Source organism: Lynx rufus, unplaced genomic scaffold (genome assembly GCF_022079265.1).
Source record: "Lynx rufus isolate CCGP_SWC_20201006 ecotype Redwood Valley unplaced genomic scaffold, mLynRuf1.p SCAF_2, whole genome shotgun sequence".
Classification (NCBI taxonomy): domain Eukaryota; kingdom Metazoa; phylum Chordata; class Mammalia; order Carnivora; family Felidae; genus Lynx; species Lynx rufus.
The window spans coordinates 173,556,396-173,699,785 of record NW_025814834.1 but is presented as its reverse complement, the minus strand read 5'-3'; the positions used below and the strand labels follow the sequence as shown (position 1 = coordinate 173,699,785).

At 40.9% G+C, this 143,390-nt stretch overlaps 1 protein-coding gene across 1 annotated transcript; it reads right to left on the bottom strand.

Moving 5' to 3' along the window:
- Nucleotides 1–30,802: 30,802 nt before the first annotated feature.
- Nucleotides 30,803–110,481, bottom strand: CUNH1orf87 (chromosome unknown C1orf87 homolog). Its single transcript, XM_047083505.1, is given in 12 exon segments — nucleotides 30,803–30,880; nucleotides 30,882–30,964; nucleotides 39,011–39,218; nucleotides 42,745–42,824; nucleotides 51,814–51,878; nucleotides 64,661–64,758; nucleotides 71,379–71,541; nucleotides 75,276–75,397; nucleotides 77,413–77,676; nucleotides 78,260–78,400; nucleotides 91,773–92,007; nucleotides 110,375–110,481. Coding segments are annotated over 12 exon segments (1,644 nt in total).
- Nucleotides 110,482–143,390: the final 32,909 nt, after the last annotated feature.

Genomic DNA, 143,390 nt, shown 5'->3' with positions numbered 1-143,390 from the left:
ACTTGACGTGGGAATCTCAAGGACTGTTAATGAAAATCCTAAAACACCCATAATTTCCAAAAAGTGCGTTCTCCCAAAGACAGGCAACGCTAAACGCCACCAGGGTGTGTGATCATTTAGGACGGTGAAATCTGCGGGAAGTTCTGAGCGGAGCCTGAGAACTTTTGGGAAGCAGTGGGTTGAGTCCGCCCCCATGTGGTCATAAGGTGAAATTACAGAAGCTTAGTTGCTTGGGGGAATTCTTGCTCTGTCCTTGTTGCCGTCCAACCCCTGTGTCCCAGATCTAAGGCCATTGGTGGAACTCTAGCCATGCCAGTCTTTATCTCAGAGAACATCCCTTGTTTAAACTGGTCACTGGATACAACTTACTTAGGGAGCATAGCATTTCTAGCCTTTTGTGATCTGAGGCCAGCTTAGCTTTCTATCCTCAGTTACATCCAAGGGCATTTCTCTGTTCCCTGTACCTGCCAGACACACTTCTTGCTCTGGACTTCTGAATGTATGATCCCCTGGCCTGGAATGTCCTTTGCCTCCCTTTATATCAGAAGAAATCTCTGTAGCTTTGAGCTAAAAAATACTGTGGACCCCTGTGTCCTTGCTACCAAGAGCCTGAGTTATTTTTGGAGGAATGCAGTGCTTTTGTGAACTTGCATACTCCAGACGCATACTCCAGACCCTAGCACTATGCAACCCACTGGCAAAATTGTCATCTTGCTTTCAAATATTCTTAATTGCATTTTATTGTAAGAGTTTTAAACAATGGAAAGCAACTAATTTGGACACCCTTACTTCCCACCTTGACTACTGAACTATCCTCTTAAATGGTTTCTCTGTTTTCATTCTTTTTCTCCTTCAGTCATTCTCCAAATAGTTGCCAGAGTGAAATGTCTAAAAATTGACATTAATAGACTACTAAGTTGCATGGAACCCTCTGCTGGCTTTCCATTACTTGCCAAGTGCCCTTCAAACATTTTGATTATGCACATTTATTAGTAAAATGCTTTTCAGCATCCACACACAACATAGATTCGTTTAGGTATTTACAAATCATATTAGGTACAACTACAGTCATAGATCATGTATGTTATAAAACATAAAAGTAAAAAAGGTTAAAAATAACAATTCATACAATGTTTTAATTAACCCTGTAAAATATCTTGCTGTATTAATACTCACATTTTTATGGTGAGAGCGATATTCTTGGATGTACTTGGGTATTTTTGAAACTTCTTATTCTATTTCAGTTTTATTTGAGTACTTCATTTCCATGGCTATTGTTAGCAATAACAATAGAAGCTCAAACATTTTTTCAGTATCCCAGCAGAGAATGAATGAAACACTTGGTGCAAATGAAAATCCATCTGGAAACTGCCGACTTAAAGAAAAGGATCTGAACTCTCCAAAATGGCTTTCGGGAGTCTTTAAAGCTTGACACAACCCACCCTTCCAACCTGGCTCTGAGAATTGTCTCCTTTGAAATACTTGATCCTAGACCTTCCGGACAACTTATGGGTCCCAGGTGGCACTGTACATTTTCACATTTTTGTGCTTTTGCATATGCATGAAACGCCCTTGACCTCTTTTGTCTGCAATTTCTAGACATCTTTCAAAAGTATGCATATAAAGGCCATTTGCCTTTGAGCTTTTCCAAATTCCAGCCCTAAACCCTAGATTCAATTGCTTTTTCATTGGGTGCTTGGATAACATCTTTACATTCCCCCCAGCTACACACACACACACACACACACACACACACACACACACACGTATATATATTTTAGTGTATTATAGATGTTTGATTTATTTGCCCAATTTTCTGCAAGACCAGCAAAGAAACTATCCGTTGACAAGTTCCAAGTTTATGGGAGAAGTTCAAAAAGTGATTTTAGAATGAATGAGTGAATGCCAATAATTGCCATTGAGTCTGAAGACTGCATATGTTTCCCAAATAGTTCTATCATGAATAAACCTCAGTCACCTCCAAACACGACAGAGGCAGGTCCCAATCTCTGTGGTGGGACGCCTTGATCTCCTGTGGCGAAAAGCCCATATTACTCTTCCTTTGCAGGAGACTTCTTGCCAGGGACTTTTCATAATGGCCCCAGTCACCTGGTGTTGTTCTGCTCCATTGCCTGTATTCCGCCCCAGGACTGCTGCTCTTATCTGTGCTACCCCTCACTGGAGAAAGAGGACAATATCCTGTGGATATTCTTGAACACATAGGTTTATTTTCCTTGCTTCTTTCCTTCCTCCCTTCCTTCTTTCCTCCCTTCTTTCCTCCCTCCCTCCCTTCCTTCCTTCTACCTTGTTCTCTATCATCCAACGTGAGAGGATTTGGAGGAACATGGTCCAATTCAAGAAGCCAACAGGAAAATGAAGACTTTCTAACAATTAATGAATTGAACCTTGGGCTGCACGTTCTGTTGTTAACTTGACGTCACTAGCACTCCACCCAAGGACTCTAAGAAGCTACGGGCTCCATTTGCTGGAATCCCCTTCCTATGGGGTTTCAGGTTAGAACTGGCCAACGAGCAGCACTAGCAGGGGATTTGGAGGATGGAAGGGAAGGAGAAGCAAGAGTCAGCTGCAGCCCTACGCCAGGGCAGATAGGGAGTTCTCAGAGGTTTTCCTACAAGCTCTCGATACTATTTGCTTTGCTGCTACATAGTTGGCGGGAGCTTCACAGACACCTTCATCAACTTTATGGCGAGCTCTTTAGAATCACCCCCTACAATTCCCAAGGCTGAGTGTTCGGTGTTGGCCCCCCTGATGGTTGCTCCTCCAGCTACTCCAGTGAATGTTCAAGTCCTTACTCCCATAAGGAATGCCTTCTTCCTGGAATACACGGAGTTGTTCCTGTTTTGCTGACCAAACTCTGCAACCTCTTGTGGTAGTGAGGGGTATAGAATGAGTTAGATAGTTGGGTTGTTGACCAGCGGTAGCGGGCATTGAAATCATCCCCAAACACAGGGGCTTAGAACAACAGCCATTTCATCGGCCCCCAATCTGTGGGGTAGGACTTTGGACGTTCGGAGCTCAGAGAGTATGTTCATGTCAGTTCCATGTGGTGCTGCCTGCAGTGGCTTGACTGAGACTGGGAGATCCAAGATGGTGCCATGTAACACCTGAGGCCTAGATGCTGGCTACCTGCTGAGGCGCCTTCATTCTCCTCCGTGTGGCCTCTCTCTCCACGTGGTCGGCCACCACTCAGGAGTCGAGACTGAGTTTCTCTCCATGGCTTCCAAGAGAGGAAAGCGGAAGCCACGAGGCTTCTTAAAGCCTAAGCCCTGAAACCTCAGAGCAGTATTTTTGCCACATTCTGTTGGCTCCTTAAGAAGGGAAAAGCGACAAAGTCACTTTTTAAGGAGTACGGGAGGGAATGTAGCAGCCACATTCGAAAACCATCTCCACACTAGCTGAGGAAACTGAGATATAGAGAGGTTAAGTAACTTGCCCAAGGTCACTCAGCTGCAAGGGGTGGGGGCAAGATTTGGCTCTGATCAGTTTGACCTACATGTTCCTGTTTCCTACCACTATGTTACATTGCCTTACAAGTTCCCTTTTATTTATTTCTAAAACTCTTCCTGACTACATGTTTATGTGTCCAATTTCCATGGCCCCTCCCCTCCAAAACGCTATCTTATCTCTTATTCTAATCTTGAAATAAATAGCCTTTTAACTCAACCCTCCACAACATTTCTCTTTAAGGTCTCACATTAAAAAAATGAAGCAAAAAAACTGTCTCTATTTCAGATAACTAAGTCAGACACCTCTGAGTGTCCTAATACTTTAGTTAGTATATGGAGTCTTTATGTTTTACTTAAGCCTGTCAGAACCCTGTACCTGGGCTTAGATCTTGTTTACCTTTCTATCTTTTGGATCCTATAGCATGAGGGCTAGTGCATCATAGGTAATTAACAAATATTGATTGAAGAAACACTCAAACAAGCCCACCCTGTTTCTTAAACACCATTCTGGCCTCTCTGTGCCCCGGGAAATGTTTGGTCATTGAAAGTAAGATCTAGGAGCCTGGGCCCTACTCCTCTTAGTGACTCAGGACCCTCGAGGCTTCTCCCCTGCCCTTGCTCTTCTCCTGTTCCACGTTCAGCTAATTTCTGGCCTTTGCCTTAGTATCATGGCGTTGGCTCAGTTTTTAAGTCATGGTTTTGACATTCTTGGCTTTGACCTTTAATGACTTTCGAGAGCCAGTTTGGATTGGATCTTACCTCGCTTCCCATGTCTGTCATTAAGATCATGGTTTCAGTGGCTCCATTATAATCTCCACAGGAACAGGGACAGTGTCTGTTTTGCTCACCGTGACTAACTATACAATACAAATTTCAAAAAGTATTATGTGGGTTGAACTAACTGGTGCCCGGAACCAGGCCCACCCTGGCCCCTGATGAGACTTCTGTTTGAGACAGAGTGAATGACAGAAGTATATAATGAAGTGCTATGGGGCTGCTTTTGCACTAGGGAGGAGCATAAGGACAGATTTATCAGAGGGGCTTCCCATAAGCCAATAAGCTGAATAATTTCGAGTGAAGCATGCTTAACATAGCCATAATGAACCTTGTGTCAGAGGGGCCAACCGGTTGCCAATTCTCTATGCATATGGTGCTCTTTTTTGCTAAACTCCCCTGGAGCTCCTTTGCTTATTTAACTTTCCTTAATAACCAGCAGATGGCTTCTGTCTGGGCAATCATCAGCTGGTGCTTAGCAATGGCAGATTCAAGAGGAGGCATGGGACTTGTTAGGGGTGGGGGAATCCAGATGCCAACATACAGAATGCCAGGTGAAGTTATCAGGCATTGTCTAATTGGTGTTGGAGGCAGGGAGGACAGCTGAGAGGGGTATTAGAAAGAACCCTAATCAGGGAGCCGGGCAATGGCAGTGGAAATCAGGAGTAAATGCAGAACAGAGACTAGTTCTGTTCTGAGTGTTCACCGTCTAGCTCTGTGTATTATGCACGCAGGTAGGCAGTCAACGTACAGGGAATATAAACTGGGGCCCACCATTTATTCACATATCCTTCCATTCAACAAATGTGTGTTGAGGTCCTAACTGTGCACCAGACCCCATCCAGTGCAGCCAGGCACTTGAGATACAGCAGTGAACAAGACAGGGTCCTTCTTGTATTGGTGATTGGTTGGCAGGAACATAAGTCAATACATTCATGCGGTACCATAAGCAAACAAATGGGTCCCTTCCCTTTAGAGGAAGAGACTCAGGTAGACGGCACAACGGCATGGAAAGGATATTCAGCAACTGGAAGAGTCTCAAAGACTGGGTAGTCAGCTGACTGACAGAAATAAGCAATATCGTAGAGATGGAGAAAATCTAGGAGAGTCCAGGAAAATCTCTTCTCTGGTTGGTCTTAGTCTTGCTGTGTAGAGTACGAATAATGGCCAGCACATATGTGATGAATCAAACTCCTTACAACAGTGGAGGGCTGCCCTTTGTCTCAGAGTCCAGGCCTGCTCTACACTGGAGTGCTCACCAAGCCCCCATAACCTATCTTATGGAGGCTTATGGTCTGGCGACGAGTGGGGGAAACATTCATTTATGCGTTCAGCAACTGTTTATTGAGCCTCTTCTCTGTGCTAGACGCTGCTCTACGCCCTGGGGCTACCATGCTGGGTTACATAGAGACAACAAAAACAGACTGCCCCCATTCTAGAGGAAAACAAAAGAAAAAGGCAACAAAGAAATATATGATATTATGTCTGGTAGTGACAATTGTGAAAGAAGCTGTGAAAGAAGATGAGGTGGATTAATTGGCTAGAGAGAGACACCAGTGTGTAGGGGTACTTGAGTCAGGGATGGCCTTGTTGAGAAAGTGGCATTTGAATGGGGCCCTAACTGGACTGAGGCAGGAGGCCGTGTGAAGGTCACGGGGAGAGCATCCCAGGTGGGGGAGAGCATGTGTGAAGTGTTTCTGATGTGGTGAACATTTGGTAAGTCTGTCTACTTACCAAGGAGACCAGTGTGGCCAGAGTATAATCCAAGAAAGAGAATAGAAGATGAGTCGGGAGTAGCAGGCAAGGTCGTATTTCGTAGAGATTTGCAGGCGAGAATAAGAAGTATAGACTTTATTCCAGGAGTGACAGGAAGACATTGGAGGGTTTCACCTAAGGAATGTTGTGGGTGTGAACACTTCTGCGTGTTCCTGAACGCAATAGATGCAGGCATGTTTTTCACCTATGTTACGTTCGAATCTACGCACACGCGTAGAACATTTTAGAAAGAGCACAGCATTGTTGTTGTTTTTTTTTTTCCATGTTCAAGCTTTGGCTTTGTCTTTTTATCCCAACTAATCTTAATGGGTGAAATAACTTACAAGGAAAAACAGGCACTGCCTCTGCATCGATGTGCTACACTGCACAGGTTTACTAAATGCTAATTTATTCCACCTTCATTTTACCTGCTGGTTCAAAGGCTGGCAGCTTGTGTTCGTTGTCTGAATGAATAACTGAATATTGATGCCATTGGCGTTGCCCAGTGGACCCTAGATGATGCAGCACAATGAGCAAATGGTCAGGTTGGGATGGAGTTTGGTGATTGTCTGAGTTCAGTGACTGCCAAAACACCAGGCTGGCACTCTACCTCACAAGTTGAAAAGTGAATCTGGCCGCACTCTAGGGTCTTTAAACCATCTACTCTGGGGTGTTTATCCCACCGATCTTGGAGAAAAGCCCATGCCAGTTCTTGGTGACGATTCAGGTTTTGAATACTTCTTTGTTTTCCCCAGTGATCCAACGGGTGAGAACTGATGAGATACTATCATTTTTAATGTTTCAATAATTGTTAGAATTGTTTCATGTTATCCAGGACATTTTACTTTTAAACAGCCTTATTGAGATTATAATTGACTTACATATGTATAATCTCACACTGAGATGCAGTTGTCTCATTTAAAGCATACGATTTAGTGTTTGTTGGTATTACATTATCAAATTATATATAAACGCAACATTACATCCTATGTTATATTTTTAAGTGTATAATTCAGGGGCATTAGTTACATTCACAGGTGTGACCATCACCACTAATTACAAAACTTTTCCATCATCTCATACAAGAAACTGTGAAACAATAAGCAATATTCAGCAATAACTCCCCCAAACTTCCACTATGTAGTCCTCAGTAACCTCTAATCTACTTTCTATCTTTAAAATTTTGGCTATGCTAGATGTTTCACTTAAGGAGATGCATACAAAATTTGTCATTTGTGTCTTGCTTATTTCCCTTATCATAATGTTTTCAAAGTTCATCCATGTTGTAGCATATATTAGAACTTCATTGCTCTTTAAGACAATGATATCCCATTGTGTGTGTGGAACCATACGTTACTGATGCATTCGTCCGTTGGTGAACATTTGGGTTCTTTCTATCTGTTGGCTATTGTGATTAATGGTGCTATGCACATTGTTGTAGAAGTATCTGTTTGAATCCCTACTTTCCATTGAGACACCATCTTGAACTAGAACTTACGTGGAATTGGGAGTCAGGAGGCCTCAAGGCTAGCCCGGCATCTGTCTATGAATAACTATAATTTCCTGTACAAATAACTTTCTCCCTGGGCTCAGTTTTCTCATCTATAAACAAGACCAGCTTTAAAATTTTTTTATTAGAATGCTTTTAGATACTAGAGTATAAGATTTCACTCGAAAAATAAACACATAAAAGTTTTATTCTATTGGTGCAAGCATATTTTATAAATTCACATCTATAATGCAAAACACTGACTATCATTTATGCTGTTTTGAAACCTAAGAAATGAAATACGAGACTATTAATGATGGTTTTATCTATTTGGCCCACTGATACATCTCTTTTTGCAAGCAGAAGACCATTTACCTCATTTTTCTTCAAGGCGTCGAGTGATTTGGTCTCTGATTAATCATGGCAATAAAGAAAACCCATCTGAACCAGTTTAAAGCAAAACATAAACAAGTATTAGGAGGTCAAAGGAACTCCAGGTTAGAGAATAGGGTCCAATGGTTGCACAGGCAGAACAATACCCAAATGCCTTTCTGGAATGCCTTTCATGCTGTCTCACCTCCACCAGGCACTGGCAGTGTGGAGACAGAGAATGTGAATACTACCTGGAGGACATCTGGCACTGACGTCAATGGAAGCTCACATCGGCACTCTTTGCCATCTACGCACTCCAGGAATGGATTCGACCAGTGCCTGCTTCCTTACAGTGTATGTTGTGAATGAAGGTTTTGCCAAGGTGGCAACTAATGGTCAGGGCCTAGGTCACATACCAATATCCTTGCCGTAAGGGAGACTGGAAAAAGTTAAGTCTGACTTCTACTTTGGGGAGATGACATAAGTCACACAGGGAGTTCCCCAAATATAAGAAATATATAAGGTTCATGGTTGGCCACCAATTGGACTGATGTCCCCTGAAGTCTTGATTTCTTTCCTCTGGAAAATGAGATGACTATTCCATATTGTGAATTTACTTAAAAAATTATAGGTTGATAAATTCAGCAAAATTTGAGTGATTATGAGGGTTTTCAATGTGATTGATTGCCTTTTATTCTGAATGCCATGGAAGCCAATAGAAGGCTTTGAGTGAGAAATGACATAATCTGGCATATATTTTAAGAGAATAAACTCTTCATGCTATGTGGAAAGAAGATTTATATTGGAAGGGGATGCAGTTGAAGCTTGGGGCCTGTTAAGAGTCTATTGTAATAATGTATGGGAGCTTTGGCCAGAATGATATTTGGAAAGTCACAAAAATAGGTCAGAGTGAGGATACATTTTGGGATGGGAGTTTATAGGACTTGCTAATAGCATGGATGTGGAATATATGAAAAATAGAGGCATCGAGAATGATTGTAAGGTTTTGGCTGGATCAACTGAGTTGTCATTTTTTTTGAAAGAGGGCGAGGCAGGTTTGGAATTGTGATGGTGGTGGGGAATTAGTTCATTTTTTGGAATTGTTAAATTTGAGATAACACTTAGACATACAAGTGAAGATACCTAGTAGTGAGTTCGATGCCTGCAGTTGAGAGGAGAGGGCCAGGCTGGGGAGATAAGTGAGAAACACTGGGTGTAGGTGGTATATACAAAGCCATGGGCTAGATGAAATCAGCCTGAGAGTGCCGGTGGACAGAGAAGAGCAGTGTTCAGAGAGCGGACACCTGGGCTACTCTAACTCTATGCTACAAACACAAAAAGAGAGTTATTACGCTTGTGAGAAAAGACACAGAGCATAAGAGACACCATGAGTGGCCACCCACTGCCAGAGTGGTCCAGCTTGTCTGTTCGAAAGTATGGACTCACCAGATACCCTTTTCCTATGCCTGCTGTGTGGTTGTCCAGGCATCAGCATCCCAATGGAACGATGGCAGTGAGCTTGGTGTCACAGCATTACTCTGACCAACACAGGCATTATGACTTTGTGCTAATTGGTAAGTTCTCATGTCTTTGGTGTATGGCAGGGTTCATTTCTTTTGGAGGTGTTGTGGTATTCAACATCTACCTTCTGACCTGTATCGTAGATCCTTCCTGGTCCCATCATTAGTTGACCCAGGAGCGGGAGGGTAGAAGACAGACGTAATATTGGTTAAGCTTGACCCTCAGTCAGGTAGTAATGTAGGCTCAGCCCAGTCTTCTTATGGTGGTGCCTCAACTTTTCATGGCAGCGTTCTTCTCCTTCCTCATCTTTACCTGTGTCCAAAGCCTTCCGGGGCAGTCTTTACTTAGAGTCCTTCATGAAGACATTTATAAAAGGCTTGCTACATCCTGGGTACCTTAAGAATATTTATTGTTTCATTTAATTGAATTATCAAAGCAATCCTATGATGTACATTTTCTTTAATTCTTACTATCCCCAGCTTACAGATGAGGAGACTGAGGCTCAGGTAGATCATGCAGCTGGTAAATGGCAGAACTGAGAAACAAGTACGGCCCGTTTGACTCCCAAACCCGCGTTCTTGCTTTATTGCACTAATGACATATCTAATGTATTAAGAGCAAACACGTGACAAACCTGTGAGTGGTTGCTGGTGAGGACTCAGTGGGTTTTCCTAGGAAAAATGCAGGTGGGGCTGATTAAAAAAAAAAAAACACAAGCAAACAAACAACACAACAGTTGGATTTCTCTAGCGGGAACATCTTTGCAAAAGCAAAGAGTGGGAATGAAGGCAGATGGGAAGCTCCAGTTGTGCCTGTCTTCACACACCAGCTAAGTTGACTGAATTCATGTTGGAGGAAAGAGGTAAATAGTATACATTTTCATCCAGGTCACCAAACCAAACACCTGTGATTGAAGTTTTTACTTTCTGGGTGATTGTAAATGCACTGTGAAGTCACGGCATTTATGTCTCAGTGTCGGTGGGGGGTGGTTGAAAAGGACAAGTTATTCAGATCAAGGAAATCTAAGGGCTTCAGGCAAACCTACTCCCCAAGCCAATCATTTTGCATTTACAGTGTACATCTAATCTTCCTCCTTTTTCTCCCACTGAAATGTGACCTTAGCCTTCATCTCTGAGCCAACCAGCCTTTGAGCAGATGCGGTTTTATGGCTTTGGTTGAGAACTCCAGATACAAAAGCTTACACAAGTTTTAAGAATGAGCTGAGATAACTACGAAAGAAAGCTCTTGCTGGAGGGGCCACGAAGCCAGGAACAAATCTCCAGGCCATGTAATCACAAGGGGTTTATGCAAACCTCTTAAAGGAGGTTTACACAAATACACATCCAATTTCTCCTTTAGAAAGGGCTGTTCCTTTCCAATGAGTCAGTATTTAACAGAGCTTGGCAAAGCGTGAGCCTGTCAGCTGGAAGAAGATGAGGTTTTAAAACCCAACCTATTCTTTAAAGGAGAAAATAACCCTTAAGCTGCATTAACATGGCCTACCATGAGCAGCAGGGATGGGGATTCTGTTATCAAGGCATCCTCTGGGCTGGCGTTTCCTTTCCAGGCTGCAGCAACCTCTGCTTGCCTGCACCTGCCTTGTTATCTGCCTCCTGCAGACGAGACTTGCCTTTGTGTGTGCCGTCTCTGAGTATGTATCCGTGAGCAAGGCTTGGCTTTCTGGGCTTTCATTTTGAATGAGATGGAAAACACACTCGGCACAGCCTCTGCCTCCTATGTCTACGTCGTGGGGCAAAGTTCACGTTCATGTTCCTATCTCATGAGAAAGAATGGGCTGCACTGGGTGTAGACATGATGGGATTATGCTCTAACGTGCTATTGTTAAGTACTGAAATACTGGCCCTTTGGGGTAGTATCATACTATCTTATTAATACTTTCACACATCTGAGTCATTTGTGTCTTGAGATCAAGATCAAAGACTCAACATTTTCAAAGCACGTGAAAAGACACCTTGCCGGACAGTCTTCCAGCCTGGCCAGGTCTGCAAAGCTCGCATCCCCAGGAAGCCCCCAGGTCATGTATCACACAGCTTCTATTGCAGGAATGATTCTTCTGTGCTCTCCCAACCGGGCGGAATGTGAACTGAAAGAGATGTAGGTAGCCCCGTGCCCACTGGGATCTCCATCTGTAGATCGTAACATTGCATTCAAGGAAACAGAGGGGAATCCAAAATGGCTTATTTGAAACCAATACTATGCTCTCAACATAAACCCTGTGGTGTCTGCCCCTCTTTGCCCCTTCCCCGAAATGTTTGTTTAAAAACCATCTTCAAAGTTACCAAACAAGAGATGGGATTATTTGAGTGGCATCACTTGAACATACTTGAAATTATGTTATAGCCCTGTCTTTTCACTACTCTCTCTCTCCTTTCCCCTGTTACCCTCCTCTCTCTCTCTCTCTCATCTGTCTTGAATCCCCACTTCATTTCTTTCTCTTCTTGGCCCCAGTTGTCCCCCACAAGGAGGTGGCTAGACTCTCCTAGCAGAGGACAGCTGGTGGGGTTGGTGGAGAACCAGGGAGGGGAGATGGGAAAGAGGTACAGAAGGTAGGGCAGCTGGGTGCTGGCTCTCATGCCAGAGGGTCCCAGCAGAGACATAGGGCACCCTAGTTCTGTCATCAGCACTGGCTGAACAGACAGGAACAGTGTGTGTGGTTCCATGGACTTGTCACCAGTCAGAGGATGAAGCTGTGGGGGAGGTGGGCAGGCATGAGGGGCACTCATGAGGGGGGACAGAGCACACAGATTGATAAAAGGGCAGTTCTGTGCCATTTTTGTGATGGCATGTGCCTCTCTCAGTGGCTCCATCCAAGGCGGAACTCAGTGGCTCATGCTACGTAAGTTTTGAAACCACTGAAAAAGTTTTAATCAGGGGGAAGCAGATGTTCTATAGCCCTGTGTATGAGGAATAGGACAGCTGGAGTTTTGAGTTCCATTCCTACATGTAATCTTCCTTTGTGGTAAGGATGTTAAATGAATGCAGTAAAAAAACCCCTTCATATTGTTGTTCATTTTCAGCTTGTTGAAGACTGATCTGCTTCCATGAAGGAAGAAAACCATGGGGTCAACAGCATATCTGTTGAGTCATGTAGAGGCTCAATAAATATTTGATGATAGTTCACGTTCCATGGAAATGTGTTCTCTGTGTTTGTTGTTTTTTTTTTTTTTTAATTTTGTTATAAAAGCCTAGTAATCCCATGGCCCAACTCTCTCAGGAGTCTGATGGATGCTTGAAACGGATCCGGTGATGATCCTATGTTACAGCTCGTAAAGTATTAGAACTGAAGGGGCCTCTGACCCACCTTGCACAGAGGAGGAGAAATGAGTTTCTCAATGACACCCGGAGAGTTTTTCACAGAGAGAGGAGTGGTTGCTTGATTTACTGGGCAAAACTTCCCACATGCCATTTGCATGAAGCAGGAGAGTGGGCTCTTACTTATTCCCCATTACTGCCTCAGATAAATCCTTCCTCAACCCGTTTCCCTTACTGCTATCATTGTTGGTTGGAAACCCTATCGGGAGCTTCCCAGGTGTAATCAGTCTGAAACCAGGCCCCCTACAAGGAGGGCAAGGAGAGATGGAAGAGAGAGGTAGACCACCCCAGGTTGGCAGGTGGCAGTTTTAACAAGTGAAGGGACTTACACACGAGGCTCGCCCTGGGCGCCAGCAAGAGAAATAAATCTCTGCACCTGCTCACCCACCAAGTCTTAAAAGTTTATAAAGAGGCCTCAACACGGTCCAGTCACATATACCAGGCAAGTGTTCTCAGCACCACATTACTGTCTCCAGGCTGTGTCCTTGCAGCAGCTTCTGGGAGCAGGAAAGGGAAGCAGAACTCACACCCCATCGACAGGGGAGATGGGGGTAAGGAGCCTCCAAAGGTCTCAGGTCAGCTCACGGGTCAATCAGCGGTCAACTTTTTTGAATGGTGTTCCCAGTCACCTCCCTGGCGCTTATGGGGCAGAGGCGGGATGGCCTCTCTACTTCAGATGCTTGGGCCCAGGCATCACTACATGCCCTTCTCCTTACGTCCTTGGAATGGCTGAAAAACACTGGGGTGGAGGTTTAAATGAGATTTTGCTAAAGGAAGGGGGTGGGGGGCATGGCGGCCAGGCTTGCCTCTTTCCTGAAAGGTTGACATCATCAGGAGCCAGGTTTACCTCTAGACGGCTGCAGGGTAATCTCCCACCTCACACCCTGGAGGGACATTCAAGCCGAAATACAAATTTACAGCAGCTGTGGGAGTGGGAGAGCTTTTTTTTTTTTTTTTTTAAACAGAGACAATGGGCTTCTTTTCCCGCTCTCTCCTGTGTTTATTTCCTGTAGATTTCTCTCCCTTTACACAAGAGGGCGCTGGAGCCCACGGTACTGCGTGCCTGGCTTGGAGACCAGGATCCAGAGAAAGACAGGACAGCGTCCTGGGTGTGTTCCAGGTGATGGCACCGGCCCTGCCAGTTCCGGGTTCAGGTACTCAGTGGGTGCTCCTGATGCAGAGACGGGAAGGGAGCGTACAAACCCCGCCTGGCATCCAGGAGCATGGGGGTTCTGGGCCCCTCTGTGAGAGAAACACTGGCCAAACCAGCTTGCAGGGTATCCGGCAGGGAGTGGCTCTGTGAAAACCCACTGAGGCACTCAGGGTCTGTCAGTCCAGAGAACAGGAGATCGGGGTGAAGGGATCTGGCTCTGCGTTTTTGAAGGGCTTTTTCTGGAAGAGAGACGAGGCTTATTTCCTGGGGCTCCAGCAGCAGAGCTGGGACCTATGAGTACTGTTTATCAAGAAGGGGGTTTCAGTTGAACACAGGAAGAACTTTGTAGGTGTAGAGAGCAGCATGGTTGAGGCAGTAAGTGCAGGTTGTGGCCTGCCATCACGAGCTCTGTGACTTGGATGAGCCACTCAACCGCTCAGCCCCAGTCTTCTTTTCTGTTAAATGGGGATCGTGATGTCTACCTTGTAGGGCTGTGGAGAGTCATATTTGAAGAAAGTACTCAGCATAGTGCCTGAGCCCTCAAACAACCCTATGAGGCCAGCATCGCTACTCTTATTTTGCAAAAGTGGCGTTCCGAGAGGATAAGAGATCTGCCTAGGGTCTCAAGCCCCTGAGGTTACGAAGCTAAAATCCTAAGCCAGGTCTGTCTGTCTGTCTGCAGAGCCGCACTCCCGCCAGGGCACCATGCTGCCTGCCTGTGTCAATGTGGGGTCTTCACCCAGAGGGCCCCTGGGTCTGGCAAACTGTTGGCGGGTTTATCTATCACACACAATGACGCAGGGGCACATATGTTGTTCTGGCAAAGGCGAGGCACATTTTCCAATGTCGGTCGAAACAGTGGATGAATAATACAGGGAGAGGGATCAACAGAAGGGGCAAGAGGAGGCCAGAACCGCATCAATTCCCCTGCCCCCAACAGGGGCAGCAGAAGGTGCAGCTGGCGGGGCCCCGGAGTGGAGCCGCCAGCCCAATCATCTTGCCGCTGGGTTGTGCCCAGCTTTCCCTCCCCATTCTTTCTCGTTTTTGACACTTGTGATTATTACCAATCCTGGTGGCGCTGACGCCCGGGAGTGCAATGGTTACCATGGCATGCTTAATAGCGAGAGCAGATGTTTGGCAGGCTAACTCCATGCATTCTAAACACACAAGGCGAAAGTCGGTGGAGGGCGTAATTGATTTGCTGGCTGCGGAGGGAAGCCAGCCCGAGCCCGCGCTGGGCCAGGGCACCATATACTCTAACGCCGCACACATTCTCCTCATGAGCTGACCCCTTGCAGGCCCCTCTGGCCTCACGTGTTCTCAGTTCCCACCTGCTCCCTCAACACCTGCAGCCTCACAAACAAGCTCTGATCTGTCTCCTGTCTGGGCCTCTAAACAAACTGCTGCCTCTATCCCCAACCCCTTCATGTGGTCAATGCCCACAAGCCCCTCAGTCCTCAGCTTAGACATCGCTCTCTAGCATGCCCTCATGAAGTCCCCGTTGACACGATCACCCTGTTCCTACCCTCTCATAGGACTTACTCCTGTTCTGTGATTGCTTGTTTAATTGTTTACCTCCCCCATAGAAGGTGAGTCTCTTGAGTGCAGGAACCATGATATTTACAGGGACAATTCTGACTATAATTCATATAAAAATTACGTGAAATAAAAACTTCTCTCCTTTACCATTCAGTATCCCATTTCTTGCCAAACACATCACAAGTTGGTCATGACAGCAAGTGCCCATGTCTTCCCTCCACACAGGATTATTATTATTATTATTATTATCTGCATACAAAGTACACTTTCCTACCTCTCAGCCTCTGTTGGCACCATGGACTCCATCCAGAAACCTGGTGTCTTCTTATTCACCTGTGCCTTTTCAAATCCTGTCCCTCAATCAAGACAGCTCTCAACTGCTGCTCAATCTTCTCTGATATACCCTCCCCCAAGCAAATGTGATCACTTCTCAACCCCACAGGCCCCTTCCCTAATACCCCCACTCCCACCCCACACTTAACTCTACAACATACTGTGTGCATCTCCTTCAGGATCCTTGACCTTCCAAGATTCAGTCAAAGGCAGTGGAGAGCCCAAGCTCTGGCCTCAGGCCTGAATTCATGTCCTGAGCCTGCCAGTTACTTGTTATGTACAACTTGCAACATGTTGAATGACCCCCCAGCTTCATCTCTCCCTTTATGAAAATGGATATAATCACACCTACTTCAGTGGGTAGCCATGTAGGTTAAAGGAGATAATATGTAGCTCAGTGCATGGAGCACAAAAAGAACTCATTAAATGGTTGCTATTGTTAACTCACTATTTACCTATTTGCCTGATGCTACTCTCCTCAAGAAGAGGGCCTTCCCTGAGGTCAGGTGCCATCATTCCTCTGTGCGTCCTGCACCATGATCCAAGTTCATGGCTTCCTTTATGTACAACTGGGCGAGTGGAGGAAACGTACCCACTCCATTGAGCTCTACTTTCCTTGTCGGGAAATTGGGGCTATTAGATAATAGATGTCTGAGTCCCTTTTAAGCTGTAAAGTTCAAAAATAATCTGAGTCAACTTAAAAGAGCTAGTATGAGGGGGACGTGCATGGAGCAAAGGCATATTGAATTTCTGCTTCACTTTGAAGATGCTGGGGATGAGGCCAGTTTGTAGCTGATTATCACCCTGGTGACACAAATGGTTTGCATTCACCTTGCCCATCTAGTTCTGAACCAGGTAAGGGAGAGGCAGAGGAAGAAGAGTGTATGTGTGTGTATTTATGTATGTGTAAGCAGCTGTGTGTGTGTGTGTGTGTGTGTGTGTGTGTGTGTGTTGGGGAAGGAAATGGTGGATAGCGAGGAGGTTTTCTGGGGATAGAACTGCTGAGAATTTGCCTGAAATAAAAATAGACACTTTGGTTTTGACATTATTTTCCAATAACCGCAACTAAGAGTAAAGAAACTTCCAGTGTTATGATAGTGACTCAAATATCAAATTACTAAAGAAGAGTGAGAAAGCTTTTACAAATGGTTTCATGTAGGGTACTGACAAAAGTGAACATTTGTGAAGGTCACCGAGCTGGCCCCCAGCTGGGTGGGGGGTAGGTTTGGGAGGATTCTGTCATTTCAGTTATACCAAAGTTTTCAAAGCCTTTTTTCCTATTTTAATAAAAATTCTGTGATTTTTAAAAACTTCTTCAAAAGAAAGACAACTGTGGCTCGTATTTCTCAAATTATGAAGTGGATTTTTTGCGTCACGTTTGCAACAGTTGCAATTTCTACCTCTTTTGGAAGGTCTATGCAGGGGATGGATAATCCTTCCACATGAGCCCAATGCTCTCTTGGTTCTGTGCTTATGTGCATGAACCTCAGGTATTTCCTACTTGGTGTGAACTACAGTTAGCTTGTTCCGACTTCCTCACTTCTGTTCATCATGTGAGAGGTGAGAATGAAGTCTCTGGATTATTGCCTCTCTATACTTTAAGGGTTTCTCTGGCTCCCACCATAAGGTGATAGGCCCACACAACTCTGAGCTCTGGAGAGCTGGATTCTAAATCCGGATTTGTCAGATCTGTTACACTAAATCTGCTACACCTTTGTTACACCAGGAATATATTTTCTCCATTCTGGGCCTGAGCTTCTCATCTGGAGAACACCAAGGTTGGACTCCATCATTTCCTGTGTCCACTCAGGTGATCATATGGTTTTTCTTCATTCATCCGTTGATATGGTTTTTGATTGTTGAACCAGCCTTTCATTCCCAGGATAAACCTCATTTGGCATTATACATTTCATGTATTACTGGACCTGATTTGCTAGTATTTTGTTAAGGATTTTTGAGCCTATGTTCATGAAGGATATTGGTCTGTAGATTTCTTTGCTTATAATGTCTTTGGCTTAGGTATCTGGGTAATCTAAGAAATGAATTGGGCAGTGTTCCCTCCTCTTCCATATTCTGGGAGAGTTTATATAGAACTGGTATTATTTCTTCCTTAAATGTTTGGTAGAGTATTTCAGTAGGCTCCATCCCTTTGAAGGTTTTTCATATTCTAGTCAGTTGCAGGATGATTGAAGGTACTTCCTGGAGTAGCCCACCTCAGGCCCTTTGAAGCTCCCTGTGAATGGAGGAACAGTGGAACCACTTTTCTGCAGACCGTGTCCAGAGGGGTCCCCTTCTCTAGTCACTTCTGGTGCTGTCTCACCAACTTGTCAGTCACAATCTTCCCATAATGATTTTGCGTCTTTTGAAAGACAGCATGGCATGGTGGAAAAAGTTCAAATCCTTGGCTCTAGCGTGTGACCTCAGGCCCACATCCCTGAACCTCAGAGAGTCTTGGTTTCTGCGTCTATAACTGGGCACAGTAAATTTTAGTTGACAAGGCTGTTGTAAGGATTGAAGGAGATAATACTTAAAAATGTTTGGCATAGTAGACTCTCAACGCGTATTAGCCTCCTTCCCGAGGAAATAGGAACACCCTGTCCCATTTTACTCAGGCCATGGTATCCATCTGGATCAAAAGCCTGTTTACTCACCTCTGAATCTGGGATAGAGTTTTTTGAGGGGAGTCAGAAATGCAAAGACAGAGTTGTTGTTGTGTGTGTGTGTGTGTGTGTGTGTGTGTGTGTGTGTTGCCATCTGTTCAACAAGACAAATGAGTTTACCTTGAAAATAGTCACATTACAAAGTGATTGCTGGATGGGAACAATTTGTTATAATGCTCCAATTCCACTGCTTCTCTCCCAGTGGAGAGAATGCCCTCTTCAGTTACTGAGGCTCCATCCAGAGCGTTGCTTCCTAATGGGAACTGGAGAACAGGCAGCCATTCAAATTCTAACTGGAGCCTAGAAGGATGGTTCCTTTTGATTGGAAAAAAAAAAAAAAAGTCATGAGTCAGCCGCTTAGGAAAATGCCTCACTGATGATATTAGTACATAGAAGCAATTTCATCTGTCTGGGAAGCGCATTTTCAAGAGGCAAGATTGACAGGGCAGAAAGGACAGAATGTTAATGAAGCTGTCAGAGGGGATGATAGTGTTGTTTCAGTTCTTGGCAGCAGAGGGAGCTGTTGTTTCCTAATCCCGAAATAGCTACTTGGCAGGAAGGTGACATCATGGAGTCTGAGGGAATCTTGGCTTCTTGTTGGCTGTCATAGAGTTCCACGATTTACTTAGGAAAATTGCATTTGGGTAGCTCTTCACCCTCACTAGGAAGAACCAGTGGGCAAAGGATGGTTAGTCATAGTATTAGCTAGCGCTCTGCCTAAAATTTGCTACGAGTCAGTCAGTGCTCTCAGTACTTCATGTATATTAACTCATTAAATTCTCACAATAGCAATATGAGGTAAGTCATAATATTTCTAAGCCCATTTGGGGATGAGGAAACTGAGGCAGTCAGGTTTTGTGATTTCTCCAAGGTTACACGGCCGATAATTGTCTGTACTCTTAGCTATTAATAACAAGTTGCATTTGTGCTTTTGATTTTATTTGATCTTACCAACAACCTCTATGAGGTAGGTACATTTTATTACCATTATTTTATTAGTGGAGAATCTGAAGCCAAGGGGGAGAGAGACAGAGACAGAGAATAAGGGAGAATGATCTTTGCAGACTTTGGACTTGAAGTGTTCAAGACAGTTTCAGTGCTAATATTCTAGGCTTCCTATCATTGGCCAATAACACAGAAAAAGAGTTGGAGATCAGGACTCAGTTCCAAGCCTGACTTATTCTTATTGCTGCATTGATTTCCACACACCTCCCTCCTCTGTGCAGTGCTATGTGGGAGTGAGGTATCACAAGATGCAGAAGCCTAATCTCTGAGCTGTACATGCCCTGGACTACATTGATGTCTCCCGTATTTGAGTTTCTCAGCCCCTGGATCTAGAAATATAGGATGTGATGTTATCTCTCTCATTTGGTAGCCTGGTGACTTTGACCTTTGGTTTCTCTAATCCATCTGGGGAAGTGTGTTTTCAAGAGGCAAGGCAGAAAGACAGAAGAAACAAAAATATCATTTTCACCACTCACTACATGAGACAGGGAGAAGGCAAGTCCTTGGCCCCTCTGAGGTTTACTTTCAGTAAGATGGGTATTTGGACCACACAATAGTGACTCTTAGGGTCAAAGGTCTCTCTTAGGGTTGACATTCATTCTATGAAACCACAAGTTTATGTAAAGCCTCAAGTTTATTATTAAATCTTCATATGATGGCAGAAGACCTCAACCCAAAGGAACGACTCTAATGCAAGATTCTTCACCTTGGCACTATTGACGTTTTGGGTTGGATAATACCTTGTTGTCTGTGTGTGTGGGAGGTGTCCTGTGTATTGTAGGAGCAGCATCTCTGGCCTCTGCTCATGGGATGCCAGTAGCACCATCACCTCCTTGAGTTGAGTTGGTAGTACCACAACCAAGATACAACCCCTAATAGTGGAAATGTACATACTGCGGTAGACCAGGAGGACAGATACTTTAGGTTGATGATGATGATGATGATGATAGGTAGGTAGATAGATAACGTTTTTATCACCGGCTACTATGTCCCACGCCCTGTCTTACACAGTCACACGTGTAAGTCACATCCTCTTTTCATCTTCACAGCCGCCCTATGAGTTTGGTAGTGTTAAACCTGTTTTATTGAAGAGGAAACTGAGGCACAGAGAAATTAAATAACTTGATCAAGGTCACATAAAGCCCATAAATAGTGAGCTGAGACTGTACACTTCAATGATAACACCATCTGATCTCCTCACGGTAGTCCTGATGGCAAGACTTAACGTGTGGGCCACAGACTGGTGTTGGCCCATGGACTGTTTGCTTAATCTGTGTTGGAGTAAATCAACTGCATCACTAAGCACACCATTTAGTTCGGCTAATATTCTTTTGTAGCCAGACTTTCTCGATGAAAGAAGCATTGCATAGATGCATAGATTTGTACGATGACACAGGCTCCTTATCTTGTTACGGGCAAACATTTTGTTTGCAAGCAGGCACAGAAATGAAAATGTTATCTAATATTTGCACAGAACTTTACCACTGACACACTGTGCTCCCTTCTATAATCTTACATACTCCTGATAGATGTGCCTTTCCAGACCCTATGAGGTTCACTGAAGAGGCAACATAGGGTAGACTCGCTTTCTAGTTGAGGAGACTGAGGGTCATAAAATTAAGTGATTTGTTCTTGCTATTAAGATAAGTTGGGGGTCCAAAATATAAGTCCAAGTTTCCTAATTCATAGTTCACTGTTGTAAGTTCTCAGATAGGACTGTATTCTGATCATATCAGTAAGTGGCTCTCTTCCTCCCTCCAGCTCCATTGTCATTGTAAGGACATAAAAATAGATTACCTTTCTTTCACAGGATGCTCCTCTATCATAAGATGACAGGGTTATCAAAAGAAACAAAATCATAATTCTTTGGTCAGTGTACTTCCCATTCAAAAAGTCGGAATCTCTGGTGTCGTAGAGAGAGCCTGGGGTTTGGACTCGGTCCTAGCTGCCTTATTTACAAATGTGATTTTAGGCAAGATTTTAAGCCTCTCTGACCCTCAGTTCCCTCATGTGTCATATGGGCAAAATCACATTTGCTTGTTGGATTGTTGCAATGGTCAAATTACGTGTATGCAGTGTGTATAGTGCCTACAAAGTCAAGTGCATGGTGGGAGCTAAGTCAATGTGACTTTTCTCTCCTTCCTTTTATCTAGCATTTACTTTTTGATCCACTTCCAGATCTCTAAAACTGTCTACTACGATAGTAACTAATAACAGTGGAAACTAATCTTTATCACTAATGCACAACCCATCTGGGAGAAAACCATTCCTTCTTAAATCAGGACTAATCAATGGGGCCTCAAGACCCAGCTCCGTCCTACCACGAGCTTGTAGGAACAGATGGAAAATGGGCTGGGCAGATGGAAAAACTCCATTTTCCAACAGGAATTATTTATTTGTGAAGTTGGAACCCCTTGGAATGAATATTTTGAATTAGGAGGATGAAATATTGTAAGATTCACAACAGGGCCATGAAATTAACTAATGCACTGTGACTACCAGCCTCACTGTGAGGCAGGGAGTAGGAATAATAATGGGCCTTCAAAAAATGGCTCAAACACATAAATTATTTACTTGTGTGTGCGTCAGTGTCAATGACTCCCTTGAAGCTGTTCTGCCGATGGCGTTATCCTTCATGTCCTTCCTAAGAAAGGCTGTTCTTATGGCAAGGTCCTTTGCCTTGTGATCAGATTATTATAGAACATGATTATTATAAAATACATGGCTATCATTTTATGAGGTCTGTGTAGTGTTAGACCCTGTATGTGGGCTTTTCCATACCTTATATAGCCTTGATAATGATCCTGAGAAGTAGGTACCTTAAAGCCTGCTATTTTACAGATGAAGAACCGTAAATTCCGTGAGGTTCGAGGTTTCCTGCCTCTGTTCTTGTGTCTCAGAGCTTTCCCCCCATAGCCGCTGAACAATCGAGACGTTCATCCGACCACACCACACCCCTTTGTGCTTCGTGTGGAATCTTGGCCGGGCATCAAGAGCCTTGAAGACCTGATTTTATCTTCTCCAGCTTTGCCTCCTCTGCTTTCACCTGGAGCATCGTGCTTCACGTATATGTAACCACAGCTCCCGGAACGGAGGGTGGGGTCGTGTCTCAGGGGTTTTGCTCATCTTGCTGGGCCTACCTGGCAGACTCAGCCCTGCCACCCAGGTACCCCACTCCCATCCCTGTTTTAGACGGTTGCTTCTCCTTTGCCAGGACTTGGCTCAGTCCTGAAGGTTCTAGGAAGCCTTCCCTGACCACAGCTGTGTCCCATCACTGGGCTGAGCTGTGTGTGCCCCTGGGTATGCTGTGGCCGAGTACTCCTGGCTTTTCTCTCGCACAGCACTTGCACTCTGTTGTGCTCAGCTGCTTTAGTGTCTGCCTTTGCTTAACAGACGATCAGTCCTGCCTCCCTCATCTCTGCATGCCCGGTACCCTGCACGGCTCTAAGCACAGTGGGGTGTTTGTTTTTGTTGAACTGATGAATGAATAAATGAACGGATGGATGGATAAGAATGACAAATGATTCCTGCCAAAGCGTCCATGTGGTATGTCTGTGGTTTTCGTGATGGCCTCAGACCGACAAATCGCTACGTTATCCATATAGGAATAAGTCACTAATGCCTCACCAGGATCCCAGAGAGGGGTGAGGGAGACCATAGCATTGGCTGAGTGGTGTTCTCAGAGTGAGAAGGATTGAGTGGGGAGAGAGGTAAATGGGAGTGGACTTTCATTTTTTGATCCACTAAGTACCAGGATGAGAAGCTACTGACAGGCAATTCCAGACAGCGATCAGTATTAGAAGGAAGGAAAGAAAGAAGGAAGGAAGGAAGGAAGGAAGGAAGGAAGGAAGGAAGGAAGTCCAAGTTAGTGGTATTTGGGCAAGGGCATTTCCTAGGAAGTCTAGGAATTTGGGAAATTTACTCAAACTGTTTACTGAGGCCTGCCCATTGTACTTGCTCAGCTAATACTTGTTAAATAAAAAAGAGAGAACTATACAGGTCTGAGTTCCTCTTTTCCCTCCTTAGACACAAGAGACCCAGGGGAATTAGAAGCCCAGAAGGAAGCCCTCCTCCAGGGTGGAGGTCTTCGCAGGTCTTGGAGCTAGGAAGGTCTGTGTTAAATTTTGACTCTACCATTCTTTTGCTGAGCCTCTGAGCCTCTGAGTATCAGCTCTTCACTCCTAAGTGGAAGTAATCCCCACCTCCTAAGGCTGTCATGAGTATTGGGTGAGATTATAGTACTTGGCTCATAGCGTGTATCAGTACTGATAGTTTCCTTCCCCTTCCTCTGGGTTCACTGAACCTTGGCAGGACACAAATCCCAAGCCCTCCCAGTGTGTGGGAACAGTTTCTTGCACCCTGCCAATCTTGCTCTTGGGATGGGGGCACACTTACTGCTGGCAAGTGGATAATAAGCCAGGATAATGGCAGGCCTGGCAAGGAGTGGCCACTAAGAGCTGTGTAAGGGAAGGCAAGTTCTTATCTCTGTCTCCAACTCCTCTTCCACATTTAGCAAAACTACAGAATTTCTCTGAATCTCAGCATCTTCATCTGCAAAATGCTCACCATTCTTCTCCATCCCTGGCTGATTCTTGTATTTTTTCCCCTCAGGATAGAGGGTTTATCTGGAAACATGCCTTACACACTGCACAGGACATCACAGTTGACCTGGTCAGAAATCATTTGCTCCAGGAGGTGGGGGAATAATGAACCCCAAATATGTCTTCAAAAGGCAGGGTGCAGACTGGATCTCAGGCTCTGGAAGCTCCCACTGTGTGTAGGACTTTGTTTTAGGTCTGATTGAGAAATAACGGGCATCTGATTAGACCAGGCCTTCTGGACCACAGGTCAACTAAGGAAACTAAGGGAAATGTTGATGTAATTACAAGTGTGATGATGGTTACAAAAAAGCAGAGGAGAGTAATTCAGTTTAGGGATAGCGATGCCTTCTCTCACCTTTTCTGCCATTGGGATAAGGTGGCCAAGACCTGGCAAACCTTGACATGTTTCCAGATATTCTGTCATTCTGTTGTTCTATACTGGAAAGGAACTACTCACCTTTACCATCACTGACACATTTTCATCCATCTCTAGTGGTTCTGAGGACAGAAAGCTACTGAATTAGAAAGAAGCCTACTTTACGGGGTGCCTGGGTGGCTCAGTTGGCTAAGCATCCGACTTCAACTCAGGTCATGATCTCGCAGTTCCTGAGTTCAAGCCCTGCGTCGGGCTCTGTGCTGACAGCTCAGAGCCTGGAGCCTGCTCGGATTCTGTGTCTCCCTCTCTCTCTGCCCTTCCCCTGCTCACACTCTGCCTGTCTCTCTCTCTCTCTCTCAAGAATAAGTAAACATTGGGGCGCCTGGGTGGCGCAGTCGGTTAAGCGTCTGACTTCAGCCAGGTCACGATCTCGCGGTCCGTGAGTTCGAGCCCCGCATCAGGCTCTGGGCTGATGGCTCGGAGCCTGGAGCCTGTTTCCCATTCTGTGTCTCCCTCTCTCTCTGCCCCTCCCCCGTTCATGCTCTGTCTCTCTCTGTCCCAAAAATAAATAAACGTTGAAAAAAAAAATTAAAAAAAAAAAGAATAAGTAAACATTAAAAAAAATAAAAAGTAGAAGAAAGCAGCCTACTTTATTGTTTATCAGTTCTGATTGTTAGCATGTCTTTTCCCAGGTTGAGTCAAATCCATCTATCTATAACTTGCCCAATTCCTCACTCTACTTCTGGACCCAAAGGGGAACAGAACATCTCTCTTACCTGCCTTTCTGTTTCTTTGCTCTCTCTGTCACATGCTGAATATGAGGGCAGGTGGTTCCATGGTTGAGTAAGGAATAAGAAATGTTGCTAACCGAGGGCAGCTGGTGGGGTTATTCCGGGATTGAGATGGCTTATATGGGATGGGCTGTTTATTCAGAGGTACACACATTGGAAAGTAAAAATGGAGAGTGTAAGTCAGCGTATGATTATGGAAAGTTTTCAAAAAATATTTTAATGTTTATTTTTTGAGAGAGAGAGAGAAACAGAGCACTAATGGGGGAGGGGCAGAGAGAGAAGGACACACAGAATCTGAAGCAGGATCCAGGTTCCAAGCTGTCAGCACAGAGTCTGACGTGGGGCTCAAACTCATGGACTGCAAGATCATGACCTGAGCCGAAGTCGGATCGTTAACTGACTGAGCCACCCAGGCACCCCTGGGAAGTTTTGTAAGTAAGGGCACCTTCCTGAGCTCTCTCCCCAACTCGAATCAGGTCTGGAAGAGAGATTCTTTCTTTCTATCTTTCCCTTTTTTGTTTGTTTTTGGGTTTGTTTTTAAATCCCTGATACCTAGAAGAGCCAGGCACAGGGTTAGTGCAGGTGTTGTTGCATTGACTGATCAAACTTTACATCCTCTTTGGCCACAAGGGAGGGTAGAAAGGAGCCTAAAGTGGAGACCAATTTTAGATGAACAAATTGGAGCTTTTTGGAGCAGGAATTGTCTTAGAGATGAAAAGTAGTGAGGTCCACATCCCTGAAGGTGTTCAAACGTTAAGGAGTCTGAAAGAAACTCTGCTCAGAGACAACATGAGAATGTTGAGAAATAGTTTTGCTGGTTGGAATCTTCCAGTGATTGGCCTATTGATCAGTACTTTGGAATTCCAGTGAGACAGGACCTGGGTAGGGGTTCCCTCATGGAACTGTTCAAGATTGTATGGGAGAGCAGGATGTGTGTTTTGAGCAAGGGCTTGGTACAAGGCACCAACTGTTCTCCAACGGCTAAGTCTTCGTCAGAGCTCAATCTGCTTGTGAATTTGTCTGGAATGCATTCCTAGCGGCACCATCTGTTTGGAATTGTCCTACCATCTGACCATTTATCCTCCATCAACTCCCCTCCTCTGGGCACTCTCACTGCCAGTTAAGAGTCTACCCATTGCCCAACCTGGATAAACTGAGTCCGAGGAGAGACTGGACAGCAGACAGGGGAGGAGGAGGGAGACCTTCCAATGTATTGGCATTCAGGGCCATGTTGTGTCTAGGAAGTCCCCACCAAGCCTTCGCACAGAACCTGGAGAGAAAGCATGTGGCTGAGCCAGAGCCATATTGTGCTCCAGGCAGTCTGATGGCTCCACAAATAATATTGATGCCTTTTGTTTGGAAACTCTTTGTGGAGGTTTCCCATTTCCCAACAAGCCACGCTAAATGCTGGGCCTCCCCCAAGCCACTGCCTTTTGCATGGTCCCACAGCTAACTGTGCAGGCAGATGAGGGGCCCTGAATGCTAATGAGAGGAGTGGCTGGCATTCCTGAGGCCCCCCAGCTCTGGGAACCCTGGCCTTTGTTGCTAAGGAGCGTTGGAACTGTAGCTGAGGGGCTCTAACGAAGGGGGAGGCAAGGAGAGAAAGAGAAGAAAGGCCAGCATTTGTTTGCAGAGCTTCACAGTTCTCTGGCCAGCTCCAAAGCCGTCCAGTTGCTGATCCCAATTAGAATATCAAACCCTGTATTGTTTCTCTTAATGATCTTGGGAAATTCCTCTGAAGAGTCAGCTAGCACTTAGCAAACTCTTTGGATTGCGTGATCTATACAGTTGTGTTTCTGCTTGTGTGAACACAGGATGCCAAGAGTCCTGAAAACACCCTTCATTTCAGTCCCCAAAAGGCAGTGATGAAGCTGGCAGAGCTGGAAGAGGGCAGAAAGCCCCAGGGCTTCAAACGTTTCACGCGGGGGCTCCATTCTACAAACGTTTTCCAGGTGCCCACCTGGGGGTGAATCTGGGTTCTGTGCTGGAGACGAAGGTGAGGAAGACCTTAGCCCTTTCTGGAAGTGACCTCCAGATTGCTGGGGAGACAGACCACACATACTAGAGAAAATTCGCTCTAATGGTGACCGGCAAGGCACTGTTGGGCTTGAAGTTGTGCACTGGATTCTAATCCTGACTCAGTCACTCACTAGCTGTTGGTCCTTAGGAAAGCACCTTTTACCACCATGAGTCTCAGTTTCTTATCTGCACAATGGGCATAGTAGTAATGCCAGCATAGTTAGGTTACTATGAGGAGTCAGGGCAGGTGGAAGAATCAAGAATAAGAATGTGTAGGGCACGGTCTCTGCCTTCCAGGACCACACAATCAGGGAGCCACCTGTTGGCTTGGAAGTGGTCTGTACTTGGAAAAGGAATTTAATGGTTTGGTCCATTGAATGGGGTAAATGGAAATACTGTATAAGAATAAGATAGGAAGCCAGTTTTCCCTTACGGAGCATGTCTACGTGACAGATACAGAGCTGGGCAATTTGTACCATTATCTCCTTTAACATGAATGACTCTGTGAGGGAGATAGTGAATTGCTCAGGGTCACACATCTGTGAAGGAATCTGTCCAACTGGTGAGATTCAGCTTCTATCGTGTCTTCAGTGACCCATTTTAGAAGCTAAGGCTTTCAGACAGTTGGGGCAGATACAGTTGACCTAGAGTCTCTCCAGGGCATACTGGAGTTTAACCAGGCCACTGCACACAGACACCCATGTAAAAAGGTTCTGTTAGAGAAAGCTGGTCAAGACCACAGACAGCAGAGTTTCTCTACTCAGGGTTAGAAGTTCACAGTCACGGGGAATATACAAAACATCACTGACCTTAAGGGGGAAAAAAGAGAGAAAGGTAACAGATTTTCCATAAGTAAACCATGGGGAAGTCCTAGCACAGAGGTCAAACCAATATTCTAACACATAATGACCTCATAGCATTTTCCTGTTTGTGTTCAATGGTTTGCCTCATGGCAAGGCCTCATTTGACATCTGCTGTCACACTGTCACCTTGATATCTTAGCTTTTCTCTATGAATTGAGTTGACTTTTGCTTCTTTTAATGTTTACTCCAAGAAAACCTAGTGAGTATTTGCTTTTGCAAAGTGGAAGTCTTGCAAATTCGCGCACGTGCGCGCACACACACACACACACCTTGGGGTAAAGTAGTGGACAATTCCAGACAGGAGATGATCCAGAAACAATTGTCCCCTGGTTCTAGAAGGCAGATCTATCTCAAAATTTGTTTTTGCTATAGGGGTAACGTTATGTCCCTGTGTCATGTCACACAGTTGGTTGTTCAAGCATCCTGATGCTCCGCAGCTAAGGGACGGGACGTAAGAAAGGTCCATCTCTACTACATGCAAGGAACTGTCCAAATGACATGACTCTCAGCATTTATAACACTTCTGTGAAACACTCAGTGTTTTTATTATTCCTGTTTTACAGTTGAAGGAACTGAAGCTCAGGGAGATTAAAAGCTTTCTAAAGCTACCACCTACTAAGTGACGGAGATGGATTTTGGCTGATTTAAAGCCTATTCTTTTTCTGCTCTCTGTTGAAGGGTGGGTAGTGGCGGTGGGGTGATTGTGGATCCAGATGTGGCCATTGCTACCCACTTATAGAAGTTCCGTCAGTGAGCTCTACAGGAGTACAAGGTATGCACATAGCCCTGGGGCACCTTTCTGCTGCATTCCAGGTCCACGGAGTCCCCTCCAGCTGTGTGAGTTGCTGGGTGCTGAGGCTATTCCTGAGGAGCTAGTCTAGATGTCACACACAAAGAATTGGGTAGGGCAGGATCACTGCTCTTCAGGACCCCACGATTGAGTCTAATAATCCTGCCCTCATGTTTAGGGCCTCCCTTCATCCAGCCCTCTCTCCAGTTCATTTCCCCACAGAGATGTAGAGTGGAAAGGGCATTCTTAGTGTTCTCCAGAAGGCTCTATCCCTCTGGCCAATTATCAAGAGACAAGCAGTGTCAATAACTCTTCTACCCTTTACTTCTTTGAGCCTCTCTCTCTTCATCTGTGAAATGGAGTTGTAAAACCTGCCATATTGAGTTGTCAGCGATGGATGAAACAAAATATTTCCAGGTCCCAGCACACATTAGCTGCCCAACGTATACTGAATTGTCTGATCTAATATTCTAACTTTCCTCATTTGGCATTTTGGTAGTCTGAGAAAGCCATGTTTGTTTGCTTACTTCTCTGACCTAAAAGGCTAGTGGGTCCAAGGGTTCTAGAATGTTAGAGAGGTGGTCCAGTCTGCTTTAAGAGGCATTTTTGGAGGTTACTCAAGGATTATAAAAACTAAAGCAGGCTCACACTTGAAGCCCTTAGAGATCATTTATGTTAGTGAATCAAAACTATTTTATTCTTAAGATCTTGTTTGTGGGGCGCCTGGGTGGCGCAGTCGGTTAAGCGTCCGACTTCAGCCAGGTCACGATCTCGCGGTCCATGAGTTCGAGCCCCGCGTCGGGCTCTGGGCTGATGGCTCAGAGCCTGGAGCCTGTTTCCGATTCTGTGTCTCCCTCTCTCTCTGCCCATCCCCCGTTCATGCTCTGTCTCTCTCTGTCCCAAGAAAAATAAATAAACGTTGAAAAAAAAAATTAAAAAAAAAAAAAAAAGATCTTGTTTGTAAGACTTTATGAGACATTCCCCCCCCCCCACCCTGTATAAAACGGATAAAAAGGGATACTCAGGGATCTTTTTTACTTTTCCCCTTGACCTAACTCCTGCATCCTGTCTCCTGCACAGTTTTGAAAACCAGAATCCAGGTCACGCAACGTTAATGATGGTTCTGGGAACACATTTGTCTCTGAAGTCCTAGGCTAGCATTCCTTTGGTGAGCTCATTCTACCTGTGTGGTGTGATGTGTGTGTGTGTGTGTGTGTGTTCTGGGGGAGGTGCAAAGTTAGACAGAAGAACTATGGGGACTGGTGGAAACTTTTGCTTGATTTTCCTGCCAGAGGGAGCAAAGAAGATGTTACTTAGTTCAGAACCCTTTGTCACTCATTGAAACTTCTATCCTATACTCTGGGAAAAGGACAGTGTAACAGCATCTACTTTTGTACTAGAGAAAATATCTCACTTGTTCAGAAAACCTTGCTTGGAATTCTGCTCCTACCCTTAGTATTAACATATTGTTAATAATTTTATTTTTCTTATCATGTGGAAATCCTTCCTAGAACAGTGACTAGAGGCGGATCACACATCCAAAAATGATATAGTTAGGTCTCTTATGTGACAGGCATTTGAGGGAGTTGACAACAATATCTAGCATATTTTTTTACTCTATGGAATTGCAGGGTTTGCAAAAGCAAAGTTTCCTCAGCAAGGTAGAAAAAAAAATCGTGTAATGTTCATAAGGAGCTTTATTGGAATAAAAGGGGGTTTTAAGAAATTGGGTTCTTGCCACCTCAGGAGAGGAAAACCTGGTTTTCTCGGGTCACTCTGAGCTGCCTATCAGGGAGTATCATAGCTAGAAATGAAGCCCAAGTCCAAAGCATCTTCAGTTGCTGCATCAGCCTTGACTCTGTGACAGTGTCTCCACCACTATGCATGGGCTGGGGAGAAACACGTGTCTGGGTAGAAAGGAAGAAAAAGGAAACATCTGTTCTCACAATATGGGTTTGTTATCATAGCTCCTTTAAGTACTGGAGTGCTGGCTCCAAGAGCATATTTTCTCCCGCACGGAATCTCCTCAAGGCTTGGTCGAATTTTCCGAGGGCTCAGGGACAGGTTGTAAATGAGATTGTAGTTGTGAATGAGGCGTCTGGCCCGTTCCTTTTCCAGGACTCCTGCGATTGGGTTGGGTGGGTGGTAGGTTTTGAAAAGAAGAAAGAAAAAACAAAAAAGAGAAAACAAATCTATTAGCTCAAATGACTTCCGTGTAAAAACAAAATGCTAATATTTTGACACTTTAGGCTTCCTAAAGCAATTAAGCTTGTTCTTTGGGGCCATAACACTTTAATTTTTTTTTTCAACGTTTATTTATTTTTGGGACAGAGAGAGACAGAGCATGAACAGGGGAGGGGCAGAGAGAGAGGGAGACACAGAATCGGAAACAGGCTCCAGGCTCTGAGCCATCAGCCCAGAGCCTGACGCGGGGCTCGAACTCATGGACCGCGAGATCGTGACCTGGCTGAAGTCGGACGCTTAACCGACTGCGCCACCCAGGCGCCCCTGGGGCCATAACACTTTAAAAGCCAATTTTTAAAACAGGTGGAGTGCCTGCGAAAATCGATTTCTAATTTTTCTGGTTTATTTTTATCTTATGGAAGTAGCCAAACGCGTTCCTAAACAGGCAGGTTTCAAACAGCCCATTTTGATGCTTTTCTGGAAATGTATTTGCTGTGACTCCCTCCAGCTTGCTGTGTGATTACAGGTAAAGCATCACGTTTCTCAAGGCTCAGAGTCTAAATCTGTATAGTTGAGATGGTAGTGCTTATCATCACAGGATGTGCTCTGGTACTTACGTGTTATGTGTATCAATGCCAAGGTGCTTTCCAGGTTAAGGGTAGGTGGATGTTGGTGGTTGCAGAGAGGAGTTTTAAAGGTAGAACAGAGCATCAGCAAAGATCAAGAACTCACTTATGAGCTCCTAATTGTGAGCTCATATATGTCAGATACAGATATGCGCTTGGGAATATAGAAGATTTAGAGAAGTGACCTTTTACCTCAGGGAGATCCAGATGAGACAGTCAGATATGCAAAAAATTAACTAGAATGCAACAATAACAATAATCACACACAAGCACGCGCGCGCGCGCACACACACACACACACACACACACACACACCATTTATCATGTTTCAGGCACGCCTCCAAACATTTTACCAGTAGCAATTCATTTAATGCTCACAACAGCCCATTTTACAGAAGAAGAAACTGAGGCATAGAGATGGTAAGTCACTTGCCCAGGGTTGCTTAAAACCATGCATTTAACCACTACACTACATTATAGAGTAAGGAAGAAGAGATTATTTTAAGTGAGGCTCAGATTGTTTCCTAAATATGTTCCTTGAATTTGGGGGATCTACACCACTGGTGTCAAGAAAAGCTTTTAAATATCTTTTATAGGGATTAAAGATACATCTCATGCATGTTGTTCTTCTACTCTTCTATACTGGTGTGGGCTGTGGTAGCGATTGTGGATTCTTTCTCAAAGAGGCCAGAGATGGTCCCCGGGTCATGTTGTAAACATCACTACCAGCCCATTAGAGTTTGTGTCTGCTGGGTACCTGTTATCTCTGTTGAAGCTGCCAAGTAGTATTCATATGTATTTTTTTAATGTTTATTATTTTTAAGAGAGAAAGAGAGTATGAGCAGGGGAGGGACAGAGACGGGTGGGGGGGACACAAAATCCAAAGCAGGCTTCAGGCTCTGAGCTGTCAGCACAGAGCCCGACATAGGGCTCGAACTCATGGACTGCGAGATCATGACCTGAGCCGAAGTCTGACTCTCAACCCACTGAGCCACCCAGGCGCCCCAAGTATTATTTATATTTAAATGAGCAAAGACCACTGAGCATGATGCTTTCCTCTGAACTGCTCCCTGATGGGTCTTCTTAGCAGTGGACTATAGACAGGTCCTAATGTGATTTATTCTATTCGTTCTGTTTGGTTCTGTCCCATCCTGTCCCATCCTCTCTCCGTTTGTTTATTGTCTATCTCTTCTATTAGAATGTTGATCTTGGCAGAAATAATTTTCTTTGAGTTGGCCAATTGCATCTTTGCAGTTCTCTGGGTTGGGTGGCTGTTCTTGGTCTGGTCTAGGTTGGATCCCTCAAGACATTTCCTCATATTCTGCCTCTGGAATTATTAGTCATGGACTTTGGAATAAGTGTCTGGCTGGGGAAGGTATTTTAACTTTTTGAGCCTCAGTTTCCTCAACTTTAAAATAGGGATAATTAAATTGTATAAAAACCAGTAAAATAATGAAAGCTTAGAACGGTGCCCAGAACTATTAATCACTCATTAATGCAAGAATTATAAGATGATTATAATAGTTATATCATCAACATTATTTAAAATATATAAGAATGTATCTTAATAAAAAATTTTTAAAAATACACAATTTAGTTTATATTTTAATCACAAATTAAAAGTAATGTTAAGGGGTGCCTGGGTGGCTCAGTCGGTTAAGCGTCTGACTTCAGCTCAGGTCATGATCTCACAGTTTGTGAGTTCAAGCCCCGCGTTGGGCCCTGTGCTGATAGCTCGGAGCCTGGAGCCTGCTTCGGATTCTGAGTCTCCCTCTCTCTCTGCCCTTCCTCTGCTCATGCTCTGTCTCTCTCACTCTCAAAAATGAGTAAATGTTAAAAAAATTTTTTTTTAAAGTAATGTTAAAAAATACATCTAGAAATCACCACTGGTGTGCATGGGGACATTTTCTGCTATCTTCTAAGCTTTACCATTGGTAGAAGATTCCTAGTGTCAAACAAGAGTCCATTGACTGAAATTTGTATCTGTCTAATTTACTGTCATTAGGGGATGCCTAGGACAGCTGCATAAAGTCACCCTTACAATCTATCTTAGGGTTGAAAACCTGTTCTTGTCCTACCAGAACCAAAATAAAAGAAATAATAAGACTTCCTTTAACATCTACTTTATTCTACAGTTTACAAAGAACTCTCAAATGTAATTTGATCCTTTCTCAAATCTGGGGAGGTATGTTTTATTATTTTATTTTATTTTTTTAAATTTTTAAAAATCATTATTTATTTCTGAGAGAGAAATAGAGTGTGAGCAGGGGAGGAGCAGAGAGAGAGGGAGACACAGAATCCGAAGCAGGCTCCAGGTCTCGAGCTGTCAGCACAGAGCCCCACGCAGGGCTCAAACTCACGAACTGTGAGATCATGACCTGAGGTGAAGTCGGACGGTCAACCGACTGAGCCACCCAGGCGCCCCGAGGTATGTTTTATTATTAACAGTCTTAGTTTATAGATAAAGAAACAGGCTCAGAGGATACATATATACATACTGGCTTTCAGGGCGCAGCAATTAGTAAAATCTGGAGTTGAATCTAAGTCTTCTGGTAAAAACAAACAAAGAAACAACCAGCAAAGCAACAAGCAAAACCTCATGTTCTTTCTGGTGTGTCATGGGAGTTTAGTGTAGTGGGAAGTCCAATAGAACTGGGTTTGAATTATGGCTCAACTCCCCACTGGCTATTCCTTTACCACTTTGAGGTTGGCTTTTTCCTCCGTAAATAAGGACATTAATGCCTTCAGCATGTGGTTGATGTGAAGAGTTAGTGATTCAGTGCGTGCAAAGTCCAGACTCATGCAAAGAATGTCCTTGAGGTCTCTCATTGCATTCTGCCTCCTTGAACGTGAAAACGTTTTCTATCTAGCCTTCAGTTCATTGGGAAAATTCCAAATCTACCATTCACTCAAACATTTATCCCAACCACCTTTTTTTCTTTAGAAAACGCGACCAGTTATTCACAGTCATTTCTTATTCTTCCTCTTCAAGGATATTTTCTTGACAACCCCTGTTAGAAAATAAGCACAAAGTAGGTTCCCAGAAACACTAATTTGATGATGGATGGTCTGTCTTCACCCTGAATGAAGAACACCCTGGCCTACATATTTCCTTGCACATAATAAAGAACAGTGATTCATCAATAGGCAAAGTAGGTATCATCTGCTCAGTGTCTAGATTGAGGCTGTGGTGGTCAGCTAAATACTGTGGTTAATAAACCAATGAAATGACCTCAGTTAATCCTCTTTCCTCATTAAAGATAGTTTTAGATGTTCCCAGATCAGGCTGACACATTCCCTGGCTGACAAGGAACTAATGAATTTCATAGAAACAGAGAAAACAGGCATAAATAGTGAAGAGGCCATGAGAGAGGCATTTCAAATCTGCTGGAGTCTGCCTCCAAAGTCAACAAAACTCTGTTTTTCCTCAGAAGAGTTCAGAAGTATGAGAAAGGTCCCAGCCATTGGGGAGTCTTTTAGCAACCGAGTTTATGATCCATCATCCATCACTGCAACTTAGCATTTGTTTCTTTAGAAATGTCTTCTCTCTCCACCTGATGTTTTTTTGTTTGTTTATTTTTGTTTGTAACCCCATCACCACTCTAGTTATGAATACCTAGGCTCATGATTATTTCAGTAATGGCTTTTTTAAAAAAATGTATTTTTATTTATTTTGAGAGAGAGATAGAGAGCAAGCAGGGGAGGGGCAGAGAGAGAGGGAGACAGAATCCCAAGCAGGCTCCACACTGTCAGCACAGAGCCCAATGCGGGACTTGAACTCACTGACCATGAGATCATGACCTGAGCTGAAGTCAAGAGCTTAACTAGCTGAGCCACCCAGGCACCCTTTCAGTAGCCTTTTAATCTCCTTTTCTCCAGTATCATCTGTAAATTATCCATCTTAGCTTTTCTTGTGCTCTGCTCTGGTTGAACATTTGGTGGACACTGGGTAGAGGATTATCCTAGGACTTGGGATTCACAGTAGGGTTTCAACTTCACTATCCAATCCAATAGAAATCTTCTAAGCTTTGTGGAAGATGGTTTCAACTCAGAGCATCCTCCCCAGTTATCTAAAGCTTCTCTGTCTGGGAGGCTCACTCAAGTTTTCTCTTCCATGGAACCCTCTCTGAATACTCAGCTCACATTAGATGATGAGCTTCTTTTCATCTCTTCTCTCTTTTCCTTGGACTCTAACTCTTGTGTCTTCAATTATGATGCTTTACTATATGTTGTCCTTGAAAATGTTTGTTTTTCAGCATTTAACTACTCTTAGTCTTGGTGTCAGACCTAAAAGCTCCTTGAGGCCAGAGACCACGTCTTTTTTTTTTTTTAATGTTTATTTATTTTTGAGAGAGAGAGAGAGAGAGAGAGAGAGAGAGAGAGAGGCAGGCTGGAGGAAGAGCAGAGAAAGACAGAGACACAGAATCAGAAGCAGGCTCCAGGTTCTGAGCTGTCAGCACAGAGCCTGATGCAGGGCTAGAACTCAAAAACTGTGAGATCGTAACCTAAACTGAAGTTGGCCACTTAACCTACTGAGCCACTGAGGTGCCCCCAGATACCATGTCTTATCCTTTCTGGTTTTCCTTCTGGTTCAGCCTCTAACAAAGTGCTGGGCTGATAACACATGTTTAATAAATGATTTTCTAATTCAGCTAGATTAGTTTTTCATTAATTTTTTTTCTCCCCCTCTCTTTGGTAGAATTCTTTGAAGTCCTTGGGTATTATATGGTAATTACACTTTATGTGGTCTAGAGTTAAGTGATTTGGAAATTCAAAACAAAATGAAACAAGAACACACAGTGAATGAAAATACACCCATTGCTACTGTTACACGATTACTTCTAGAGAGTACTAATGCATCTGCTATTTCTTTTGTTGAGATATAATTGACATATACCATTGTATAAGTTTAATTTTTTTAACGTTTGTTTATTTTTGAGACAGAGAGAGATAGAGCATGAACGGGGGAGGAGCAGAGAGAGAGGGAGGCACAGAATCTGAGCTCCAGGCTCTGAGGTGTTAGCACAGAGCCTGACGTGGGGCTCGAACTCACGGACTGCGAGATCATGACCTGAGCTGAAGTCGGACGTTTAACTGACTGAGCCACCCAGGCACCCCTACCACTGTATAAGTTTAAAGTGTACACTATGATGACGTGATACATGTATCTATTGGGAAATATTTACCACCTTAAGGTCAGTTAACGTATCCTTTATCACACACAATTACCATTTTATTGTGGTTGTTACTGTGGTGGTGAGCATATTAAAGCTCTACTCTCACAGCAACTCTCAAGTATACAATACAGCATTGTTAGCTAGAGTCCTCATGCAGAACATCAAATCCTTGGAACTCATTCATCTTATAACTCAAAGTGTGTACTCTTGGATCAACATCTCCCATTTTGCCTGGCAACTGCCGTTCTGCTCTCTACTTCTCTGAGCTCCATATCTTTTTTTTTTTTTTAATTTTTTTTAACGTTTGTTTATTTTTGAGAGACAGAGAGAGACAGAGTATGAGCAGGGAAGGGGCAGAGAGAGAGGGAGACACAGGATCTGAAGCAGGCTCCAGGCTCCGAGGTGTCAGCACAGAGCCCGATGCAGGGCTCAAACTCACAAATTGTGAGATCATGACCTGAGCTGATGTCAGACGCTCAACCGACTGAGCCACCCAGGCGCCCCTGAGCTCCATATCTTTAGGCTCCACATTTAATATGCTAACTCATCATGAACACAGAATGTAATTAAGTACAATGATTTCAGTCCAGGTGCTTTTCTATCTGCTCCCTCTTTTCCATTCTCCAGGCTTCTGACCTTGACCTGGCCTTCATTTTCACTAGGACATTGCAATAGCCTCCTTTCTCCTTTCCCTGCTTTCAGTTTCTCCTCAAATCTGCACGTAGCCATTGAGGGTCTTTCTGAGATACGACTTCATCATACCAGTTCTCTGCTTAGAAACTCTCAGTGCTATTTATTCCCTTTGATCTAAATCCAAATTCCTTGGTCTGGCGTCTAAGATCTTCTTGGAGCTAGAATCTTATATTTTCTACCTTTATCATGTAACATTCTTCTTAATAGCCCTTGTCTTTTTTCCAAACCAAACTTCTGACACTGAGCTTCACACATAACGCTTTGCTTGGGTAACTTGCACTTTTGCCAGAAAAGTCTATTTCATTCCTTTGTACGTAAACTGTGCTTTATCCTTAACGGTTAATTTCACACTAGCATAACCTTCCCGGATCACCTCACTAGGAAGGAATTCGCCTTTCTCTGAATGCCGACATAGCACACTGTAATGGTATTTATCACCTTCCATCTTGGATTTATTTATGTATTTACATTCATTTATTTGTTCCCTCAAAAAAAAAGAAAGTTGAATAAGGGTGCCTGGGTGGCTCAGTTGGTTCAGTGTCCGGCTTCAGCTCATGTCATGATCTTGCATTTTGCGGGGTTTGAGCCCTTCGTCGGGCTCTGTGCTGACAGCTCAAAGCCTGGACCCTGCTTCAGATTCTGTGTCTCCCTCTCTCTGCCCCTCCCCCACTCGTGCTCTGTCTCTCAAAAATAAATAAACATTAAAAAAAATTAAAAAGTTGAATAGAATTATGCAAGGTACTAGAGCTAAAAAAGGAATATAGTCTACTGGTGATATTGTAGTAAGTCTCCAGATAAAAAAAATACAATATATCAAACAGGATAATGGTTGTTAAAGAAGTCTAGAAGGCCAGATAAAGATTGGCCTAGATCTTTCTTGGGGAAATCCCGGGAGTCTCAGAGGAGTAAAGCCTGAGTTCTAACATAAAACGTGTTTAGGCATGAGCTAGCCAGGCGGACAAGATGAGGAGTTGGCAGTGGGTAAGGTAGGAAGAAGAGAGGTGGACAGCTCAGACTGTCTGGGCATAGGGTTAGAAAAAGAGTAGCCACAGGGGAAAGCATAGCGTGTTTGAGGAAGACACGTTCTTCATTATGACAGGGTAGGATATGCTGAGAGAATAATGAGTTGAAGGAGAAGAGACTGGTCAGGTGGACAGAACCAGCTTTTGCCTTGCTAAGGAGTTTGGAGTTCAGCCTCTGCCAGTGGGCACGCCGAAGGTTTCAGTCAGGAGTTTACAAGATTGGATTATGGGTTGGACTCCAGGAGTTGATGGAGGAGGATCAAAGACACAAGAAACTGTAAGCAAACTGGTGGGTGATTCACGTCTGACTCTGATCCATCTTTGTATTTCCTGCTTGTGATCCCAGTGCCAGTGCACGTGGTTTCTATACAAACTGTACTTGGTAAGAAGTGAGAGAGAAGGAGGTGTCCACTTCCAGACTAGAACACAAATAGAAAGGTGTATCCACTGTAAGCGTCCCACTTCACCTGTATTAGTCAGGTCACACAGGTAGAGGGCATTTTCCAGCTTCCTGAACCTGTCAATCCATGTCTCATATTCTTCAGGCTCGTTCTTCATCATTGGAGTCACGAAAGGCTGTGAGATTGGCCTGACCTTCAAAGCTTTCAGGGGATCTTTGGGGGCTGAAATCTCAGCAGGAGGGTTTTCTGGTTGCAGCTCCTCTTCTGGAATTTTCTACCAAAACAACACAGGCATCTCACTGGCAATACATTCACCACAAAGAGCTCCTCCAGTCTCTTGGCCAAAGATGAGGCCACACAGCTAGCAAGATTTATTGCAAGGTCTGGCTTTGTAAAGCTAGAGGATGTGTTTCAAATCCTCAGTGCCATAGGACCATATCTGCCAATTCTTGCTGGATATAAACTACTATGTTGAGTGCGTGTGTGTGTGTGTGTATGTTTTAAGAGAGGAGTGAAATCATGACTTTCATTCAGTTTACATTTCTGATTTACACAAAACAAAGGTTTTTGTAACTGAGACATTTCATGACATCCTACTCTGTTTTATACTAGTGGGGTTACACGAGGGGATGGGCTTCAGGCAATGCTTATAATTTCTTGGTGGGAAAACTTCTGCATCATGAGTGTGAGATTCTTGATGAAAAGTGATTGAAACCACACTGATATGATCTTAGGCTCCTGGGCTCATTTTAACAAAGCACAAATCACCTCTGCGATCTGTCTGTCCTATTCATTTAAGAAAGGAAGCAGCAGCCCAGGGAATAGAAGTGACTTACTAAGATCAGACAGTCAATGGTAGACACAAAACTAGGAGGAGGGTGCAGAGGTCATGTCCAGCTCACTGTGGTGTTCTAACCCCGCGCCCTGCACAAAATAGAGATGCCTTTAGAACAGGTAGACAAATGAATCCCCGCCATGCCATGTAAGACATTCTGTCACTTATCATGAAGACAGAGAGTGGGCATCTATTGTTTCATCTGATCAACCCCACTTTTCCAGGAATTGCCCATCTTGTCTATCTACATGGTTGTGGAGAGAATTACCATGTATCTACATGCATGGTGCAGGACGAGGCATCTAATAATGCAAAATGGGCCAATAAACACACTTTCCAGTGACTGGGGAACTATTTGTGAGAGCTAAAGACAGAGAGATAGAAAAACAGAGTCATTCTGTGTGGGAGGTAGGAACTGCAGCAGATTTTCCACTCAGTGGATTGGAAATGCAAAAAAGATGGTCTGTTGAGAAAGACAGATAAATGGATAGTTAGACGGAAGGATAGATAGACAGAGGGTAGGAAGTTGATGGCAGAGAGAAGAGAAAAAAATATAGGAAGACATGATGTCCAAGTCCCTGAATTGGGCACACTGTTACAGTTCTATCCTTAGGCAGCATAATATGCTTGTTTACCCTTCCAGTATATTTCATTGTTAGAGTTGGTTCTATTTGCCATAGAATCATTCCTCTACCTTTGGTATAATATCTGTGCTTCCCCCAATTTTCAAGTATCTGAATTTCTCCAGTTTTGTACCTTTGTCTCAAACTTCTCATATACAAGTTGTGAAAATCCCAAAGCTCTAAAAAATAAAAATTGCAGTAAGGAACCAAGTTTTGAGTTTGTTAACAAACATGGATTAAGCTGCTGCTGGGGAATATGAAGAATTGGTTTGTTTGCAATAATAGAATGCTATATGAAATTGAACCCATATGGATGACCAGCAACCAGCAAATTTTAAGAGATTAATATAAAAGAATTCCTCTTTGATATATATATGTGTGTGTGTGTGTATATATATATATATATATATATATATATATATTTTTTTTTTTTTTTTTTTTTCTGACCGGTGCTCATTTCTCTTCAGAAAGCTCTGAGTGCCTGGTGGAGCCAGGGAGAGGAAGGGGGTGAGGGAGGAAAGGGGAGAGGGGACCACAGGAATCCAGGCTGGCGCCTCGCAGGAGGAAGAGGGCAGAGGGCTAAGCGGTAGCCACTGCCCGATAAAATCAGTGTTAAGAAACAGCTGAAAGTTTTCATGAAGTAAATAAACAGGACTCTACTTTTTAGAGCCTTGGACCACTTTAGAAATCTGATGAACACTTTAGATAATCTACCCAGCTAAAGGCACACATGCATAGAGTTTGGTGGATGATTGTAGAGAATTCAAAGAGGTCATTGGATCTGAGAAACTGATTTAAAATAACTTTGTATTTCTTCAGATAGTTCAACAGTCTCTTGACCACTAAAGGCAGGGAAAGGGGGGATTTGTATGGACCCGAATTAGGCTCAACCCAACAAGTAAGTAACACATCCTATACTGTTTTAGTCCCACGTTATCAGGATCAATTCCAAATTCCTTACTTGGCACATAAGGCCATCCAAGTTCTTGTCCTTGTTTATTTTCTTTCGGCCCTATGTATGCATCTTTTTCTCTCATCTTTTTCCAGCCACATAAATCCAGAAAAAAAATAATGCCTTTGTGTTTTCTACATACTATTCTCTCTGTTGTAAAAGCCCTTCTTACCACTCATGCCTTGATTGGTTGGACTTCTACACATCCTTCAAGACCCAACACATATTTCACTTCTTGTGGGAAGCCTTCCCCAAAGCTCCAGGTGGATTGAGGGGTGATTCTTTGTAGCCCCTTTATCCATCCCAGCACTTATTCCAGGATATTGTGATTGTTACAGTGTCTCTCTCTTCTACCAGAGTTCTAGAGACCGGGTCTGTGAGGTAGTCATTTGTGGATCGTCAAGGTCTTGTTAGTGGCTTGGCACATACTTGGTTCTAAAGACATGTTTACTGAATGAGTAAGGGGATGAAGAAACGATTTTCTCTGGGAAAATAGGAAATTTGCTTTACCAAACTTCTGCTTCAATTTCACTCCCTAAAAATGGGGGCAGTGAATGCTGCTTATACCGGAATGTGAGAAGAATCAGTTATTGCAGAAATGCAGCAAAATCCTCAAACAAGAGGCAAAATAAAAGAGCAAAGTATATTTTTTATAATCTTATTCACAACAGACTTAACACTCAAGGAGAAAAGCATTTGCTGTTGTTTCTTGCGTGGCAAGAGGCTTGCCAAAATGGATACTATTTTCTAAAATATTTCAAAGTGTGAAGTGCATGAAGAGGCCTCCCGTCATTTTAAGATGAATTATGTTCTAATCCGGGCATTTAAAAAACAACAACAACAGAAAAACTCAGGCTGTTTTTCAATTCTGTCTGCATCTTCTTTTGGCTAAGTGCTGGGAATATTAAAGCGGATTTTAACTGCTTGCCAGATTTTTTTTTTTTTTTTAAATCAAAGAGCCCATTACATTTTAAAATGTGATGTCTGGGGAAAAGGTCACCCTCAGTTTCTGGAAGCTGGACTTCAGATGTTAAAATAGGTCTCATAACCATCTTTTATTTTGATGGCAGTTGGTGGATTGGTCACAGGCTTTGGAAGGACACCTGTATCCATGCTACAAGTCCAGTTTCTTGGGGGCAGATGGCAGGCCCTTCACCTCGTGTTGAGAGAGATCTGTGTGCGTACCAGCTGGGACAGGAACCAACCCACGCTCTCAGAGTTCTTCCTCCCTCCTCTGTTGGAAGAGAGTCTCAAAGTCAAAGATAGCCTGACATCAAGGTGTTGGGTGGAAATCAAAAACCCAGAAGGGAGGGCCCCACCCAGCATCAGAGAATAGAGGGCCAAGGATCGTTGAAGCCCTTCCCCAAGCTCTGGGTAGCCAGGTGCATACCATATGTTCTGTTCTGCCTTGAGATATCTTAGCAGCTTCAGCCTGCATGGTAGTGGCAGAGGTTTCTTTTGCTTTCTTTCCTGGACAAGAAAGAAAAAAACCGAAGGGTTTAGTTTGGCCTCTTCATTTTAGTACATACACATACCTACAGAGGCAAAGAGAATGTTGAAGCTCTGTTATGGGGTTGGCACTGTGTTGGGTGCTAGGGATCTACTGGTAGATAAAAGAGATCCAGTAGCTGCCTTGATGGAGCTCACGAAAGGGAAGCAGACACTCCAAGTTATTATTTGGTTACAAAGTACCAGAAACACAACAAAGGAAAATGTGAAAATATTTGAACATATATTGAGGTAGCGGTGAGAGCAGTGGAGGATATGAGAAGGCTCCTTGGAGGAAGGTACACGTAAACTGGGGACCTGAGGGGTGAATAGGAGTTTCCAGGTAAAAGTGATGCTGCTGGTGATGCTGGGCAGATTGCTTCAGATAAGCAGAGACAACAGCCCATAGCGCCGCCTTGAATCGGGAGGGCTTTTGCAGCTTGGAGAGTGGCAAGGGCCCTCCTTCCATGGTTCTGCCTCTTTACAGAGAAGCAGGAACTTCTGCCCCTCTCTCCATGCAGGTGTGTGCCTCAAGCCTCCGGTAAAAGCTTTGCCTTCCTTGCTCCTTTCAGTGTTCAGAAGTGCTGTACAGGAAGAGGTTTGGACATCATTCCTAACCCAGGGGGTTCCACTGCCCAGATACTACTTGCTCAGGCTGCTGCCTTCACGAATAGAAGAAATTTCCTTAGGATGCAGGAAAAAGACACGAGGCTTTTCTGCTGAAATCCTCTTAGGCTTATTGTGTGTATCATCCATTCATCACTAGCGGCTTCCATCACACTGGGTGACTCACTCATTTGTTTCACAAATCCATGTGACGACCACACAGTACAGATTTCTGGGGACTTCAGCTTCGATGTTTAGTGCGTTGTTCAAATATGCCATTAACAAATAGCTGTTGTTCCTGAGTGGGGTCTCACTACTTTCAACAAAAATGGTTCAATCAATACATTGCGCAGAAAGGTGGAGAGTGGAGGCTCTGGCCTTGGGTTGGAGTCCCGGCTCCCGTCTCTATCAGCTGCGTGGTCCTGGGCAGGTTCCTTGTCACCACTGTGTCTCAGTCCCCACTTCTGTAAAAGCTGGATAGTGCTGCCCAGAGTTTAGTGTGAAGATCAAACGGACTAGAAACTGTAAAGTCTCTTAAAAACTGAGAACAAACTGAGGGTTGATGGGGGGTGGGAGGGAGGGGAGGGTGGGCGATGGGCATCGAGGAGGGCACCTGTTGGGATGAGCACTGGCTGTTGTATGGAAACCAATTTGACAATAAGTTTCATATTTAAAAATAAAAAGAAAAGAAACTGTAAAGCAAACTCCTGGCACACAGCAAGTGCTCAATAAATGTTAACTAATAGCGGCACCTGCGTGGGGATCCTCATGTAAATTAACTTACATTTCAGATGAAAAAGCCTTTTGTCACACCTTTAATATTGTACCTGTGAGCCATGACGCATCTTCTCCCTCAGTCTCTTGATGAAGGTAAGGTGACTTCATGATATCTGAAGCTTCATTACCCAGCATTAGAATAAGTACTCAGTTAGACTAAATGAAGGACCAGGTGCCCTGATTTGGAGCCTAGGAAATAAAGCCACTGAATATATAGTTCTATTCCTCTAATTCCTTTTCAGGTCCTACGGGAGGAGGAATTTCTTCTCTTCATTTCTTTATTCCCCTGTACCTAACCCAGATGCTAGAGTAAGACTTAATAGATGCTTAATGAGAATCATGATAGCCAGTTCAGGCAGCCCCTCTGAGGCAGATCCGATTTAATCAGCTGAAAATTTGCCATGGGAACCCATCATCACCTACTAGCGCTGGCCCCTGCTTATTTCACCCAGTATGTGGAAGAAAAGCTTTCTGCCGGTGAGAAAAGGTTCCAATTACTCTGAATGATCAAGTTTGAGAGTTAAAAGGATTCTGGAAGCAGCGCGTAGCATAAGGGCGGCAAGATAAACTTTGGTGTCAGACCTGAGTGCTAAACCTGGTCCTTCCCTTAACCAACCGCAAGCTTTCAGATCCTGACGTTGTCAGTTGTGGAAAGGACATGACACCAGCGGTCTGCAATAATATTGTGGCGATTCAAAAGAAAAAAGTTACTGAGAGAAAATACTTAACACGGGGAAGATGCTCCATGCAAGGTATTATTATTTGTTATTGTGTTATCATTATTATATGATCTTAAATCTCATTTCCCCAGAAAACGAGACTTAGCATTAATTATGATGTGGGCACTGTTTATTTTCTGGGCACTGTTCATGTACATTATCCCTTTTAGTATAAGAGCTAGAACCTAGTCTTTGTTCCAGGCCAGTTTCTCTCTGGTGTCTGCACTTCTCTAAGTTACATTAGAAGAAAATACAGGCTAGTCTCTCTGGTCTCTCTCAAGTTTCCCTTTCTCCCTTCTAATACCTATGAGCATATAAAGAGGTAATGGTTTGCACATGTAAAAATGGTTTGAGAAACCCGAGGCAGAACTAATTTTTTTTTTTTTTCTAACGCAGCAGGAAGGATAAATAATAACCATCTGTCTAGTCTGCCAGTTGATGATTTGTACTGGAGGAAATAAGCCAAGCTGGCTTCTAGAGATTTCCAGGTGTTGGAAGGGCCAGGTTTTACAGGGCTTCCAGTGGATTCTGATAGTCACACAGCCAGCCCTCCCTGCCCCCACCCCCCTCCACTAATGACTTGAAATCGTGGTCTTCAGTGTTGGCTGCTAATATGCTACCACCTGGGGAGCTTTAAAAATTACCAGTGTCTGGACGGCACACCAGACCAATTAAATCAGAATCTCGAGGGGTGAGAACCCAGCTCAGAACTTCTAAAGAATTCTCTAGGTAATTCTAAAGTGAAGCCACAGGAGAAAGCAACTGATGTAAATAAAGACTTCTGGCCTCATTGGACCTAGTGAATGAACTTTTGTGAGAAGGAAACTAATATATGTCAGATATCTCAATATATGCCAGACATTTCTCACGTGTTTTCTTAATCTCAAGAATAACCCTGCAAGGTAGAAATTGTCTCCATCTTACCAAGGAGGAGACTGAGGCAACACGAGGTTCAGTTTCTTGCTTAAGACAATAGAGGTAGCGTTAAGTCTAGGATTCTAATGCATTCACTCATTCAACAGCCATTGTTAAATGCTTACTGTGGTACAACAATGAACTGGACAGAATCTTCTCATGGAGTGCGCATTCCAGTGGTGAGGGCACGCAGATAGATATGTAAAATAATGTCAAGTAGTGATAAGTGCTAGAAACACAACTGCAGCCAGTTACGGGGTTGGAAAGTCTTGGCAGTTTCTATTTTAGGGAGGAATTCACCAAAAGCCTCTTGAAGGGACATTCAAATAGTCCTGAGAAACAAGGGACAAAGGTATGCAAATGTCTGCAGAAAGAGCATTTCAGGAGAAAGCTACCATAAAGACAAAAGGTCACAAGGGAGGGAGGAATGTTTGGTGCATTCAGGCAATAGCTGAGAGGGGAGTCTTGTTGATGTGGGATGGAAAGGGAAGAGAAGTGGGTTAAGTAGTAACAGAACTGAAGGGCCTCATGGGCCATGCAGATGACTGGAATTTATTATTATTACTATTATTATTTTGGCTTCCATCATTCATTTCTTCTCTGGTGATTGTTCTCTTCATTATCCCCTTCTAGTGATAGCAACAATATTTTGGTTGGTGGGCACCACTCTTCCCCCATCCTGGTGCTGTGGTTTGGTAAGAATGACCCCCAGTTCCAACTCCAAGCTTGGCCTCTGGTTAGTTGAAGACTATCATGGTTATCCTAATCACAGTCTTGATTCAAAGGTGGACATAAAAATCCAACTTAAGTGTCTGAGGCTAGTGGAGACATCCACTACGGTTTTTCAGCTAGCGAAATTCCTCTGGGAAGGATGGGCCAAAAGAGAGTGCTGTGAACATGCGATGAGCATAGCTGTCATAGCTATTTTGTTACTGCAGAAGAAGTGCCTGGAGTAGTTGGGGCACCACCAGGTAGAGCCTAAAGATGATGCCAGCACCATGTACAGCAGAGCAGAGAGCCAGAAAGAAACCAAATCTTGGATTTTAACGTTTAAATGACTACATCCAACCATGCTTATAGTTCTTGTTGCTGCCAGACTTTTCATTTAGATAAACCAAACCTCTTTACTGTCTCAACAGAGTTGGCTTTTCTTAGAACTATAAATAGTTCTAAGTAGGAATTACTGCGGTTATTTTTTTCCATAATAAAAGGGAGGTTAAACTCTTAGTCATTTTTCTGTGTTATCTTGAGTGATAGGTCTTCAAGAGACGTTTGAGGGGATCAATGAACCTCTGAGGCTACAGCCATTCCCTCCAATCCCCCCCCCCCCCATTAGCAGCTTTGCTATATCCCTGCTCTGTGCTTCCTGCTTTTTCTTCCTCATCCTCACTCACAGGCTCCATAGTGAAGAAATTTGGTTTGGGTATACTTCATTTTTGTGAAATACTATTTTAGACCTCATACCGTAGCATGTCTGGAGGGGTCTGAGCTCTTCTGTATTTGTCTTAATGGGAGTTCATAGCATTTCTTGGATCTGTGGCTTGAAGTCTGGAAATTTCTAAGTCATAATTGCTTCAAATATTGCTTCAGCTCTATTCTCTTCCTCCTATCTTTCTGTGACTTCATTACATATACACTGGATTTTTTGCTGCTTCCTGTATGTCTCACAAACTTGTTTGTATATTCTATCCTCATTTCTCCTTCATGCTTCAATATGGATATTTCCTACCAAACTATATTCCAGTTCACTAATCCTTTCTTCAGCTATGCCCAACCTTGTGTTCAATTCATCTATTGAGTTTTTAAAATTTAGTTTTTATATTTTTTACTTCTAGATATTCCATATGATTCCTTTTATAGATTTATTTGCTAAAATTCTCCATCTTATCCATTTTTTATATATATTAATTACAGTTTTTTAAAAAATCCATTTCCTCTTTTGTATCATTCCTGATTATTTATAATTGAATCTGGACATTTTGTATGAATAATTCTAAAGATTTTATATGATTTTAACTTCTTCCAAGGTTTTATTTCTCCTTTCTATACGATATTCAATTTGAATTCCAAATAATAGCTTTCAGAGAAATAATGTTCTGTGTTTTATCTAGTCTTCGGGTTGATCTTGCCAACAGGTTTGGTCTGCTGTAAACTAGTCCATTCTATATCTTAGCATAAGTCACAGATATTAAGTATTTATGTGATAATCATGTGTACATTAAAAAACAAGTTCATAGGATTCTTGTGGGTCCAAATGAGATAAAGTTTGTGATATAAGACATATATATATACGTGGATCATTTTAATAGGTTATTATAGAATCTTTGAATGAAAACAGGCCCCAGGAATGAGAAAATTCACAATTCTTCACACTCAAAATGAGTAGCTGCCTTTAGTTTCTTAAAAGGTACCTTCTTTCCTTTCATAACACTCACCTGTGGAACTAGAAAAATGGGAGATAAAATGCACCCCCCCCCCCCACTGAGGGCCTAAGAGCACTTATCAGCATAGCTCTAGCAATACAGAATGGGAAGAGATCAAGGCATTAACTTTCTCAGTAAGCAACAGGCCATCACAACAACAATGCCACAATAGCATTGCCAAAGTCCTGTCATTCTGCAGAATGCAACATTGCCTAAAAACTTTTGTCAGACTCACACTTAGCCCTGTCAGAGCAGTAGGGCAGGTTTTTATTTCTTTCACATTTTCTGTTCTTTTTACAGATGAGAAAAATGGGTCCAAGATACGTAAAATAAGTTCCAATATAAGGTGGTTATTTAGTTGTAAAAGTGTGACTGCAACCCTTATTTTTATACGGTTTTCTATGCCATATGTTATGGGTTAAATTCTGTCCCCCAAATTCTTATGTTGAAGTCCTAAATAAACCCTTGTTCCTCAGAATGTGACTGTATTTGGAGACAGGCCATTTAAAGAGGTGATTTAGTTCAATTGCAGGCCATTACAATGAGGATACCAATCTAACTGGTGTTCTTATAAGAACAAAAATTTGGGCACATACAGAGACACCAGGGATGTGCACGCACAGAGAAAAGACCATGTGAGGATAGAGTGAGAAAGAGGCCATCTGCAAGCCAAAGAGAGAGGCCTCAAAGCAACCAAGCTTGCTGACACTGACTTTGAACTTTTAGTCTCCAGAACTGCGAGAAAATAAATGTCTATTGTTTAAGCTACTGTAGCAAACTGATGCATCAAATGACCCGGCTTATATTAGAGAAAGAGAGAGTGTTCGGTTTAAATATTTGTTGTTGAGGGGCGACTAGGTGGCTCAGTCAGTTAAGTGTCCTACTTTGGCTCAGGTCATGATCTCACGGTTCAGTTCGTGAGTTCAAGCCCTACATCGGGCTCTGTGCTGACAGCTCAGAGTCTGGAGCCTGCTTCAGATTATGTGTGTCTCTCTCTGTCCTTCCTTACTCGTACTCTGTCTGCCTCTCTGTCAAAAATAAACAAACATTAAAAAATGTAAATATTATCTTTTTAAAAAATTTTTTTAACGTTTATTTATTTTTTTTTTTTTAAATTTTTTTTCAATGTTTATTTATTTTTGGGACAGAGAGAGACAGAGCATGAATGGGGGAGGGGCAGAGAGAGAGGGAGACACAGAATCGGAAACAGGCTCCAGGCTCTGAGCCATCAGCCCAGAGCCCGATGCGGGGCTCGAACTCACGGACCGCGAGATCGTGACCTGGCTGAAGTCGGACGCTTAACCGACTGCGCCACCCAGGCGCCCCTAACGTTTATTTATTTTTGAGACAGAGAGAGACAGAGCATAAACGGTGGGGGGGGAGGATCAGAGAGGGAGACACAGAATCTGAAACAGGCTCCAGGCTCTGTGCTGTCAGCACAGAGCCCGACACAGGCTCGAACTCACAGACCGCAAGATCATGACCTGAGCCGAAGTCGGCCACTCAACCGACTGAGCCACCCAGGCGCCCCAATATTTGTTATCTTTTGATGTACTTGTTTTGTCTTTTCAACAAAAGTGAATTATCTGAGGTTATAGACTTCACCATGAAAAATGAACCCTGACCTGAGATCACTGTGTTGTCTTCTAGCATATTCCTTTTGTCTCTTTTCTATAATGGTGGGCTGGGGATCTACAACTACATTTCCCAGATTCCCTGGCCCACTGGCTTTAGGCTGAATTCCAGCAATGGTAGACGTGTGGAGGGAGATTGGAATGTGAGAGGAGTAGAAGTACTAACTTCCTGTTTTTGGAGTATCAGTTTTTGCAGTCCAGCATCAGGGGAGAGCTATTGCTATCATGCTTTTCACCAATCTCAGCACTAATCATCTATGGAAACTCAAAATTCAGATTAACAGCTACAGCACATCCCATTCAGTGGGCCCAGTATTGACCACATGGTGCTCTGTCAGAAATCCAAGCACCAGCCTCATTTGTGAAGGACTGAGATTCAAACTATGTGGCGTTCCAAGAACGAGCTGTGTGGCACCTCCTTCAGAGTTCTTTCTCTAGCTGCTTGGCATATTCTCGGAGATCCTAGAATCAGCTAGGTAGGAATACTAGCCAAGATCCTGCTATTACTACCCTTTGTCTGTGTTCCTTTAGCCCTAAGGATGATAGCTGCTTCCTACAGCTACTAATACCTGGGTTACTTCCACTGTCATGTTTTGAATTGTGTCTCCTAACACAGCTACCACTGGTGCCCATTAATGTTGTCTTATTTGGAAACGAAGTCTTTTTTATGTAATCAAGTTCAGATGATGTTGTTCTGGATTAGGGAGAGCCCTAAATCCAACTAACAGTGATGTCTTTATATGAAACAGGAGATGGGGATACAGATACAGAGACGTGAAAGAGACGGAGAGGGAAGAAGGCCAGGTGAAGACAGAGGCAGAGAATGGAATTAAGCAACCATAAACCGAGGAATACCTGGAGCTACCAGAAGCAGGAAGAGGTAAGGAAGGACTCTTTTCTAGAGCTTTTAGCATGGCCCTACTTGGTTTCAGACTTTTGGTCTTCAGAACTGTGAGAGAATAGATTTCCGTTATTGTAAGCAACCCAGTTTACAGCACCGTGTTGCGGAAATAACTACACACACCATTTTCTTTTTGCTCTTTGAATCTCCTAATGCTTGTGCAGCCAATCCCCCAATCCCTTCAAGCTTTTGGTACCTTGTATTTTGATCCAAAAGGTAATTAGTAAATGGTTGATGGATGTAGTAAATAGAGAAATCGCAACAGCAGATTAATATCAATGCATATTTTTTCACCTGTCATATTTAAAACTCGCTAATTGCTAAATATTTTGCCCAAATTCATCTTTATAATTTCACTTAATAATATGTCTTGGAAATCTTCCTGTATTTAGGCCAGCCATGTTATTTTACAGCTGTGTAGTTTTATCAATTGCATCGACTGTAATTTAATTAAATTGTCCCTGAAAGGATTTTTCATTGTTTTCCATTCTTATTTTTTATTAAAAAAATGTTTTTTTGTGTTCCCATTTTTAGAAGCATTTACCAAAAAATATTGCAATAGGCTTTATTTTATTTTATTTTATTTTATTTTATTTTATTTTATTTTATTTATTTTTTTGTGAGATGCAGGTAGGGTAAGTACCTAGCTGAAGGATTCCTAGACCTAAGGGGTTGTGCCCTTAGGAATTCTAATAAATAACGTCAACTTGTATAGGTGTGCCTTATCCATCTTAAAGGGCTATCACTAGAGAATGTTTCATGATATAACAAAACCTGAAGGACTATGCCTTTTCTGACCCAACTGGCCTACAAGCATAGCCAGTGAGGCAATTCTGACTCCTGCCTTTTCTTCACTGGTGAGCCATTTACTTTTCTGGGAGCAGTGAGACGAAAGCCAACAAGCAAACCACCGCAGCAAAGCTGGAGAGTCAAGAGTAGCTCTGGGAAATGAGGGGGGGGCGGGTGTCTCTCAAGGAACAAAGTAACCCAACTCACCTGTAGGCAAATCATGTGGCAAATTGGAGGAAGCTTTACTCAACAGTTCAGCAAAATTCTGCCATCTGTGCAGGAAAAAAAAAGCACATAGTATTGGTGGTCAATGCAGAAGCTCTGGAAGAAATGTGCAATAAATGTCAAAGTTTATGTTGATAGTGATATTGAGGGAGCCTTTTGATACCTGTATCATTCATGGTGTAATTCAGGACACAGAAACGACTTCAGGTGTCTCTACTAGAAAGGGCTTTCATATGGGAAAATGGGTGCTTACAAAATTATCGCAGGCTCAGTAGAATGGAGGTTGACATCTACTGGTCTGCTCAGGATCAGGCTTTAGCAGATGTAGTCCTGAGGAAATTCTGACTGATGTCTCAGTTGCCCGTGACTGTAAGGTTGGTGACTAGGCAGTACAAGGTCCATTTTGGCTGCTGGAAAAACTGATGCCTGCCAGGGTCTGGCATGGCTACTACTGCAGGAAAATAAATATTTAAAATGTCCCTCCCTGCCCCTTCTGCCTTTCAAATCTCATGCGGTTGCATCTCACAGATGGAACTTAAATCAATTCCAGAAGGTTGGTGTCAAATATTCTTTTGTAGCCTTCCCAGGAGTGGGAAGTATTGCAATACAGGAAAAAAAAAAAAACATAGGAGGGGTTAGAAGTGGGTGCTGAGTGCAAATAGACAACATTTAGTGAAATCCCCAAGCAGAAACTGCATTAAGCAATATATGTGCATGTGACAGAGAGTCATTTAAGGCTGGTAAGTACTTTGGAACACGTTGGTAGTGAAAGTCACGTGTATTTGCTTGCCTAACACCCACCCTCCATTTGTATACAAGTATATTCTTCTCTGGGGTGAGGGACTATAATCAATGTCCCATACCCTACCCTAGCCAATGTTGTGACTCACCTTGTCTAATTAATCTCTATTTATTTATCACTTTCTCCATTCATCCCTCCCTACCTTCCTCCCTCTCTCCCATTCTCTGTCTCTGTATCTCTCATTAATTTTTTGTTCTGGGCGCGTCGGGGTGGCTCAGTTGGTTAAGTGTCTGACTCTTGATTTTGGCTTGGGTCATGATCTCATGGTTGTGAGATCGAGCCCCACATCGTGCTTTGTGCTGGGCATGGAGCCTGCTTAAGATTTTCTCTCTTCTTTTCCCTTTGCTCCTGCTCATTATCTCTCTCCTTCCCTCCCTCTCTCTCTCAAAAAAATTGGGATTCTGGTTTTTTTCAAAACTTTTATTTTCCCCCAGATTTTGTATAACACCATATCCTTTCAAAATATTTCTTTTTGCTTATGTTAGCAAAAGGCAGTTTCTGTTGCTAGCAACCAAACTGTACCTGGTAAGAATTTTTATCTCCTCCTTGTCCATCAGAAGTCAAGCAAATATAAAGAGTAAGTTGTGAGATACAGAAGCCCTGGATTTTCTAGAAGTGGTCTAATGTCATGTGACAATAAGATAAAAAAATGATTCATTAGACATGCAACTGGTCTGTTTTGCTTATACCTCATAAAACTTTCCCTATACACGACATCGCAGATCAGAAAAGGTCTATGGTTGGTATAGAAAGTAAAGCTTTTAGACCTTCCTGTCACTTTGGGCACAAGAATAGATAAGGCATAGGTATGCAGCACCACAAACCAGATAAGCTGATGACTTTATCAACTGCTGAGGCGCTCTGCAGGGAAAAGACAGCTGGAGAAGCAGCACTCTCGAGAAATATCTATAATCATGCAAAGATCTGATATTAGCACAGATCTGAAGGTGAACTACAATAAAAGAAACTCCTGTCTTCTATGCCTGTTGCAATTCTCTCCTCTTAGGAGAGCCGGGCTTCTGCCTACTGTATCTTCTGACCCTTTGAAAAACAGCCACAACAGTACAACAACAGAATCCTAGTTCCGTTGATGTTTCCTCATTGTACATTTCTTCTTCAGAGCTGTTAGAAGCTACCAAATATGAGATAAGGCATTTGGATCAAATGGCACCAGAAACTCTCCTGCTCCTTCTTGAATGGTGCTGAGAGGAAGAGGAGGAGACTGTGAGAAAATTTTGTCAGCATTGAAACTGGACACTGACTGATTTAAGTGGTGTATAGGATTTATGTGACCAATGAAAACCTTAAGTTCCTTCTAATAAAATATTTTCTTTCTTCCATAGTCTTTACATTACCCTGGAACCTTCAAAGAGCCATTGACAATTTGAATGTGAGAATGGGTTCCAGTTACCATTGTAGGTACTATAATTCTGATCACAGAGGCAAGTGCCAAACTCCCAACGCAGAGTCAGAGAGGTCAGGACTGGACAACAAGGTGTGTGAGCCCATTTCTAGATTCAGGCAGATCTGAGTTCAACTTCTAACTTCCACTGCAGTTACTAAGTCCAAATGGCTTTTAGTAAGCATTCTGAGTAATTTGTGTGCATTTTCGCCTTTAATTTAGACAACTGTCCTATGAAACATGTAAGTGAAATGCCCAAGGACATACTGATCAGTGAGATAGCTAGAATTTATTTTTATTTATTTATTTATTTATTTATTTATTTATTTAAAAAAAATTTTAATGTTTATTTATATTTGAGACAGAGCATTTATATTTGAGACAGAGAGAGACAGAGCATGAACGGGGGAGGGTCAGAGAGAGAGAGGGAGACTCAGAATCGGAAGCAGGCTCCAGGCTCTGAGCTGTCAGCACAGAGCCCGACGCAGGGCTCGAACTCACAGACCGTGGGATCATGACCTGAGCCGAAGTCAGATGCTTAACCAACTGAGCCACCCAGGCGCCCCAAGGTAGCTAGAATTTAAACTCAGGCTCTTTGACTCCAAATCCTGCACCCTTAACCATTGTACTATATGGCCTCACACGTGAATGTAATATAATTTGGTTTCAGTTATGTTTTTTTTCTCCTTTGGAATCCCATGAACACGGCTTCAGTGTCTTCTGATATTTATTATTGCCGAAGTTTGAGGTCAGTCTGATTTGGGTTCATTTAAAATTAATTTTTTTCCTTTATTTGCTTTGGTTTAGTTTTATTTGTTTTTGGCCTGCATCCTTAAATAATATTCTTTGTCTCTGGAAACACAAAACTTTTGTCAGGATAGACATGGATACATTTTTTTCCCCTTAATTTAGCTTAGTCATACTGAATCCTTTCAATCTGTATACAGAGCGTTTTTTTCTTTTTTCCCCATCTCTGTAAAGTTTCTTCAGCTGTGGCTTTTGTTGTTAGTTCTTGTTCAGTTTTTCTAGTTTCTTCTTCAACGATGCCAAGTCCTCTTAGGTTCAATTTCTATTCTTATTCGTCTATGTCTGCTCTCCTCCCTCATTTTCTTCTGTTTTTCTTTTCTAGATTTTGTGAAAACCTCTCAAGTTTGACATTATGTATTAGATTTTCTCTGCTGTTAATTTTCCTTTTTATTGATTCTTTTTTTTATATAAATAATATTTTATTGGAACACAGCCACAGCCATTTGTCATGTGTTGTTTGTGGCTGCCTTCAGGCTATAGTGACATAGCAGAGTAGCAGAAATAGACTGTAGACCCACAAAGCCTAAATCATTTGCTACCTGGCCCTTTATAGAGAAAGTTTGCTGACTTAAAAATATAATACAAATATCCTAATATCATCAAATATCCAGCAATATTCAGATTTCCTTGATTATCTCCTATTTTTTATTGAGATATAATTGATATGTAACGTTATATTAGTTTCAGGTGTATAACATAATGATTCAATATATGTATATAGAGAGAAATGATCACAATTAATGTAGTTAATGTATATCAACACACCTAGTTACAATCTTGATTACTTCTTTTTTTAATATTTGTTTATTTTTGAGAGAAAGCGAGAGACAGAGACAGAGTGCAAGCAAGGGAGGGGCAGAGAGAGAGAGGGTAGAAACAGAATCCAAAATAGCTCCAGGCTCTGAGCGGTCACAACAGAGCCTGAAATGGGGCTCAAACTCACAGAATGTGAGATCATGACCTGAGCTGAAGTCAGACGCTCAACCTACTGAGCCACCCAGGCGCTCCAATCCTGATTACCTCTTAATATGGCTGTCGAAGCTTCAGTTTCCTTGAAACTATACATATTTTACCAAGTTCTTTCTAATTTCTTCTGTTCACTTTAGAGCTTTTCTAAATTTTGTCTTAATAGCCTTTTAATCTCATTATGCTTATTACTTTCCAATTGGTTTCATCAGAGGACATGACTCCATACAGCCTACAGAGAACACCAAAGGTTCTCTAAATGTTTTCTGGTTTTTAGAATAAGTCACTTCCAAAGTTTGCTGCTATTTGGAGCTGACCAGATTGCCATGACCTACCTGTCCATGGTCTGCAGGATTTTTAAAAATTAGGCCTGATAGTGGGCTTTTCTCTTTATTCACTGTCAAGTGAGGAGCTGTTCACATTCTGCACAACCCAGCAGATGAACTGAATAGTTTTCCCTTGGCCCTATTCACTGCTCATTTGGCCCTGCAGTCAAGGAGTGAGTGACAACCCTCACCGATGCCTGGTAGCCCTCGGTTGGGACCCAGGGCATGTATGTCATAATTGATACACTCAGCATATACAACTACCACGGATCCCTCTCTCTGCTCCAACCCACATGACTTTAATGTCAGGAATGATGCCTCACCAAATGCAGACATCACAGCCATGTTTACCCCTGCCCTCCTTCCTCACCCCAACTTTCTGCTCTGTCATTCCTGGGAGTTGTGCCTTCTGCATAGGTACAGGAAAGCAGTCTGTGAGGAAGTGTGCATGTGTGTATCCTTGGGTGGGGGAAAAGGGCAGTAGTACTCTAGCAGCTACAGAAAGCAGTGCCTGTGTCATTTTGTAGTTGGTGAAGACTTGGGGCCTCCAAATCAAGGGGAAGTCTGGTGAAGGGACAAGGGATCTTCTGTCTGTTGTACTTCTCACAAGTAGACAAGGCAAAGCATGGGCGCCAACTCGCTGATTTTCCCAGATTCCATTTACTTATAGTTGGTGAGATTACTTCTAGATTTTGACACTAGAGTGCTTATTAGTGTGTGTGTGTGTGTGTGTGTGTGTGTGTGTGTGTGTGTGTGTTTGGCTTTTTTTTTATTTAGTTGGAATTTTAATCATGGATTGTTAAGTGGATGACATTTTATATAATAAGTATTATATATCAAAAAAATGTAAACAAAATCCTAAACACACCAAACATGCAAAATGTGGGCTATTTCATAGGAATACCCTTGTAATCTTCATGAACTTAACTACAGGTGACATGTTTCTTTGTGAGCTCCATACAGGCTTAAACCAAAAGTGTGCTGGTGCTGACTGCCCAAACCCATTAACTTTCTCCACCTTGCGAAGTGTATGCTCCAGCCAAAAACCGAGTTCTCCAGACTTGCTATGCTTTTGCTTGCTTCGTTGTCTTGGCACGTTCTGCTTTTCCCTCTGAGACACTCCCCTCCTTCTTTTTTCTTGTTAGTTACTACACGTCCCCCACCAGGCTCAGCTGAGATGTAGTATGGAATAGTGCTGAAGGGCCAGCTCTGCTCAGACTGCTAGAATCACAGGTTAAGCCCCATGATCTGAAGCATTTGATCATTAGAGCCATGCCCTGAGGGATCCTGTACTCTTCTCCTCCAGCTGAAAGGGTACAATATATGCTAGAAGGGGGAGGTAGGTAGGCTGTCATAACAAAATACTGTAGACTAGGGAAATCAAGCCACAGAAATTTATTTTCTACAGTTTGGGAGGCAAGACGTCCAAGATCAAGGTGTCAGCAGGTTTGACTTCTGCTGAGATTCCTGTCATTAGCTTGGAGGTGGCTGCTTTCTCTCTGTGTCCTCACATGGTCTTTTCTCTGTGTTAGCCCATCCTCGGTGTCTCTGTTTCCAAATTTCCTCTTCTTGTAAGGATACCAGTCAGATCGGATTAGGGCCCACCCTAATGGCCTCATTTTATTTAACACAATTGCCTCTTTAAAGGCTTTGTCTCCAAACACAGTCATAGTATAAGGTACTGGAGGTTAGGACTTCAACATATGAATTTGGGGAGATGCAATTCAGCCTATAATAGAAACAAAGATTCAAAGAAGCCCAACTTTTGGGACAATTTACTTACGGTCTCTGAATCTCAGTTTACCCATCTGTGAAGTGCATATAAAAACATAACTCACGGGGCTTTTGGGAGTATGAAATGAGATAAGCCATGTAAAGCATCTGGCCCAAAGCTTGTGTCACATGAAGTGCCACATGCATCGATCCCTTACACTCTCAAGTCAGGAGGTTATTTTGGTTATGTTATTTAACCCAGTGACCGGGATGCTCATTCTACTCCCACCATCTTCCTTTGTTGTCACCTTCTTGATGATAGAAGCTATGTTGTATTCTTCTTGCCTTCCAGTTAACTGTGAGAAGCACAGCCCTTCTCTGATCCATAGGCAATAAATTCTTGAATCCATACAAAAGGATTCTTTTTACATTTGACAGATGAGGAAATTAAGGTGAAGAGAAATTAGTGATTTGCCCAAGTGCATTTCCGAGCAAGAATTTCTATCTAGGCAGTCCATGTGATTCCAGAGCTCATGCTGCCTTTCCCCAAGGGCAGGGACTGAGAGGTAGAGGAGGTGCCACACCAGGGAGGAGAAGTTACCTCCAAGCCCTGGGCTCTTTTGGATCATGCCTTCCTCTGGAACTTAAGAGCTTTTGAATCTGTATCTCACACCTCTCCTGGGTCTTAGGAGGGAGGACAGGACGGAGCTCCTCAAATCCAGTCTATGCTCAGCACCAAGCCCAAGGGTGGACCTAGCCATGGAACTCAACCAGTTTTTGTAAATCCCCTGTGCTTTGCCACTATCCTATAAGCTTCTGAGTTTCCTAGACCTGTCAGCATAGTGTATTAAGAATGAAGGCTCTGAAGCTAGAGAGCCTGCTTTTGACTCAGCCTCAGTGATGAATGCATTTACCAGTAACCTGTTGGTTTTAGCCTCTCTTTACCTTAGTTTCTTCTTTTGAAAAATAATAGTACCTACCTCATGGAGCATTCACAAGGATGAAAAGAGTTAATATTTGTAAAGCACTTAGAACATTGCCTGGAATATAGTAAGCTGTATATAAATGTTGGCTCTTAATAATAATAATAATAATAGGAAATATATTATTGAAAGTAATAATATAATAATTATTAATATAATTAATAATAATAATTATTATTATTATTATTTTCACCCCATATGGATACGGACTTCTGCAAGAGAAGACTGGAATTAATGAACTCTTAAAAGACAGGTCTGGTTTCCAAGACCCAGCCAATGGGCAGACCCATAAAATGTCTCTAATTGCTCACTGTCTACCAATTTTTCGATTCCCATTTACAAGTAATTGCTGAATCAAACACCTCATGTTTGCTTTATCTCCTAAAATCCTCTGGTCATCCCTGGGATTATCAAACCGGTCCTTTTCAACCTAATTGCACTCTTCATAATGGGCCAGATGTGGACGAGAAGTCCTACTCGTGGCTGTGTCAATTGCGGCTTCCAGAGCAGCTACATTATTTATCCCCTCCCCCAAGACAATTTGGCTTGTGTGCCTGTGTTTTAAACTGGGTTTGAAGCATTTAATTTTGCCAATACAATTTTAGGGTATTAGTTTGCCTCCTGTTCTCTCTCTGCCCTCCTTAATTACCATTTATTGCAAAGTCACACAGAAACATTAAATGCTAATTCTGACTTACGTGTTCCTGGCCAAGAACAAGGATAATAATTTCCATCCAACACAACCTGAACTCATTTTATATAAGGGTGATTCAGAGTAGAGATTTGAAATCGTAATCAAGTCTTTCTCAAAATCGCCTTACCCTAGCAGACATTCACTAATGTCTCTGCTAATTGGTAGGCAAATGGCAAAAAACAAAATCTCACTGTTAAAAAAAAAAAATGCAAAAAACAACAACTTTGTAACATCGTTGGTGAAATTGCTCCTCTCATCAGCTCTTGCAACGTGACAGTTTAAGAAGGGAACACAACTCATTTTATTTGGTTAGATGGGGCTAATCCCACATCACCATAATCCCTCCTGATGTTTTATTGATTCTAAAGGACATTTAATCAGGAAGCAGCTCAGCACTAGAATCCCGCTAATTAGCAAGCAGCCACATTCCAAATGGGTTCCCAATTGAACAGCAGATTAATGGACAATATGTACTAAAATAATGATTCGTGCATTCAGCTCTTAAAATGTGTGTCTAAATTGCATCTTTAATCTCTTAAGGATATAGGTTTGCATACAAAGCCCTTAACGGAATGGATTTAATTCAACAGAAGAAGCTTTAGCCAATGACTGTTTAAGGATGAAACAGGTTTATCACTTATAAATGCAATTCTTCACTGGTTCTCATGGTTTGATGTCCTTGAACATTCAAAGGTCAAAGGTGAATAAAGAAACTGGTGCGCTTCTCTGATATGCATATAAGCGTGGGAAATTGAGAATATTGATATATAGCCTAACCTCATTTGCTTCCCATTCACTCTTACTCTCATATCTCTGTTTCCTGTAATCTTTGTTCTGGACCTCATGTTTTAATCAGGTACACTATGTACCAGGTATAATGTGAGCTCTGATACTTGCATTTTCTCCATTTATACTGATGCCTTTTTAGGACTCCCAATTTTAGCTTATTGGTTTTCTATTCAGCTCTTAGCCCACTTTAATGCTTTGGTGCTTAACTGCCTCCTCCCCCCACCCCCCCCCACCCCGGCCCCTTACTTAACTACCCCCAAGATTTTATAGAAGGGAAACTCCCATGTTCAAAGATGGTCTAGTGGAAATTCATTGGCTAGGCTCAACCTCCTCCCATCGTTTATTTATCAATTGATGTTCCCATTAACCTTTACACTTCTTTGTTTCTCTGTATTGCTCTTATCATCATGTGATGTATCACACATTCCAGCTTACTTATTGTTTCTCTTCCCCTTTAGAATATAAGCTTCAGGGCACCTGGGTGGCTCAGTCAGTTAAGCATCTGACTCTTGATCTTGGCTCAGGTCATGATCTCATGTTTGTGAGTTTGAACCCAGTGTGGGGCTCTGTGCTGGCAGGGTGGAGTCTGCTTGGGATTCTCTCTCTCCCTCCCTCTTTCTCTGTCCCTCCCCACTCACATCCTCCCCACCACCCGACTCTCTCTCAATAAAAAAAAAGAATATAAGCTTCAAGAGTGGGGAGACTGTTTAATTCATGTCTATATTCCCAATGATTAGAGTAGTGCTTGGTAAACAGTAGGAACTCTATAAATGTTTGTTAAATAAATGAATAAATAAAGTAATAAAATATTTACTGCGTGCTTTCCATGTGCCAAGTACTGGCCTAGAAGATGTTGGGAATATAATGTGAGGGAAACAGTCCTGTTTCTTGCCAGCATGGAGATTACGACCTAGACACTGAAGTAACAAATCATATAAATAAATACATAATTATAAATAATGATAAGTTTTAGGAAAAATAATAGCTGAGTGCTAAGAGAAAGTATAGAACAAGGAACCTGGTTTTGATGGGGTCGTTAGGAATGGCCTTCTTCAGTTTGACCATGAGAGGGACTTGGTCACAATTTGTGTATCTGCATGCATTCCTGAGACTATTTTGAGATTCCATCCCTTCCTTAATTCAGTTCAATTTCATAATGCTTCTTGAATTCTAATATATGCCAGGCAGTGCTCTAAACACTTAGCATACATCAATGGGTAAAAACAAAGATTCTGCCTGCCCCCTAGAACTAGAGCTTATAGTCTATCAGAGATCAACTGGTAACAACAATAAACATCATACATCAGCAAATCACCGAATACATTAGAAGTTGGTAAGTGTGGAGAAGAAAGCAGAAGGAAAGCAGGAAGAGGAGTGAGAGACCACAACTTTAACGAGGGTGGTTAGTGTAGGCCTCACAGACAAGGTGACATCTGAGCAAAAAAATAAAGGTGAAAGGGTTAGCATGGAGATATCTGAGAAAGAACATTTTAAGTAGAGGATACAGTCAGAGGATAGTTGCTGAGGTGGATGGGTGCATGGTGTGTATGAGAAAAAGAGCACAGTGTAACTGGAACAGAATGAGCAAAGGAAGTTGTAGATGGAATCAGAGAAGCAATGGGGGAGCAGATCATGTATAACCCTTTATAAGGACTTTGATGTTTTTTTCTTTTTCTTTCCTCTGAGTGAAATAAGATTCTCTTGCAGTTTCATGAGCAGAGCAATGATATAAATTATGTTAGGTTTTACACTGTAGCTGTTGTACTGAGGATAAACTAGGGAGAAGGGAGACGCCTCGTTCAGTTAGGAGGCTATTATAGTAATCCAGGAGAAAGATAATAGTAACTTGAACGAGGTGTAGTTAAGTAACAATAGAGGTGGTGAGAAGTAACCAGATTCTGGGCATATTCTGAACATAGAGTTGATTTACTAGTTAATTTTTGATGTATTCAACATAAAATGTGAGAAAAAGAGAACACTTAAAAATTACAGGTATGTCGGCTTCATTTTAATTCAGTTCAAAATATGTTTTAATTTCCCTTTTCCCTCTTACCATAGGTTTTTTAGAAGTGTGTTGTTAGTTTCATAATGTTTGGAGATTTCCAGGATTTTTGTGTGTTTGCTTTTAATTTCCAATTTAATTCTATTATGGTCAGAGAACATATTTTATATGATTTCATCATTTTAAACTTACTGACATTTGTTTTGTGGCTCAGAATATGGTTTGTTTTTTAAATATTTCATGTATGCTTAAAAGGAATCTGTTTTCTTCTGTTGGTGTTATGTAACTGCTACGTATATCAAGTTATTTGATAATTTAGTCCAAATTTTTAATATTGTTACTGATTTTCTATCTGCTTGTTCTGTCAATTACTGACAGAGAGGTGTTATATTCTCCAATGGTAGTTGTGAATTTGTTTATTTCTCCTTTAGTTTTATTTTTTTGTTTCATGTAACTTAAAACTATATTATTAAGGACATGAACATTTAGGTTCATTATGTCCTCTTAATGAATTGACTTTTGGGCATCCCTTGCTTTGGAATGCACCTTGTCTTACATTAATATAACTGATCCAGCTTTCATTTCATTAGAATTAGCATGGTATATCATTTCCATCCTTTTACTTTTGGTATGTCTTATATGTTTATATTTTAAATGGGCTCCTTGTAGACATCATTTAGTTGAGTCTTGCTTTTTTAATGGAGTCTGAAAATCACCTTTTAATTGGTGTGTTTCGATTATTAACACTTAACGTAATTTTTAATATGGTTGGGTTTAAATCTAACATCTCAATATTTATTTTCCATTTATATTATTTGTTTCTTGTTTCCCTTTCATCTTTTTTGTCTTTTTTATTATTTAAATGTTCTTATGTTTCATTTTATTTTTTTAATTAGCATTTTAACTCATTACATTCTTCTTTCAAACAAAATTATACTACTTAGTTTGTAGTATAAGAACCTTATCAAGAACATTTTCATTTCCTCCTCCCAGATTTGTATGCTATTGTCAAATGTTGCACTTATATTATGAATCCCATGCTGCAGTGTTCTTATTTTGCTTTAAACAATAAATTATCTTTTAAAGAGTTTTTTAATAAAAAATGTATTTTTTTCATACACACATTTACTATTTCCAGTGCTTTTAATATTTTTGTGTAGACCCAAAATGATAATTTTCCTTCTGCCTGAGGACTTCTTTTAATATTTGTACTACTGCTCTGATGGTTATGAATCCTGGCATCTCCATCTTATCTTTGTTTTAAAGTCTATTTTGTCTGATGTGATTACAGTGACCCCAGCTTTCTTTGGTTCCCATTTGCATGGAATGTCTTTTCCATCGCTTTGCTTTCAGTCTGTATATTGTCTTTATATCTGAATTGAGTCTCTTGAGGCAATATATAGATATGTCTTGTTTCTTTTTTATCTATTCAATTACTCTGTATCTTTTGATTCAAGAATTTATTCCATTTACATTTAAAGTAATTATGGATAGGTATGTACTTATTGACATTTTGTTCATTGCCTTCTGGTTATTTTGTAGTTCCTCTGTTCCTTTCTTTTTCTCTTGTTCTTTTCATTTGTGGTTTAATGACTTTCTTAATGATATACTTAGATTCTTTTCTCATCGTCTTTTGTGTATCTACTATAGGTTTTGCTTTGTGGCTACCATGAAGTTTACATATAACAACTTATATTGATAACAGTTTATTTTAAACTGACTGGTGGAAATACGAACTATTTCCAACCTTTGTGCAAGATCTAAAAATTTTTGTGTCTTTCTTTTGCCCCCCCCCATTTGGCTTTGGGTAGTTTCCTCAAATGGATATATTAGCCAGTACTCACATGAAGACTCAAGAGCAACTCTTTAGAAAGAGAAATGTTCAGATCTCTCTTCTCCACTACTCTGTACTGTGCTTTCTAACCTTCTTGGCCTTCTTGAACTCCAAACTCCATCTCTTTAACTAAAGAAGAATCTGGGCTCTGGATTTCCTCTTCTTGTTCAGTAAGTTTAGTTTACCTTATTTATTTTCCTTTCTTCAGGAGTTGCTGTTCTGTGCTGGCTGGTGTCAAATGTCTGAAAACTATTGTTTCATAGATTTTGTCCTGTTTTTAGTTGTTTAAGGTGGAATGGTAAATCTTTTCTTGATGGTCTATGATGGTTGGAACTTGAAGTTTCCTGCTTTGTCTCTCTATGACAAAGAAGACTCTGTCCTTAATATAAGTAAACATTCCTTAACTATCTATAAGTGATGAAATTGATAGCTTCACACAAAAAACTTCTAAAGATAGATTTCAGTATTTAGTATCCTAATAAAGGACTACGTGAATAAAAAATCAACTTACTTTATTTCACCATGATAACCCAAATCCTGGTGGCTTAGCAATGTTTCCAGAAAACTCGAAGTCAGATATAATCCATGTTTTCCGCATATAGCCCTGACCTGCAGAATAAGAAAGAATTTGGAGTTTTGTTATAATGAAATTAAGATTTGAATTTCCTTCCCATAATTAGAACCCATATGATTTTGACAAAGAACTAGTACCCAGGAGTGAATTATCTCATCAGGATATCACTCACGACAATAACATCCCACTGAATGAGCACTGGGTGATATTTGGAATTGTTCAATCACTGTATTGTTCACCTGGGACTAATAGAACACTCTATGTTAAATATACTGGACTAAATTTTTAAAAATTAAAATAAAAAAATAGCAAATTTGTATTTGGTTGGTGCCGAGGTATTGCTCATTATTCAGAAGCCATTGGACTTTGAAATGTTGGTCTTAAATTTTTGTCAGCAATGGAATTGGTGGTTAAGGCCTAGAACTTATATACAATTATTATATAGGTAAATTGCAAAAAAAAAAAATTTGTGTATCTCCTTTGATTTATAAAACAAGCTTGAGGTATTAGCATGGTCAATATTGCTATCTGCATTTAATATATGACAAAACCAAGACTTAGACTAAGTCACTTCCTTGATGTTACACAGTTAATAAATGATGGAACTTAATCTAGAAACCAGATGCCAAATACATTCCTGTTGGATGATTGAATAAGGTGTCAGTGCTGTTTCCCAAGTACTTAATATTTTCTTAATTTAGCTGACAAATCAGTTCAGTTCTCAGGTTGGTGGGTGGATGGCACTGAAATTCAAACATGTCAGACTTTTAGGGGTATGATAACATGTGTCGTGTGTTTATCTTGCTGTTTAAACATGGACTTTGGAATGAAACAGGACTCATTTTGGACACCAACTCTGCTTTCTGTGATCTGTGTGACCTTTCTGTGCCCAATGTTTCATCTACTAAGTAAGACTAGTATTTTCTACTTCCTAGACTTCTGTGAGGTTTACATGAGAAAATAAGCAATTAGAATAGTGTCTGGCTTCAAGTTAGGCATTTGATTAATATTTATTTAAATGAAGAGAAGGAGGAAGGGAGGAGAGAGAATGAGGAGAAGGAAGGGAGGGGAGAGAGAGAAAGGAGAGGACAGAGGATAGAGGGATTAGAGGAGAGGAGAGAAGGGAGAGAGAGAACAAGGAGAAAGAGGGGAAGGAGGGAAAGAAGGAAGGAAGGGAGGAAGGAAAGGACAAAGAAAAAAGATGTCTAATTTAGTGTTTGGATTAAATAGTAGCTACTATTACTACTTTGAGAAGAAGTTCAGTATAGTGACTGTATTAAGCATGTTTTTTATCTTGAGTGATTGTGCACCCCCCCCCCCCCCACCGCCAATTCCTAGATTTAGTAAAGGACTAGCTTGAAAGTATGCTTTTCTTTCAAATGCAAACCAACCTCTTTCCTGGGGCTCTCACTCGGGCTGCTATGCCCTTATCACCCCCAGGGCCAAGTACTAGGTGACAGCCCCTGAGTCCCTGAGCTCACTGAAATGAATCCAACTAGCTAATCCTAAACCTGCTTACCCTGCCTTGCCCCTTCCACAATGAGGGCTCTTGACCACATTTTCCCCTTATCCCCTCTGCTTCCTGACCAACCCTGCTGCTTCTGGTGTGGCCTGTGGGAATGTGCCATGCTCCCTCCCCTTGGAAACTTCGAGTAACAAACTATCTCTTCATTGGCAGTCATCTCCTGATCTGTTGGTCAGACCATAGCTGAATAATAATAAAACTAGATTTTAAAATAGTGACAAAAAAACTAATCTTGGTTTGTATTTATGGAAGGAAATAGCAACAAATCTAAGTTTAAAACTTGTACATGTTACTTACTAGGTATAGAGGAGTAATGTCAGGGATGTTTCAAGGAGGGAAAAAAGATCAATTTGAAACATAGAAACAACTTAGTAAGAGTTTATAAGAAGAATAAGGGTCAGGAAAAATTCCAGGCAGAAGAAAAACATGTGTAATTAATGGATGAGAAAGAGTATGGTGCTTTTTAGAAACGGCATGTATTTTGACATTACCCACCTACTATAGTTTTATACCCTTTTCCAGACTGGGCAGTAATTATTTGTTCACTAGAACTTTATTACAAAACCTTGGCTTACTGAGGGCTGTGGTTGTGTTTCATTCATATTTCGGTCACCATTGTCTAGCACCATATTGAAAAATAAAGTATTAATAATTTTGAACAGATGAATACATAGACGAACAAGGAAGCGAATGAATGAGATGAAGACAGAAAAAAGTAGAGTGTGTATGGGCAGAGATTGGCAAAAGTAACTTTAGAGAGGTAGAAATTAGTGACATTATGCCATTTTAGTCCGTAAATAAGAATGGAATTATCCTCATGATTACAGCATATTGATGTATTTTTAAACATCAGAGGTTATTCTAAAAACAGTTGATTTACTTCTGGCAACACTGAGTTTTGCTCTAGGCTAAAATGAACAGCAGATTAGAAATAGTACATCAGGGTTCCTAGAAGCAGATTGATTGATAGCTGCTAAGAACTGACAGTTATAAAGGAGCAAATAAATAGATAACAACAACAAAAAAAACCAACATCTAGCAGAAAATCCTGCCAACCTAGTGTTACTCAGGATTATTACTAAAATTCTTTAAAGCATGAATATATATAATGATGACCCTTATTCAATAAGAAAGGATTTCATTATGTGTAGTTTCTTCTGTTTAGTAAGGAAATGTTTTTTAATCAAATGTAAATAAAATGTCTACATTATTTAGAAAATTCCATGTGAAATAAATATTTATTTCCCCAAAATGCTCCTTGAAAGAGTGGCACACAGATGCTCTCTCAACTTCCTCTCTTCCCACTTATGGCTCCATTTGCATTTTACCCCATCACTGTACTTAAACTGTATTTGCTAAGTCACTGGTAGTTTCCATGGTTTGAAATTGTGTGAGTACTTTTCAGTCCTAATTATAGATGGTATCTTCATAGCATGAAACATGGCTGATCATGCCATTCTTCTATAAATCTCTTTTTTGGTTTTCCTGACCATTCCCATGTCTCGTTTGATTGTTTTTAGTCTCCTTTGCTGGCTTGTCTTCTAACTACTCCTTAACAATGAAAGTCCTCCTCAACCTTCCTTCTCACTTTCTATATGTCCTTGGGTAACGCTAACTATTCCCATGGCTTCAACTCCATATTGAAGACCCTTAAATCATTATTTAATTTCTCAACCCAGATCAATGTGTTTAAAACTGAACTCCCCATCCTGTCCTCCATTCCTCCAAAGCTACTCCTTTTCTGTTTTCTGTCACGGTGAAAGGTACCACCACTCACCAAGTTGTGAAAGCCAAAATGTTGGGAGTAATTTTTGATTCTTCCTAATTCAGGGCCCATACCCAGTTAGTCACCAAGACCTACTTTACTAGCTCTATCTCTCCTGTTCTGCCTTGGTTTAAAACCTCATAATTTCTTGCTTGAATTGTTGGAACAGCCTTCTAAAGGGCTCTCTTTGCCTTTAATTCTTCATATTCCATTAAGGTGCTTTTGGTCAAATTTCAAATTTGATCGTATCATTCATTCACTGTTTAATATCTTTTCATGATCCTTTTGGGCCTTCAGGATAAGGTTAAGCCTCCTAGAAAGACCCTTCATAAACTGGCTCCCACTTTCTCTTCTAACATCGCCTTGAGCAGCATCTCCCACCAATCCCAGCCACCGCATCCCTGCTGTGTCCTGTCCATTTGAATGACTTACAGTTCCCTGAATTAGCCACGCTGTCTCTCCTTTCAGTTCCATTTCACATTATTCTTTTACATAGAATGCCTTTCCCATCCCTTAGTTTGCTCCTCCTCCCGATTCTTTGTCAAATTCACTTGTCCTCTAAGATTTAGTTTTTGTACCATCTCTTCTGGAGGGTTTTTGAGGCAGGCTAGTTTGGTGTTCCTTCTCTGTGTTTCAAGTTACTGCCATCACTCTATTTGTCATACAGAGTTGTGACATAGTTAAAATGTCACCTTTCTCCTGGGTTCCTGGAGAACTGAGGAACTGAAATCATAATAGTCTCCTCTCCTTAGTGCCTTCGCATACTGCTCAGAACCCAGCATGTGGACCTACATTGCTTCAGCAATCCTGCCAGAAGCCATCATTGCATCAAGATGTGCTAGAGGAACAGGATGAGGGAGTCCACAGAACGAGGATGGTAGATGTTTGACATGTTTTTAGACTGTTCTATGAGAAGGGCAAAATTTCATTCAAGTGGCAAGACCCATAGATTATCCTTCAAGAATACATTTATTTGAGAGGCTACAGATGATCTGTGAACCCTCTGAAATGTTGGCTGTGAGGATGGCAACCCCCACCCCCCTCAACACAGGGGCACAGAGTACATTGATTTCATGAGAAATTTAAGGAAGCCTGTGATTCTTTCCCCTACGCTCCAAGGAGATTAAGAATTACTGGTCCAAAAAGAAAAGCCCTTCCAACTCATATCCGTTCCTGGTCTACTCTGAAGTCTTGTGTCTAAAAGCATGAATGTTGGGGCACAGCTGCTGCTGTTTTTTTGTATCCAATGTCCCTTGGGCCTCAATTTGTCTCACGTTCTGGGGAAACAGAATTCTATTTTATATGCCTCCCAGACTGTAATATACTTTGAGTGAGTTCCAGATGTCTTAAGAGATGCCAGATGGCTGAAGAGAGGCAGACCAGCTTCAAGGAAAATGTGCCCCATTTCCTTGGATATGAACCACAAATTTAAGCTTTCAGGACCAGCTCTAAGAGCCAGTACTCAATGTGGCCATCACTTGACCCTGGGAAAGATTCCCCTTCCTTGGGCTGTTTTGAGTAATAATTTAACCAAACACTGAATTTTTTTGTTTAATTAGAAGAAAAGGAAACTAGTATTTACTGAGTGCCTCATGTATTAGCGTGCTAAGTACCTTCACATACTTATCTTGCTGAATCCTCCCAATAGATGCAGGAGATAGATATTTCAAACCCAGTTTTTCCAGTGGAAAAATCTAAAGACTCAAAGAGTTTAAGAAAACTTATTTTGATTCCCAAGTTATTTATGTTTTATTCTCCAAGTATTATCCAAGAACCTTCAAGCTTCATTGATGGTGTTATGTAATTTCCAATCTGACGGAGAATTGCTGCTTCTTACTGATCTTATGAACCTAGTGAAAGCTATTTATGTTGTGTGGAATCTCTGGTAGTGTTCTCTCTCTCTCTCTCTCTCTCTCTTTCTAGTGACACATGCTTGCATGTGTCATATTCACATATGTACACACACATTTACACCCTACCATGACCTTTGCCTTTGCATGCTTAGTTGACTGTATAAATGAAAGCATAGAGAAAGCTGCTTCTGTCCTGGGATAAGTGTCCACTGTCATTATATTGTGTCTTTGCTTCCTCAGTAAACATCACACGTTCTTTTAAATTCTTTCTCATTTCTAACCTGTTTGCCTAGATGAAAAGCATTTTCCAATCTTTTCTATAGCATTTTCTTTTTCCTTCCCCCCCCCTCCCCGCCCCCGGCTAATTTCCAATCCCTTTATTCCCCTGGAACTCTAAGTCTTGTATCACAGACTTAATGGACGCTTCCAGATATCTTCTGCCTAATAGAGTTCCGATTTTGGCCCTCAATATCCCTCTACTCTTCTGTACTTTGAACCCTGGCTCTACAGCTTGCTAGTTGTAGTCCTTGGATGATTCAGTTGGCCTCTCTGAGACTCAGTATTTTTCATTAAATGGGTATTATAACATCTATCTGGATTTTGTAGTCATCTGTACATGTTAAATTAAAATGGTGTAACTAAAGCATTTAGTGCAGTGGTTGGCACTTAGTAAGAACTCAGTAAAGCTTGGTGGTGACAAGTTGTTGTTAATGGAATTGTAGTAATACTCATAATTATTATTTGCCCTGTATCTGAGGTAGCCTCATGCCTAGGGTTTGTTTGGCTGAAGACAATACTTGAGTTAATATGGTTCTGGATCTTCTTCCATAAGACACATCTGTACTGTTAATTAATGTTCCCAAACAGCAGACTAGTCTCTATCAGCAATAAATCACACTAGTTCCTAAACTTTGGTGTTCCTAAAGCAAGAGATACCACATGCTGATGTCACTGGAAACTGGTACAGGGTGTGAGAAGTGAACATTTGGCCTTGGAAAAATATTTATTTTCCATCGTGAAATGTTACTTGGGTGTTGTCATATTTTCTATTATTTAAAAAAAAATTTTTTTTAACGTTTACTTATTCTTGAGAGAGAGAGACAGAGCACGAGTGGGGAACAGACAGAGAGAGAGAGAGACACAGAATCCTAAGCAGGCTCCAGGCTCTGAGCTGTCAGCACAGAGCCTGACATGGGGCTCGAACTCACGAACTGTGAGATCATGACCTGAGCTGAAGTCAGACACTTAACTGACTGAGCCACCCAGGCTCCCCTCATATTTTCTATTATCATAAAACGTACCCCAGTGTAAGTAATTCCTGGACCGATTCTGCACATTCCATAATTCCTTTTCGTCGTCGTCGTCTTCTTTTTTTTCTCCTCTCAGGCACAGAAAACAAGTGTATAATGTGATCCACAGGCAGAACACAGATCATAACTGTGCTTTCTTATAGACCCAATGCCCTGAGGTAGCCTTTGGAGATCAACACATCTGAACTCTAGTTTTGGTTACCTTGGGTAGGGGCAGGGAGCCAGAAAATGAGTGATCTTCTTTTTGAAAATTCCGACTGAGGTTCTCTATGTTGAGTTTCCCATTAGTTGTCCTTAGTGCCATCAAGATCTCCGACAGGCTCTTGCTCACTTCTGACTGTGGGCTGGCATCTTGACGAGCAGTACTGTTTGGAGGGGCAGGGGAAATGCTATGAAAAGATGATCCACCCAAAGCCGTTCTATGTTTTCATACTGGATCTCTCACCCCTGACATACACTGTGGAACCAGAGAACCCACCCAGGAAGGTCTTCTAAATCTCAGTAACCTGGTCATGGCATCTGAGCATGAAGATTTGCTACATTCATTCCAATCGATTCCATTCTCCTGACCACTAGAGTCTCTTCTCCATGAGGCACCAACCAATTCAACTAGAACATAAACCAAACTTTGTAACCTAATCTCTAACTCTTTTTTCCAGGTTGAGAGAAAAAATTGGAAGTGACCACAGTAGTTTACTTTAGCTGCCTGATCTTACTTCTCTTAGGCCCAGATAATTATTGATGGGAAATCAAATTTCCAAACCGCTCATTGCCACAAGCAAAGCAAATCAGATCCTGCCAGATCCCTGTAACCAGGGAACCTATTTAGAAGGAAATCTTGAATCGAGTGAACTTCCTCTGTTATCCTTTGACTTTGCAATTTGTATCTGGAAAACCCAGAAAAGTTTTGGTAATAATGATTTTGCAAATGTTTATAATTATTAAGATGGTTTATCTCACTGACTATTGTTACTTTAAATAATAGGTGAAAAAACCACAGGATGATAAAAATGTTACAGTCATTTACTTATTTGATTTAACTAGTGAGATTTTTACTCATTTAGCATTCACATGATATTCCTTCCGGATCCGTCTGAACTGTCTTCTCGGCAGTGGAGCTTTTCCTAATTTCCACCGTCTCAACGTCAAGTGCCACTTCCCTACAGGGACATTCTGTGACATCCCTCAATCTCCACTCCTGTAAATCAGCCTTCTTTCAGTGGTATGCCAGTAAAGTTTAACAACCCGCTCTCCAAGATAAGGCCCTAATCTGTTAGCATTACTAATTTTTACGGTGCAAGTGCTCCCACCATGGCTGACTTCAAGCTACCAACCCGACGTCACTGAATGAGTATCTGGGAAGTGGTGCTCCCAATTGTCTCTCAGTGGCACTCCAGCACCCTGTGCTTGATCAGCTCTTTTATAATTCCTTGTTCTTTTCCTTAATAAATCTCCCTCGTGTTGCATTCACATCTTTATTTCTTTGGTCATTGCCTCGTGTCTGACTTCCCTATTAGACTGCTCCATCAGATGTGGATCAACTCTGTTTTGTTTCTTACTATTTCCTGGGGATCTTGTGCAGCACTTGGAATCGATTCTTTTTATATGCATGTATTTAACTTTTACTAAAGGTCATATTGCACCTTCTTTTGCTCTGTGACTCTTACTTGGCCTTTGGCCTAATAGCTAATATTTTCCAAAAGCTTAGTGCAGGAAGGGGTGGCTGTTTGTCTTTGTTTTGGTCACATAGTTTCTTCACCCTCCTTCCTTTGTTCAGGGAGTTCTCTAGCTCAGGAGTCTGCCTCTCACTCCAGCCAAGGAAAATGCTAGCTATTTGGTTTACTAGTCTCTCTTTGCTGATAGAGCACATGACCCAGGCCTTGCCAATCAGATGTATCTGTCCCAGATTTGAATCACAAATTTTCCTTCCTCGTTCCTTTTCTTGCAATGCCATTTCCTGGGGGTAGGAATTCATGAGGCTTTGGCCCCTGACTCCGAACACCAATTGCTAAATGGGCAGGAGTTGTATGGAACCCATTTGTTTCAGCTGGTGGGGTTTCTTAGGAAACCTGCTGCAAGAGTGTGTTTCATCTGGTCCAACTTAGGTAAGGAGAGCCATTGCCACTCTTGTTGCCACAGGTGATGCTGGAGGCTTTTTAAACATCACAGAGCTACCCCATTAAAGGCTCTCCCTGACAGAACGCACGGGAGAGCCTTTTCCTGAGCAGCACGTTGATTAACAAAGAGCCTGGATTCATTACGGGCCATCAGTTCTGCACTTCCACAAACATGCTGTCTGGTTTGTGTAAAGCAGCACCTTCTCTGATGAGTTCAAAATGATCTCTCTGTGCACCTCTTTTACAGAGTAGATATCCAGATGTCCCTGCAAGTGGATAATTAGGGTGCCAATTACATTAAAAAAATTACCCGTTGAGCATCTCCCACGTGCCAGGAACTACGCTCGACACCGAGTTGGCTAGGGCACACGGTATTATCACTAACCTCAAATGTCAAGTACATAGTTACAAGTACCACGGCTGTTAGGCAAGGAAAGGACTGTGGGGCCATACCACAAAGAGATACAACCTGGTCCAGGGCTCAGGAAAGCCTTTCTGTCCAGGACCCATAGTACCCATACCTGCCAATGAGTAACCATGTGTTTTAGTGCATAGCCCACCACCTCTCTGGGCCCAAATCTCATGGTCTGTATTTTATGAAGTGTGGTTGCTGATTATTAAAAATTTCTGTGGCTACAGGCGCCTGCGTGGCTCAGTGGGTTAAGTGTCTGACTCTTGATTTCTGCTCAGGTTATGATCTCACGGTTTGTGAATTAGAGCCCTGCATTGGGCTCTTCACTGACAGTGCAGAGTCTGCTTGGGACTCTCTCTCTTTCTCTCTCTCTCATTCTCTCTCTCCCCTTCTCCCACTCTCTCTCTCTCTCACAAAAATAAACCTACTTAAAAAAAATTCTGGGGGCTTTATGGCCCTCCATAGCACAGTTGCTCCCAGATATTTGACTCATAGACCCACATGGCAGTGTCACTTTCTTTGCAGCTTGAGCCCTTGAGGGAAAGAATGGGCCTTGCCAACCTCTGAATTCACTGTGCACAGCAAGGTGTGCCTGGCAAGCATCTGGTATTCAACGAATGCCAAAAGGGCATGAAAATGGCACACTGTAGAAAGGAATCAAGTCTAACATTTGGCCCAGGGACATTTTTACAGGAAACTCTAGTTCCCTAGAGTGAAGTGATAAATTCTAATATCATGGCTCTTAATCACTGTGTCTCATTATTTGTAATGGAAAGAGTATCTTCTGGTAGGATAGTTTAAAAAAAAGTAAAAACACTCTTCTATAGCATTTACTATGTATCAGATACTGTTTTTGAGAACTTTGCCTTGATTGATTGACTTACCCTTATAAATCTATGAAGTGAAGGGAAATCTCTTATGGTTCCTATTTCACACTTGGAGAATGGAAGCACAGAGAGGGTAGCTGACTGTCCTCAGGTTACATAGCCATTAAATGGCAGAAACAGGAATTGAGCCCAGGCTTTAGGTAATGGAGGCTATGTTCCTAACTACTGCACTTTGTCAACTTTCTTGGAGAACACAGAGACTCTCATGCTTTATTGTGCCTCATCTCTAATGATATTCCTCACATCCTGTTTTTACTTTGTGTCATCTCTTTCCTTTGAGATTATATGAGGGGATTATTGATTCTTGTACCTGAAACCTTTCTTTGCTAGTGCCCGTAGACCAGGAGTTCACTCATGAAGCGTGTTTCTGGAATCATACCTTAGAGACTGGAGCTCTGTGCCAGTATACAGTCATTCCTTACTTCACAATGAGGGTTTTCCTTTTCACATGGCAACCTCATAAAAAAAGACACATGCTTGATCTCAAGAAACTATGCAATTGTTGCAAATAACTTTCTGTACTGGCCTTTGTACCAGAGAGAGGAAATAATCAGCATAAGCCCAGTGTTGGTGAAGGGCATGGTGATTCTACCTTGGGTGAGCTTTTCAGGTGAATGGCCTCTGATGTCACCACCAGCTCTAGAAATCTAGGAACACTATGCCCAAGAAAAGAAGGAAAGTACCCTTGGCCATGGTCATGATAACTCTGACTCTTGTTCCCATTGCTGCCCACAACTCTTTGGCTTTGCTGGGGGTCACCTGAAGCTGCAGCTTTTAATAACCAGAGGAGTTTTCCGTAGCTCACCTGAAAATCCAATACGAAAAAGAACACTGTCATTTAACGTACATATAAGGGAAATAAATGCCCATAAGGGAAATGCCTGTTGAGGGAGAGGGTATTTGGAATTTTTTTTACCATTAAAAGTTTCTAAAACAGCCTTAAAAATATAGTATAATAATTATTAGTGCTTTTGAAAAGCAAATATTCCTACTATCCCCCCTTCCTGATTGCCTTGTGGTTGGGTAGGACTATGGGAACAATTCTGGCCGATGAGTTGTGAGCAGAAGTGATATGTGCTCCTTCTGGTTGAGGATTAAACTGCTCACACGAGCCCCTCCATAGCTCTCTTTTTATCCCCCTCTGCCAGCATGTCCAAAAATACTCCAGAGTTGCTACCTCATCTGTGTGGGTTTGGGAGCTAAGATAATGGCAAAACTGTGCCTTACCTATTAGGGAAGTGTAAGTGAGAAGTAAACTTCTGTTGTTTTGAGCCACTGAAATTTTGGGGCTGTTTGTTACTACAGCATAACCTAGCCTCTAGCTGCTCTCTCACATCTCATATATTTATTATATATAGCATTTGCTTGTATTTAGATATATCTAGCAGATATGTTCGGATTATTTGAGGACAAGGTCTTATTAAGCTAAGTGAAAAATCTCAAGACACCCCCCCCTCCCCCAGTCCTTTTTTTCTTTTTAAACATGGGAAAGGACTGAAAGAATGTTGTCCATTTCCATTGCTGGTCTGGATGACATCCTATGGACTCTGGTGGACATACAACTCCAGGGCAGTTGGGGGATAACCATGGGGGAGGGAAGCTATATAAGATTCTGACATAAAATCAATCTCAGGCCAGAGAATTTGATTGAACTGAAGATTCACAGTGGCTGTACTAAGTTGACACTGTATTGCTAAATACTTCTCATCAATATACAACTAATTATAGTTGGTTAGTTGGTTAGAAATGGGCAGGAGAGAGAACTAACATTTGTTTGAATACCTACTAAACACTAAGCATGCGACCAGGTAATTTGCATTTATTATATTACTAAATTCCCAGATTACCCCTATGAGGTTTGTTTTAGCCTGGTTTTCTACACATGCTCACTCATGATTTACCCATTGCTATTGCTTTTTTCTATTGTAGGATATATTCCTCTAGCACCCTGGTTACACTTGGACTATGCTTTGTATCTACCCATAAATGTGAGCTTGGGAAGTGCAGTGTTCAGAGCAAGAACCCTGGACTTGTCACTGGGGAGCCTTAATCTCTGCTTTGGGTCCACCATTAATTCTCTGAGTACACTAAGCAATTTCCTTTCCCCACTCTGGATCTCAGCTTCCCAATTAGTCAAATGGTGGTGAATTGTATTTCAAATATACCTCCCACCTCTAACTCTTTAGGGAACTCTCTACAATGATATATCCTAGTCAAATTCTCCATTCTCATCTCAGAGCCTACAGACTGACCAACACGTAAGTTGACTCAAGTGAGCCCATTTTCCTGAATCTGTAACCCAATAGTGCTAAGGGCAGATAATGAAAGTCAGGAACAGCAGTCTTTTAAAAAGAAATTAAATAGAGCTAAGAGACTTAATCCATTTTCTATTCTGGTTTCTTCTGACTAGAAATTTCCACATATGAATACAAATAAGCTTTGTATCTTAGGAGTCAATAGTAAAGGTTATTTTTTTTTTTTTAATTTTTTTTTTTTTTTCAACTTTTATTTATTTTTGGGACAGAGAGAGACAGAGCACGAATGGGGGAGGGGCAGAGAGAGAGGGAGACACAGAACCGGAAACAGGCTCCAGGCTCTGAGCCATCAGCCCAGAGCCCGACGCGGGGCTCGAACTCCCGGACCGCGAGATCGTGACCTGGCTGAAGTCGGACGCTCAACCGACTGCGCCACCCAGGCGCCCCGTAAAGGTTATTTTTAAGAAAAAAAAAAGAGAAAATAAAATTTTAATTCTACTACTCTGGTGCGTACAAGTAAAATAAACAAAAGGAACCCATGCTTAGAATAGCAACATGGCTGTACCATTTCTGGAGAGCCCCTCTTAGAAAATCTCTGGCAAAGGATCTTGACTATTGGTAACTGTAGAGGGACTTCCTGTCTTAAGAAAAGGTGGCTTAGCTGAGACTGGAGAAGAAATCCTGAAAAGATAGGATCCAGGATCTTCAGCTCTTTCTGAAGCTTTTCTAGTAAGCCAGAATTCAAAGGGCGCGAGCTGAGTTCTCTTCTGACCAGGGCAAGAAGAAAGGCGTCTTCTCTTGTTGTTCCACTTGGCCTCTGGCCAAAATCCTGACACAAGAGCAACAGCAACAATCAATTAACACAGCTCTAAAATGAGAAGTGATGGCCAATGAAAAGAAGCAGAAGCCTAGTGGGGCTGTTATCAGAGCACCCACTTTCAGGCCTTGCCTAGAACAGTGCAAGCTGGTAACACCTGGAGGTAGGTATTCATTCTGGGCATATTTATTAGTTTGCAATACCTCGGGACTGTTGCCTTCCGAAGAAGAAAAGAAGAAAATCATTTTAGAGTACATACTCTGTTAGAAGGCTACTGAAGGTATATCATCCGTCTTCTACAAAATAACCGTCTTCTACAAAATCCGTCTTCTACAAAATTATAAGAGAATTTAGAATGCCAAGTTTTAGAGACCCATTGTCTCCAGAGGAAGAAGGTGGAAGAAAGATGAGAAGTTCAGTTGAGACAATCAAGGTTTGCTTGTAAGCTCACCAAGGAGCTTCTTGGAAGCTTCATCATATGCCCTCTAGCGTCCCTCTCAGACTGTCTCATTATCTGCTGCACATCAAAGTCTACAGGCAACAAATAATACCCTTCATCCACAATAGAAAACAAGGCAAGTCTTAGTATACGTACTTTAGGTTGGTCAGAGCTGTCCCTTGCCATCTGTTCCAAAGACCAGTCTCTGAGGTTTCTCCCGGGGAGGCCATGGATATAGGATAGGGACTGGTCTCCAGTTGGTACTGAGCTACAATGGGCATTTGCCTGGATGGGAATCTTAAAGAAACAAAGACAAATGGTAGTAAGGATCAGGAGAGAGGAAAAGAGAAAGAAGAAAGAAGGGAGAATATGAACGAGGAAACAATCTCTTAAAACACATTCCCAGTTCTAAGTGACTTCAGTCCATAGAGTGACTGAATCAATGAGTCCCCAAAGAATGCTTGTCTCAACATCAATCTCAGCATTATGCAATTCATACATTTGACAAATATATTAACAGTAAAACAGTGCCGTTTCATTTGTGCAAGAAAGAAGGTATCTGCGACAAAGGAAAAATAGGTATATCATAAGGCATTTATAGGCAAATATAGGGTTCTTATTAGAGATAAAGGTATCCTTAGGCTGTGTGTGTGTGTGTGTGTATATATATATATGTGTGTGTATATATATATACACACACACACACATATATATATATATAATATATATATATATATATTATATATATATATATTAAGCTCCACACCCAACGTGGGGCTTGAACTTACAACCCTGAGATTAAGAGTCCCATGCTCTATGATGGAGCCAGCCAGCCACTCCTTTAGACTGTTTTAATTAACAGATTGAAGAAGAACAGCAAAGGCAATTGTGAGTTTTGTCAGGAATGGAACAGAAGAGATTCAAAAGCCCAGAATATTATATCCCAAGAGCAACGTTCATAAAGTTTACAATAGAATAAATGATGGAACAAAGGTGAGTGATGAAGTACCATTCCCTCTTGCCATGGTGTAGGTGTATTACTCATGTTTTTTATTGTCTGTATTTTATGACGTTTTGACATCTCAGGTAGCCTTGCTGGCTGGAAGAGACTGCCCTTCCCAGGGTTCACGAATTTCTCATGAAGCAAATATTTCCCCTGCCCCCAATCAACCCAGTCCAGATACTGGATAACTAGGGACCACCCCTATGCTCAAACCCTGCTGGAATTATTCAAGCTAGCCAGTCCTAAGCTGTTTCCCCTATGCTGCGTTGCCTTTCCTGTGGAAACCTGTATAAAGACTGTAGCCTGTGCTGTCCCCTCACTTCTGCCTCCTGACAGAGCTTGGTCCTTCCTCATGTGTTCCTGTGATATGTGGCATGCCGCCTTTGTGTGGGAAATGTAAGAAACTATTCTCTGAAAGGCAGTCGTCATTATATCTGTTACCGTGTCATACCAGATAAAAATAAAATCTTGGGAATAAATTGAGACACACAAAAATAATCCTTTTTGATGTCAGGTAATTGAAAGGAGACATTATCAGAAGGATTCACTGAAAGCTGAATGTCTGTACGCAGTTGATGACAGTCATGTTGAATAACCAGTCAGTATGGATAGCAACCTGTAGGTGCTTTATAGTCATGAAGCATTTTAAAGAAAAATCAAGAGGCTCTTTTGAGTGGGAAGAGTGAGCAGGAGTGGTAGAGAGTTCTAGAATAGGCATAAAAAATAATGACATTGGGGAGCCTAGGTTGCTCAGACAGTTAAGCATCAGACTCTTGTTTTCAGCTCAGGTTATGTTCTCATGGTTTGTGAGATCAAGCCCCGTATTGGGCTCTGTGCTGACAGCATCGTGCCTGCTTGGGATTCTCTCTCTCCCCCACTCTCTGCCCCTCCCTTTCTGGCATGTATGCATGAGCATTTTCTCTCTCTCTCTCTCAAAATAAATAAATAAAGGTAAAAAAAAAAAAAAAGGAATTGTTCAAAATTTACCCCCTAGTGAATTGTGCAGGTAAGATTTGAAACCTACATTTCCCCCACTACCCCAGGAGGAGAGAGATTCCACATTCAGTCCACAGAGCAGTTTCATCCTATAAAATGTTTGGTTAGGTATTTCAGGTGTTTCCTAGAACTTTTTCTTTTTCTTTCTTTAATTTTTTTTTTAATTTTTTTTTTCAACGTTTATTTATTTTTGGGACAGAGAGAGACAGAGCACGAACGGGGGAGGGGCAGAGAGAGAGGGAGACACAGAATTGGAAACAGGCTCCAGGCTCTGAGCCATCAGCCCAGAGCCCGACGCGGGGCTCGAACTCACGGACCGCGAGATCGTGACCTGGCTGAAGTCGGACGCTTAACCGACTGCGCCACCCAGGCGCCCCTCTTTAATTTTTTAAAAACATTTATTCATTTTTGAGAGACAGAGCGTGAGTGGGGGAGAGGCAGAGAGAAGGAGACAGGATCCAAAGCAGGCTCCAGGCTCTGAGTTGTCAGCACAGAGCTCGATGAGGGGCTCAAATTCACAGACTACGAGATCATGACCTGAGCTGAAGTTGGATGCTTACACAACTGAGCCACCCAGGCATCCCTAGAACATTTTCTTAGAACAGTATGCTTCTTTGGAAATTATTTGTAATATAAAACATTTCTATTTTCAGCCACATACAAATATTTTTCTGCCTCTGAGAATTGATACACTTCTATATTGCAGGATTCTTTTAAAAAAATTTTTTTTAATGTTTACTTATTTTTTAAAGAGAGAGAGAGAATGAGCAAGTGAGCAGGGGAGGGGCAGAGAGAACAGGAGACATGGGATCTGAAGCAGGCTCCAAGCTCAGCACAGCGCCCAAGGCTGGGCTTGAACTCATGAACCATGAGATCGTGACCTGAACCAAAGGCAGATACTTAACTGACTGTGCCACCCAGGTGCCCCTCTACTGTAGGGTTCTGAAGGAGCATTTATCAATACTTCACCATTCCAATGGAGTCAAGGTGTCCCTTTCCTCATTTAAACACTACAGTTTACTGAATGCCTTTATCTGCACCACAGATACAGGTGAACAAGGCAGGTGTGCTTCTTGCCATCACAGATCTTTTAGCCTAGATGTCCACAGACTAAATTTTATAGGCTCTCCTATGGAAAGAGGAAATTATATTCTATTCCCAGGACTGCTGTGAGGAATGAGTATTATAATGTATTTTAAACAATTTGTAAATTCTAAACCTTGATTTGTTATTTGCTGTGTGTCTCAATAGAGTGAGAGCTCTGTGTGGGCCAGAACAGTCTGGTACCCCGCTGACTCCCAGCATTTAAGAACAGTGCCAAATTTGAAGAACAAATACAGAAACACAGTGTGAGAAAGGTGACGATGGTCTGTTCAGGCCCTGTGGCGTGTGCCTGGCTTCAGACTTCTCCCTTTGCTGACACCAATCACAGGGGGCTGTTGTTTTTCCAAACATTGTATCCACAAAGTGTCAAAGAAGATAACATGGAAGATGTTGATCAAGAATTACCATGTTTCTGACTTCAAGGGTTGCCAGAGTATCTGTAAAGTCTCCAGTTCTACAGGTTTCTCTCATTTGTTTTACTTTGAATCAGAAAATAGTGCTTGTGGCTAACACACAGTGGATTTGGGGCATAACACCAGTATTGTGACATTTACCTAGAAGAATTGTTACAAATGAAGCACAGAAGTTTAACACAGATTTAGGGGCGCCTGGGTGGCTCCGTCAGTTGAACGTCTCTGACTCTTGAGTTTGGCTCAGGTCATGATCTAATGACCATGAGACTGAATCCCATTTTGGGATTCTTTCTCCCTCTCGCTCTGCTCCTACCCCACTCATTCTCTCCCTCTCTCTCTCTCTGTCTCTCACTCTCTCTCAAAATAAATAAACTTAAAAACATTAACACAGATTTAGTAATTCTTCTTGGGGTCTGGGGAGTGTAAACAAGACTTTTAAAAAATATTGGTTATTAAAAAAAACTATTTTAAAGTGGTTATATTGTGATGGGGAGCCTGAGTGGCTCAGTCGGTTGAACGTCTTTGACTTCAGCTCAGGTCATGACCTCTCGCTGTTCCAGAGTTTGAAACCAGCATAGGGCCCTGTGCTGACAGCTCAGAGCCTGGAGCCTGTTTCAGATTCTGTGTCTTCCTCTCTCTCTCCACCTCTCCCCTGCTTGTGCTCTCTCTCTCTGTCTCTAAAATAAATAAACATTAAAACAGTAAAAATAAATAAAGTGGTTATATTGTGGAATCCATGAACACCCTCCTCCAAGACAAGTGAACACAACGAATTGTCTTCATATTGTGCAATGCATAGCTGGGGCTTGAGAGGAAATCTGCAGAGACAGCATCTAATGCAGATTTGAAAAGTTCTGTTTCTTCAACATTTGAGACCAAGGTGTTGATGTGCTCTAGAAAGCTGTTAAATGGCTCAAAAAGAGATGCTAGTGATAATAAATACAATCATGAGAAAGATGGATATAAAAAGCTTGACAGGATTTCTTAAGAAATGCAGAACTGAAAAAAAAAGTATTTCCAAATTAATAAATTTAACATGTGATTTTTATACCTGAAGTCAATACAATAAGTATTAGCATTAATCATTTGAGTATTTTATTTATATTTACAAATATAAACATATATATTTATAAATATAAACATTTATATTTTCTTTACATGTTAACTTGTAATTATAGAACACTTCAAACACAGGCTGTAATTATCAACGGAAATGCTTGTTTTATTCATACCCACATCACCTTCCACCAGAAATGAAGTAAATAAACCACAGATGGGCTATTATTTCATCCACATTTTTTTTTTTTAGCATGTATCTATAAAGCAGTGGCTTTCAAAGTGTGGTCCCTGGGCCAGAAACCTCAGCATCACCTAGAAACATGTTAGGAATGTGAATTCTTGAGACCCACCCGAGACCCACTGAATGAGAATTTCAGGGCTTGGGGTCCAGAAATATGTGTTTTAGTAAGCCCTCCAGTACTTATAACACATGCCAAAGTTTGGGAACTTCTGCCTTAAGAGTAACAAATTTTTGAAAATATAACTACAATCCCATTATAATACTTTTAAAAGCAGTAATTTCTTAACATCTTCAAATATCCAGTCAGTTGTTGAAAATCCCCCAATTATCTGATGCATTGTATTTTTCAGTTTAATTCAAAACAGGAACCAGATAAGATCCATATATTGTAATTGGTTTAAATCTTTTACATCTTTTTAAATTTCTAGTTCTTCCTATTATTCCCTTCACTGCCCCACCCCCACCTTTTTTTCCTGGTGTTTTTTTTTTTTTTTTTTTTCCCTTGTAATTGATGTGCTGAAGAAGCTGTGTTGTGTGCCCTATAAAGTTTTCCACAGTCTGGATTTGGTTGCTTGTATTTCTGTGCAAGGTTTAACCAACCATCCCATCTCTATCTTGTAAAATGGTTAGAACCAGGGTCTTGATCTTATTCAAGTTCAATTGTTTCAGCAAGATCCTTTCACAGGTGATCCATTGTCCCATGCAAACAAATGCTGTCAGATTGTCTTTCTTTTTATAGGTACTGATAAGCTCATTGCTTTACTCCATTTCTTTTCCATTAGGGTTTCATAAATGGTAATATTCTTATCCTATTATTAGCTCTCATTTATTAATAGGAATGCTTCTTTACAGAGAAACTGTCTTCATTAACTATTATCTAAAATACAGTTTGTGTCTGGGTGGCTCAGACCTCTGCACACTGACAGTGTGGAGCCTGCTAGGGGTTCACTCGCTCCCTCTCTCTCTGCCCCTGCCCTGATTGCTCTCTCTCTCTTTCTCAAAATAAACTTAAAAAAATACAGTTTGTATAGAAAAAGCAAACAATAAATGCTTCTATTATTTACCAGTTGAAAAAATAGTCTGTTCCCTAGCGTTCTTCCCAGGTGACCAATGAGTTGTTTTTTTTTTTTTAATCACTATAAGGTTATAGATTTAAGCATATACAATGTATTTAAATCCATTAAAATTGGGGCGCCTGGGTGGCGCAGTCGGTTAAGCGTCCGACTTCAGCCAGGTCACGATCTCGTGGTCTGTGAGTTCGAGCCCCGCGTCAGGCTCTGGGCTGATGGCTCAGAGCCTGGAGCCTGTTTCCGATTCTGTGTCTCCCTCTCTCTCTGCCCCTCCCCTGTTCATGCTCTGTCTCTCTCTGTCCCAAAAATAAATAAACGTTGAAAAAAAAAATTAAAAAAAAAAAAATAAATCCATTAAAATTACTTTTATTGATAGCCAAAATATCCCACTTTTGGCTACTGGGAGCCTTTAATATATTATTATTATTATTATTATTATTATTATTATTATTATTTTAGTGAGAGCCATTTTAAGTTAGATTCCAAACCTTTTTTTTAACAAGTCTCGGAAAGTGTTTGGTATCTCCATTGCTTCTGGTGTAAGTAGACATTCCAGGCTCAAAGCTGGGATCATTCTCAGATCCAGTGTGAAGATTTTGCCCATTTTTTCTTCCAAGAGTTTTATAGTTTTGGATCTTATACTTAGGCCATGGATCCATTTTGAGTTAATTTTTATATATGGTGTTAGGTGAAGGTCCAGCTACAAATTTTTGCATGTGGACATTCCAGTTTTCCTAGTGCCATTTCTTGAAAAGACCATCTTTTCCCCATTGGATCATCTTGGAACCCTTGTTAAAAAAATCATTTGACCATATATGTGAGGGTTTATTTTGGACACCCTATTCTAATCCATTATTCTAATGTCTGTCTTTATGCCAGTACAATAGTGTTTTGATTACCATACACTTGTATACCTTCTTTCTCAGGATTGCTTTGGACGTCAGGGTCCCTGGAGATTCAATATGAATTTTAGGTTGGATTTTTCTATTTCTTCAAAAAAATGTCCGTGGGATTTTGATAGCGATTCACAATGTTAACTTTTTTTTCTATACAAGAACAGCATACCTTTTCATTGTTCAAATCTACTCTTGTGTCTTTTAGGAGAGTTTTTTATTTTTTCTCATAAAGGTTTGGACATTTCTTGTTAAGTTTGACTAGGCATTTGGTTTATTTACTTATTTAATTAATATAGATATGCTTTTATTTGTAATTGTAAATGCTGCCTTCCATTTTGTGTCCTAACTAGCTTTTGTTTATAATATATGAAGCCACTGATTTGTGTATGTTGATGATATAATTCTGTTTTGTCACATTCTCTTAGTGTTTTAGTAGTTTCTTCATTAGCTGCTTTCAAATTTTATGTGTGTAATTGTATCATTTGACAATAGTTCTTCCTCTTTCCAATTATTCTGTCTGTAATTGCTTTCTTTTTAAAAATTACATTGGCCAATACCTCCAATTTTATATTAAAAACCAATGGAAATAATAGATAAGCTTGATTTCTTTCAGACTCTAATGTGAAAGCCTCTAGTGTTTGTCTAGTAAACAAATGTTGGATGTTGGCTTTGGGTAATATATAGAGAGAGGCATTTTGGAAACAAAAGTGAATAAGAAAATTTTTATTCTCAGGGAATTTACAGACTCATGGAAGGAGACAAGGGAGCCTATGTTTTTATTTATATAAAAAAAGTATTCATTTACTTATAAGGTTTATTTGCAAGAAATTTTACCATAAATGATGTGTTTATGAGAGGCATTATAGTGTAGTACATGCATTTTTCTCAATGTTGCCCTTGAGGGGGCAAAAATTCATTCTTTGGGGGCAAAAAATTCTAAAATATTATAATGGTTTCTAGCACTCACAAGCTCAACTCGACTCAACAAAATAGTATTTCTTGGCATTTAATCCCATTCTCTTTAGGGAGAGTTTTAATTTTTCTCCTGAGGAGTGGGGTCCAATAATGAAAGAGAGATTTGGACAGGTATAGGGGATCCAGACTACTTGGGTTCACATCCTAGATCCACCAATACTCAACTGGTTGTATGAGCTTTGGCAAATTACTTCATGTCACTCACTGTGTCTCAGTTTTCTCACCTATAAAATAGAGATGTGAGCACCTACTTCATACCATTGTTTTTTTATTTTTTTAATTATTTTTCTTTAGTGTAACTGACACACAAGTTTACATTAGAGGAAACAACCCATTTTAATAGTATAGCAACATCTGCCAGAGGGGTATGCACAGACTGATTTACAAGTACCTTACAAAAGGCATTTACCACAATCTTGGTGATCAGACAGCGATGCTTCTTAGTAGAGTTGATATCTCAGTAAGCTGAGACCCTAGTGTAACTAGAGGTTACATGAAGAGAATTTCATATAAAAGGAATAGCATGGACAAGGCATAGAAGACAAAATGGAACACAACTCTATCTGGGAAATAGAGATTGTTTAGGGAAAGGTGGGCATGTGAGAGAAGTAGAGAGAACAGAAGTGAGTTGGAGTGGCCATCAAGGACTTTGCATTTTATACTAGGGCAAAGGGGATTAAACAATGGTTTCAAGTCTTTTAAGTAGTGGCCACACTTGAGTGCTTCTGAAGTTCTTCCTAAAAGAGGCAAAATATATACCCTTGCCCCAGTTGTGTTGTGCTTTGCCATGTGGTTTACCTTGGCCAGTGGGGCAGATGTTCGTGGATAATGATGTGGAAGTATTGGGGTTCAGAGCCAACAGCCAAGATAGGATGCTTCAGACATCTTTAGTGCAAAAAGGTGGTTTTATTAAAGCACAGGGACAAGACCCATGGGCAGAAGAGCTGCACTGGGGTTGTAATGGGTGACTGATTATATACTTTCAAGTTGGGAGGGGGTTAGGGATAGCATAAGTCTCCAAGGAATTTTGGAAGCAAGGTTTCTAGGACCTTGAAAGGGCTAGATATTGTTAGGATAAGGTCGTTTGTTACTGTCTAATAAAACCTTAATCCTAATTATGTGGAATAAAGGCAAAAAGGAAATGTAGATAATATCAAATTTCCTTAGAACCTGCAGCCCATTGACAAATACTTGAGGCTGGCAGAGTAGAACATTCCTCCAGGAATTCCCAACTGTTTTAATATTGATACTTTCCTTGAGGGAAAAATAGCCTTAGCTTGACAATAGTTAGGCCTCTGGTATCCCATGAGTCTTCTTTAGCATATTAAAATGCTTTTGTAGGGGCACCTGGGTGGCTGTCTCAGTTAAGCTTCCGACTTTGGCTCATGATCTCACAGTTTGTGAGTTCGAGCCCCGCGTTGGGTTCTGTGCTGACAGCTCAGAGCCTGGAGCCTGCTTCGGCTCTGCCCCTACCTCAATTGTGCTCTGTCTCTCTCTGTCTCTCAAAAATAAATAAATGTAAAAAAAATTTTTTTTAAATGCTTTTGGAAACTTCCCTCTGTCTTTACCTCCCCCAGCTCCCAAGTAAACAATCAACTATTCCTCACAATCCCAGGGCAGCTCTTTCTGCCCATGTGTCCTATCCCTGTGCTTTAAGAAAACCACCTGTTTTGCACCAAAGACATCCTAAGAATTTTTTTCTTGGGTTGGCTCCAGAGCCCCAACATTTGCACATCAATAAGATCCTTCAGATGTATATCAGTGAGCTTTATGCTTAGAGGATGATTGCAAACATATATTTGGGGGTAGAGATAAAGGGAGTTTCCAAAGGAATTTTTTTTATGTTAAAGGAAACCTACAGGATCCTGGAGGTCAGGATAATGTTAAGCTAAGATCACTTTTTGCCCTCAGCAAAGAGTCAACATTGAGGCAGTTGAGTTCCCAGAGGAATGTCACTCTGCCTGTCTCACAGACTTGTCAATGGGCTAAGTTGCAAGGAAATTTAATTTTTTCTTCTGCCTTTGTTTCCCACATCAGATATGACACAAGCAAAGACTTAATACGTACTTGTGGTAGAGTCTGTTGTCTTGAAACATTTCCATTCCTATAAGAAGAACTTGCCTTGAGGAGCCTACTGGGTTCAGAACAGTAAGAAAAACCCAGAGCAGACCTGAACTAAATCTATCATTTGCAGCCAAGCCTAGAAAAGTCTAAATAAAGAAAGCAAAAGCTGTCTTAGCTCACATCTGCAGATGTGAGCATAAATGATTCTTGTTATAAACCACTGAGTATTGGGGTGATTTGTCACACAGCAGTATTATTACAGTAGCTGACCAATACAGAGAGAGAAGCATAGAAAAGGACAGCCAGTTTGGAGATAATTAAAATCAACTTGCTGAGGTACAATGGTGGTCTGATTAGGATGATGGCAGAGGAAGCAGAAATAAGAAGGCATTTTTGAGAGACATAAAGGGTTAGGATTTAAAGGGCTCAGTGATACTAGATTCAGGGAGAGAGAGAAGGAAAGCATGCCCAGGTTTCTTGCTGATATAACCGGCAAAGATGGGAGTCTACTCTGTGAGACACAGACCACAGAAAAAGAGCAGGATCAAAAGTTCTGTGTTGAACATGATGAATCTACCAATGCACGGCCAAGTAGAAATGTCCTTGACCTCTGTCAACAACATCATGTGCCTCCACCTACCTCTCAGGGTACTGTGGAGAACAAATAAGATAAAACACACAAAAGCACTTTGAAAAGAACACATTACCGATCAACTATGATAATTATTAAAATTAAAGCACTCACACTTTTCATTTTCATGCTGCCAGATGCAAAAAACACGCTCTAATTTTATTTTTGAAACCGTGCTACTGAGTTTGTAGCTAGTCACACATTCTTTTTTATTTTCTGAGAGAAGGCAGAGCTGATGCTTCTGAGAAATAATACAAACAGTATTTGTATTTTCAAAGACACATAAGGAACAGAATTTGGAGAAAAAGGATTCTAAGGCTACTGTTAAGAAGAGCCAGGCTCTTGACTTGTAAAGCCTCAAACTAATCACTAAAGCTCTCTGGGCCCCTCGTTCTTCATTTCGGAAGTGGAGATTTGTACTTGCTGATTTCTAAGATATCTTACTGTTCTCAGATACATGAAACGATGAGCTCTCATAGCATTTTCAGCTTTACTTACCTCCTACTAACTAATGATACTCTTCAAACTTGATCTGTAATGTAGAAAAGAGTTTCACACTTGCCTGTCCTCACCCACGTTAGCTCAGTCTTTATCAGCAACTTTTCTTTTGGAGCAAATTCAGGCAGTCCAGATTGCCTGTTACATCCCAGGCAGGAAAGCTTATTTTCATCTATGTGTGAGAGAGAAGGATCTAGAAGGAGTTCTGATTGGTTTACTTCTTTCACTGCAGCAGCATTCCATTTACCACTTAGTCAAGGTGGTAATGAGGGTCTCTTTACCAGGCAACTGTGGCTGCCATCTGGCAGGCCAGCATCATAGACTCGGCAGACAGAACCAATTAGTCAGAACCCACACCTCCCAGGAGGCCTTGCTGTATTTGGTGGCTGGGTGTTAGCCCTGCTGAGTCTCCCACAAGAAACCTCATTGAGTTCTGGGAGGGGAGGAGCAAATCATCCCCCTCTAGCACTACAGAGCTAGCAAAGAATCCACATCTTGGAGGTCCAAGAACAGCTTATTCAGTGAACATTCTGGCCATGATAATGGCTACTGCGGAATCTGTTCCATGAATGGGCTGCTTGATGTGGTAGAGGGAGTGTCAAGAAACCCATTTCCATTTATAAGAGAAAAACTAGAAATGACTTAAATGCCCATCAGTAAGGGATTAGTTAAATGAGCCATGTTATATCCATACAAAGGAATGAATACAGTTGGTGGTGATTAGGAACCTAGGACTTGGGCTTCAGTTGTGGCTCTGTCCCTTCTCAGCCTCAGGACCTGGGCAAGGCACTTGACTTCCTTGTTTTTCAGTTCCTTCCTGTACGGGCTGAAGAGAATAAGTGTTCCTACCTCATTGGGTGCTTGGGAGTACTAAGTTAGTTAATACATGTACAGAACTTAGAATGGTGCCTGGCACATAATAAATGATATTTAAGTGCTTGTTCTGAGTATGATTCTCATAGAACCATTCAAGATGATGCTTAGGAAGAATTTTTTGAAGCCAGGGTGAAAATTCTTAATATGAAATGAATTGAGCAGGATCACAAGGAGTAAATACATAATGATTCTCATTCTATATCTATGCACAGAGAAAAAAAGAAAGAAATATGTTATTATTTTTCTTTGGTTGAGTTTTCTTCTTATATTCTCCATCTGCCAAAATTGTACATGAGTATGCAGTACTTTATAATTAGAAAGATGATTTGAAAAAAAGAGAGAGAAGAAAACCTGGATAAACATCTTCTCTCTACACTTATGAGCCTCTTCAACTTTTCTGAGCCTCAGTTTTGTTTTCCTTCCCTTTTTGAAGTAGGCTTCATGCCCAGCATGGAGCCCAACACAAGGCTTGAACTCACAACCCTGAGATCATGGCGGGAACTTAGATCAAGAGTCAGATGCTTAACTGACTGAACCACTCAGGTGCCCCTCTGAGCCTTAGTTTTATCATCTATACCATAGTGATAGAGAAAACACTGGTACCTACCTCAAGGGGTTAATTCCAAACAGCAAATGATATAATTTATCTGAAAGCAACCAGTCAATAATAAAGTGTTTTATGACATGAGATTATTACCAAGGTTATCCTTGGGGAGTAACAATAAATACATTAATGCCAGAGTCAAAATTATGTAAAAACTCAGAGGTCGCTAGAAGTTCACAATAGGTCACTTCACCTCTGCAGATGCACTATATCCTGCTGCAACCAGGCCCTGAATTCAAGGACTACTTATAAGACAGCCGAAAGAACACATTAACTGGGGATTAGGAGGCACCATTTCCAGCGTAGGTTGCGCCACTGACATTCTGGGCAAGTCACTGTTCTTTTGGGACCTGTGTTCAACTAGACCTTGCAGAGAGTATGGTCTGAGGTCCACTGGTGGGCCATTAACCACTCTAAATTATAAGCTTCGCAGAGTTCTTACGAGGAAAAGATCACAAATCTATAGGCTTTTATTTTCTCAGATGACTAAAGACTAGCTAGGATCTAAGTGATTTAGTAAGGGCTATTAAAATTATAAACTAAAAATAGTTATGTTAGAGTTTACTGCAGACTCGAATTCAGTATTCTACTGAAATATTTGGCTGTCACTTAATGCTTGGCGTCACTGCAAAACTCCTACTCTATGTATCCGTCTAAATGCAATTTCAGCAATTTTTGGAAGTGGTACTTTGCTATCAATGAATCATTAGTTTTGTCTTGATTTGGATCCAGTTTCCAATTGCTGCTATTCTTGCTTTTTAATTACAAATTACTAATCATATGGATTCATCATTATCAAGTTAGTGTGTTGTGAATTGTTTGGTTGATTCTTAACAGAGTGCAGAGATATATATTTCTATCAAGATGGTTTTGGCTGATAATTTTTCGATATACAGTTCTGGTCGCATTGGATTTTGAAAATAAATGACCTCTTCTTGTAATGTTAGACAGACCTTTCCCCCTGAGCACATCCCAGGGTTGCATGTACATTTACATGTATCACTATATGATTATCACTGATTTAGCTGCAGGTAGAGTAGGTTGGCCAATTCACTTGGTGGTCAACCAGAATGCAATATACAAAATGATCTCAAATTTATTTTCTGATTTAAAAAATGAATTCCAAGTCCCTCTTATGCAAAATATATTAATTACCATTAGTACAAGGGTGTGTGGTATGAACCTAATTTGAATTTTCCTAGTCAATTACCAAAAGAAGCTTGGGTTTTTGTCAATCACTTTGCCATCCAGAAATCTGCTTGTGAGTGCTCCTGTGAGGAATTTCTGGTTTTTCTCTGGGCTCTGGTTGTTCTCTTGGTGCTTGTTTTCTTCCTCATCATCTGGGTCATGGTTGATTTGATGATCATTAGGATTAGTAGGAGCTGGGGAGTCTCTGCTCATCTGTCTTGCACTACCAATCATGGATTTCTGGAGTACTGTTTGAGTTTCTGCCTTCAAGTTCTCATTTTCCTTGCTGTGAAGAAACAGTTTTGCACTTGGTTACTCACAGGGCAGACTCTGAATACACTAGGCTGGCATAAGAAATAGAGGGTGTTACTCTGGTGGTGTGAACAGTGGTAACTCAGCACGGTGGAATGAAGGAGGAGACGTTGGTTACTGTGTATGGATCATTTAGCTAGAGAGACTATGCTATCCTGTGGCTTCTTTTCTTCTCAAGAGTCCTCCATTTAAATTTAATATTAAATAGGGAAAAGAAAAGGAAAAACCAACTGTAGGAATGATTCAAAGAAATGCAAATAATAAACAAACTAAAAAAAAAGAGTCTACCTTGTTTATCAACTGAAGACTCACAAATCAAAGCAATTATAAGATCATTTTAAATTGAGAAAACTTCGAAAATAAGAAAGTCAAATGCCAACGTCCATATAAATAGATATAATTAATATATTGGGTGACCTGACAAAATGTATGAAGGCTCAGTCAGGAAGTCGCAATGCTTTAACCTACTAAATCAATATTTAAAATTGGGTATTATGGAAAAGAATGCAGAAGCAGACAAATTTTAAATTCTAAGTATTTAGTAATAGGTGAATATGTTGAATATTTCATTCTATGTTCTTATGATAGAATTTATAAAGCCATGAAAATAGTTAGGAATAGTCTTAATGACACAAGAAAATGTCCAGTTATACAAATAAGTGAAAACTATAATTATCTCAACTATGTAAAATGCATGTACATAATGTATGTGTTTATGTGTGAGAGTACATAGTACATCTAAAAAGAAACATGCCAGAAATAAACAGTAAGTGTCTGTGGGTAGCAGAATTCAGAATATTCCTAAAAATTTATTTTATGATATTACAATATTATTTAAAAAAAATTTTTTTTTTCAGCGTTTATTTATTTTTGGGACAGAGAGAGACAGAGCATGAACGGGGGAGGGGCAGAGACAGAGGGAGACACAGAACCGGAAACAGGCTCCAGGCTCTGAGCCATCAGCCCAGAGCCTGACGCGGGGCTCGAACTCACGGACCGCGAGATCGTGACCTGGCTGAAGTCGGACGCTTAACCGACTGCGCCACCCAGGCGCCCCAAGATATTACAATATTATTTTATAATCAGGAAAAGTCAATTTCTATATAGCTATAGAAGGCACACTAAATTCCAACTGTTAGTATTGATACAATGCAAAGGATCCATTTTAAATCATGACATCATCGGAGCATAAAACAATCACTCCGTTACTTGTTGATTTGATAAAGCCAAACAAAGCACAGGCAATGATTTGAATGTATGTATGCTTTTTATAGAAATCCTCTTGGTTGAGGTAGCATGAGAAGGAAAGAAGTCCTGATAAAGAACTCAGAGGAACACCTACATTTACAAAGAGCAGAAGAGCCCTACAAGGAGATTTAGAAGAAATTCTCAGTAAGGCAGGAGGGAAACCAGGGAGCGTGGGGCTTGGAAACAAAGTGAAAAGGATGTTTCCAGAAAGAGGGCATAGTCAACAGAGTCAGGGGCTCCTGAGAAAGGTGAGTTCTGAAAAGTGTCCATTGTTTTAAGCCATAAGGACACCGGCAGGAATCTTGACAAAGGAGCTTCTGTGAGGTAATGGCGATGGATGCTGGGCTGAAGTAGGCTGGGGAAAGAAGGGGGCAAGAAACCGAATCCCAGAGGTATAAAGACCTCTGCGAAGAAGTTTGGCTGCAAGAGAGGAGAGAGACGGATTGGTAACTGGAATGCAATGAGGGTTTCAGATTGGGCTTTGTTGTTATCATGTTGAAGGATAGTGGACACATTAACACAATTAAATGTCAATGGTGCCAACTGAGCCAGAGGGAGAGAGGATGCCATTGATGAAATATGATGAACCCCAACAAAGTGAGGTGGGGTGTCATTGAGAGAACAGAGGTAGAAATGAAACCTCAGGGTAGGGAGATAGGTGAGGATGTAGACAAATTTATTTATACATTGGGTGACAGCTTGACTTTTCTCTTTGATATATAAGGTATGCTTCCCTGTTGGCTCTCAAGGGGGAAGTGCTAGGGAAGGAAGTCTGAACTGAGGGCAGATGGCTTGAGGCAGCTGCTATGAAAAGTGGAAAAGAGCTGGTCAGAACAAGAAGAAAGGTCGGCTGGGTACAACCAAGTAGCCATGAAGGTTGGAGACCACAATTTTGTGGCTTCGGGCTGAGAGGGGGCATACCCTTCTCTAGGATTGCCTAGGAGTCCTTGTGGAGATGGGAGAAGGAGAGATGGGCGCGTTCAGGGCTGGGATTTTCCAGACGGGTGCAGTCGAATGACAACAGAGGAAGGCGGGAAAGTGAGGACAAAGGTGTGTATTTAACAAATAATTCTTGCAGTGAAAGAAGACATAGAGCATATGATCCCTGACCTCAAGAAATTTAATTTCATTTGGCTGTCCAAAAATAACACAAAGAGTAAAGTTAACCACAGGTAAAAATCTACTTCCAGAAATTAGATCGATAGCTTCTAGGTAGTGGTTACCTTTTTAGGGAGGTGTAGAGCCCAGAAGGGAATACCAAAGTCTTCTGTGGTATCTGTACTATTCAATTTTTTTTTGGTTTTGGTTTTGTCTTTTACCTTGGCACTTGTTACGAGTGTTTAACCCATTTGCGAAAATTTGGTGAGACTATATATATGACATGTGCATTTTTATGTGTGTATATATAATAGATAGATGGATACATTATATTTCCATAACCCGTTCAAAGAAATTAGTATAAAATTTACATAAATATGAAACATACTTAATTAGCATATAAATCAATGTCAAGTGAATATTACAGAGAATCAGTGTTATTTGCAGTTCGTAAGAAGGACGAATAACTAGGATTTGCAATGGTTGCAAAAATAGTATTACTGAGCGGGGCGCCTGGGTGGCTCAGTCGGTTAGGCGGCCGACTTCGGCTCAGGTCATGATCTCGCAGTCTGTGAGTTCGAGCCCTGCGTCGGGCTCTGTGCTGACAGCTCGGAGCCTGGAGCCTGTTTCGGATTCTGTGTCTCCCTCTCTCTGACCCTCCCCCGTTCATGCTCTGTCTCTCTCTGTCTCAAAAATAAATAAACGTTAAAAAAAATTAAAAAAAAATATTACTGAGCGTTTAACTACATGACAGTCCCATTAGAGCCATTCACATACACTAGGTAGTTAATCTTGAGATTAACCCTATAGGTAGGTGCTTATATTATTTGCGTTGTTTGGATGAAGGAATTCAGGCTCAGAGAGTTGATGTGATTTGTCTCATTGTACACAGCTTTTCAATAGTGGAACCGGAATTTAAACCTAAATCTGCCTGATGACCCCCGAGTGCCTACTGCCCTTAGAGTCAGGAGAGAATCCATGAAAGTTTACATTTTGTGAGGAGCAGAGAGTAGAGGAGGAGGAAGTGCAGATTTGAAGGCAAGAATGGGTTTGGGGCAGAGAGTTAACTCCACTGGATAAAGGCAAGGGAGATAAATCATCTTTTTGTTAATCACCTTCAAAATCCTTTTGTGGGCAGTTTCAGGACAGAATTGCCTGAGAAATGTGAAATGTATCTGCCTGTCTGTTAAAACAGTCACAGTAGATGTAAAACCAAAAATAACCTGTTAAATCTGTTCAAAGTAAAAGCTGTTTAAAAAAAAAACAACATACATAGCACTTTAAAATTATCACGAAAATGACTCCCCAGCTGAGAAACGGCATGTGCCTGTTGTTAGCACAAACAATTCGTCAACACACATTGGTTGTTAGGCTGTTCACAAACGCACAGTTCTTTCTTCGAGGCTTGTGTGCTATCTACCTGCAGAACTGAAAATAGAAATTTGCCATTTGAAGAGGAGGAAAAAAATGCCATCAACACGATGTTGGAAACAAGGCACGACTGGCTTCTTCATGTGTACTTCTGACCTCGGCTGCAGCTCTCAGGGACGCCGTGAAGAGTTTAGTGCCATCCTGCAACTAGAGCAATTAGGATTACTGCATTGCTGGATGATAAATAAATGAGGCAAAAGCTGTTCAGTTGTTCCCTCTGTCACACTGGGCTCTTCCTGCAAATCAGCCCTTTAGGGCACCGTCTACTAGAGCTCAGAGTCTCAGGGTTAGAAAGAAACATTGCAAGGGCTTCTGGGAGCATCGACTGCCCAAAGCAGTGTAGAGACTTCCCATTGGCCCACCTCCGGTATAACTCCAACTCACCAGATCTCACATTTGATTTGGATTACACCCCTGCCGAGAACATCAAATCTCAAATGGAGGACCCAGGGGGGCTCAGGGAAAAGGTCACCAGATGCCATCTTAAAGGTCTGCCAGCCTTGGCAGGGACTCAGTGCCACCAGCTTCCAACTGTGCGCCATCTAACAGGCCTCCAACCCTCTGGAGAAGACAGTCCTGAGTGTGCCAAGGCAGTGAATGGGGATCCAATTTCAGTAAATGAAAGCATGTTCTTATTTGGAAGTAATAGTAGATAAGCAACACAACCAGACTTTCCTTTTTTAAAAAGACAACAACAAAATAAAAATATGAAATGGGACTGGGGAGGGGAGTGTAGCTGAAAATCTCACCAAACTCCACGGGGAAGCTGAATTGTGAAGCCTGTGCTAATGTGGCAAATGTTATTGTGATGAAGTGTGAGGGGTTTTTTATTTTTTCTTCTTTGTCTTTTTTTTTTTTTAATGCCAGAGAGCCATACCATGTATTATTATGATAGAAATTAAACCTTCAGAAAGATTTTTAAAGTACTTTAACTCCTAAACCTATGCCCAAATCATTTCTTCATCATTGGAATTCTATGAACTAACATTCTAAATGCTTCCATGAGTCAAGCTGCCATGTATAAATTTACATAAATCCTTCCATGTTATCTTAATCATCCTGAAGAGTGGGTATTTTATCACCATTGTGCAGATGAAAAACTCAACGATCAGAGAGGTTCAGTACATTCCTCAAGGCCACCTTGCAGGTAGAGATCTAGGATTCATTCCCAGGTCTGTGTGGCTCTAAAACACACGCCCCTTCCTCTACATTACTCCTCAATTTTCTACCAACAATATACAAACTGTTTTAAGCAACAGGATTTTTATTCTCTTTTAACAAGTTAATAAAAAGGAACATCTATCAAGGCATCTCGTCCATCTTCCCAGCTAGACTTAACGTCCCTCCACAGAACCCTTAAGTGGCTGACGTTCCGCTGTGGTTCGTAAACTTCCCAGGGGCAAGGAATTCATTATATCCCCAGAGTTATTCCCAAAGTATTCCATTTCTTTCTTAACAACATTGAACCGAACTCTGACATCAATGAAATTAACCGAAGTTGATTTCTCAAGGCAGAGTAAAATAAAAGGGTTACTTTAGATGCAAAATGAGCAACCAATCCAATCCGCTCTTACTCTTTGGCGTGATCTACTTTTGGCTTATAGAAAATGATAGCCCAGCACACCTTACTCTTCTGCATCTTTCTTCCGTCACTTATATGCAGTTGTACAGCATGACATACACATTTACACCGTGGATGTTTTCTTCTATTTGAATTGTCTTTCAGCTATGCACTACTATTTGATTAATGTTGTATTGGGCATCCAATGGGCTGCATGGTCTTTCAATTTGTGAAAAACTGTGTGATAACAGAAAAAATAGAGTTATGTAAAAAGGAGATCATAGAGCAATTTCACACCAAACCGGCTTAAGGAGGATGGGAATGATTCCATGAAGGTATTGACTGAGAGGAAGAGGCTAGAAAGCAACCAAAAACATTTGGGGTCTGAGAAATTGCAATCTGGGAGACACAGAGTGGACCAAAATTGATAGTGTGCTCCAAATTCCAAGCAGGGAGTACAGGTTTATAAAGGCAAAACCCACAAGATTGTATAGCTTGTTTTGAAGGAATTATAATTGGTGCTGACAGAGCGAGACTAATATGTAAGTGGCTGTTTACTTAACAGATACTACATTTTACCTATTTCAGTCCAGAGTAGAAGGGTATGCTCCAGAAGCTGGTGGAGTTGCAATTTTCAAGCTGTAATTGACTAAAATAAGCAGTCCCTGGTGTTCCAGAAATTGAAACAGCAGACTGCACAGAGGCCTGGCTTCCTTAATATCCACCCCTCCCTGTTTTCAGTCATTCTCTTTGCAATGCTTACTTTGCTTTGGAATCTTCTTCCACAAAGGAATTGACAAATAAAATGTAGTTGAAAGAGGAGATAGGAGGTGGGAAAATATTCCAGAAAGGATGAAGGGCTCGTACTTGGAGACAATGACAGTGGTTTCTAACCTTTGAACCTCAGACCACCTGAGGTGGGTCATAATCATGCAGGATGCTGGATAATAAAACACAACTTGGATTGCTCTGAACTCAGTGAATTGGAATTTCTCAAAACAGGACAAGAAAATCTGTATTCTTTGCAAACATGTCACATGATTCCTATGTACACTGAAGTTTAAGAAACAACAGTGTAGAGAATGAAAAAGAGGGGTGCCCGGGTGGCTCAGTCGGTTAAGCGTCCGACTTCAGCTCAGGTCATGATCTCACGGTTCGTGAGTTCGAGCCCCGCGTCGGGCTCTGGGCTGACAGCTCAGAGCCTGGAGCCCGCTTCAGATTCTGTGTCTCCCTCTGTCTTCCCCTCTGCTGCTTGCACTCTGTCTCTCGCATTGTCTCAAAAATAAATAAACATTTAAAAAAAAAAAGTCTTTTCCATAATTGTGCAAAATTAATCCTTAATCACAAGCAGTGTAATGTAGTGGTTAAGGACATGTCCTATGGACCTGATTCTGAATCCTCGCCCCAGATGTCAATTGACTTTGGCAAGTTACTTCACATCTCTGATTTCCAGTGTCTCATCTGTGAGATTAGAAAAATAATCCTTATCAATATAAGATGTACAAATTATGTACCACTGAGTCTGGATCTCAGTCAGCCCTTGACAAATGGTAATTTTATGTTAGTCCTAGAGTAGAGTGCTATCTCCTTTATAAACACCTCCTTTATCACCCAAGTACAGAGGGATACTCTTCTTTCCTATGGACCCTCAGAACTTTCTTTACTGGTAAACTAAAGTTCAAAAGATCAAAGTTTCATAGTACATAAGAACTGAGGAAAATTTATTTCGATAGGTAAAAAGAGAAACAGTCCAGGGGCGCCTGGGTGGCTCAGTCCGTTGAGCATCCGACTTCGGCTCAGGTCATGATCTCACGGTTCATGGGTTCGAGCCCTGCATCGGGCTCTGTGCCTACAGCTCAGAGCCTGGATCCTGCTTCAGATTCTGTGTCTCCCTCTCTCTCTGCAGCTCCCCTGCTCACACTCTGTCAATCTCTCTCTCAAAAAATAAACATAAAAAAAAAGTCTTTAAAAAGAGAGATAGTCCATATAATCCATCTCACCGCCTTGTAATTGACTAGCAACAGTGAATCCAAGTTCTAGAAATCACCTACTTTAAACAAAGGAGATTAATTAGTATTAAAATCTGCTCTGATAAAGCATAATTGTTCAGAATCACTTTCCTTAATTTTACAGGAGAAAAAAACAAAAACAAAAAACGAAGTATTGAGTCATCACAATGTCCTCAGGTGGATTATACCCAGGAGTTTTGCAGACTGCGCCGTTTTTAAATCTTTGAGCCAGCCTTTATCAGCTGGAAATTTAACGTCCTTTGCACTTGCGTTCTAGTCTGTTTTGCTTTTGCAAGTCTAAGCAAAAGGACAGTGCAAAACTGGCTTGCCTTTTCTCCAATTATCTCAGTGCTTTAAGGCACAGTTTCTGAGCCAGGACTTCTGTCCATACTGTGAGAGAATGCAGCACAAACCATCTCTCTCTGGACCACCCCCCAGGTACATCCACGTGGTCTATGGGAATGAGGAGTAATAATTATTGCTATGTTATTTTGTTTAATTAGGTTGAACTAAATCAGGGGTATCAGGAGATCATGGATTTAAAAAGTGTACTAGAGGAAAGGAGGAGAGGATTTTTAGGGCCGTGGAAATACTCTGTAATGACGGATACATGTTATTATACATTTGTCCAAACCCTTAGAATGTACAACAGCGAGAGTGAACCGCATTGCAAACTACAGACTTCAGGTGATTATGTTGTGTAAATGTGAGCTCATCAACTGTAACAAATGTATCACTCTCGTGGGGGACGTAGATAATGGAGGAGGCTATGTATATGTATATGTGTGGGCAGAGGGTGCATGTGGTATCTCTGTATCTTCCTCTCAATTTTGCTGTGAATCACATTGCTCCAAAAAAAACATTAAGGTCTAAAAAAAGTTTACTACACAAATATAAACCTGTGCTTTCTCAAAATTATAAGCAGTTCAACTAAATGTGGCAAGGTGCTATAGTATCTCTTTATAGAAAATTTCCACATACATACAGGAACTTTTGTTTTGTTTTTTTGTTGTTTTTTGTTTGTTTGCTTTTAATGTTTATTTATTTTTGAGAGAGAGAATGTGAGCAGGGAAGGGGCAGAGAGAGAGAGGGAGACACAGAATCTGAAGCAGGCTCCAGGCTCTGAGCTGTCAGCACAGAGCCTGATGTGGGTGAGCCCATGAACCATGAGATCATGACCTGAGACTAAGTAGGACCCTTGACCGACTGAGCCACCTAGGTGCCCTTCCCTTTTTTTTAATGTTTAAATTTTGTTTTGCTTTCAAACCAAACTAGGATTTTACAATTTTGTAATCTTTTAAAAGAATTTACAGTCCATAATATAATGCAGGCATCTTTACACATTGATAGTTATGTCTCCATGAGAACATTTAAAATATCTAAACAGTATTTCATTGCATGGATATACCATTTATTTAACTCGTCCTATTTTGTTGAACATTTACTGTTCCCCGTTTTTTACTAATTTAAACATTACTGCCCTACTGGACACGTTCCTGTGCCTCCAGTTCCTTGCCTCCTTCCTCAACCCAGGAAGCTGATCTGTGTGGACTAATGATCTGCTCTGATGCCTTCTGATTCTGGCTGGTTTGGGCCAGTGGGTGGCCCTGGCAGGAGATGACTCTTTCTCGGCAATGTTGCCTTAAGTTCCTTGTGTTTCTTGCCCAGAGGTCACTACATTTCTCCAGGTGGCCTGAGCTGCAGAGTGCTCCCCAGAAGCATTCCCCTTTTCTCATCTCTGCAGACTGAGGACGGCTCAGAGCTTTGCCTCAGCTAGCCTGTGGTTCCTGCGCAACACCTTGACTCTTAGAAACGAAACCCTTCTGGAAACATGCTAATTTGAACTTACATAATCTGTTTCCTGTGGGACCCAGCCTTATACATTATTATGTAAATTTAAAAAGGCAAACCATCTATCCATCTATAATTGTTTCTACAGAGTTGATTGATAGAGATTTTATGCCAAAGTACATGCACTTTTAAGGCTTTTGATATGTGTACTTAAAAACCAATAGCTTAGGGGCGCCTGGGTGGCTCAGTCGGTTGAGTGTCCGACTTCGGCTCAGGTCATGATCTCGTGGTCTGTGGGTTCGGGCCCCGCATCGGGCTCTGTGCTGACAGCTCAGAGCCTGGAGCCTGTTTCAGATTCTGTGTGTCTCCCTCTTTCTCTGACCCTCCCCTGTTCATGCTCTCTCTCTGTCTCATAAATAAATGTTAAAAAAAATTTAAAAAACCCAAAACCAATAGCTTATGAGTATTCTTTTTTTTGAAATCTTTGTTAACCCTGGATATTTCCCTTATAAAGTCATTTCTAGTTTTATTGGTAAAAATAATGTCTCGTTGCTGTTTAAATTTTTTTCATTGCCACTCAGGTTGAATCTCCCCCACACCCATCACACACATATCTAGTGTTCATTTTTTTCAATGCTTATTTATTTTGAGAGAGAGAGAGAGAGAGAGAGAGAGAGAGAGCTCGAAGCAGGCTCCATGCTGCCAGCACAGAGCCCACAGTGGGGCTCAATCCATGAGGTCATGACCTGAGCTGAAATCAAGTTGGTCGCTTCACCGACTGAGCCACTCAGGCACCCCTGTGGGTGTTCATGTTTATTTCTTCTTTGTGAATGGCCGATCTCGATCTTTTGCTAGTTTATGAAACTCACCTGCTTGTCCTTTTCCTACTGATTTTCAAGAGCTCTTTATACAGCAAGAAGAAAAATTTTCCCCTGTCATATATGTTATAAATAGTGTCCTTCTGTGTTTGCCTTTTACTTTTTATTCTGTTTTTTGAAATATAGATTTTTCAAATGGTAAAGTAATAACTTTTACCTCATAGTCTCACTATTTAGGATAGATAGACACCTATTTTTTTTATAACATTTATTTGGCATTTATTCACATAATGCCGTACACTCTTACTTAAGGTTTTTGTTTGTTTTTTAAGAGAGAGAAAAAGAACATGAGTACGAATGGGGGAGGGGCAGAGAGAGAGAGGGAGAGAGACAATCTTGAGCAGTCTCCAAGCTCAGCAAGGAGTCTGTCTCAGGGATCGATCCTCTGACCCTAGGATCGTGACCTGAGCTGAAATCAAGAGTCGTACACTCAACTGACTGAGCCACCCGGGTGCCCCCTTACTTAAGGTTTTATGCCTATGTCTAAAATAGTATCTCATGCTTCTTTATATGCCTTACAGTGCCAACAACAATAATAATAATAACAGTAATAATAAACCACCAATTGTAGGAGATTAATAAACAGCTTAATGTAGTAAAAAGGCATAAGAGAAGTATGATTTTAACATATTACCCGATCACTTTGAACTTGTGAAAATGGACATAAAAGTGTACCCTGTGATGTTGCTCTGTTTTAAGGAAAGATGGGAGTCTGTGGGTACTAAGATTTTATGTAGATTATATGGCAAGAAAAGCGATAAACAAAGATAAGATGTTATGCTCAGTTATTTCTCTAAAGAAAAAAAAGAATAAGCAGGGTACTTGAATTCTTAAATTATAGGTTTTATCTAGTTAATTGGTCACTGCTACAATCTCCTGCGTGGATTACCATAATGACTCCCTAAATGGTCTCTCTCTTTTTACTCACATCCCTTCTAATTTATCCTCCACGCGGCAGCCAGAACCATCCCATAGAAAGTATACATTTGACTGTGACTTCTGCTGCTCATAATATTCCAAGGGCTTCCCATTCTACATAGAACAAATCCTAAGTTCCTACCATGGCCCACAGGTGCCATGATCTGAGCCCTGCTCTGACCTCATTTTCTACCCGCTCTCCCCTTGTTCACTCTGCTACACCAACATTGGCTTCCTTGGTCCTCCCTAAACATGCCACAAGGCTTTCTAGGGGCTGTTCCCTCTGCCCACAATGCTCTTTCCTTGGGTATTTGCCTGGTTTACTCTCTGTGCAGATCTGGGGAGGCACCAGGAGCATGGAGAACACCTGCAGAGTCACTTGGTACAGGCTGAACCCCATAGACAAAAAAACAGCAGCTACGTGGGTGCCCTGGTCTCTGGGTGCTGTGCTTCTGAAAAACCGTATCCTCTCACTTTTTTACGAAGTGACCATGAGGTGGCCTTGCACACAAAAAAATCTGCTTACGGGGCACCTGGGTGGCGCAGTCGGTTGAGCGTCCGACTTCAGCCAGGTCACGATCTCGCGGTCCGTGAGTTCGAGCCCCGCGTCAGGCTCTGGGCTGATGGCTCGGAGCCTGGAGCCTGTTTCCGATTCTGTGTCTCCCTCTCTCTCTGCCCCTCCCCCATTCATGCTCTGTCTCTCTCTGTCCCAAAAATAAATAAACGTTGAAAAAAAAAATTAAAAAAAAAATCTGCTTAGGCTCCAGGTGGTCAGTTTAGGTGCTGTTTGTAGCAGGTGCTGGGAAAGCCAGATGTCTAACATTGGAGAACTTGGACCTTGTGGGAAGTTGCAGCCAGCCTCTTCTTCTGAGGCACGAGCAGGAAGAAGAAACCAAAACTTCTAGTTTTATGTAAAGTTGGAATCTGGTGAGCCACACGCACCAGTATTAAGTTGGGCCAGTCTTGGCCAGCTCACTGTTAAGTAACCATGGATAATTCTTATTGGATAATTCTGGCTCTTGTCTCAGTTCAAATGCCATTTGCTCAACGAAGCCTTGTGGGAACACTCTCTGTGACTTGATATACTGTTATGATCCCCCTCTATTTTTCCTCATTTGAACAGTCATTCTTCATATGTTTGCTATATGTCCCCCATCATTAGAATTTTAGGTATACTGCTGTATTCCCTAGACTTGGCACTCAGCAGGTGCTCAATTAATGTTTGTGGAAAGGAGATTGATGGAACTCCACCTATGCATTGATTTCTAAAGCTTTTAACATTAGCACTTTTAAAAAGTTCAACAAAGCAAAAAACAATGTATAAACATGAAGGGCTTTGAGGGATCAAAAAATGACAGAATATGGGCTCCAGGATAATCATGTGGGGAAATACCAAAACTTTCTTCTTTCTAGGCTACAAGTATCAACACACATTATTACCATTTTTGCTATCCTTTCCTGTAAAAATCTGCAGCCAGCCTCCCTGTGTTTAAGAATGCCATACTAACAGCAGTGCAACTATGGAATGAAGTGCTTTGGGTCATTGATTCTTGGCATTGGAAGGAACTGTAGAGGCCAGCTTTATTCACTGGAAGCATCTATACTCACAGGCATTTCTTGAAATGAACCCAATTCCTCTTTTATTTAATGACTTAATCCCCAGGTTTTATAAATGTTCCCCTAGGCCACGTTTCACACCCTAGGTTTTCCATCATGCAGTGCCTTCAGCAGCCACACTCTTAGCGTGCCAGGGTCCCTCCTAAAACGTGGCCTGCAGAAGCACAGTGCTGTACAGGTGGCATATCCTGTTCTGAATCCACTGGGCCTCGCACATCCCACTCTGTGGATACTCTCTGCTCGTGCTGAGCTCAAACCTAAGGGTAGAGGGGAAGACATTCCATTTTCTCCTCTCCTCTCTACTACCACCACAGACTCCTGGTCACCAAACGTGTATGGGTTTCCCCATGCCAAGCAATTCAACCCCAGCTGGGTATCCCTATGAACCAATTCAGTTGTGACGATATCTACCTAGAGTCAGCACAGACCCTATGGGGTAAGGGTTCCCACAAGACTGCCCCACCCTCTTCAGACATCAGTCACAAGTCCAGTGTGTTTTTGATAGACCCACTATAAATCAGGGTTCTTACACCCCCCTCCTCAGGTTTGAGTAATTTGCTGGAGCAGCTCACACAACTCAGGACAACAGTTTATTTAACCAGATTATTTATTGATTATAAAAGTATATAACTCAGGAACAGCCAAATGGAGGAGATGCACAGGGCAAGGTATGTGGGAAGGGGCGTGGAACATCATCTGTATCCTGTCCAGGCACACCACCCTCCCAGCACTTTGATGTGTTCAGCAACCTGGAAACTGTCTGACTTCCATACTTGTGAGATTTTTAGGGAGGCTTCATCACCTAGTTATGCTCAATCATTAAGTCAATCTCCAGCCCCTCTCCCCCTTCCCCGAAGATGGAGGGTAGGGCTGAAAGTTCTGTTCTTAATCACGGCTTGGTCTTTCTGGTGACCAGCCTCCATCCTGAAGCTGTCCAGGGGCCCACTGAGAGTATCCTCATGGAAACAGAGACACCACACCACCCAGGAAATTCCAAGGAATTTAGGAGCGTTGTGTCAGCAACCACAGTCAAAGACTGAATACTAGAACAGAAGAGGCACCTGGTGCTCTTGTTATCTCCTAGGAAACTGCAAAGGGTTTAGGAGCTCTGTGCCAGGAACTGGGATCAGAGACTAACATATCTATTTTCTATTGTTTCACAACAAGTAAAACCCAGACATTTATTCCATAGAAGCATCTACACATACTCTTATCTAAACACAGACTTTTAGTGTATCTCCGTTGATTTCGTCTTGTGGGTTTTAGCTCATTTTCCTGCCAGGGCTTTCCAGCATTCTTCTTCCTACATGTTTACTGAAGTTATTTGTCTGTCTTCCTTCAGTTATGGATTTAAAAAGGTCAAGGTGCCTGGGTGGCTCAGTCGGTTAAGCGTCCGACCTCAGCTCAGGTCATGATCTCGTGGTCCATGAGTGTGAGCCCTGCATTGGACTCCATGTTCACAGCTCAGAGCCTGGAGCCTGCTTCAGATTCTGTGCCTCCCTATCTCTCTGCCCCTCCCCTGCTCATGCTCTTTCTCTCTCACTCAAAAATAAATAAAGATTAAAAAAAATGTTGACTAAGAACAGGGTTACACACAAATCCTCTTAACCTCCCCACCTCCAACATGTAGTGTTGATATCAATTGTTCAGTCACCACCATGTTGGCATAATCTGGTTTTAGTCAACATGTACCAACCCTTAGTGACCACCACTTTCATGTTTTGTTTTCACAACTAATATATTTCATTCTTTGGCCTGCAATTTTGTCAGGGATTGTCCACAAGCCTCAGGTTTTGTGGTGTTATTACATAATTTTATCTCCTTTTAGAAAATGGGAATATTTGTCTCCTGTCAGTTGGCATTATCTTCTTCTTGATGAGCTTTGGAAGATTACTCCTCAGAGTTCCATAGTTACATCTGCATAATACTTTAGCAACATGAGCCTTTAGATTTGGATTTAAAGCAACTAAGCATTGTCTTTCTAGCTCTTTATTTTTCTTGGCATCCACTGTACCCTCGTTCATTTATTAGGCTTTCAAAATGTAAAGACTTTGTACTCAGTGCTGAGGGTGCAATTGTGCACACAGGATTTACAGTTAAATAGGGGAGCCAGAAATGCATAGGAAATCATAAAGTGTGACAGTCCCTTAAAGTTGCTATGGAAACCCACGGGGGCGAAGGGCAGGGGGTCAGTGAATCTGGGGCTGAAGGTGGGGCACCTGATTAGATCTGCATTTTAGAATGATGATGCTTGCTGTACTTGAAAATTGGGCTTCTCAAACTGTAATGTTGCTTAAGAGTCCCCTGGGAATTGACAAAAATGCAGATTCTGGCTCACTGTGTCTGGAGAGGGGCCTGGGATTCTGCATCTAACCAGCTCCCAGGTGAGGCTGATGCTAGTTTTCCATGGACCACCCTTTGGGGAATAAGCCTTTAGATGAGTGGATTAGAGTAAATAGAGAGAAAGGAAGGCTGGTGGGGTGATGTGGGAGGCAAGTGATGATTCCAAAACTCGGGGACACTTGTTTTATTCTTTGAAGCCTGCAGATCGATCTCCTTGTTGAGGAATTTGACTACTAAATGGGTATTGAGTATTTTTCTTTCATCTGTCAATAACTGTACAGGCTAAATTAAGGAAAGAGGGAGGGAGCTCAATTCCAATCTTAGTTCTTAGTAACCAGCCTCACTTTAAGCCCACAGGGTCCTCACTTGTCTCATCTATAAAATGGGAGACTGGTTGTTATGGGCTGCATTGAACCCTAAAATTCATATGGTGAAGTCCAACCCCCAGGACCTCAGAATATGACCTTGTTTGGAAATAAGGTAATTGCAGATATAATTAGTTAGATTGAGGTCACACTAGACTGGGATGAGCCCCTAACCCAATTGACTGGTATTCTTATAGAAAGGGGAAATTTGTACACAGACACATATACATGGAGACTGCCATGTGAATCTTTGATTTGTGTTTCCATGAGCCACAGAACTTCCAGAAGCAGGGAGAACAACCTAGAAGAGATGGATTCTTCCCCAGCTCTACTAACTCCTTGATTTCAGACTTCCAGCCTCTGGAACTGTGGGACAACACAGTTCTGTTGTCTAAGCCATCTAGTTTGTGGACCTTTCATACAGCAGCCCTAGTACATTGATTAGTACATTGATTTAGACCTTGAAGATCACGTTCAGGTCTGACATACTATTCGACCTTCTCCACATAGGCTACAGGAAATCTGAACTAAATGTGGTTATACAGGAGGATTTCTGTTTTCCATCCATTATGAATTTGTTTTTAGAGATTATTTATTTATTTTGAGAGCGAGAGAGAGAGAGAGAGCAAGAGAGAGAGAGCAGGTGAGGAGCAGAGAGAGGGGAGAGAGAGAATCCCAAGCAGGATGTGTGCTGTCAGCATGGAGCCTGACATGGGGTTTGATCCCATGAACCATGAGATCATGACCTGAGCCAAAATCAAGAGTCAGATGCTTAACTGACTGAGCCACCCAGGCACCCCTTTCCATCATTAATTTGTAATTTTTCTTTTTAATTCAGGTTGTCCTTTTAGAGACTTCTTTCTTTTTTGGCTTTCACTTCTGTTTCTTACCTAGATTTTTGACTAACAGACTCATCAGATTCAGCTCAAAGAATAAGCCCTCTTGAGACCTGGGCTGAAGGGTATACACGTAGCACAACTAAAATGCTTCCGAGATAGATTTTAGGAAGTGCCTGACACGACAGTGGTGGGTCTGTTTTTACCTCAGCAACAAGAACCTTTTGAGAATCATTTATTTTTGAACTATCCAGAAATATTTTAGCTGAGTGTGTTAATTAATGGTCCTATGTAATTCCAGCCACGGTAACATCAAGCCCATAGAAAACAGAAACTAAATGACCTGTCTTGATGTTCTTTAAACTTTTTTGTCTTATGGTCGTCATAGAAGAAAAAGAACTGGGTCTTTTATTTCACAGTTCATGTATCTAACCTAATGTAGTCTTTTGTTTCCTGGATTCTGAAATTTAAAAAAATAAAGAGAAGAAAATAAAAGGCACCTTTTCATAAGACAAAGGAAATTTTTCCCTATTTAAAAGGACAAGGACCCTCCCCAACCAACCCTTTTAGGAACATATTGGACTCTGATACTCCTGGAAAAAGAAAGGGATTTGGGACACAAGGGGCTACAGAAAGAACCCCAGAGCAGAATGGAATTAGTACGGTAGTAATGTTGTCTCTGGATGGGAGGAGAACTGAGCCAGGCATCCAAACTGACCCTAGTACTTTCCTCGCCAAGCACGGACATTTAGTAGATCTTATCACTGTAAGATTATTATATGATTATATCACAGTATCTTAGTTTTCTCATCTACAAAACAGAGATAAGTGGCCTCCTAGACATAGAATAAAAAAAGGGATGGCAAGCATTCCATAGAATGAGATTTGATTTTTTATTAAATGTCTTGTATCCCTGGAAAAATATGCTTCAATAATAACAACAGAACCACTGAGTGAGCATCTTGAATACACTCCTGGGCACTGGAAAGGTGTTTTGCATACTTTTTCTCATTTGGTCCTCATAACAACCCTACTAGATACATGTGTCTTAGCCTTAATTAATAGATGGTAGAATCTGAGGCCAGAGACATTAATGAACTTTCTCAATGCCAAAAGGCCAGGAAGGCACGGAGCCAGGATTCAAATTCACATCTCTCAGCTCTGTAGGGATCCCAAATGCCGGACTCATGGGCTGCAAAACTCCCTTGCTGTGCCAGACAGACATTACTAATTGATTATAGCACTGACTTCGGAATTTTTCTGGGCTGACAATACTGATGATGGGGAGTTAAATTTACCCTGCTAATGCCTATGCTCCATAACAGTGGTCCTGATGGCCTCATTTTCAGAGATTCCGATTCAGTAGGTCTTGGGTTGGATTCCAAATCTTTATTTGTAAGGGTTTTCTAGATGTTTCTGATGGCAGCCAGGTTTGGTTTCCACCACTTTCAGCACCTTTGTTTTGTGAGGCCAGATCTTATCTGTTTGTCTCTGTGTTTGGTCTGTCGGTGTCTGAAACCAATGGAAAAGCTATGGGAATAATCTCAGGAGGGAAAGGCCACGATTGACCAGCTGCTCTTTATGGAATGATACTAGAGCAAAGGCAGGTCTCGTGCTTTCTTTTTTCTTTTGTGAACCACCAAAATGCTGGAAGGAAGACCTAGTCATAGGCTTCTGTGCCAAATATCTGGTGAATTTTAAAGATCCATGAGTGTCCTCCCTTACATGTGATTGTGATGAGTTGGAGGGAAGAAAGACCTTGTAGCTAAGCTCTGAGAAGCCCCTGCTTGGAGCAGTATAGACTATAAATAAGAATAAATGAAAATCTTATAATTTATGATTCATTATTAATCCCACCCCTTTAATTCATAACAAATTGACTAACACTGACCCCCCTGCCCCCGCTAAAAAAATTACTACATGTAGTAGATTGCACACCTGATGAGAAGCAGCAGAAATACTCCATTAATATTTATAAATGTCTCTTTGCTTACATTCCTCATCTATTTGGAAAATCTGCCTAAGTAATTAAGGAGTAAGGGAAATTATAAAGATGAAAAATATCAGGAAAACAGTGCTCATGGAAGTTATCAACACGATTTTGCTTCTACTGTTACTCCTCCATGACTTAATTTTCCATGGACAACATTTTAAAAATGTAAATTTCCAGATTAAAAAAAACCCCAGCAACTCCAAACTTCATTATCTTCCCAGCAAAGCAGACATTTTTCAAACAGTAAACTTACATCTTTGGCTTCTCCATGAGGTACCGAAAGTGTTTACTTCCAATGATTTTCACCACCATCTCAGGCACTGCATCTGATCCACATGGAGTCTTCCAAACAGAAGACATGCTTCTCAAAATCCTTGGGTTGGAAAATAAGTAAACCTTTCATCGTCTGGATTTCCCATTAGTCAATTTACTGTTGCCAATTATAACAACAAAAATAGCAGCAGAACAAAGTGCTTTGCCTATCTTATCTCACTCGACATTCCTGATAAAGGCATGAGTAAGATATTCCTAATTACGATTATCATTCTTGTTTTAGTTGAGGGGACAGGCATAATGTACTTACGCAACTTACTCAATACCATAGAATCAGTAATTAGCAGATTGGGGAATCCCACTCAAGAGGTCCACCAAATCGGTCTGCTGAGCCATTTGGGCACTCTGCCTTTCTGATATCAGGTGGTTTCCTTCCACCTTTCTTATGTGATTCTTGTGAAGTGAGAGAGGAAACCGGGGCTTTTCGTGGGTATGTGAAGATCTTATATTCAGCTCTCATGCTCAGTTTCTCCTTTTACAAAACCAGGATAATTCCAATTTTATTCCCTGGGTTTTAGAGTGAATCCAATGAGATAATACATCTGAAGGAGTGCTGTACATAGGAAAGAGGGATTTTTGTTGTTATTGCTGATGTGTGTTTCTGCAACAATCCAGTGAATCTACAATTGAGATCCAGTATTAGATAAATACTGGATGTTTACACAGATCTGATGCCAGGGGCAACTCAGACGTTCTATAAACCTGGCCCCAGGCTGATCACTCTCTTTCAGAGTCTGCTATTATTGAAAAGTCTTCAGAGGTCATTCTAATCCAAACGCTGGTTTTACAGACTAGTAAACCAAGGTCCAGAGAGGTGTATCATTTGACCAAACTCACACAGCGAGTGAGAACAGACCTGTTTCTAGTGTGCAGGTTTGAAGTAGACCAGCGCTCTTCCCAAGACCCCAACTTCACTTAGTGTGTGGCCAGCACGCAAGAAAGACCTGCTCTGCCAGGATAGCCCTGTCCAGTGGAACCTGCAACCTCTGTGAAACTGTCTGAAACTTCAAGGACCACAGTTTGTGATTATGGTGTCCACTGTCTGCCCAGCAGCTGCACGTCAGTCCTGAGCCCTTTCCTGGGATGAAACAGAGGGGGAGGCCTTACCTCCGAGGCGGCGTTTCCCCACCCAGGCAGCTCAGGGATACTCGGTCTGTGCTCTCCCAGGATCGCGACCAGAGACAGCCTGCGGGGGAACATGGTGGGGCGGGGGATTGGAGGCCAGGAGTCGGGCCAATCACCGGGCCCAGCGCGCGGGCGGGGCGGCTACAGCCGGGTCGCTAAGGACGCAGAGGCTGTTGCTGGGCGGGGTCCGAGTCTTCTTCCACCTGCTGGAGAGGGGAGGGGGTGGGCTCCTCCACAGGCGCCGGGGTGTGGCTGCAGACAGGCGAGTCTGAGTGTTCTCCCATCTGTGCTTTGGAGCTTCTCCAAGACATGTGAGCGTCTTTCTTGCAACTCCTTCACTCACCTGTGTGATGAAATGAAATAAGAATATTAAAAAAAATAAGTTTGAGTGGTATCTGTATGCCAGATACCTCATTTGAGCCAGGCAACTATTATTACTTGGTAAGTTAACAATTACCAATAACATAATTTTATCTATATTTTAAAGATTAAAAAAAAAAATAAGGCTTGGGGGTGTTGAGTAATTTCCCAATATCCCACGAAGGCAATTGACAGAGTGAAGATTTGAATATATTCCTACACATCCCAGATTTCCAGAAAGTTTTTATTGTTCAGAGACTAAAGCAAACACGGGTAAAGACACTTTAAATTGATTCCAAAATGGTGTTAGTATTTCCAGCAGCAGCCCCGGTAACCATCCTGCCTATCTCCTGCCCTCTGGCTGTGCTGTGTTTTGTGATTTACTGTATCATCTACTGGCACGTGCAGTGTGATGATGCACGCATCCCCCCTCTAGGGCTCTCTTTCTAGTGGCAGAGACACACAGGACATTCTGTGATATACAAAGTAGCTTGGGGGAGGAAAGGGGACAGTTCCCTTTTTACTCTGCCAGCCCAGCCTTCACATGGTCGCCAGAGCAGTGTTCCCAAGGCCCAATTCTGATAAGTCCCCACCTCAAGTCAAATGACTCCTATCAGCCATGGCGGTTGTCCGTAGTTTCAAAGTCTTCCACACCCTATGCTCAAGCTACTTCTCCAGGGCTTTCTATACTCCATCCAACCCAGTCTACTAACTGGCCTGGCCTGAACCTGCCTTCCTTTCTCTTTCTTTCTTTCTTTCTTTCTTTCTTTCTTTCTTTCTTTCTTTCTTTCTTTCTTTCTTTCTTTCTTTCTTCCTTCCTTCCTTCCTTCCTTCCTTCCTTCCTTCCTTCCGTCTTTCTTTCTTTCTTTCTTTCTTTCTTTCTTTCTTTCTTTCTTTCTTTCTTTCTTTCTTTCTTTCTTTCTTTCTTTCTTTCTTTCTTCTGTGCTTTATTCATTCTGTTCTCTCTGTACAAGACCCTTCATGTTTCCTCACAATCCATTCTTTAAGTTCCATCCCAAATGGTCAAGTGTATGCACCTGGGAATCGGATACCTTGGGTTCAGATCCTGGCTGTGTTAGTTCACAGTGATCTTGGCAAATCACTTAAAATCTTTGTGCCTTGGTTTCCTCTTCTATAAAATGAGGATGGCTTTTTGTGAAGATTAATTGAGTTATATAAGTAAAGCACTTAGAACAATGGCTGACACATAATGAGCAATATAAATGTTTGCTGTCATCATTATTATAATTATCTGTCACAAAGCCAAATCAGATCCCAGAAGCTGAAAATGGTTTCTCTGTTCTCTGTATAATTTGTGGTTTCTCTCTTCCATAAAATGTGTCTTCCTTTGCCTGATAGTGTGATTACTTGTTTGCACTGGTTGCCATACCTTCCTGGATTTATGCTTGTTGTAGGCTGAATAATGGCCTCCTGGACATCCCCGCCCTAATCCTTAAAACCTGTTAATATTATCTTCTGTGGCAAAAGGGACTTTGTAGACGTGATTAAGAATCTTAAAATAGGGAGATTATCCTGGATTATCTAGGCGGGTCTTAAATATCATTGCAAGTGTCCTCAGGAGAGGGAGGTAGACAGATAATGGACTGTGGAAGAGGAAGGAGTAGATGTGACCATGGAAGCAAGAGGTTAGAATGATTTAAAGAAGGGGTTTGAGCCAAGGAATGCAGGTGGCCTCCAGAAGCCAGAAAAGGCAAAAAACAAAAACAAAAACAAAAAAAACAAAAACCTCCTCTGGAGGCTCCAGAAGGAACCAGACCCTACTAACTCCTTGACATTAGCCCAGTGAGACTGATTTTGGGCACCTGGCCTCTAAAACGCTAAGAGAATAAAGCTGTGTTGTCATAAACCACCAAGTTTGTGATAATTGATTACAGCAGCCATAGGAAACAAATGCAATGTTATTGAAGAACCCACTTCTTTTTTACAAATGTTTATTTTTGAGAGAGAGAGAGAGCACATGCGTGTGCACACGAGGGGGGAGGGGCAGAGAAAGAGCGGGAGAGAGGGGATCTGAAGCCAGCTCTGCACTGACAGCAGAGAGCCTGATGTGGGGCTCGTGACCTGAGAGCCTGATCACCAGGAGATGGTGCGTGACCTGAGCCCATGTCAGAAGCTTAACTGACTGAGCCACCCAAGTGCACCAGGACCCAGTTCTTCATAGAACTGTTCACATTCTATGGCTCAAGGAGGCCAAACAGAATTCTTGTTGAGGACCGCTGTACAGGTATTGGATAAAAAGGAGGCCTTCTGTCTGTTGGGGTTACTAAAGTGTGAGGATATGGTATTGAGGTTGTTGGCAGATATTTATGTCAACACATATGCCTTCTCAGCAGATGAGGAGGAAGCCAGATCAGAGCTGAAAATGGAGCCAGTGTGGGGAAGGGAGTGACAATGAAGAGCCTGGATCCAGCTATGCTTGAAGCTAGCAAGATTCTAGGCCTCCTAAACACTGAAGTGAAAAATGTAGCTCTTGCTGAAAAGATATTGTGAAATGAGCTTCATTAATCTTTACCTAAAGAGTCCTGGCGAATGCAGAGACTTTTAAAACTTCAGGTTGCTAAGGTTCATATGTGGGCTGCAGTTAATTGATTGGTATTTTAAATTTCACTGTTAATTCTGTGATAGACCTTGAAGAAGTCAATCAATTTTGATCAAATCAGTTATTCTACTAAAGGCTCCCTTTGACCTTATCTTGACCTAAAGATTTTATAAATGCCAACTTGAAACACAATGACATAGAGGGAGGATTTCTACTGCAGCTTTTTTATTAGTTTGAAGGTATCCACTTGAAATTGATATATTTCTTTCAGATCCAAGGGAACCTCTGCTTTGCCATTTCCTAGCCAAATGACCTTGAGTAAGCAATTTAACTCTTACCTTCTGGTGGAGACAAACAATAATTATCCTGAAGATTGCTATCAGGATTAGAGATAGCATTCCTAGAGCCCCTGACATGTAATAAGCTTTCATAAATTGTATTCAATAGCAGCTAACATTTAGTGAATATTTATTATGTGCCAGACATTGTACTAAAAGCTTTTTAAAAAAAAATGTTTATTTATTTATTTTATGTGTGTGTGTGTGTGTGTGTGTGTGAGAGAGAGAGAGAGAGAGTGAGACAGAGACAGAGAGAGACAGAGACAGAGAGAAAATCCCAAGCAGGCTCCACCCTGCTGGAGATTCCATGTGGAGCCCAATGTGAGGCTTGTTCTCCCAACTTGAAGATCACTACCAGAGCTGATATCAAGAGTGGGATGCTTAACTGACTGAGAGACCCAGGCACCCCATCCTTTTTTTTTTTTTTTTTTTTTTTTTTACATAGGCTCCTCACTCAACACGGAGCCCAATGTGAGGCTTGAACTCACAACCCTGAGATAAGCCCTGAGCTGATATCAAGAGTCAGTTGCTTAACCAACCGAGCCACACAAGTCCCCCTGTGCTAAAAAGCTGTTCGTTCAATATCTTATCTTATGGATTTAATATCTCCATTTTAGAGACGAGGAATCCGAGGTTTAGAGAAGATAACTTGCTGGAGGGAGCCTAGCTAGGAAGAATCAGAGCTGCAAAAAAAAAATCCAGGTGTGTCTAATTCTAGAAGTACCCTTTATAGCCACTACTCCATACCTCCTCTGTGGAAGTTAGCCATTATTGTCAGTATTGTTATTAATGTTGATGTTTTCATTGGCACTGTTTTAAGGCTCTAGTTCCCTTAGAGAATGCAGATTCTATGCTAGAATTTTTTTTAATGTTTATTTATTTTAGAGAGAGAGAGGGAGAGATGGAGCACAAGCAGGGGAGGAGCAGAGAGAGAGGGAGACGGAATCAGAAGCAGGCTCCAGGCTCTGAGCTGTCAGCACAGAGCCCGACGCGGGGTTTGTACCCACAGACCATGACCTGAACTGAAGTGGGACACCCAAATGACTGAGCCACCCAGGTGCATCCTATGATAGAATTCCTAATGAGGAGTGGCCTCTTCTTATCTGGGATTTTCTACTTCACACTCTGGTTTACGAAATGACATAACCAAGAAACATCTCTCTAGTGGTTTATATTAAACAAGGCAAAACAAAAAGCTATGTAATAAATGTCTCCAGAAGATTAAATACTGTGGTTAAAACTGTCCTTGAATTCAACAGCTTTAGATTACAAGTCACCAGAGAAGGATTCCAGAGAAACATCTTCCAACGGAGACAGCTCTCTTTCTTTCTCCAAAGAAAGATGAATAGCTATAATAAGGAAACCAAAGAATGCTTCCTCCTAAAACTTCACGATTTTACATTTACCATCAAGTGGAGTAAAGAAAAGGAAAAAAAAAATGCCTCCAAAAAATGTTTTGTTTTTGCCCATATAAGTCAAAGTAGAATGAGTTTATAAATAGGAAACAATAAAGCACTGCTCTTTTGAACAGTTTAATCACAGATATGTAAAAATGAGGCATTTTGCATTGAAGTCCCTGTTCAAAAATAGAGACAAATACTGATGTTAAACTGAACTGTATTGCAAAGAATTTGGGGCTTTACACATTTCCCCCCTCATAAACATATGGGACCCAAGCCAATGATCTTCTTTATGACTAAGGAAGGACTGTGGGTAAAAAGATGAGCAAATGACAGGCCGATTTTCTAACAGAATGCAAATATGGCTGAGTTTTTTTTTCCTTTTTAAAACCCTCTCCTGGCTCTGGAGAAAGAAGATCACGTGGCATACTAATTAGATGGGCCAATTTGGGGCCCTGTATTAATTTACTAGGTTGCCATAATAAAGTACAACAAAGTAGGGACGTTATAAAAAACAGAAATTTATTATTTTACAATTCTGGAGGCTAGAAGTCCAAAAAGGTATCAGTAGGGTTGGTGCCTTATGAGGGTGGTGAGGGAGAATCTGTTCCATGCTTATGTCTTGCTTTTGGTGGTTTACTGACAATATTTGGCATTCCTTGGCTTGTGGATTTCAGGCTTTATGTTGGCTCACGTGGTATTCTCCCTGTGTGGGCCTCTGTGCCCACTCTACTCCAGGATAACTTCATCTTAACTGATTACCTCCACAATCACCCTATTTCCACATAAGGCCACATTCTAAGGTCCTGGGGGTTAGGATTTCAACACGCGAATTTTGGTGGGATACAATTTGCTATCAACGGAATGTCTGTGGACCTCACAGATTCGTATGTTGAATCCCTAATTCCCAATGTGTTGGTATTTGAGGTGGGGCCTTTGGGAGGTCATTAACTTTAAGTGAGATCATAAGGGTTGGGCCCTCATGACGGGATTAGTGCCCTTAAAGGGAAATGAAGGGACTAGGGCTCCCTCTCTCTCCACGCTGTGAGGGTACAACAAGAAGACATACCTCTGCAAACCAGGAAGAAGGCTGTGTTTCAGAACTGTCTCCTTGATGTTGGACTTCCCCAACTTCAGGACTGTGAGAAAAGAGTGGTTGCTATTTAAGCTATTCAATCTGTGGTATTTTTCTTATAGGAACTTGAACTAAGACACAATTCAACCCAATACAAGCCCTAACTGCTTGGTTTCCAAACCTGGCTCTGCACGTAGGATGAGTTACTTCAGGCAAACCACTTTGCCTTTCTGTAACTTTATTTCTTCATGGGTAATACCAATACCTACAGTAATGCAAAGTTGAAAGGAATGAGCAAATGTTTAGAACAGTGTTTTGTATCTGGTAAGAATTTGTTGCCATTAGCCTTACCTCCTTAAAATAATATAGGCATCCTTTATTATGGCCCCCTTGATGTGGTTCTTGCCCACTTCTCCAGTCTCGTCCCCCACTCTCTTTCTCCCCACCTCATTAACTGAAGCTGTGCCATATTACCTAAAGTTCCTTCAACCTTCCATAAGTTTTATCCCTCATGCCTTTTTAGAGGTGGTTGTTTTTGCTTGAAATGTCTTCTTTGTGGCCCCATTTCAAACTTTGAAGATAAAGTCAAATGTTACCAACTATGGGAAGCTATCTATTCTCAGTGTCCCCAGGCAGGTGGGCGTGCTCCCTTAAGTAAACCAGCAGTCTTGACACCTTCTACTCTTCACTGTAATTACTGGTTCAATATCTTTCTCCCCTGTGGAGTTGCTCCTGTGGATGGTAAATGCTACATCTTGTTTGTCATGCGGCCAGTTCTAAGCACGGTGCTGGTACATAGTATGTATCATGAACACATGTTGGATAATTTGTAACAGTATGATAATGATGATGATGATAATATTAAGGAAGCATCATTTAACAAAGGATAGCTTCCTCTATGTATTTAAGGTTTACTATGTGTCAGTCCCTGAGGAAGGGTCTCAGTTAATTTCAGTAATGATCTCTTAAGGGATAGATTATTTTCTTTGCCCTGCTGATGAAGAATCTGGTCTCAGAGTACTAGATCAGACAGGAGGACTATTGGTGGTAAAAAGCAGAAACTCCACTAAAGGGGATTCTAGCAAAATGGGTATTTGTCATGAAACCCACATGCAGAAATGAACTCAGCCCTCTGAAACATGAGGGACATGAGGAGAATTTTCTTTTTCTAACCCTTATTTCTGCTCCTCTCTGTGCCTCAGCTTCATTTATTCTTTTCTCTGCTCTACATTGGTGTTTTGTGATCCCAAGACCACAGGAAAGGAAGTCTCCCATAACAATTCATGAGTTTATATCATTTCCATTCAAGAGACCAGTACACCTGGAATTTCTTTGTCCCATTTACTAGGGACAAATCATGGTTGGCTTGTTTGGGTTAGGAGACATTTGGACCAATAAATCATTGCACAGGGGAAAGGAAGGTAAATAGAACTGTGAATTGTTGGAGAAGCCCTTGGCTCTGGAGAAGAGCTAGTATGCAGAAAGTTACAAAATACGGGAATCTGGTAGAGATTAACCAGATAGGAGGTTGAATAACTTGCCCAAGGTCTTACAGCAAATAAATGGTACAGCAATGATTCAAATTCATATCTGTCTCACTATATAGCATTGTATCTTCTTGGAACATGTGTTTTTAACTTCTGTAGTATAATATTAAGCAACCTAGAAAAACGTGGTTGTATTAAAAGGTTCTAGAGAATGAGCACAGAGACGTTCTCAACCACAGAAAGACCATTCCAGTCACCTCTGCCCTGGATTGTTAGGAACCTTACTTGCTTTTAAGTTTGAGCATCTGTAAATCACAATATTTCAAGGTTGAAAGGAACCTCGCAAGTTACCTTGTCTAATCAATTTCTCCGTGCAGCTACATGGAGCATGGATAGTCTTCAAACCTTCTTGCCTAGCGATTCTGAAGGCCGCAAAGAGGCTATAGGGTAGAATTCAGAGCACTGGCTCTGAGGTCAGAGGCTTGGGTTCAAATCCCAACCCTGCCATTTACTATCATGTGTCTTTGAGCCATGAGCTTAGCATTTATGCCTTAGTATCCTAATCTGTGAAAGGAGGATTATAACAACAGTTATATCATTCTTTTTTTTTCCAAAGCAATATTAATTGTGCACTTACTGTATGCAGGCCCTCACCAAAGTGTTTTGTATTTACCAACACATTTATCATCATAATAATTCTATGAGGTGGAGAGTGTTGTTTTCAATTAAGGAAACAGGTAGAGGAGAGTGAAGTACCTGTCCTAGGTCACCCAGTTGGTGGTAAGCCTGGGGTTTAAATGCTTGCAATCTGGCTACAAAGTTGATGCACCATCCACCATGTTCTTCCCTGCTGTTCTTGGGAAGAGCAAGTGATAAAACAAACACAAAGCACTTAGCACAGATCCTGGCACACTCTGTATTGTCAATAAATATCCACGCAGTTGCTACCTTCCTCCCAGTCCCAGTTTTCTTAACACCAACCACCAAGCCTGAGTGCCATAAAGTCTTCCATTCTTGAATGCTTGTGGGAGAAGCAGGATGCCTGGTCCATTTGCTAATACTGTTTCATGGTCTAGAAGAAGGAACTTGTATAGATGCAGGACTTCTCAGTGCCCAGTATCCCCACCAACTTCTAAGCATGGCTTAACTAAGATAATGCTTCTTCCTTTAAAAAAAAAAATGTTTATTTATTTTTGACAGGGCACAAGTGAAGGAGGGGTGGAGAGAGGGGGACAGAGGATCCAAAGTGGGCTCTGTGCGGACAGCAGAGAGCCCGATGCAGGGCCTGAACCCACGAACCACAAGATCATGACCTGAGCCGAAGTCGGATGCTCAACAGACTGAGCCACCAACAGAATAGAAAGTCCAGAAATAAACCCACACATAGCCACCCAGGTGCCCCAATAATGTTTGTTTGTTTGTTTGTTTGTTTTTTTGGAATAGGAGTAAGAAAGTGGTTGAAAGAAGGAATGCTTCTTGATAGTGCCCCCCAAAAGCCTCAGTTGATTTTATGGCAAAACTTGCTGTAATAATATCACTGATGTATCTATACCTATTAAATATTTACTAGGCATAATTTTATGGCCCTGGTTTGAATTGTTGAAGATACAGTGATAATCAGATTTGAATGATCCTCTCAAAATTGCTAACAGGGGAGTTAAAATTTGCTCATAAACAATAATAATCCATAACTGGGTAGGTTAATATTGTTAAAATATCCATACTACCCAAAGCAATCTACAGATTCAATGCATTCCTTTTCAAAATTCCAGTGTAAGTTTTTCACAAATTAGAACAAACCATACTGAAATCTGTATGGAACCACAAAGCCTCCAAATAGACAAAGAAATCTTGAGAAAGAAAAACAAAGCTGGAGACATCACACTTCTGATTCCAAAATATATCACAAAGTTATAGTAGTAAAAACAGTATGATATTGGCATGAAGACCAGCACAGAGGTCAATGGAACAGAAAAGGAAGTCCAAAAATAAACCCACACATAGATGGTAAATTAATTAATGACAAAGGAGGCAAGAATATATGATGAGGAAAGAACAGTCTCTTCAAGAAATGAGGCTGAGAAAACTGGACAACTACATGTAAAAGAATGAAATGAGACCACTATCTTACACCACGCACACAAATCAACTCAAAATATTTGAAAGACTTGAATGTAAGACCGAAACCATAAAATTCCTGGAAGAAAACATAGGCAGTAAGCTCCTTGAGGTTGGTCTTGGCAATGATTTTGGGGGGTTTGACATCAAAATCAAGAGAAATAAAGTGAAGATGAATAAGTGGGACTGTACCAAACTCAAAGGCTCTACGTGGAAAAAGAAGCTATGCACAAAATGAAAAGACAACATACTTAATGGAAATACTTGCACATCATGCATCTGATAAGGGGTTAACATCCAAAATATACAAATAACTTGTAATAACTCAGTAGCAAGAAAACCCAACAATCCAATTAGAAATGGGCAAGGGATCTGAATGGACTTTTTTTTTTCCAAAGAAGATACACAGATGGCCACATACATGAAAAGGTACTTAACATCACTCATCGTCAGGGAAATGCAATTCAAAACCACAGTGAGCTATCACCTCACACCTGTCAGAATGGCTGGCTAGTAGCAAAAAGACAAGAAATAACAAGTGTTGGCAGGGATATAGAGAAAGAAAAAGGAACTCTCGTGCACTGTTCGTGGGAATGCAAATTGTTGTAGCCACTATGAAAAACAGTATGGAGTCTCCTGAAAACACTGAAAATAGAACTACCACATTATCCAGCAATTCTACTACTGCGTATTTATTCAAAGAAATGAAAGCTGTAACTCAGAAAGATAAATACATGCTCATGTTCATTACAGCATTCTTTACAGTAGCTAAGACTTGGAAACCACCAAGGTGTCCACTGATGGATACGTAGATAGAAATTATCTCGCCATTTGCAATGACATGAATGGATCTTGAGGGCATTATCTAAGTGAAATAAGTCAGACAGAAAAACAAATAAGGTATTATCTCACTTATATGTAGAACGTAAAAAGCAAAAAAAAAAAAAAAAAAACCTAAACAAATCCCATAGGTACAGAAAATTGGTGATTGCCAGAGGTAAAGCATGGGGAATGGGTAAAATGGGTGAAGGGGTTCAAAAGGTACAAACTTCTAGTTATGAGATAAATGAGTCATGGGGATGTATTGTACAGCATGGTGACTGTAGTTAATAATATTGTATTGTTTATTTAAAAGGTACTAAAAGAGTAGATCTTAAAAGTTATTATAAGAAAAAAAATTGTAACTGTGTGTGGATGGATATTAATTAGACTTCTTTTGATCATTTAGCAATGGTTACAACTATTGAATCATTATGTTGTACACTTGAAACTAATATGTTAAAAATCATTATATAGGATATAAAGTAAGAAAGAATAATAAGAAATAAGTATGAAAACTTGAAGGAAAGAGAAATTCAGAATAGTAGGATTGGGGGAGATTTCATGGAAGAGTTAGCATATGAGTTGGGTCTTTTAAAGGTAGGTAGTCATATGGCATGTGAAAGGGGAAGAGACAGTATGCTAAGTGGAGAGAATAACACGAGTGGAGATTAAAAAAATCAAGAAATTGTAAGATGTGGTAAAGGAATATTGTCTAGTTTCATGGTGGAGTGGTGGAAGGAAAAATTTGGACAGTAGGTTTGGCCCAGATTGTAGCAGATCCTGAGTATCATATTAAAATGCACCTATTATTTTTGATGAGGACAGAGAAACATGTATTCTATTTTACAGTATGAATGAAATGACCTCACCCACAGTGTTAGTTGGGAGAGTCCAAGTTATGCTGTGCTAAGAGACAATACCTAAATTTCAGTGTCTTTTTTTTTGTTTGTTTATTTATTTTGAGAGAGAGAGCAGAGGAGGGGAAGAGAGAGAGAGAGAGAGAGAGGGAGAGAAAGAATCCCAGCCTATCAGCTATCAGCATCAGAGAGAATCCTGTGCTATCAGTATGGAGCCCAATGGGGGGCTCGAACTCACAAACCATGAGATCATGACCTGAGATGAAAACAAGAGTTGGACACTTAACCGACTGAGCCTCGCTAAAGGTGCCTCACTAAAATCTCAGTGTCTTGATAAAAAAGAAGTTTATTTTTGTTCATGCAAATTGTGCTGTGCGTTTGAGCAGACTCCAGGACAATTATTGTCCATGTGTTGGTTCAGCAATCTGGTCTCTATGGACCCTATGGCACCTCCATTTCAACACATGCTTCTGTGGTGACGGTGGCAAGAGGAAGAAAGTTGTGGAAGGTTACCCACCTGGAACTAAGTGCTTTCTCTCAAAACCATACATGCAGTGCTTCTATTGGCCAGATGAGGAATATGGCCTCCTTATTACAAAAGGAAACTGAGAAGTATTGTCTCTGTATGCCCGGAAACAGAAAAGTGGATACTGATGAGCCCTACGAGTGTCTACCACATGCACACTTACAGAAAAATTACTGATTCAGAACAAGATTGTATTTACAAACAAAATAGAGATATGTAAGATTTCTAATATACTATTAACAGAAATTTTCCCATCTGTTACACTTACCACTTTCAAATGAAGGAAATGTTGTTTACGGTTTATCCACCCACAGCCCATAATGAAAGAAAGATACCCACTTATTTCTATAATCTGCCTGTTATTATCTCTAGAGTAGCACGAATTGGTATACATTGCTTGTGATGTAGGCTCTGCCAACACGCAGCAGATTCCTCCTTTGGTTTCAGCTGCAAACTGCCCTCTAATTAGTACAGACCATGTCTTCCAAAGAAACACCTCCTTGTCAGAATGTGATGAGAGAGAAACCCACACTTAAAGAACTGAGAACACCTATGTGATGTGAATACACACGGTTGTCTACAGGTGATATTAACATGTTATACGATCTCAAAATGTCTTACTCTTACATAAAGTGGAATGTAGAGCTAGTAGGATTTGAGCAAAAGTGCCTGAGTTTTGACATCAGAGATAAGTTAGAAGCCTAACTCTATGAATTAATTGCTCTGTGACTCTGAGCCTTGGTTTCTTCATTTAAAAAAGATGGCATTGGGGCGCCTGGGTGGCGCAGTCGGTTAAGCGTCCGACTTCAGCCAGGTCACGATCTCGCGGTCCGTGAGTTCGAGCCCCGCGTCAGGCTCTGGGCTGATGGCTCAGAGCCTGGAGCCTGTTTCCGATTCTGTGTCTCCCTCTCTCTCTGCCCCTCCCCCGTTCATGCTCTGTCTCTCTCTGTCCCAAAAATAAATAAACGTTGAAAAAAAAAAAATGGCATTGCTAACAATACAGTTGTCAAAATGTATTAATAATAGCTAAAGTTGAGAACCAGGTGTTATGTCAAGCATTCTTACATGTGCTACTCTTCTCTTTTTATTTTTTTAAAATTTAATGTTCATTTATTTTTGAGAGAGAGAGAGAGAGAGAGAGAGAACGTGAGCAGGGGAGAGACAGAGAGAGAGGGAGGCACAGAATCTGAAGCAGGCTCCAGGCTCCAAGCTGTCAGCACAGAGCCAGATGTGGGTCTCGAACCCATGAACCATGAGATCATGCCTGAGCCAAAGTCTGATGCTTAACTGACTGAGTCACCCAGGCACCCCTACATGTGATATTCTATTGTATCTTTCTATCATCCATCCATCCATCCATCCATCCATCCATCCAACAGTCTTCTGTCGTCAACATGAATAAGGACAGTGATTCAGTTCCTATGTAGTGGGAGGGAGTGTTTCAGCTCGAGTCTAAACTGAGATTTAGATGTATTGATGAACTAAACTGGTGAATAAGACCTGAGATACCAGGTTTGCATGAAGGGATTTTTCCAGGGATGGAGAGGGTTGTTGAAGGAGAAGAATGACTTAGTGTTATGTGAATATCTAGGACTGAGCCTGAAATAGGATAGACATAATAGCATTTGTCTGAAATTTAGGTACTCTACCCATGTAACCCAAGTCTAGAAGCACATGATAAAAGGGATGATGTGGGGAGACTCTGAGACACAGAGACACGAATGGCACCTGTTTGGTGAGCAGGTGACAAGGTGTAACACAAAAGAGAAAAGGGGATGTTTCTCTCTACTTTGGTGTGAGAATTAGAAGGCAGCTCTGCTCGAGTCTCTTGGGGGTTTGATGCTTTAATTGCTCTGGATCACAGCATCTTTGACAGGTAATCAACATTCTCCTGGAGGGCAGCCTCATCTGAGGCAGTGGCAAGATTCTGCTATCCTCTCGTGGCTTTCTGGACAGTTACCACATCCTCAAGGGCAAAAAGAAAACCAACAAAAGTAAAGTGTTGGTATGTTGGTGAGAATGCGTGGAATACCCACTGGGATCCTTTGAAATTTATGGGAAGCTCCATCTTAAAATCAGATCTGTAGATTCTAACCTGAGGTCTGACTTGAAGGGGCTCAGAAAATCGTTTATCAAAGAATGAAAGAAGGTATGAAGAATTGTCCCAGTCCTCAAGTGAATGCAGTGTTTCCCAATGGGGACAGTATTGGCATTCTTGATGGAACATTCCTCATTATGCAGGATTGTCCAGAGCATTGCAGGACATTTAGCAACATTAACTCATGAGCATCAGATGCTAGGAGTGCACCCCATTCAAGGTAGCAATAAAAATATAAGCCTCTTTCCATTTCAAATGCTCATTCTGGGGATGCTGTTCTTGGATTGAAACCATTGATCTATAGAACTCAACGTTACTGTGCAGCCTTAGAACCACTGTTCTGTGGGAACCGGTAGAATCTCTGTAGAACAGGATCTTACTTCTCTGTATGCTCAGTATTTATGACTGATCTTTTTCTCTTGCTTCCTTTGCTCTGTACTCTAGGAATCTCTTAGAAAGGAATTCTACTTGACATCCCACTGTACTTGTCCGGGGCAATGAGTCTGCCAAGTTCAACCTAGTAATCTGAGGAACTGATTTGGCTGCTAACTTCTCTGACTCTAGAAGCTTCTCTGTATTGCATTAGAACTGGTAGAGATTTCGGAAATAGGAGTCAAAATATCAGCTTTGCTGATGGTCCAGTAGATGTTAAGGATCACAGCTCTTTTGGCAAAAGTAGATTTGGGATCTTTTCTACCTCATAGACCATAATCCATGCTACAGCCTTTTAGACTCTGGCTGGAATAGTATATGTGTATGTGTGTGGGCGAGGGGTGGGGGAGCGAGGTGAGTGAGACAGGAGAGAAAGATGCCTTTCAGGATCATTTGTTTGCCATAAACTTAAAAACATCTGCCTCCTGAAACTCCAACAGCAAAACTGCCAATTCTAATATACACCATTGGGTGGCAGTAAAACAGAAATGTCTGCAAAGAAAGCAGAAATCCCTTCAGAATTATAATAAGTTTTATAGACCAAGACGACTGCGGTTGTAAAACATTATGGTGTATCAATTGGCATATTTGCTGATCAAATCTTTACAAGGTTCGAATAGACTCATAAATACTGGGTTTTCTAGTTTGGCCAATTCATGCTTCATGCTTCTGTTTCAGACATTTAGGAAGGCGGGAAATCCAACAAATGGTTCAAACACCAAAGCAATATGCCACTGACAATTTGTTTTCCTATGATTGAGGCAAAATATATATGCCTCGATTAGAAGCACTACCCAAACAAGCAGAATCTGTTACATTCAGAGATGAGCTCATTTCTCATGCAAAACACAGCCCAGGCTGGAGTGAACCAACAGCTAAATCATTTTGCTACTTGATTTTTGTAAGTGAGTTCCAATTCCCTTACTATTCCCACAAGAGTCTTATTACTCAAGGATGTTTCCATTTTTTTTTTAAATAAGTAGTTACTGGCTGATGATAAAATCAGGTGTTATGACAAATGAATAAAATCACAGGGCAGGAGGTGATATCAAACACCCCTTTCATTAAAGTGTTGGTGTCCTAAGAATGGTTGAAAAGAGGAGTGGACTGGTTTATGACTGTCAACATTTGAAATGGGGAAACTGAGGCCTAGGTGTTAATCAACTTGCCCAAAGACATGTGACCAGTGAGTTATTTAGTCAGACTGTGAAATCAGATTTTCCATTAGGCATTGGATTGACTGGGACACCGATTCCCTTTAGAGACCCATTCGAGAATTTTTGGCTACCCAAACAAGTCAAGAAGCGAAGCTTCTCTCTGTTTGTTTTTGTAGACATGTACACTGACCATTTTTTTAAAAAAGAGAAGTTGAAATTCCTTGGAAAGCTCACCTTCATCAGATAGTGGCTGCTTATCTTACATTTATAGATAAGGATCTTGTCTCTGGCCACAGAGACAACTTGTCACTTCCCACAGATTCTGCCTTAGGAAAGGTCTTTCAGTTTCTTCCTTAAAGATTTTTTTTTAAGTTTATTTACTTATTTTTGAGACAGAGACAGAGCACAAACAGGGGAGGGGGAGAGAAAGAGGGAGACACAGAATCCGAAACAGGCTCTAGGCTATAAGTACAGAGCCTGACGTGGGGCTTGAACTCATATGGGGCTTGAACTGAGACGATGACCTGAATGGAAGATGGATGTTTAACAGACTGAGCCACTCAAGCGCCTTTTCTTCCTTAAAGTTAATGTATATGTGCCCTTTGCTCTTTCTAGAATCCTCTGCCTGAACATCCATTAGATATAGAGTGGAGACCACATCTGTTTTGCTAGTAGTTATATGCATGAAAGTGTTTGGCACAGAGGAGGTCCTTAAATAATTATTGTGTAATTGAATAGACTGATCCTATCCTGGCTTTTACACAGTGATACTCTTTTTGAAGAGGTAATATTTATTCAAGAATTCAAAATAGGGGCACCTGGGTGGCTCAATCAGTTAAGCATCTGACTCTTGATTTCTGCTCAGCTCATGATCTCGTGGTTCATGAGTTACAGCCCGACGTTGGGGTCTGTGCTGGCCTGCTTGGGATTTTGTCTCTTCCTCTCTCTCTCAGAATAAATGAATAAACTTAAAAAAAAAAAAGAATTCAAAATAATATAGAGTAGAAAATGTAATATCTATTATATATTATGTATATTTATAATAATTTTAAAGAATTGAGTTTTAATTTATCCTCACAATGTATATGCATATAATTATATCTATACTATCATCTATGTACCTATGCATGAATCTGCATATCAAGTATATATAGACTTCATTGTTTGTTTTGCTCTAGGGAAAGAGAAGTTGATAATTATTGATCTCTGTTATGTGCCAGGTACTATATTAGGTCTTCATACATAGTGATGCTATTTAATCTTCAAATATAAGCAGCTCAAGTGATGAAATTAGGGCTGGGAAAATTGGGTAATGTGTCATGTGTTCAGAATATAGGTCTGGGTGTAAATCCAGAAGCTCACGGTATTTCTGTTCTCCAGAAGTGACTGCAGAAGAACATAAGTCCCTCTGCGAAAGTAAGACAGCAGTCAGTGGCAGAGCTGAGTGGTAGAATCTGGAACTTTTGGCCTTTACCTCCCCTTTATCCATCAGACTTTCTGCTGTGTATAATGAGAAAAGGTAAGAATTTGTTTCCATTCTGCTGGAGTAATTTGGCAGATTTCAGGATTTCATGAGGTCTAGACTTTCCATTGGTTCTGTTTATACTGAGAAATGATTCATTTGGCAACTGCCTGGGACCCATGTGAACATCTGCTAACTTGTGGTATTAGCTAGTTCACAGATTCCTTGGTCCTCCTGACTTGAGCTGCTGCAGAAGTTCAGGATTGGGAAACACAGATTTTGTAATCCATTTGTTTGCATGTAAAAAGGCGTTTTCAGCTCTCCCACTCCTTAGTGATTCTCTTCTAAGCCATCTTGCTGTGCATTTGTCAAGGTAATTTGCCATTTTCAATTAGGAGACAACAATTCAAGTTAGAGAAAGCTAAGCACCAGAATTCATTGAAAAAAAAAATTAGAAACAGTTTAAAAATGAGAATGGCCGTATTTGCTCTATAACAAACGGAGCATTGAAAAAAAATCAATAGTAAAAGCAACAACTAATGGTGATAATGTCTTCCCTGACTCATAGGGATATTTAAGGGTAAAATGATGTAATTGATGGGAAACACTTTGAAAAATAAAAGCACCATGCAGTACAAGACATTACGCTTATTATACGATTGTCCTGAAGCACAGCTAAAAGTAAGCCTTCTCTCCCTCGGGACCAGATGTCATCATTGGTAAATCATTTGTGTAATTCCCAGAGTGCAACGGATTTCTTCAGGGCTCCAGGCTCTGGTACTTGCTGTTATGATCTCTCTATCAGGGTGTTCAATGGGTCTGGCCAAGGGCAAGTCACACCCTCTCTAGGCCTTTGTTCCCATATCTTTGAGCTGAGGATTATTATTATTACTAATGGCTACCATGTGCAGAGTAATTCTATGTCCAAGATACAAAGCATCTTAGGTTTATGATTTCATTTAATGCTTATGGCCCTAGAAGTGCCTTATTTTATAAGGAAAATGAAGAGGAAATGAAGAGGAAAATGAAGCTCAGAGCAATGAAATGTTTTGGCCTGGATCACACAGCTAGAGTACTGTGATGTGTCTGTAGAGATCGACAGGTCTTAACTTTAGGTATGCTGTTTGTATGGATTGTATAGATTTGACTTTCCAGCATGCTTTCCTCTAGCCCTTCTTTGGAGAGTTGCTCCTATACCAGAACATACTCCACCGTATTCTGACAGGGCCGCTAATCCCATGTACCTCTTCATGTCAGCACAGGGTAAATAAAAGTATGACCTGGTCCAGCCAGTCACAATAATTCACACAAGGTGTCAGTAAAGAATGAAAGCTTGGACGATCAGAATTCCTAGGATTTGTATACACGAAAGTGGAGAGAAAGACTTCCTCTCCTTTAGGCTTGCCAGTCAGAGAGAATGGAGAGAATGAAGCCAACGGAGTATATATCAAAGGCAAGAGATGGAGGGCATTCAGATTGTATCATTTCATGCCCAGGTCCAGCAGTGCGTGAGGTGAGATCCACCCCACCCTTTTTGGTCACTGGAGTCAGTAAACACCATTTTTTTGGTTTGTTTGTTTTAAAGACATATTTTGAGAGCAGTTTTTTTTTTTAATGTTTATTTATTTTTGAGACAGAGAGAGACAGAGCGTGAATGGGGGAGGGGCAGAGAGAGAGGGAGACACAGAATCGGAAGCAGGCTCCAGGTTCTGAGCCATCAGCCCAGAGCCCGACGCGGGGCTCGAACTCACGAACCGTGAGATCGTGACCTGAGCTGAAGTCGGACGCTCAACCAACTGAGCCACCCAGGCGCCCCTTGAGAGCAGTTTTAAGTTCACCCAATAGTTGAAGGTACCGAGATTTTCCATATCCTCCAGACCCCACCCATTTGGAGCTTTCCCTATTATCCCCCAATGTAGCGGTGCATTTGTTACCATTGGTGAACTTGCATTGATAGAGCATGATCCCCCAAGTCCATACTTTACCTTATGGTTCACTCTTGCTGTTACACATTTTATGGATTAGGACAAATGTATGATGTCAAGTGTCTATTATTAAGGTGTCATATAGAATATTTTCACTGCTCCAAAAGTTCTCGGAGCTACGCCTATTCACTGTGCCTCCACTTCCATCCCCAGCAACCACTGATCTTTTTACTGTCCCCATAGTTTTGCTTTTTCTAGAATGTCATGTAGTTGAAATCATACAGTATGTAGCCTCTTCAGATTGGCTCCTTTGCTTAACAATATGCACTTTTCCTGGCTTGATAGCTCCTTTCTATTTAGAGTTGAATCATATTCCACAGACTGGATGCACCACAGTTTATTAATTCATTTACCTACTAAAGGATGTCATGGTTGCTTCCAGATTTTGGCAGCTATGCCTAAAGCTGTTATAACCATACATGTGCAGGGTTTTGTGTGGCCATAGTTTTCAATACATGCCATTTTTTAAAGCTAACTTGAATTAGATTTTTAGCACTTGCAACCAAAAAGGTTCTGATTAATAGAATACATAACAAAGTATGTTTATATACATGGTTTTCCTTCGTTCTCACAGCTAGCCTGTGCCAGTATTCTTATGAATGCCTTTTTTAATAGAAATGAAAACAAGAACTAGAAAAACTAGACACACACTTGATATTTATACTCAATGTTTGCATCTCCAAAGACCTTGTTTATTCCACAATACCCTGCTAGATACAGAAGGTAGAACCAGACATGCTCATGGGCTTTGATTTTACTGTAAAACAAAGGCAGGTGATCAATTATATTGGAGTAATCTCTCATTTATTCTGCATCATCCAAAAAAGTTAATATTTTTCTAGCTATTAAGGCACATACACATAAAAGCCTCAACTTATTTTAGTAATATCTTGATTTTAATCTAAAATATATTTCACTCTGTCATGTTTTCTTGACAACAATACTAATTATGATTGTATTTCTACTTGATGATCTAAGTCATAGTTTCCCGTTGTAATAGACAACATGCCTTATCATGTTGCTAATTCAATTGTTTATCTTTCTAATTAGATAGTAAGGTCGGTGAGGGTGGGTAGCATGCTGTCATAATAAAACCAATAATCCCACATAAATTTCCAGTTCTTAGCCCAGGACCTGCTGGTATGCAGTGTTAACTAAAGGTTTGACATAAATGCATATATAAGTGGACCCAAATAATTAAAAAATGAAACAATAATTGTAATGCAATTCAATTACTAATGTTTTAGAGGCTACTGAAATACACAAGCTTGGCCTTTTGCTGAGCCCCAAGTCGCTAAGGCTTTTGTGTTTCTGTGTTTCTGCCTTTGGCTGTGAGCTTTATTTAAGTAGTGTGTAGGAAGGAAAGAGAGATCTCTAACATCCTATAGAGCCTGGTTCTGTCCCTTAATATTTGTGTGACCTTGATGGAGGTCCCTTAATGTTTGTGTGACCTTGAAGATCCCTTCATACCTCTGCTCTTCACTCTACCCCCTGCAAAATGGGAATCTGAAAAATTACCCTAAAGATGTGTGGTAAAGATTGAGATAAGGCCAAAAAACCATCTAGTAGGTGAACAACAAGCACGTTTTTAATGAAATTTGAGAGGAGTAGGAAGCTGAATGCTGAATGTCTAGAGAAGGCCGGTGAAAGCTTGAGCAGCACTTCAGTGAAAGAAGTGTGCAGTCAAATGAAGACTCACACAGAAGGGTTTTCAGTGTGGTCTCCACTCTGCAAGTGTCTGATCAGCCTGAGGCCAAGGCCTGGTTGAGAATAAGGGAGGAGTTCCTTCTATAGGATGGAAGGAACACAATTTGCTCTGAGAGTAAAGGAATGTTTTTTTCTTTAGTGTCTAAGGAAATTAGTGCACATGTATAACCTGTTTTATTTTATCTTTGGACTTTTATTTATCTATTTTGAGAGACACCGTGCATGAGTGGGAGAGAGGCAGACAGGGAAAGAGAGAATCCCAAGCTGGCTCCGCGTTGTCAGCACAGAGCACAATGCAGGGTGTGAGCCCATGAACTGTGAGATCATGACCTGAGTTGAAATCAGGGATGGGACAGTCAACGGACTGAGCCACCCTGGTGCCCTTATAAACACTATTTTGCAGACCTTCTGTCTTCATTAGCATGTGCAAACCCTGAAAACACTTCTAGAGACCCAATTCCAGACAGCTTTGTAGGAAATCAAGCTGTTGCCATATCTTATCACTTTTCCTTTCCCTAGTAACACCTATACTGTTCATCAAAGATAAAGGAAGATAAATACTAGGAAAACAGTTTGGGAGGTGGGAGGTCCTTAGGTCTTATTACCTAAGTGGCTTTTCTTTCTTTTTTTTTTTTTTTCAACGTTTATGTATTTTTGGGACAGAGAGAGACAGAGCATGAACAGGGGAGGGGCAGAGAGAGGGAGACACAGAATCGGAAACAGGCTCCAGGCTCTGAGCCATCAGCCCAGAGCCTGACGCGGGGCTCGAACTCACGGACCGCGAGATCGTGACCTGGCTGAAGTCGGACGCTTAACCGACTGCGCCACCCAGGCGCCCCCCTAAGTGGCTTTTCAAAAAACATATCTAAATAGGTAATTACTGACCATGTGTTCACAGTAGAGGGTGGTAGTTAGGAATAAGGCCTGGAAGTCCCATAGGCAGGGATTTAATCTTTGCTTCTGTCTTTACTAGTTTCGTGAATTTGCATAGTAATCTAACCTCCCCAAGCCTCATTATACTCCTCTGTGTGATGGGTATAAAAATGCTTGGCATAATTGAAGAAAAACCCAGAGCCTGGTACTTAGGACTTAAATAACTGCTGTAGTTATACCGTTTGTTGTGCAAGTACAGGTTATGTCAATGTTTCTGGTAGCTAGTCAGATCATCTGGTGTGAATCTTTAGCTTTATTAGATATTGCCTAAAGGTTTTCAGGAGTAGTTCAACCAATTTATTCTCTCATCAGCAGAGAATGAGAATTTGGGTAGCTCTACATATTCACCAATAATTGGTATGGTCAGAATTTTAATTTATACCCATTCTGCTGGGTATGTAATGGTAATATTATTTCAATTTGCAATTCCTTAATGCCTAATGAAGTAGAGTACCTTTTCGTATGCTTATTGGCCTCTTGGATATCTTCTTTTATGAAATATCTATTCTAATTTTGTCTTTTTTGTCTTGATTTTCAAATTAAATTTTTTTTTTTTAATTCTGGTTATGGATTCTTTGCTGTATATGTGTATGGAAAATATATTCTCCTACTCTGTGGTTTAACTTTTCACTCTCTAAATGCTGTTTTTGGCATATAAAAATACTTCATTTTTATATAATGTGATTTATAACTTTTTCTTTTATGTGGTTGATTCTGTGTCCTGTTTAATCTTTGCTTACCTTCAGGTTATAAAGATAATATCTCTTTTTCTAGAGGTTTTAATGTTCTACTTTTCATACTGAGATCTGTATTTCATTGGGAATTTGTTTTTGTTGTTAGGAAGGGATCAAGATTCACTTTTTCCATAGTAGTGTCCAATTGACCCAGTACCATTTATTGCAAAGTCCATTATTTTTTTACTGCAGAGAATTGTCTGTCCAAATCAAGGGACCATGTAAATACAGGTTTAATTTTGAACACTCTCTTGTCTTCTATTGATGTTTGTCTATGTACTCACCAGCAGTACCAATATTGCAATGTCTTAATGTAGATTTAAACAAGTCTTCATATTTAGTAGGTGGATCTTCTAGTATTGTCTTTTTCAAGATTATCTTGGCTGTTATCAGCCTTTTGTGTTTCCACATGAATTTTAGAATCAGCTGGTCATTGTTCACAAAGACAAATAGTTAACTCTGTTGGAGATGTTGAATGGGGTAGTATTGATTCCAGTGAACCATTTTGGAAGGAATTAGCATTTTTATACTAGGAAGTTTTCAATACTTCAGCATGTTGGATCCCTCCTTTTATTTTGGTTTTCTGTGATTTCCCTAATTAATGTCTCATAGTTGTGAATGCGGAAGTCTTGTACATTTTTCATTATTTTTTCTTAAGTATTTCATATCTTTGATGTTGTTGTAAATGCCATGTTTAAAATTATGTTTCCTTACTGATTTAGAAGGGCACCTACACCCCAATGTTTATAGCAGCATTATCAACAATCTCCGAATTATGGAAAGAGCCCAAGTGTCCATTGACTGATGAATGGATAAAGTAGATATGGTGTATGTGTGTGTATGTATGTATGTATGTATGTATGTATATAATGTATATATTATATGTATGTATTATATTATATATGTTATATGTATATGCATTATATGTATATATATGTATATAATGTATATAATTACTCAGCCATAAAAAAGAATAAAATCTTGCCATTTGCAGCGATGTGGATAGAGCCAAAAAGTATTAAGCTAAGCAAAATAAGTCAGAGAAAGATAAATACCGTATGATTTCACTCATGTGTGGAATTTAAGAAACAAAACAGATGAACATAGTGGAGAGAAAAAAGTAGAGAAAGAGTCAACCAAGAAACAGGTTCTTGATGACAGAGAACAAACTGAGGGTTTCTGGAGATGATGGGTATTAAGGAGGACAGACACTTGTGGTGAGCTCTGGGTGCTGTATGTAAGTGATGAATCACTAAATTCTACACCTGAAACTAATATTACACTATATTTTAATTAACTGGAATTTAAATAAAAACTTTAAAAAGAAAAAAATATGATTTTTAATTTTTTATTGCTCTATAAAAACACATTTTTATATTAACCTTGTTGATTTCACTTGTTAATTCTAATTGTATATTCTTTTAGATCGTCTATTGCATGCAAACCTGTCATCTGTGAATAAGAACATCTTAATTTCTTCCATACCAGTTCTTAATTTTTTTCCTTCATTATTGTATCAGCTACATCCTTAGTACAATATTGAATAGAAATGATAGTATCAAGGGGCGCTTGGGAGGCTCAGTTGGTTAAGCCTCTGACTTTTGATCTTGGCTCAGGTCATGATCTCATGGTTTGCAAATTTGAGCCCTGTGTCAGGCTCTGCCCTGACAGTGTGGAGCCTACTTGGGATTCTCTCTCCTCTCTGTGCCTCTACCTGACTGTGTCTCTCTATCTCTCAAAATAAATAAATAAACTTCATAATAATAATAAAAAAAAGAGCAATGGTAGTATCAGGCATGTTTTTTATTCCAAATTTCAGGAAGAAAATTTTGAATATTTCATGATTAAGTATGATAATTGGTGTTTTTAAAGGATAGTATGTATCCAATTAAGAAAGTTCAGTCTGTTCCAAGTTTGCTAGGAATTTTAAGACGAAGGGTGTTGGATTTTATCAAATGCTTTCATCTATTGAGATTGTCTTTATTTAATTCTTTATTCTACTAATGTACCGAGTTACATGGATTGATTAAACTTTGAGTGCTAATCAACCAGGAATTTTTATTTCTGGAATAAACCCTAATTGGCCTTGGGTACAATAGTTTTTACATACTACTGAATTGACTTGTTGATGTTTTATCTAGGATTTTCCATGTTCTTTGACATTTTCTTTTTCTGTAATATTCTTGCTAGATAGTTGAATTAAGGTTATGCTGATCTCATAAAAGTTTTAGCTCCCCTTTTCTATTATTTGGAAAAATTTGTTATGAAAGACTAACCAGTGAGGCTCCCTAAGCTTTAGAGACTTCTCCATTTGGTAAATTGTTTTACTTGGAGATTTAAGTTTTTAAACAGAAATCATTCAAATTTTCTCTTTATTCTTATATTAATTTAGTCAAGTTTTTTGTTTTTTAAGAAAGTTGGGAATTTTATTAAAATTTTAAAAATTTATTGGAATAAAGTTATTCATCATATTATCTTATCCTTCTTTCTTTTTTAAGAAATATATATTTGTAAGATATGTTGTGTTATGCTCTTTTTCATACCTAGTTATTATCTCTCTTTTCTTTCTCTCTTCTTGCTCAGTCTTGCTGGGAATTTATTCATTTTGTTATTCTACTCATCACTTTTACTCTGTTTACTTCCTCTATTGAATTTTTCCATTTTATTATTATTATTATTATTATTTTGCTTTTTAAAAAAATTTCCTTCCTTCTCCTTTTTCAATTAATTACTTAAAATGTTGGGTTTAGGATTAAAATTGCCTTTCTAATATATGCATTTAAGGCTACACATTTTCCTTTAAGCTTATACCTAATCAGTATCCTGCAAGTTTTGATGTGTTTTATTGTAATTTAATACAAAATATTGTCTAATTTCCATTGTGATTTATTCTTTGTTTCAAGAGCCACTTAGAAATATTTTACAAAATCTTTGGTTTTAGGGATCTTCTATTTAGATTTTTGTTACCGAGTTCCAGTTATAAACCACAGTGTTCAGAGGGCATATTCTCTATGACTTCAATTATTTACAAGTTGTTGAGACTCACCGTATGGTCTAGCATATGGTCAATTTTGATAAATGTTCCAGGTACACTTGAAAATAACGTGTGTTCTGTTACTACTTGCAGGGTTCTCTGTCAGTTAGTTCCAGAGTATTATTTGTTTTATTCAGATCCTCTTTAAAATTACTGATATTTTTGTCAGGGTACATATTATTGAGAAAGACACGCTGATATTTCTGCTATGATTGTAGATTTCTGTTTCCTTTGACATGTCAGTTTGTATTCCATATATTGTGCAGCTATGCAATTGGATATATATAAATTAGTAAATGCTAAATCTTTTGTGAAGTATTCTTTATTTCTGCTAGCATGTTTTGCCTTTAAGCCTACATTGTCTGATATTAGCACGGTCATGCTAGCTTTTTGTTTTTGTTTTTGCTTGTTTGTCTTTAGTTAGTATTTGCGTGCTATATATTTTTTCATTTGTGGCTGAAGCTACAATCTGTTCAGCACTCACTCTGCTATGTGCCAGAGCATCCCACAGAGTCCTTGTGAATCTACCCATGACTCTCCCTGACAGTTTTATCTTAAAAACTTGTTTTCTTTTTTCTTTATTTTTCTTGAAGTATTGTTGACATGACTCATGGGAGCAGGCAGGATGTAGGTGGTTAGTGGTGCTCCAGATGTTGCCCTCTACCAATAATGTAGGGAGTTTAGGGGTAAATACCTTTGTTCCCTCGTCTCTCAGGCGAGACCACTGTGATACGTATTATATACCACCTCTCAGCAATCCATGTCAGGATTCAGTTATAGCTGCTTCAAGAATTAAACTGTCCATGAATGCATCCAATATTCCCTTTTGCCCCTGTCTTATTTTCTTACTACCTTGCATATGATCCTGGTTTCACCTAATACTAAATGATTTGCACTCAAATTCTTGTGCTAGGGTCTATTTCTGTGGAAACTTGGCCTAAGAAGCTATCTTTGTACCTACAGTTTGTCTATGTCTTCAGGGTTTCAAGAGCATCTCTTTTTTTTAAAAAAAAAGTTTTATTAGTTTATTTATTTTGAGAGAGAGAGAGTGAGAGAGAACAAGTGAGCAGCAGAGAAAGAGGGAGAGAGATAATCCCAAGCAGGCTCCACACTGTACAGAGAGCCAGATGCAGGGCTCAAACTCACTAACCGTGAGATCACGACCTGAGCTGAAGTCAAGATTCGGGTGCTTAACTGACTGAGCTACCCAGGCATCCCTAAAGACCATCTCTTATTCTTATAAGGAGCATATTGTTGTGTTTTGTTTTATTCTGTCTGACAATGTTTGTCTTTAATTGAAATATTTAGTCTACTTAATGTGATTCCTGGTAAGTTTGTCAGTTTTGTTTTCTCTACCATGTCTCTCTTTATGTTTTCTACTCCATTAACCTGTTAGTTATACATTCTTTTACCATAGCGTGTATCCCAGAAATTACAATAAGCATCCTTAACTAATTACAGTGTAATATGAATTAGCTCTTTTATAACTTCCCAGACATTGCTAAGGTCTAGAACACTTATACTCCATTTATTTTCTTCCTGATTTTTGGTGATTAACGCCAAGTGAAGTTAATACACATGTTTTAGCGTTTACAGACATTTTTATTGTTTTATATAGATAATAGTCATTTAATTTTGTATTTAAAAAAATTAATGCTTATTTATTTTTGAGAGAAAGAGTGAGACAGAGTGCAAATGGGGGGAGGGCCAGAGAGAGGGAGACACAGAATCTGAAACAGGCTCCAGGCTCCGAGCTGTCAGCACAGAGCCCGACACGTGGCTCGAACTCACGGGCCACGAGATCATGACCTGAGCTGAAGTCAGATACTTAACCAACTGAGCCACCCAGGTGCCCCATAATTTTGTATTTTTATGTATCTTTATCAGTTGCCCTTAACTATTTCCTACATTTTGATTTTGTTGCCCGGGATCATTTTCCTACTGTCTAGAGAGCTGCTTTTAGCATTTCTTTTGGTGTGATTCGGTTAACAACACATTTTCTGAGTTTTTGTTTGTTTGTTTGTTTGTTGCTTGTTGGGAAATATTTTTATTTACCCTTAACTTTCTTTTTCTTGATAAAAGTAATATTGTTTTTATTGAGAGATAAGTTACATATATTCGATAGCACAAATCTTACATGTTCAGCTTGATGAATTTTTACATGTACCACCCATATCAAGGTTTGGAGCCTAGAAAACGTTCCAGAATGCTCTTTATTTCTCCCTCCCAGACAGTACCCTTGCTACAGAAGTAATTACAATTCTGTGTTCTCCAACCATGAGTTAGTTTGGTCTATTCTTAAGCTTCATATAAATGGAATCATACAAAATGTACTTTTTGTACAAATTGAACAAAAAGAACAAATTGTTCTTTCTGTCTTATTACACTCAACATGAGGTCCGTGAAATAATTCATCTGTTATGAATAATGTAGTTCATTTTTTTTATTGCCATGTAGTATCCCATTATATGAATATACCATGATTTGTTTATCCATTCTATTACTGATGGTCACTAGAGTTGTTGTTCACTTTTGACTATTAAATGTGTGATGAACATTACTGTACATGTCTTCCTCTTTATGTAGGACATAAACACTTTTTCTGTTGAGTATATACCAGTTTTCATTGCTTTTAATTTGGGGGGTTGGTAGTGACTTTTAAAAAGCCCTTTAAAAGCATTTTTATAGGTCTATAGCTTCTCAAGTTTCTACTGGAAAGTCAGCCATTAAGTCTTGTTATTGTTCCTTTGAAAGTAAATGTGTTTTTTCCTCTGTCAGCTTTTAGTATGATTTTGTTTTTGGTTTTTAGTAGTTTTATTATGATAGGCTAGGTGTGGTTTTCCTTGTAGATATCCTGCTTTAGTCTATAGTTTCATGTCTTTTGTCAAATTTGATACTTCTCAGCTGTTTCAAATATTGCCTTTGACTCTCTTCCTTTGACTCCCTTCTCCCTTTATGTGATTCCAATTATATTATGATAGGCCTTTTAATCATCTCTCATATGTTCTCACTGTATTTTCTAAATTTTCCACCTTTTTTTTTACTCTCCTTGTGTTAGCTTGAATAGTTTCTGTTGACTTCTGGTTCACTGTTATATGTTCATACTGAATTCTTAATTTTGATTATTATATTTTTTAGTTCCGGAATTTTTATTGATTTTTTTATAGCTTCCAGTTTTCTGATTACATTCTCCATTTTGTCATTTATTTGTTTTTAAGGAAGGAAATCTACTTATTTATTTTTATATTTCAGTGTAATCAACATATGGTGTTATATTAGTTTCATGTGTATGATACAGTGATTCAACAATTTTAAGGAGGGCACTTGTGTTGAGCACTGGGTGTTGCATGTAAGTGATGAATCACTGAATTCTACTCCTGAAACTAATAGTACACAGTATGTTAACTAACTGGAATCTAAATAAAAACTTGGAAAAAAATTCTATACATCACTCAGTCCTCATCATGATAAGTGTACTCTTAATCTTCTCTACCTATTTCACCCATACCCCCACCCACCTTCCATCTGGTAAGCACATGTTTATTCTTTATATTTAAGAGTCTTTATATTTAAGAGTATATATTAAGAGGTATTTTTTTCCTTGTTCACTTGTTTTGTTTCTTAAATTCCGCATATGAGTGAAATCGTATGGCATTTGTCTTTCTCAGATTGACTTATTTCACTTAGCATTATATTCTCTAGGTACATCCATGTTTTTACAAATGGCAAGATTTCATTCTTTTTTATGGCTGAGTAATATTCCACTGCATATTTATATATACCACTTTTTCTTTATTCATTCATCTATCAATGGATACTTGGGTTGCTTCCATATCTTGGCTATTGTAAATAATGCTGCAATAAACACAGTGGTACATGTATGTTTTTGAATTAATGTTTTCATTTTCTCTGGGTAAATACCCAGTAGGGAAATTACTAGATCATATGGTGGTTCTAATTTTAGGTTTTTGAGACACTTCCATACTTTTTTCTATGTAGCTACACCAGTTTGCATTTTCACCAACAGTGCATGAGGTTTTCTTTTTCTCCACATTCTTGCTAGCACTAGTTGATTCTTGTGTTTTGGATTTTAGCCATTCTGACAGGTGTGAGGTCATATCTCGTTGCGGTTTTGATTTGCATTTCTCTGATGGTAGGTGATGTTGAGCATCTTTTTGTGTGTCTGTTGTCCATCCGTAGGTCTGTTTAGGAGAAATGTCTGTTCATCTTCCACCCACTTTTAAATTGGATTTTTTAATTTATTTTTTTGGTGTTGAATTGTGTAAGTTCTTTATATATTTTGGATTCTAACCCCTTACCAGATATATCATTTGCAAATGTTTTTTCCCATTAAGTAGGTGTCTTTTTGTTTTGTTGGTTGTTTCCTTTGCTATGCAGAAGTTTTTATTTTGATACAGTCCCAATATTTTATTTTTACTTCAGCTTCCTTTGCCTCAGGAGATAGATCCAGAGTAATGAATGTTGCTATGGCTAATGTAAGAGAAATTAATGCCTGTGCTCTCTTCTAGGATGTTTATTGTTTCAGGTCTCACATTTAGGTCTTGAATCCATTTTGAGTTTATTTTTGTGTATGGTGTAAGAAAGTGGTCCAGTTTTATTATTTTGCAGGTGGCTGTCTAGTTTTCCCAACATGATTTGTTGAAGAGATTGTCTTTTTTCCCTTTGCTTATTCTTGCTTCCTTTGTCAGCAATTGATTGACCATTAAAGTGTGGGTTTGTTTCTGGGATTTAGTGTGGGATCTCTGTTCTGTTGATCTATGTGTTTATTTTTTGCACCAGTACCATGCTGTTTTGATTACTACAGCTTTGTAGTGTATCTTAAAATCTGGGATTGTGATATCTCTCAATTTTGTTCTTCTTTTTCAAGATTGCTTTGGCTATGTGGAGTCTTTGGTGGTTCCATGCAAATTTTAGGATTATATGTCAAGTTCTGTGAAAACGCTGTTGGTATTTTGATAAGGGTTGCATTAAATCTGTAGATTTCTTTGGGTATTATGGACATTTTAACAAAATTCTACCAATCTACAAGCATGGAATATCTTTCATTTTTTGTGTGTTTTTCAATTCCTTTCATCAATGTTTGATAGTTTTCAGAGTACAGGTCTTTAACCTCGTTGGCTAAATATTTTCCTAGGTATTTCATTATTTTTGGTGCAATTCTAAATGGGGTTGTTTTCTTAATTCCTCTTTCTTCTACTTCATTATTAGTGTATATAAATGCAACAGAATCTCTCTATATCGATTTTGTATCCTATGATTTTGTTGAATTCACTTATCAGTTCTAGTAGTTTTTTGGTGGAGTCTTTAGGGTTTTCTTTATACAGCATGATGTCATCTGCAAATAGTGAAAATTTTACTTCTTATCAATCTGGATGCCTTTTATTTCTTTTTGTTGTCTGATTGCTGTGGTTATCCAGTACTACGTTGAATAAAATTGGTGACAGTTGACATCCCTGTCTTGTTCCTGACCTTAGGAGAAAAGCTCTGATTTTTTCACCATTGAGTATGATGTTAGCTGTGGGTTTTTCTATCTATGGCCTTTATTATGTTGAGATCTATTCCTTCCAATCATAATTTGTTGAGGATTAAAAAAATGTTTTTAAGTTTATTTATTTACTTTGAGAGAGACAGAGACAATGCAAATAGGGGAAGGGTAGAGAGACAGGGAGAGAGAATCTCAAGCAGGCTTCCACACTGCCAGTGCAGAGCCCAATATGGGATTCAAACTCATGAAACCGTGAGATCATGACCTGAGCTGAAACCAAGAGTCGGACACTCAACGGACTGAGCCACTCAGGCACCCCATTTGTTGAGGATTTTTATCATGAATGAACGCTGTACTTTATGAAATGCCTTTTCTGCATCTGTTGAAATGATCATATGTTTTTTAACCTTTCTCTTGTTGATGTGTTTTATGATGTTGATTTGTGAATACTAAACCACCCTTGCATCTGAGAAATAAATCCCACCTGATTGTGGTGAATAATTTTTTTTAATGTATTGTTGGATTCAGATTGCTAATATTTTGTTGAGGATATTTACTTCAATGGTCATCAGAAATATTGGCCAGTAGTTCTTTTTTTTTTGTTGTACTTTTGTCTGATTTTGGTATCAAGGTAATATTGGCCTCATGGAATCAATTTGGAAGCTTTCCTTCCTCTTCAATTTTTTGGAATAGTTTGAGAAGAATAAGTATTACCTCTTCATTAAATGTTTGGTAGAATTTGTCTGTGAGGTCATCTGGTCCTGGAATTCTGTTTGTTGGATCGTCATTTGTTTTTAAAGCATGTTAATTATTTTGAAGTTCATGTCTAATGACTCCCCAAACCAGGGCATCTCTGGTTCCTTTTCTATTTGTGTTTTTCTCTTAGTGCTACTTGTTGATAAGTCTGGCATACTTAATTGAATACCAGATTCTATTTATGAGAATTTATATAAGCTCTCAGTGATGTCATTTTCCTCCAAAGTAAGTTGATCATTGCTCAAGATGATAAATCAAGGACAGATCACATTAATACAGTCCTAGACTGACATAGCGTGAATCTTTGTTGCAACTTGGGTAAGCTTCCATTTGCATCTGGTTTATCCCCGATCTAGAAAGTAGCCCTCCACAGGCATTGTTTATTTTATCCTTATATTGTAGAATTCAGGTAGAATTCCTTTGACTGCCACAAGTAAAAAAAAAAAAGAAAAGAAAAGAAAAAA